Raw genomic sequence first — 143,855 nt, 5'->3', positions numbered from 1 at the left:
GGAGTATGGATCGACCTGTCAACACCCATGTTCAGTGGGGAAGCAATTACAGAAACTGGACCTTCCACCTTCTGCACCCCATAATGATCCTGGGTCCATAATCCCAAAGGGATAAAGAATTGGAAAGCTATCAAGGGAGGGGTTTGTATATGGAGCTCTGGGGGGTAGGCATTGTGTGGAAATGTACCCTTCTTATCCTATAGTCTTATTAATATTTCCATTTTATAAATTTTTTTTTTAAAAAAGGAATTCCTCTGAGTGACCTTCAACATCTGCACCTAAGCACACTGATGATCTGAATCTTCTCTGATGATAGAACTGGTTGACAGCCTGTATAAATGCTTTGTGTAATCAGTGTAGTAGTGATTTCTACTCAGAATTTTGTTTCAGATGTCTTGAAGGCAAGACTCTGGTTTCCCTCTTTTGACTTCTCTAGTAGCTTCCCTGGGATGGACTGATTGTGTGGGTAGTGGGTGGAGACCTGTATGCATCACATTAAAAAGTCTGATATAGTTCCTATTTGTTACCAAAGTTCATATGTCTTTGAATATTATTAATTTTATTTATTTCTCTATCCTCATGGCTTGAACTATTTAGTTTAATGCATTTTCAGACTTAAATGCCCAGTGAATATGCTAGATGAATATATCTATTCCAGAAACAAACTCTCCACATCCTATGTCACTTCATTAACAATTTATAACACTTTATTTTGGATAGAGACAGAACCTGAGAGGGAAGAAAGAGATAGAGAGGAAGAGAGAAGAGAAGAAAGAGAAGAGAAAAAAGAGAGGGGGGAGAGGGAGTGGGGAGAGGGCAGGAGAGAGAGGAGAAGGAGGGAGGGAGGGAGGGAAGGAGAGAGAGAGAGAGAGAGAGAAGGAGAGATAGATCAGGAGAGATATATCAGCAGTAATGCTTCACCACTTGTGAAACTTTTCTCCTGTAGATGGGCACCATGGACTTGGACCCAGGTTCTAGCAACTGTAATGCATGTGATTAACCAGGGCCACCACCACCTGGCCCCATGTCCTGTCACCCTTCTAACCTCTGTTCCATGATCCCCACTGACTTCTCAGTTTTCTGATGCCAGCAAGGAACTCTCCAAATTTCTCTGGATTGAACTTTGTTCTGTGACAACTGATACCAGATGCAGATATTTCTGCTACCCCATCCTACTTCCCATGCTTTTAACTTCCCATTCTTTGTTAAAAATATTTTATTTATTCTTTTTAAAAAATTTATTTATTTATAAAATGGAAACACTGACAAGACCATAGTTATTTATTCTTTACTGGATAGAGCTAGAGAGAAATCTAGAAGGAAGGGGAAGATAGGGTGGGAGCAGAAGGAGAGACACCTGCAGCACTGTTTCACTGCTCATGAAGCTCCCCCTCCCTGCAGGTGGGAACCAGGGGCTTGAACCCAGGTCCTTGCAGATTGTAACATGTGCACTCAACCCATTCTAAGCATATAAACAGCCTCCAGCTGCTAGCACTGCTGCACAGCCTTGTAGGATACAATGTTTGTTGCTGCTAGTACACTTCTACTTGTATGCAGGTCACTTTGTAAGTAATAGAAATTGGAGTCCCAGTTTCTTTCTATTAGAGAGAATTTATTAGAGAGGATTTCTTTCTATTAGAGAGATACTTCACAAAAGAAAAAGTAACCATACAAAAACAATTTTTTATTTTAATTATATTTCCCCCAAAAGTTTGGAGGACAGAAGAGCTGACTTTTGCTATGATATACTTCATGGTGAAAAACTGGAAGCATTTCCCTTCAGATCAGGTACTAGACAGAATACCCCACTATCACCATTAGTATTCAACATAGTGTTGAAAGTTCTTGCAATAGCAATCAGGCAGGAGCAAGGAATTAAAGGGGATACAGATTGGAAAAAAAGAAGTCAATATCTCCCTATTTGCAGATGACATGATAGTATATATAGAAAAACTTCAAGAATCCAGCAAGAAGCTTTTGAAAATCATCAGGCAATATAGTAAGGTGTCAGACTACAAAATTAACATTCAAAAGTCAGTGGCATTCCTCTATACAAACACTAAGTTAGAAGAAGAGGAAATCCAGAAATCAATTCCTTTTATTATAGTAGCAAAAACAATCAAATATCTAGGAACAAACCTAACCAAAGAAGTGAAAGACTTGTATACTGAAATTGAAAAAGACACAAAGAAGTGGAAAGATATTCCATGTTCATGGGTTGGCAGAATTAACATGATCAAAATGAATATACTACCCAGAGCCATCTACAAATTTTATGTTATCTCCATCAAGATATCAACCACATTTTTTAGGAGAATAGAACAAATGCTACAAATGTTTATCTGGAACCAGAAAAAAACTAAAATTGCCAAAACAATCTTAAGAAAGAACAGAACTAGAGGCATCACACTCCCAGATCTCAAATTGTATTATAGGGCCATTGTAATCAAAACTGCTTGGTACTGGAACCTGAATAGACACATGTCGTATGCTTTACATTGGTTTGTTCTAGCCCTCCCCCCCCAAGAGAATTGGATGAGTCCTGTTAATTTCGCGGGCCTGCTTGGCCCCGCCCAAAGGAACCCAGAGAGAGGGTTCCTGAGTCCGAGAGTGACAGAGTTCCTGAGTTCGAGAGTTTCAGGGTTACAGAGTAAGAGAGAGTTCCAGTGTGCCAGAGTTTCAGGGGGTTCCCGAGTACGAGAGTTCCAGAGTTGCAGAGGAAAAGAGAGAGGGTTCCTGGGTTCTGGAGTTAGAGAGAGTGCTTGCGCCGCCACAAAGAGACAGCAGAGTTCTGTTTGGTGATTAGTTTGTCTTAGTTTATGAATCGTTGTTCCTGAATAAATAAATACAGCTTCCCTGCCCAGCCGTTGTCTCCGCGTCTCTGTTACCCGCCGTGAAGCTACCCGCCCAGCAAGAGCCTCCGAAATTTTAACAACAAATGGCGCCCACGTGGACCTGACCTGCGCATCTCTCAGATAAGTAAAGACAATTTGGCTTCCTATGCACTATGGCCTTCTCTTCTGTTTGTGAAGAGATCTCCAAAGGCCTCTGCTCTTTCTTCACGAGACTGTTTTGCTGTTTCTGGAACATTTATCTCTGGACCACTCTGTGGTTTCCACTTGCTCGGGCGAACTCAGAACAGCCAGCCGGAAGAGCCAGCGGGCGGGAGGTGAGGCGCAGAGCTGCTGTTTCCACCTGGTTAAACAGCCAGCCAGCTGGCTGCGCCCAGACAACCCCGCGCACCGCGCCCGCAGCCCCGCAGCCCCGCAGCCCGCAGGAGGCCTACGCCAGCACACAAAAGCCCCAGGAGCCCAATGCCAACATGCTGGAGCCCTATGCCAACACGCAAGAGCCCGAGGCCAGCCCACGAGAGCTGGCTCTCCACCGCGTGGCGCAGGGCACTGGACACGTGATCCCTCCATGCTGCTCGGCCACTGCGAACAGGGCAACAGACATGGCAGGGCCATGGGGCAGGGCCGCGGCGGCCTATCATGGCCGCCACCCTGGGCACCTATGCCCACACCTTCTACAAGCCTGGCCTGCCTGCCCTCTTTCTATGAATTCTGGAACCATCCCGGGCCTCCCGGACCCCCGGGCTCCCTGCTGAAACTGGGCACATGAGATCTCCAGCCGCCGGTCCGGTCTGAAGACAGACAAGCTGGAGTACGCAGAGATTCGTGCAGAGATCGCAACCTGCAATTCCTAGGAGTGAAGCTGCGCGAGAAGCCACCTCCGGATGATGAACCCCCCCACCCAACAACTAAGACAGTACAGATTTAAATTCGTGTTTAAAATGACATGTCTTCGTAACAAAGGTTTCTCTCCTTGTGTATTAATGACCATGTTTATGTGTATGTTTAAAGTTTGGTAAACAGTAGCTTTAAGGCTAAATTCTTACTAGTCAAAGTTAAATGAAAAAGGTTTTCAATGTAATTCTCATAAAGATAAAAATTAACTTACATTTAAAGTCTGAGGTAAAATTTAGTTAACAATCAATATATTTTAACTAAGTTGGTCTAAACAAAAGGTTAAATAGACTTGTTGATATGTAAAACACTACCTTCTCTATTAGAAATGGTAGATCGCACAATGGCTATGCTAATTATTCTCATGCCTGAGGTTTCCTCTCCAGCCCACACCTAGGGTGTGTCTCCATCTTGAATGGGTGTAACAAAAGGTTAAAAGACGTTGTTGATATGTAAAAGTCTCAAATTCCTTCTCTATTAGAAACGTTGGATCGTGCAGTAGATATGCTAATAACAAGTTTTGTTTCATAGTAAATAAGTTGCAGCCAGCTGCCTGTGGGACCCTAGGCCGTTCCCCGCCCCCATGCAATTGCCCGTCGAGGCAAGTAGCCCCCCAGAGGCAAGAAATGTTTTTTTTTCAGATATGGCCCCTTCAGGCCTTCCCTTGGCAACATGCTGGTTTTTGTTATATATGTTTCTGTTCACCCCACACCCTTGATACTATAGTCATTTAGTTAAAAAGAAAAGGGGGAATTGTCGTATGCTTTACATTGGTTTGTTCTAGCCCTCCCCCCCCAAGAGAATTGGATGAGTCCTGTTAATTTCGCGGGCCTGCTTGGCCCCGCCCAAAGGAACCCAGAGAGAGGGTTCCTGAGTTCGAGAGTTTCAGGGTTACAGAGTAAGAGAGAGTTCCAGTGTGCCAGAGTTTCAGGGGGTTCCCGAGTACGAGAGTTCCAGAGTTGCAGAGGAAAAGAGAGAGGGTTCCTGGGTTCTGGAGTTAGAGAGAGTGCTTGCGCCACCACAAAGAGACAGCAGAGTTCTGTTTGGTGATTAGTTTGTCTTAGTTTATGAATCGTTGTTCCTGAATAAATAAATACAGCTTCCCTGCCCAGCCGTTGTCTCCGCGTCTCTGTTACCCGCCCGTGAAGCTAGACCAGCCGGCAAGAACCGTCCGGAAATTTTAACAACAGACACATTGACCAGTGGAATAGAATTGAGAGCCCAGAAGTAAGCCCCCACACCTATGGACATCTAATCTTTGACAAAGATGCCCAGACTATTAAATGGGGAAAGCAGAGTCTCTTCAACAAATAGCGTTGGAAACAATGGGTTGAAACATGCAGAAGAATGAAACTGAAAGTGGTGTATTTCACCAAGTACAAAAGTAAATTCCAAGTGGATCAAGGATTTGGATGTTAGACCAGAAAGTATCAGATACTTAGAGGAAAATATTGGCAGAACTCTTTTCTGCATATATTTTAAAGACATCTTCAATGAAATGAATCCAATTACTAAGAAGACTAAGGCAGGTATAAACCTATGGCACCATATCAAATTAAAAAGCTTCTGCACAGCAGTAGAAATCAATACCCAAACCAAGAGACCCTTCACAGAATGGGAGAAGATCTTTACATGCCACACATCAGACAAGAGTTTAATAACCAAAATATATAAAGAACTTGCCAAACTCAACAAGAAAACAAATGACCCCATCCAAAAATGGGGAGAGAACATGGACAGACTATTCACCATAGAAGAGATCCAGAAGGCCTAGAAACACATGAACAAATGTTCCAAGTCTTTGATTATCAGAGAAATGCAAACAAAGACAACAATGAGATACCACTTCACTCTTGTGAGAATGTCATACATCAGAAAAGGTAGCAGCAACAAATGCTGGAGAGGTTGTGGGGTCAAAGGAACCCTCCTGCGCTGCTGGTAGGAATGTCAATTGGCCCAACCTCTGTGGAGAGCAGTCTGGAGAACTCTCAGAAGGCTAGAAATGGACCTACCCTATGACCCTGCAATTCCTCTCCTGGGGATATATCCTAAGGAACCCAACACTCCCAACCAAAAAGATTTGTGTATACCTATGTTCTTAGCAGCACAATTTGTAATAGCCAAAACGTGGAAACAACCCTGGTGTCCAACAACAGATGAGTGGCTGAGGAAGTTGTGTTATATATACACAATGGAATACTACTCAGCTATTAAAAATGGTGATTTCACCATTTTCAGCCAATCTTGGATGGAATTTGAAAAATTCATGTTATCTGAAATAAGTCAGAAACAGAAGGGTGAATATGGGATGAGCTCATTCTCAGGCACAAGATCAAAAGAGAAAACAGAAATAGAACCTGAACTGGAATTGGTGTATTGCACCAAAGTAAAAGACTCTGGAGTGGGTGAGGGTGAGAATACAGGTCCAAGAAGGATGACAGAGGACCTAGTGTGGGTTGTATTGTTATATGGAAATCTGGGAAATGTTATGCATGTACTAAGTATTGTATTAGTAAATATAATACATATATATCAAATATAATACATTAATCTCCCAATAAAGGAATTAAGATTATATATATTTTTTGAATACTGGAAGCTTTATTACCTGTCTCAGATTTGTTCTGACTTTCTTGCTGCACAGCAGGAGAGGAGTTGCTCTCTTGGGATTATTATTGTCTACTTAGAAAAGCATGATAATCTTTTCCTTTTGGGTGGGAGCTGTGTTCAGATTAAAGACCATTAAATACAGTGCATCAACAATTATTTGGTTTAATGTGACTTAGTTACATGTATAGATCACATCACATTACATGAAAATAATACTTCTACTTCCGTGAATAATTTTGGGCACTTGGAGTAAATGCTGGTCTTTATAGATTTTTACCTCAAAACACAGTATCTGTGAAGCCTCCTCAATTAGACACAAGACTTACTGTTATGTCTTGAAAGAGATGTTCATGTACCATTTAAGAACTAAGAAAGTATTTTCTATTTTCTTTGGTAAATTATCATGTTTAATCTTAAAGATGGAGATAAACAGATGATTCCATTTTTAGTGTGTGTGTGTGTGTATGTGTGTTTTGCTTGTGTGCATGTGTATAAGGGGAACAGAGTATATCTCTGTAGTTTATTTTTTCCCCTTCCTTTCCCTTCCCTTCCCTTCCCTTCCCTTCCCTTCCCTTCCCTTCCCTTCCCTTCCCTTCCCTTCCCTTCCCTTCCCTTCCCTTCCCTTCCCTTCCCTTCCCTTCCCTTCCCTTCCCTTCCCTTCCCTTCCCTTCCCTTCCCTTCCCTTCCCTTCCCTTCCCTTCCCTTCCCTTCCCTTCCCTTCCCTTCCCTTTCCTTCCTTCCTTCCTTCCTTCCTTCCTTCCTTCCTTCCTTCCTTCCTTCCTTCCTTCCTTCCTTCCCTCCCTTCCCTTTCCTTCCTTCCTTCCTTCCTTCCTTCCTTCCTTCCTTCCTTCCTTCCTTCCTTCCTTCCCTCCCTCCCTCCCTCCCTCCTTCTCTCCCTTTATTTATCCTTTTCTTTCTTTCTTTCTTTCTTTCTTTCTTTCTTTCTTTCTTTCTTTCTTTCTTTCTTTCTCTCTTTCTTTCTTTTATCCTGCTGTAGGAATGGTGCAGGGAGTATGGGGAATGTTTTCTAGTGTCTCACACAAACCAGGGCTGTCCCTGACTCAGAATTCATTCATTCTTTTTTATTTCAACTGCATGATTCTATATAATAGCTTCAATAGTTTAACTACATTATCTTTTCACTATTAGCTATAGCTTTTCTATAGTCAGGAACTCAATCTTTTGAATTATTGATGAAAACTTATCTGGCATTAAGGTAATAGAAAGCATGATTCATTTTCTAACTTAACACTGTCTTTAAGCAACAGTTCCTTTGTATTTTTTTTAAACACAGTTAATGATTTCTTGTACTTTACAACACTAAGCTTGCTTGTGGTACAAGATATTCTGAAATTTGTGAAGCTTTACATTTCTGTTTAATTCTTTCTGCTCTTTTATTTTATTATTATTTTTTGTTTGTTTCTCTTGGATTTTATATCTCTGGGTTATTCATTAAAAAGTTTAATGCATTTTAAAATCAAATTGTAAATAATTACATTTGGAAACTAATAACTTTATGACATTCAGTTCAGCCTATATGAAAAACAAAGCCACTGGCAGGGCAAGAATAATTGTCCTTTAGTGAGTCCACATTCTGCCACACCTTTTATAAATATTTTCCCACTGTTGCCTTCAGAAAATTCATTATACTAATCCATGAAGCTTTAGTTTCTTCTTACTTGTTTTGTTTTGGGTGTCTCTTCTCACCAGTGTCTCAGTTCATCCATCATTGCTGACACCAAAATTGAAGTTTGATGATATGTTGACATACAGGTACCACAAGCTCAATTACCTTACAAAAAATCATTAACTTTGAAACTTTTCCAAAGAGTCAGAGAACTAGTGACTCATACTTAAAAGAGCTGATCACTGAAGTCAGCAGTGTCTGATAATTAGGAAAACCTCCTTATTTCTCCTTGAGAAATCTTAAGTGTTGATCTTATGGAATTAATTTGATATATTTTTTAGTTGTATGATTCTGTACACTACCTTTGATAGTTTAGCTATGTCACCTTTTTATAATATTTGCATATTCTAAGTAATCAGTAGCTTTTTTTTTTAGTTGAATAGTGTATCTACATGGCAAACTCCATCTGATTTGTGTCTGAATGTGCTTGTATGATTCAGTTGTAGTTCTTTTTTTAAATTTTATTTATTCACTTTTGTTGCCCTTGTTTTACTGTTGTAGTTATTGTTGTTATTGTTATTGATGTCATCATTGTTGGATAGGACAGAGAGAAATGGAGAGTGGAGGGGAAGACGGGGGGCGGGGTGAGAGAAAAATAAACACCTGCAGAACTGCTTCAAGGCTTGTCGGGGGGCTCAAACCGGGATCCTTAAGCCGGTCCTTGCGCTTTGCGCCATGTGGGCTTAACCTGCTGCGCTACCACCCTACTCCCCACAGTTGTAGTTCTTAAACTACAATAATTAATACTTCAACATATTATATTTAGCTCTGAATTTCTGGAGTTTTGATAGTTGCAAAGTGATTTAAAATACACTCTAAAATCTTTTTTATTTTTTTATTTTATTTATTTAATTTATTCCCTTTTGTTGCCCTTGTTGTCTTATTGTTGTAGTTATTATTGTTGTTGTCGTCGTTGTTGGATAGGACAGAGAGAAATGGAGAGAGGAGGGGAAGACAGAGAGGAGGAGAGAAAGATAGACACCTGCAGACCTGCTTCACCGCCTGTGAAGGGACTCCCCTGCAGGTGGGGAGCCGGGGTTCGAACCGGGATCCTTATGCCGGTCTTTGTGCTTTGTGCCACCTGCGCTTAACCCGCTGCACTACAGCCCGACTCCCTAAAAATCTTAATATTAGTTAAGATCTTTGCTTTGCTTAGCACATTTGCATACCAAGAAAGACTATTGAGCTTTTCATGTTATGTGTCTCAGTGTAAATTGTAGTCAATTATCTATTTGCTTTTTTTCCCCTCATTGTTTCTAGGGTTACTGTTTATTGTATATTTAGTTCTTTTGGCTCTTTCCAGCTGAACATCTCACAGGTACTTATATGTGCAACTTGCTATATCATCTTTCCTTCTGATTCTGTTCTCCCAATGCACAAATTTTTATGCCACTTTGAAATTTCAGAATTTTTGTTTAGCCTATTTTAATTCTTTAAAATCTGATAGTTAGTTGTATTCTGTCTCTCAGATCTTTCGCTTCTCTTGGGGGGATTATCTTAGTCCAGAATCATGTAAAATTTATCCTTAAATTGCTAACTTAGTCTCTTGACTTTATCTCAAGTCTCCATCTCCATCACTCCTTTCCACAATACACACAGAGAACCTATTACTGTTCTAATTCAACCTTTGATAGTTTACTCCAGAATCCTAACATTTTAAAGAATTTTCTGTGGGATTTAAGATTAATCAATATTTCTCAGAGAAATTCTTAGTTTGCTTTTTATCTATTTCTTATCCTTGTCATTGTCTAAGCTAGATTCTGCGCTCTGTCAGATTCAGCTTCATGGTGCCATTGTCAATTATATCACTTTCTGAATTTTTTTCCTGTTTTTTTTAAAATATAATTTTTATTTATAAAATGGAAACACCAACAAGACCATGGGATAAGAAGGGTACAATTCCACACAATTCCCATTCCCAGAACTCCTCCTCCCATTCCCTCCCTTGAGAGCTTTTCTATCCTTTATCCCTCTGGGAGTATGGACTCAGGATCATTATGGGATGCAGAAAGCAGAAGGTCTGGCTTCTGTAATTGCTTTCCCACTGAACATGGGCATTGACAGGTCAATCCATACTCATAGTCTGTCTCTCTCTTTCCCTAGTGGGGTGGGGCTCTGAGGAAGCAGGACTCCCGGACACATTGGTGGGGTAGTCTGCCAAGGAAGTCCGGTTGGCAACATGGTAACCTGTGTTGGCAACATGTGAAACCTGGTGGCTGAAAAAGAGTTAAGATATAAAGCAAAACAAAATCTTGACTAATCATGAACCTAAAGACTGGAATATAGTAGATGAATTCTGCCTATTCAAAAATTTCCGGACTGTTTAAGTTTTTGTCGTTCTGAATATGAGCTAGTCATATTCCCTAACTGCAGTCTCAGACTGACCTACGTGGTGTCTTTGCTAATTTAGGGATAGCAGTATTAGAAAAATAGGAGCTGATATGTGCAGCCAATAGTTTTTTTTCCAGGCATTTTAATTTTACTTATTTAAGAATTTTTAATTGAGGTTACTTTTTTTTTTTTTACAAGACTGTACATATATTAGGGGAAGAGTTTTACATCTTTTCAAGTGTTTGCTTACTGACTCCTATCCCTCAACCACAGGCCACTGAGCCCCCTTTAACTTACCTTCCCACCTTGCCACCCTCCTCCTTTGGTAACCTCAGGTCTGCAGTCAGAACACAAGTATTTATTTTCATTTGTTTTGGGCTTTCAGACATTTAAAAATACTGAATGGAAGCTTTCTTGTTTTAGCTACTAATTGAAGATGGTCAGGATCTTGGGTTTTCCTTAAGAATGTTTATTTTATATTTTTGTTATTTTTTTATTAGTGATTTAACATTATTTTACAGAATTACTAGATTTCAGGAATATGTTCATTCCCACACTTGCTGCATAGAAGTATCCCAACAAAAATCTTCCTCCCCTCTCAATCTACACTCCATCCCACTCCCCCTAGTCATCTTAGTTCTCACATTTTATAAGCGATAGCTTGGTTATCTTTCTTTTCTTAAGAAAAAAAGTCAAACCTTTTAAAGGAATAAAATATTTTGGAAACACAAAGCTGTGGTGAAATAATCAAATTGACCTGACTGGGCAAATTGGTTTAAGTTTTATTTACCAAGGGGCATGTTCATACATACTAGGGCTCCTGCAAACTATAGGCATATTTCTATGGCCTGAAAACTGCCGCAATCCATTCATCTTGATGCCAGCAGAATTGTAAGCACCAGCACCAGCACCAGCACCAGCACCAGCACCAGCAACAAGCTGCTGTAGTAGCAGTCTTGCTCTAAAATACCATTACAATACAGTCATCTGCCAGTGAAGGGAAGTCATCCTAGATTTCCTGACCTTTCTGCTTCTTCAGTTAACCTTGTCGTCGAACCTGATTTCAGCATCTTCTTGATTTGACTTGATTGCTTCATAGTGAACTCTCCTGTCACTGAGGCATTTGGTTAGATCAGTAACATCTTCACACACCCTTCAGTTCCTGAAACAGCAGGCAGGTCTTTAGTTTCTTGAAATGGAACCAACCTTCAAGGAGTGGAGTCCAAATTCACTGTGCTTGTTAGTGTTTTCCTTCCTTTCCATCATCGTACTGGAAATGAAGACAAGAATGAAATAAGAGACATGTCATGCTTCTGGGACAAGGGAAGGACACACACACACACACACACACACACACACACACACACACACACACACACACACCTCTCCCTTCATGGTTTCTGAAATAGAAAACGTGGCTTCTCTTTCAGACTTTCAGCCTGCATTTCCAGATTGGTGTGGGGTGAAGTTAGGTCACCCAGGACTCATTGTGGGTGGTTGGTACTAGCCTGGATGTTTCAGCATGGAGCCAGGGCAACCTCAAACCTGGAAAACCTTTCAAGTGCTTTCACTGCTTCCTAGGTTTGTGTCAAGCCTCTATTATGAGAAATCTTTTAAAGAACTCTTCCAGAGATGCTCATTATTAACTGTAAATATAATTTGCTATGAACAATTCATATTTCGGGGGCCACTATGGCACTGTTCATAAAATGCTGAGCATTCTGTGAAGAAAGAAAACCCACAGCTTTTAAATTTCTGTCTTTTTTCCCCCCTCTTAGTTGCTTTTATTTTTCTCTCTTTTCATTTGTTTTGTAGATAGATCTAATGGTTACTTGTATATATAATTTTATCGCTCCTGAATCTCTTCTTCAGAGAGAGAGAGAGACAGATAGATAGATAGAGAGAGAGAGAGAGAGACTACAGCACTAGAACATTTGGTGTTATGGAACCACTGTGCTTTGTGATGCCAGGGATCAACCTGAACTTCATCCCATCAGATGAGCTTTCTCTGACACCCCCTTTTTAAAAAAAAATTAAGACATAATTCCTACACCTTATTTTCTCTCTGGTTTCTTGAGGTCCTTATGCACACATAGAAAGGATAGAGTTAAAGAAACTTTGAAAGTATATATTGGGTCTAGTGGTATTTTTTTAAATTAATTTTATTTTATTTATTTATTCCCTTTTGTTGCCCTTGTTGTTTTATTGTTGTAGTTGTTATTGTTGTCATTGTTTGGTAGGACAGAGAGAAATGGAGAGGGGAGGGGGAAGATAGAGAGAGGGAGAGAAAGATAGACACCTGCAGACCTGCTTCACCGCTTGTGAAGCGACCTCCTGCAGGTGGGGAGCCAGGCCTCGAACCAGGATCCTTACGCGGGTCCTCGTGCTTAGCGCCACCTGCGCTTAACCCGCTGTGCTACAGCCTGACTCCCTAGTGGTATTTTTTTTAAAAAAGATTTTATTTATTTATGAGAAAGATAGGAGGAGAGAGAAAGAACCAGATATCACTCTGGCACATGTGCTGCTGGGGATCGGACTCTGGACTTCATACTTGAGAGTCCAGAGCTTTACCACTGTACCACCTCCTGGACCACGGGTCTAGTGATATTAAGGAATCTAGTTTCACTTGTCAAATTTTGAGAAATGATCAGTCACTGAGATAATATCTCTCCCTGAGATTTTGATATTTGTTGGTTTATATATGGAAGTGGCTTTGTTCTCCTAGCTTCTTAGAATATTCCTTATTGGGGCTGGGAGGTGGAGCACCTGGTTGAGCACACATGTTACAATGTGCAAGGACCTGGGTTTGAGCCCCCCAGTCCCTACCCGCAGGCAGAAAGCTTTGCAAGTGGTAAAGCTGTGTTGCAGATGTCTCTCTCTCTCCCTATCGCCCCCATTCCTTCTCAATTTCTGGCTGGCTCTATACAATAAATAAATAAAGACAATGAAATAAAAACATATAAAATATTTTTTTAAAAAATAGAAAGATTGACTGGGGCTGGGTGCACTTGGTTGAGGGCACCCACTCCCCACCTGGGGGTGGGGCACTACATGAGCGGTGAAGCAGGTCTGCAGGTGCCTGTCTTTCTCTGTCTCTTTTCCTCTCTATCTCCCCCTCTCCTGTCAATTTCTCTCTGTCCTATCAAATAAAATAGAAAAAAAAAAAGAAAAGGAAGAAATGCCACCAGAAGTGGTGGTTTCATAGTGCTGGCACTCAGCCCTAGTGATAATACTGGTGGAAGAAAATATTCCATATTATAACTTTATATTTAAACAAATCTCTATCGTAGCTTCTTGATTTTCAGGATGTTGGATAGGTCTGATGACAGGACCTGTCTCTGACAACTTGGGTTATTCCTCCCTGCTGATAGTCAGCCAGTGTTCTGGACTGAGCTTGAGACGACTCCTCTTCTGTTCACTGTGGGTGGCTCCTGCAGTTGTTTTGAGGAAGATAAAGAAATGATCAAAGTTGCTAGTGGTTTCTTGACAAATGTACATCAAAGTCAACATAACTTTTTCTTTTTTTTAAAATTTTATTTATTTAATTTTTTTGAGAGAGGAGAGAGAGAGAGAGAGAGAGAGAGGGAGAGAGAGAGCGAGAGAGAAACACCAGAGCACTGCTCAGCTCTGGTTTATGGTGGTGCGGAGGACTGAACCTGGGACTTCGGTGCCTCAGGCATGAGAGTCTCTTCGCATGACCATTATGCTGTCCCCTGCCCATAACTTTTTCTTTTTTTTAAAATTATTTTAAAAACATTTATTTATTTACTTTGTGTAAGTGAGAGAGAAAAACACACACACAGAGACACAAGAATACCATTTTGTTCTGGTATATGCTGTGCTTGGGATCCAACCCGGGATACACATGTGGAGGGAATGCTCTCCATTTGCTCAGTTTCTTCCCCAGCTGTCAAATCTTTCAGGTATACTGTAGCAATCCTTTTCTCTTCATCTTTCCTTTTTCAAGAAAGCTATGGCAACCTGACCTTTATGCTTGTAATCTGTTCTGCTACATCTTTTGAGCACTGCCTAAATCTGTGGTGCTATTCAGATGTAAACTGGAGGCATGAGATGTAGCTTGCATGCCAGTTTAGTGATGTGCTTTCATGGTATTTGTGGGTTGGCCAGCAAAGTAAATACTTCATCTCTCCAAGTTCAACATTTCTCTCCAGAAGTTTATGTGTCTAATACAAGGTAGATCTGTGATACACTCTTGGCTTGTCATTTGCATGTCCTTTGAACACTAGCTCTAAGACAACAATAACAACAACTGGGCTAGGGAGATAACATACAGGTTATGCAAAAGTGCTTTCAGCAGCAAAGTTCCCAGGTTCAATCCCCAGTACCACCATTAGCTGGGGCTGGGCAGAGCTCTGGTAAAAACAAACAAATGAACAAACAAACAAAAACAACCCAGCAGTCTAGAAGGTAGCATGGTAGCTAAAGTCTTTGATGGCTGGGCATGAGGTCCCAAGTTCGACTTCCAGAATCACATATGTCAGAGTGATAATTCTGGCTACCTCTTTCTCCTCCTCTCCTCTCCTCTCCTCTCCTCTCCTCTCCTCTCCTCTCCTCTCCTCTCCTCTCCTCTCCTCTCCTCTCCTCTCCTCTCCTCTCCTCTCCTCTCCTCTCCTCTCCTCTCTCCTCCCCTGCCCTCCCCTCCTCTTCTCCCTCTCCCTCTCCCTCTCCTCTCCTCTCCTCTCCTCTCCTCTCCTCTCCTCTCCTCTCCTCTCCTCTCCTCTCCTCTCCTCTCCTCTCCTCTCCTCTCCTCTCCCCTCTCCACTTCCCTCCTCTCTCCCCTCCCCTCTCCCTTCCCTTCTCCTCTCCCCTATCCCATCCCCTCCCCTCTTCCCTCCCCTATCTCTTCCTCTCCCCTCCCTTCTTCTCTCTCTCTCATGGTGGTGATGGTGGAGAGGACTGAATATTAGACTTTGGAGCCTCAGCCATGAAAGTCTCTTTGCATAACCATTATGCTATCTAACCCTGCCCTCACCGTCTTGTCTCTATAATGAATAATAATAAAAAATCCCAGTTGAGCTGTTAGCTCAATGTTTGCTTCTTCCCACTATATCATTCATATTGACACTGATACTAAAAACAAGTCAGTTGTTCTTAAAAGAACTTGACCAATAGTTTCTGTGCCTCCAGGGTCATATTTGAGGCACTGGTCATTTTTAAAAAGTGAATTGTTGCTTGCAGCATTTTGTTACTTGAGAGGTTGCTCGGAAAATATTACCTGAGCTCCAGTCTGAGTAATTCATATTCATCCTTTTATCTCCTCTGTAGGTCTCTGAACATTGTCTAAATCCCTGGTGTCATTGAACAAGTTTAGGTGACTTTCTATTAAGCCTCAGGTCCTTTGTTTCCTGGTTTCTGCCTACTGTAAACCTTCTTTTTTGTTTCTAATCTCTGTGAGGACAGATGACACTTCCAGCATCCTCACTTTTGTCTGTTTTCCCTGGAGGTTAGAAAGACAAGTATAGTCCTATCAACCTCTGGATCAAAAGTCAGCAGATGAAAATTCACATGCAAGTGGGCACTGGGCTTTTCCTTTTTATGTGTTACCTCTGTGCCCAAAAGAAAGCAACACTTCGGGGGCTGGGCAGTACCACAGTGGGTGAAGCACACATGGTGCAAAGCACAAGAACCTGTGTAAGGATCCCTGTTCTAGCCCCAGCTCCCCACCTGCAGGGGGGTTTGCTTCACAAATGGTGAAGCAGGTCTGCAGGTATCTATCTTTCTCTCCCTGTCTCTGTCTTCCCCTCCTCTCTCAATTTCTCTCTGTCCTATCCAACAATGACAACAACAACAACAATAATAACAACAAGGGTATCAAAAGAGAAAAAAATAACTTCCAGGAGCAGTGGGTTCGTAGTACAGGCATCGAGCCCCAGCAATAACCCTGGGGGCAGAAAAAAAAGAAAGCAATACTTTTCTCTCATTTAAAAGTTAGTTGGAAGGGCTAGAGAGATAGCTCACTGAGTAGGGTGCATGCTTTGCAATGTTTAAGGTCCAGATGTGATTCCTGGGACCCCTGGGAGGTGATGTGGTACAGGGGGAAGGTCTGTGCTGTTGTGTCTCTCCATTTCTCTGTCTTTCTCTGTCTGAATGAAAAAGCCAACTGGAATGGTAAAATTATGTCTGTGAGAGGTCCCAGCTCTGCAAAAACAAACAAACAAACAAACAAACAAACAATGGAGTGCCCAAGGAGATAACTCATTGGTAGAGCATAGGGCTTTCATGTACAAGGTCTCAGGTTTCAACTCTGGAATGAAATATGCCAGTTCTCTCTCATAAAAATAAGTAAGTCAATCTTTTAAAAAGCTGACTGGAGAGTAGAACTTCAGAGTGACAAAATGAAACACATGCCCAGTGTGAAACAGTGCTAGAGCAAGTAATAATGTGTTGTTCACCCTATCCTCAGCATTGTACTCACTGTTAGTATATTTCAAGATTCAAATCCGTATGTTTGATTTTAAAGATTTAAATGGTCTTGGGTTGGGGAAATAGCATAAAAGTTATGCAGACTCTCATTCCTGAGGTTCCCAGGTCCTAGATTCAATCTCTTGCATCACCATAAGCCAGAGATGAGCAGTGCTCTGGCAAAAAAAAAATTGAATGCTTTTAACACCTACCTCAACCTCAGTATGTGTTGTCCTTTTCTTATGTGCAAGCAGTCATGAACACAAATTTACCATCTTTGCACAAGCCAAGGAAATACAACTTGAAGTGTTTTTTTTTCTTTTACTTTTAAGATTAGGATGATTTTCAGAGTAGCTTGATATGAAGATATCGTGGTTTCAAGTAACAGTGGACTAGATGAGATCTTAGATCTCAGAGACACACAGAGAGGGTTCCCAAAATGATTATGATGGTGTACAGGACTGGAGATTATATATACAAGTGCTTTTGATTTCTGTCCTTTCACCACTAATCCAGGCTGGGTTAATTGTATATATATTATATATATTATAATATATATTATTATATTATATATAATTATAATCCAGGCTGGATCAATTATATATTATATATAATTATATATGTGAAACTATATATAATTATGTATATAATAACTATATATATTTTTTCTTTCTTTTTTTTCACTGCCAGTGTTTTCACTGGGACTTCATGCCTGCATGATACCACTGCTTCCAGTGGATTATTTATTAGTTACTTATATATTTATTATTTGATTTTATTTTTACCAGAACATTGCTCAACTCTGGCCTATGATGGTGTTGGGGACTGCATGTGAAACTTTTGGTGCCTCAGGCATGAAAGTCTTTTTGCAGGGGTCCGGCGGTGGCGCAGCGGGTTGGCACACCGAGGACCAGAGTGGGGATCCTGGTTGGAGCCCCCAGCTCCCCACCTGCAGGAGAGTCGCTTCACAGGTGGTGAAGCAGATCTGCTGGTGTCTGTCTTTCTCTCCCTCTCTCTGTCTTCCCCTCGTCTCTCGATTTTTCTCTGTCCTATCCAGCAACAAACGACATCAACAATAACAATGATAACCACAACAAGGCTACAACAAGGGCAACAACAGGGGGGAAAAATGGCCTCCAGGAGCAGTGGATTCATGGTGCAGGCACCGGGCCCCAGCAATAACCCTGGAAGCAAAAAAAAAAAAAAAAAAAAAAATCAAGTCTTTTTGCATAACCATTAAGCTGTTTCCCTAGTTCTATTAACTTTTCAATAGGGAAAGACCTACAAAGTTTAATTTGCTGTGGTAGTTTAATGTGTAATGTATTTCTGACTTAAGAAACTTAATATTGCTTTACTTGTTTGAGTAGTTTTTTAAAAAAATTTCTTTATTGGGGGATTAATGGCTTACAGTTAACAGTAAAATACAATAGTTTGCAATATTTCTCAGTTTTCCATATAACAATTTAACCCCCACTAGATTGTCTTCTACCATCATGTTTCAGGACCTAAGGCCTCCCTCCCCACCTCACTCCAGAGCCTTTTACTTTGGTGCAATACACCAACTCCAGTCCAAGTTCTGCTTAGTGTTTTCCCTTCTGTTCTTAGTTTTCAGCTTCCGTCTATGAGTGAGATTATCCCATATTCACCCTTCTGTTTCTGATTTATCTCACTTAACATGATTCCTTTAAGTTCCATTCAAGATCGGCTGAAAACAGTGAATTCACCATTTTTAATAGCTGAGTAGTATTCCATTGTGCATGAATACCACAACTTGCTCAGCCACTCATCTGTTGTTGGACACCTGGGTTGCTTCCAGGTTTTGGCTATTTCAGATTGTGCTGCTAGGAACATAGGTATACACAAATATTTTTGGATGGGTGTGTTGGGTTCCTTAGGATATATCCCCAGGAAAGGAATTACAGAGTCATAGGAAGGTCCACTTCTATCTAGCCTTCTAGGAGTTCTCCAGGCTGTTATCCACAGGGTTTGTAATAATTGACATTCCTACCAGCAGTGCAGGAGTGTTCTTTTGCTCCCACAACCTCTCCAGTATTGTTGCTGCTGCTACCTTTTCTGATGTATGACATTCTCCCAGGAGTGAAGTGGTATCTCACTGTGCCGGGCTAGTGTGGGGGTGCCTCTTCCTGGGCACATACTCTCTGGGTTGGAGAGAACTCGACAGGAGCCAGCCTGGGCTGCTACTCACTCAGCAATGCAGGAGAGATGACTCATGAACTCATGGCAGTGTGGCAATGCAATATTTTTATTGATCAGGGAACCATGGCTTTTAAAAGACAGAAGTGGAAAGCTGGAAATGGAAATGGCTAGGAAAGGGGCGAAGAAAGGCAAAATGGAGTTGGAAAGGTAGGAACTTCCTTAGCAACTATTGCAAGGGTATTAACTGGTAAGATTAATACTACCCTGGAGGCAGGAAGGGTCTTGAGTGTAGAAAGAAGATAGATCAAAGGAATGGAATGGGTGGGAATCTTTCAGGCAAAACAATGATTATGTAGATAGGCCATAGTATCAAGAATGCAGGGTGCTTTGTGAGCCCTGCTGAGCTCAACCACATCCTCACAATTTCCCGACATCATTGTTGTCTTTATTTGCATTTCTCTGACAATCAAAGACTTGGAGCATTTGTTCATGTGTTTCTCGGCCTTCTGGATCTCTTCTGTGGTGAACAGTCTGTCCATGTTCTCTCCCCATTTTTGGATGGGGTCATTTGTTTTCTTGTTGAGTTTGGCAAGTTCTTTATATATTTTGGTTATTAAACTCTTGTCAGATGTGTGGCATGTAAAGATCTTCTCCCATTCTGTGAAGGGTCTCTTGGTTTGGGTATTGATTTCTACTGCTGTGCAGAAGCTTTTTAATTTGATATGGTGCCATAGGTTTATACCTGCTTTAGTCTTCTTAGTAATTGGATTCATTTCATTGAGGATGTCTTTAAAATTTATGTGGAAAAGAGTTCTGCCAATATTTTTCCTCTAAGTGTCTGATATTTTCTGGTCTAAAATCCAAGTCCTTGATCCACTTGCAATTTACTTTTTGTTTGGTGAAATATAGTGGTTCAGTTTCATTTCTGTGTGTTTCAACCCATTTTTTCTAACACCATTTGTTGAAGAAACTCCCCTATCCCCATTTATTAGTCTGAGGAAGTAGTAATCTTTTGTCAAAGATTAGATGTCCATAGGTGTAGGAGCTTATTTCTGGGGTCTCAACTCTATTCCACTGGTCAGTATGTCTATTCATGTTCAAGTATTTAGCAGTTTTGATGACAATGGCCCTATGGTATGATTTGAGATCTGGGAGTGTGATGCCTCCAGTTCTGTCCTTTTTTCTCAAGATTGTTTGAGCAATTTTAGTTTTTTTCTGGTTCCAGATAAACATTTGTAGCATTTGTTCTATTCTCCTAAAATATGTGGTTGGGATCTTGATGGAGATAACATTAAATTTGTAGATGGCTCTGGGTAGTATAGTATATTCATTTTGATAATGTTAATCTTCCAACCAATGAACATGGAATATCTTTCCACTTCTTTGTGTCTTTTTCTATTGAGTAATGGTTTTATGTTTAGCTATTAACTTTATTCTGTGGTTGACCAAGCAGTAGTGACATTATGCCTAAAATTTCAATGTTGTATGTGCATACACATATATTTTTAATGATTCATTTATTTATTTTTATGAAAGAGACATAAAAACTCAGTTCTAGCATTTGCCGGAGCCTGGGATTGACTCTGGAGTCTCATACTTCTAAGTCCTACTTGCTACTGCTGAGCTATCTTCCTGGCCTTATGTTTTACTCAACATGCCTATAATATGAGAAACTTCATTTCGGGGCTTATTTTAATTACTAACATCTGATACTTTTATACTACCCCTACTGTTTTTATACTTGAAGGTGTAATTTACATGAATTTGTTCAGGTTTACCTTTTTGTAATATTAAGGTTATTCTTTCTTTGAAGACTGGTCTTGGAGATGATTCTCTTATCGTGATCTGGGCATATTATGTTCCCTGTATGGGAAAGTCTTTACCCAACCGGAATTTGTCCTATGTCTGGCTCTTGCCAGGATCTACCCTTTACCATCTACCATTGTACATCAGCAGCCTTTATCACATGGCAAGACAAGACAGAGCCTTGTGGCTTCAGGAGTAGTATAGAGGTGGGATGGGCTATGAACATCCTAGCAATGGAAAGTGAGGAAAGAGCACTTTGGTTAAGTGGCATTTTTTTTTTGAATTAGAGATGTGACTGAATTTGGCAAGGGAACAATCACCTGGGCATTTCTTCTGTGGGGATTTTAGAAGTCTGATGTCACATTACTTATCCATTGAAAGGCTTGATTTCACAACATTCCACGAAAGTGCCATGGGAACCTTGTTAAGATCTTTCAATTTTGGCCTATCTCTCAGTATCCTTCAATGTCAGGTTCCTGTGGCACTTTTATGGAATACTGTGAAATTCGAGCCCATCACTGTTAACAGTCTATACTGATTACTATCTTCTTTGTGTTTCGCCTTTTCTTTTCATCTAAAATGTAAGCATCGTGAGCATAGTTTATATTTCTTTTTTGATACAGAGATTAAACACGCACATACACACACACACACAGAGAGAGAGAAAGAGAGAGAGAGAGATTGACCTGAACAATGCTCATCTCTGGCTTATGGTGGTACTAGGAATTGAACCTAGGATCTCAGACACTCAGGCATGAACATCTTTTGCATAACTACTTTGCTGTCTCTCCAGCCTAATTTATATTTCATATATCAAATGAAACACACAGCTTCATAATGGACATAAAGAACTAAAATATTGATTAATTATAGATTGGCAGTTCACATAGTACGACTTGTTTGTGGCCAGAGCTCTATAGTTTTCGGAATATTGAGGTCAGTTTCATCTATCACTGATGTGATCTTGTTAAAAGATATCCACCTACAAAATGGCTGTAGTTTTGACTTTTATGGGGAAGCTACTTTATAAATAATGAATCAATTTAAGTATCACAGTAATGCAGCTAGATCAAAATCAATAGCTTCTTTCTAGGCACAGTATTGAATTTATTAAAAAATAAGTTCATGAGACATTTAGTTAACTTGCAAAAGTCAGTTTATTGAAGCACAGAAACAATTAAAGCAAAGTTGCATATTAGGTTTTTCAAGCGCATTCTAATAAGAAAAAAAAAAAGAGGATGCAGAAAAATTGGCTAGTCTTCTGCTTCTGGATGGCAACACTTTTCCTGAAGTTATCCAGAAAGATGACTAGGTTGGTGCGATTTCTCTATTGCTGTCTTTCAATTTTTTCTCTGAAAGACACCCTTGATCTGGAAATTGCTTATTTAAATTTCACCTCAGAAATATTACTGACTTGAGAAGAGACCACCTTGCCATCTACCACCTCCTCTACGATCGTCTTAGTCACTCTACTCTTGCTTGGATCTGAAAAAAATCATAGAATCATAATATCAGTTTAGAAGCTACCACAGGAACACAGCTCAAGAGAAATTCAAGACATTTATTAAGCATGTTATTTGGCTATGATTCTCTAGAGAGTAGTGTACATTTTTTAATATGACAAGCAAAACACACCTTTATGTTTAAACTATAAAATTATCTTGAATATTAAGAACAAGCCTACCTCTTCCTTGGCCAGAAGAGCTTCCAGATCTTGAGTCCCCAGACATTGAACCTTTCGATCCTGTGTTTCTGGATCCTGAGCTTCTAAAATAAAACACCCCCTCAAAATCAGAACCACCAGAGAAAGAGAGGAGTGATTTTTTTTTTTCCTTTGTAGTTTGCCTAAGCAGAAGAACCTTCTGTAGAGGGAGCTTTCCCGAATAAAGGCAGACATCTTTGACTGTGTTTATATATATATAAATCTCCAACTCCCCAAACAGCTTTCTGATTCCATAACATCAGGTTCATAAAAGTATGCATTTTGGGAAGTTCACAACTTTCACTTACCCTCCTCCCTCTCCATCAAGAAGGCACCGGTAGGTTTCAATCTCCATCTCTAGGCGGGTCTTGATGTTCAACAGTTGCTCATATTCTGCATTCTGACATTCAGTCTCTCCCCGAATCTGGCAGATCTGCTCCTCCAGGCTGCTGATCTTCATCTGGATTTCTGACAGCTGAGCCATGTAGCCACCTTCTGTATCAGCCAGGGTTCCTTCCAGGGAGCTTTTCTACGAGAAAAAGCAAGTAAGAGATTCATGATGGAAATAAGACACTGGATAATTTTTAAAGAACACAAAGTTTTCTAGGATACTGGTATTATACTTTTACGGTTTTTCTTTTTATTCTTATTTTATTTATTTATTAATTTAATTTAATATTTATTTATTTGTTTTACCAGATCACTGCTCACTTCTGACTAATGGTGATGTGGGGGATTGAACCTGAGACCTCAGAGCCTCAGGGCATGAGAGTCTTTTTGCAGAACCATTATGCTATCCCCCCCACACCTGGCATTATACCTTCATCAACACACACTCTGTTTTGTGGTAGCACCGCCTCCTTAATTTCTGTTGGCATTATTTAAAAAAATTAAATCAATTACAAAAAAGAGCATATTATCTTTAGTTGGAATGATTTTACACTTTCTACAACCATAATACAATTCTCCTTAACATCTTTTATTATGTGCCAAGTAGAACGCCTTGGCAAAGAAAGAAAACTGAATTGCTTAACTCCCTGCCGGGGAGTCTCAAAGCTATCTGCACATACCATCGCCAGCTGGGACTGCAGCTCAATTTCCAGGGATTGCAGAGTACGTTTCAGTTCTGTTATCTCACTCTTGGCAGAACTGGCTGCCCCAGCATCTGTAGAGATCTGTGCTTGCAGGGATGCACTCTAAATAAAATAATAATAATAATTCAAAATAATAAAGACATAAACTTGGAGGCTAATGACTTGGGCAGAAATGCCTTGTGTGTGGCTGTAGGTTCAGATTTGGTGGTGACAACCGACCTGCTTGTTGAATTGCTCCTCTGCTTCCCGACGGTTTTGCTCTGCCAGCTCCTCATACTGTGCCCTCATGTCATTCAGTAACTTGGTCAGGTCAGTTCCTGGGGCAGCATTCATTTCCACATTCACATCCCCACCAGAGCTGCCTTGCATACTCTTCATTTCCTAGCATGAAGAAAAAAGTCCATACTGATGAGAAGGGAAGGAAAAGCAATGACTTCCTAAGATGGGCACAGATCACCAAAAGCTGGAACTAGTATTGTGAAGAAACGCCCCCCCCCCCCCTACACACACAACTTTCCCTCCGTAGCCAAATATAACTTGCTCACCATAAGTCCCTCCATGGGAAATCTATTCAGATAGAATATATTTTATTTTTATATAGTGGATGTGGGGGCAGGGGGACATACATTTCAAAGACTTTAAACGAAGTGGAATGCATTCCTACCTCTTCATGGTTCTTCTTCAGGTAGGCCAGCTCCTCGGTGAGGCTCTCAATCTGCATCTCCAGGTCAGACCGAGTCATGGTCAGGTCATCCAGGACCTTCCTCAGGCCGTTGATGTCAGCCTCCACGGTCTGCCGGAGATACAGCTCATTCTCGTACCTGGAAGGGGAAGCAGCAAGATATTTTGGTACATTTCAAAGGGCATATTGTCCATTCTCACATATTTAAGTAAAACTTTTCTCCTCAGAGCAATTTGATAAATGAAGGTTGCTAAGTTTACTCTTCAGCGTTTTCCTCTAGGAACCTAAAGTTCATTCTATTTATGTCCAGTATATTTATTTATCAATGAGAGAGAGTAAGAGAGTCAGAGCATCACTCTGCTATGTGTGGTGTCTGCATCAAACTCAAGACCTCATGTTTGCAAGTCCTGCATTCTGCCACTGAGCCACCTTCACTGTTTTCCATAAACCCAATTCCACCCTCAATTTGCCTTTTTCTTTTCCTGTTGGTGGGATGATGGTTCTTAAAAGATCACATTTGGGGTGTTTGTGGATCTTGATTCCCTTAAAAGATCTGATTTAAAAAATTTAGAGTGCTCTAAGAATCTGGATCAAAACTCTCATATAAAATTTGTTTGCAAGGGTTAACACTTCTTACTTCAGTCTGAAGTCATCAGCAGCCAGTCTGGCATTGTCAATCTGCAGAACGATCCCAGCATTTTCAATAGTGGCAGTAATGATCTAGAAAGACAATAATAGTAATGAATCATGGATGTGTCTTTCCTTGTGTCTGCATGCCCTCTTGTGAGGATAGATGTCTTCAGGTCAGTTTCAATGGTGAACTGCTTTGAAAACTTATGCAATAATGGCACCTGCACTGACTTTAACCCTAATGTATTTGGGCTAAGTTTTTCTTCAGAAAGTCGCATTTTGTATGTTTATTGGGATAGGCAATTCACATTGTTTTCAGGAACACAGTCTTCTGCATATTTTTTGCTACTTTGGAAGATCAAGTATTCTGTGAGCTCTTCCAGAAATTAGTGTGAAGCATGAATTTCATTTCTAAAACAAATGTTTAAGAATATATGTCCCATGGAGCAGTGGCTGGAAATTTTAGACTCCACCACTATATTTGTACCAGATTCCCATGAAGAAAAGAGGCTGTAAAGACCATTCAAATCTAGTGAGATAAGGAAATACATCCACCTGGCAGAATTAACAATGACATTATTAAACTAGCTTTGACCCATTACCATCCCTTTCTTCCTTTTGATTGTTACCAGAGCACTGCTCAACTCTGGCTTACGGTGGTGCAGGGGAATGGACCAGTCATTGCCATTAATTTTACATACACATGTTAACTAGCTGACTGGCATTGTATAAACTTTATTCTTATGCAGAAATAACCTTGAGATGCAAACAGAAAATAAGTGTGGTTAGATGCTATATATACACCGCTATCAGTTAAAACTCACATATACAAGCAAATATTTTTTCAAATCCTTGACTTAAATCCTTCATTGATGCACATGATCTTAATAGAAGTGAACAGTGAACAGCAATAAAAACTCATCTTTGGGTTGTCTCACCTGATTTCTGAGATCTTCAATTATGGGGTAATATTTGCTGTAATCTCTTCCAGATCCATTATCTCCAGATCTAGGGCCAAATTTCTCATACCATTCCTTGATTTTGATCTCTAGGTCAGTATTGGCCTCTTCCAGGGCTCTGACCTTGTCTAGGTAACTGGCTAGGCGGTCATTGAGGTTCTGCATGGTTTGCTTTTCACCTCCAGAGAAAAGCCCCCCATCACCAACACCTCCACCCATTCCACCACCCATCCCACCACCATAGCTGTAGATGCCTCCACTAGCACCTCCACCAAAACTAGAGCCCCCACCGAAGCCAGAACCCCCACCAAAGCCAGAGCCCCCACTGAAGCCAGAGCCCCCACCGAAGCCAGAGCCTCCACCAAAACCAGAGCCTCCACCAAAGCCAGAGCCTCCACCAAAGCCAGAGCCCCCACCGAAGCCGGCCATAGAGCCTGAAGAACCTCCAAACCCACCCCCTCCAGAGCAGCTACCGAAACCCCCTCCAAAGCCACCGCTGGATCCCCCACTCATGCCACAACTGCCTGCGCCTCCTCTGAAGCTCCGACCAGAGCTGCCCCCCAGGCCGCATTTGCTTCCACTACTGAAACTACTCCCCCCTGCAGACCCCCTCATGGAGTAGTTGCCCCCAGCTCTGGAGGAGGAGACGCGAGATGAACAAGACATGATCTCAGCTTAGCTTGTTCAGGGGAACAGGAGAGGTGCCAGCGAAGAGTGTCCTTGCAGACTGCCTCTTGGCCCTTATATACACACTTTTAGGGTGTTCCTTTTCCCCCGTCACTTCTTAATCCCTGCCACAGTTTGGCTAATCCGCAATTGGATGATTTCTTTTTCACAAACCCACTCTACTGGCTCTTTATTATTAAGCTGGGTCAGAGCTCTAGGGCATTTACTATATCTAGAGAAAAAAAATTTCTTTTTTTTTTTTTTTCCAGAATTACAGTTTTAATCTTTCAGAAGTTTTGATGACTGATAATTTTTTTCCTGAAAGAGTAATTCCATTAAATTTGCTTCATGATTTCCCAATTGCAGGGCACACCCCCAGATTAAAAAATTTAATTAAAATGCTTAATATAATGAGGATGGAAAATTCCCATCAAACTCGTAGCTTTTCATTCTTATTGTCTTCTTAAAATTAAAGTTAAAATGAACATTGGCTCCAGATTTATTTAATTGTTCCTTTCCGTGATTATTTCAGGTGAGATTGGGCGTGTTCAGGGTGGGATGGCCACAGACTCTACTTTTATTTCAATCAGCATGTTTTTAGGGTTGGAGAAGTTTGTGACTTTATTGTTTACCTTTGTGTTTTGAGATTGTATTAAATGTTTTATTTATCTACTAGTAAGAAAAACTCAGTAGTTTTACTGGTATATATATCTCAGTAACAGCTTTAGTCAAGCAGTGAATGTCTAAGAAAAATTGGAAAAAATTTTAGAAAGATTATTGAAGAATGAGATAGAAGTTAAATGCTTTACTTTCTGATTAAATTTGAGACTGATATGACAGCAACTTTTTTCCTTGCAATCAAATCTCCAGAAACCAAGAGACTGTTGATTTTCACCTCCCTCCCTCCCTTCCTCCCTTCCTTCCTTCCTTCCTTTCTTCCTTCCTTCTTTCCTTCCTTCCTTCCTTCCTTCCTTTTTTTTTTTTTAGTCACTTTACTGGGGAAACTATGAGTTACAAGATTGTTGTAGTCATCACATATCTATAATAGAACTGTGTAGTACTGGAACAAAAAAGGAAACGCATGTCAGTTGAGATAGAATTGATAGCCTAGAAATAAGCCCTGCACATGAACAGTTAATTTGTGACAAAGGAGACCCAGAACCTTACATGGAGAGAGTCTGTTCACTAAATAGTTTTGGGAAAATTAGGTGGCAACATGCAGAAGAATGAAAACAGTATCACTGAATCTCACTGCACATATAAGTCAAAATGGGTCAAAGACTTGAATATTAGACCGGAAACCACATAATACATAGAAGAAAACATTGGCAGAACACTGTGTTCTCCTATCATCTCCTTTCAGAAATGTCTTTAGAGATGTAAATCCAACAGCAAGGAAAGCAAAAGTAAAAAATAAACCAATGGGACTACGTCAAATTGAAAATCTTCCGCACTATAAAAAGAACTATCACCTGTCTTTGTTTAAAACTATTTGGGGGAAAAGAGCGTTAATCTATTTCTAACAGTCAATATTACTCTAGAGTCATTTTGTGACATTGAAATTTAGGATTTTTTTTCACTCTACAATAAAAACACAATAAAAGGCTCATGCTTTTATTGTGTTTTTTTAATAGACATTTAGAAATATGTCCACTCTTAATTACTAATGTTATGGTTGAGGTCACTTATTAGATACTGAAATTTAGAATTTTCCTTGTTCACTTTTTGCCATTTTATTTGTTTTTCTTTCTTTTTTTTTTTTTTACCTTTTATTTTCTTTTTCTTTGTTTTCTATTCCTTTTTAATTTAAATATTTTCCATTTGATAATAGTTTTTTTCTCCTGGCTTGAAAGTACTTCTTGAAGGTTAAACACTGTATGGTTTCATTTCTATAAGATTCTGGGTATAGTCATATTCCAAAACAGAAAAAGAGAATGATGGTTGCCAGGGACTGAGCAGAAGGAATTATTTTATTTCAGTTAAGTTGTTGGTACATGAGTGAAATTTCTCAGAAACAGGATTTTTTTTTTGACTTTTTAAAAATTTATTATAAGATAAAAAATGTGGACACAGCTATAGGATAAAAGTGGTACAAGTCCACATAATTCCCACCACCAGAGTTCTATATCCCACCCCCTCCCTTGGAAGCTTTCATATTCTTTATCCCTCTGGGAGTATGGACCCAGGATCCTTACTCCCAGCAGATGCAGAAGGTGGAAGGTCTGGCTTCTGTAACTGCTTCTCCACTGAACATGGACATTGGCAGGTCTATCCATACTCCCAGCTGAAACAGGAATTTTTAATGGTTATAAAGTTTTAGTTTTGTGTGGTGGGAGCTCTGGAGAATGGCTGCATGACATTATGGATGTACACAACACTATTGAACTGTACATTTTAAAATAATTAAGATTTAAACTTTAGGTTATGTGTAATTTGCCACAATTAAAATAAATGTCTTTTGGGCCAACAAAGCAGCTTACCTGGGAAGCTTTGCCATTGGCACCACCCAGGTTTGAACCCATTTTCCCATCTCACCATCTCATCCAGATGGACTGGAGCAATAGAACCAAGTACAGAAAGATGCATGCTTCCAAAAAAAAAAAGTTTTTTTCATCTCTTTAGCTTTATGTTAAAACATCTGACTTTTATTTACTGAAAACCTTTCTTTATCATGACAGTTTTTCTGTCAAAGCATGTATATGTTTTAATATTTATATCCAGTCACTTGTTATCTAATATTCTGTCTTTGATTGGGATGCATTGTTAAATAGATGACAATTCCCTTTACGGTACAGTTCCTTTGCAAGCTTTTATGGTCCACTTACCTTGTTTCTGAAGCATAGTATTATATTACAGTATACCATTTCTCTATGGGATAAGAGATGTTTTGTAAATTTGCAATAGTTCACTAGTGAGTAATTCTTATTACACCCTTCTAAGGTAATTTAAAAAAAAATGCAGTAACCATTATAGTATGTTGGTCATCTTGCCCCACCCCTCCCAAAGCTATGAAACCAAAGATGTTTAAACAGTAAGGATTAAATGTCATGTAAATGCTGGAAATGGGAGGGACAATCAATGGGCTTTCCCTCTCCAATTATGAAGTATTATCTTCCCGCTTTCATAAAGGCTAGCATTTGGCTAAAAGAAGACACAGAGAAAGGAACAATAACTAAGCGAAAGAAATCTACAAGGCTTAGACATTTCAGAGTCTAGGTAGAAAAGAGCATTTTTTTAAAAAAAAGAATTTATTTATTCATGAGAAAGATAGGAGGAAAGAACCAGACATCACTCTGGTACATATGTTGCTGGGGATCGAACTCGGGGCCTCCTGGTTGAAAATCCAATGCCTTATTCACTGTGTCACTTCCTGGACCATGAAAAGAAGCTTTTTTTTTTTTCTGGGTAAAGAATGATAAAATACAAATAAAGCAGTATCTTTGGCCTCTGAGTATTAGCTAGTGGTTTGTGGAGGTTTTTTTTTTTGGTTGAAGCATTTTCATTTGTCAACTTTATCTTATGTTTTGGGATATTTGGACATTTGGGTCTCAGTTGAGGAAGATTACTGATGACTGAAGCATTTCTTATTATTTTCTTCTTTTTTTAAATAAAGTATTCTTTTTTTAAAAGTTTTTTTTTGTTATCTTTATTCATTTATTGGATAGAGACAGCCAGAAATTCAGAAGGAAGGCTGTGATAGAGAGGGAGAGAGACAGAGAGACACCTGCAGACCTGCTTTATCACTTGTGAAGCTTCCTCCCTGCAGGTGGGGTCCGGGGACTTGAACCCAGTTCCTTGCACACTGTAACATGTGTGCTTAACCAGGTGTGCCACCACCTGGCTTCTCTTATTATTTTCTATTTTTAACCTTCTTGAGATCATTTTTTTTAATGCTAAAAGATTTCTTTGTTTTATAAATTTAGCTTCAAAATGTAGTTCTTTTTAAAAAATATTTTTTATTCATTATTAATACTATGTTACAAGACAAAATTTAGTTCTTTTGAGATGTTTCTTTGATATAATATACTTCAGGTGAGTTCTTTGATATACTACAGGTGAGTTCTGGAAAGGGCATTTAAAGAGTAAAACAGCCATCACTGTCTCAAATTATTTGTGTGGTAAGGTAGCAGGCAAATAGTGATAAATAAATCATAAATAAATGCAGAGACAAAGCTACAGCATTTCCTTCTCTGCTACTGTTTCCTTAAATGCATCTTGTGGGGTTTCTCTGTGTCTATGCACCTTTTTCTTTCAGGGGCGGATTATCACACAGACAGTTTTGATCTGTAATTCCAGACTGTCTAGAATGTTGATGTTTACTGGGTAAAATAATTTTAATCACAAATAAAAATGAAATTCTGCTTTTGGCTGAACTTCAAGAATGCTTTAGTAAGCATTATTTCTGATTGTTTCAAGACTTTTGGTTTAAGTCTCTCTTTATTTGAAGTATGATTTGCCAAAGTTCACAAATTAGTTCTTGGCATTTATTTTATCTGTAAAATGAACACTTCAAGAAAAATGGTAGGTTCCAGTGAAACAGTATGTTCAGAAATGCCAGCTTGATGGCAGTTAGTAGTTATTTTTTTCCTATTTATTTATTTATGAAAGGAGACATTAACAAAACCATAATATGAGGGGAGTAGTTATTTTATATACAGTGATAAAAAAAGAACGAGTACCCTAGATGTTTGGGTTCCCCCTTCAATGCTCTGCCTTCAGCTACATATCATTTTTATCAGTTGACTTTTCTATATAATCATGTAAATTACATTTCATTGTGCATATCACTTGTGTAACAAGTGCAGGATGGCTTTCTTATAGCAACTGTCAATGCTTTTTTTTTTTGTAGGACAGACTTCCAGTATTTTTAAGTTTTCAGATTAATATATTGCTTGTTTTTAATCAGTAAGAAAATGAATATGGGGGAGTCGGACAGTAGCGCAGAGGGTTAAACACAGGTGGCGCAAAGTGCAAGGACCGGCATAAGGATCCAGGTTAGAGCCCCCAGCTCCCCACCTGCAGGGGAAGTCGCTTCATAGGCGGTGAAGCAGGTTTGCAGGTGACTGTCTTTCTCTCCCCGTCTCTTTCTTCCCCATCTCTCTCCATTTCTCTCTATTCTATCCAATAACAACGACATCAATAACAACAACAATAATAGTACAACAGTAAAGAAGGGCAACAAAAGGGAATAAATAAATAAATATTAAAAAAAGAAAATCAATACGGGAAGATTTGCCATATTGACCTTGATAAATCTTTATAGTTGAGAACAGAATGACTAAGGACCACTATCTTTAATTAATTCTAGATTTTTTTTGCATAGTTCTGCTTAGCTCTGGTTTATGGTAGTACTGGGGATTGAATCTGGAGCCTTGGAGCTTCAGGCATGAGAATCTTTGCATAGCCACTATACTATCTCCCTAGCCCTCTTCTATTCATTCTAGAAAATATTCTGTATGTGATTTTCAAATAGAACTAGGTCAGGGCCTCCACCTATGAGGCGGTGGGGGGGAGCTTCATGAATAGTGAATCAGTGTTATTAATGCTAAGCTATCTCTCTACCACTCTACTTCCCCCTTCCCTCTTGATTTGTCTCTAATAAATAAATAAATATTTATTTATTTTAAATGTGGAAGTCGGGTGGTAGTGCAATGGGTTAAGTGCATGTGGCACAAAGCTCAAGGACCGGCGTAAGGATTCAAAAAAAAAAAAAAGAACTAGGTCAGGGTACAAATAGAAGGAAACAAAATACTTGTTGAGGACTGCCATAATTTTTTTTTTTTTGTGGCAGGCAGTACAGAAAAAGACTAAAGTTTGATATATGTTCAGCCTCTTTGTGGTATTTTGGTATATCCATATTGTTTTGTATATTGTATATAGACAATAAATATTTCACAAGTGAATAAAAAACATGAATTCACCTGCTTCATGAACAACTTGGGTCACTGGTTACTTTTGTCTCCTTATTCTTTTTTTTAAATTTAATTTTATTTATAAAAAGAAAACACTGACAAAAACATAGGATAAGAGGGGTACAACTCCACACAGTTCCCACCACCAGAACTCTGTATCCCTTCCCCTTCCTTAATAGCTTTCCTATTCTTTAACCCTCTGGGAGTATGGACCCAAGGTCATTGTGAGATGTAGAAGGTGGAAGATCTGGCTCCTATAATTGCTTCCTCACTGAACATGGGCATTGACAGGTCAATTCATACTCCCAGCCTACTTTTCTCTTTCCCTAGTGGGGTGGAGTTGTGGGGAATTGGAGCTCCAGGACACATTGGTGGGGTTGTCTGTCCAGGGAAGTCTGGTTGGCATCATGCTAGCATCTGGAACTTGGTGGCTGAAAAGAGAGTTAATATATAAAGCCAAACAAGTTGTTGACTAATCATGAACCTAAAGGCTGGAATAGTACAGATGAAGAGTTGGGGGGGGTGTCCTCCATTTTATAGATAGCTAGTAAGCATATTTTAATTATATTTTAAAGGGCCTGTGACTATACTAGTTTTTTTTTCCCCCTGCGCCTGAAATCTGATATGCAGGTGGATCCAAGTTATTGTCTGGGGAGATGATGTCATGGCTGGAAAAAGGACCAGAAATCTGGATCAGGGAAGACAGTAGCTCCTAAATATGGGAAAGGTGTATAAATATTGTTGACTATAAACTCCGTCCATTTGATGTGATCTGAGGCCCATATTCAGCTTAGGAGCCTATGTGACCTCTGCAGCCCTGTAGATCTGAGCTCACATTCTGTGGTCATCAGTAGGAACGTTCCAAACTACCCCAATATCAGGACCCATCTTCCTCAGGTGTGGCATAGAGTCCATCCTCTGAAGGATTGATCCAAGTTGAGGGCAAGGTCCTATGGGGGTCCACAAAGGGGAATATTTTGTTGTTCTTGGTAGAGGTGATTGATAACAATGGAGAGAGGATCTATTCGAGGTCTAGGCCCATCATGTCTGTTTGGGAATCTCAGGACTCCCTGACTAGGGCCCCAGCTGATGGGGTGGCCTGATAGTGACTAAAGAATCATCATTAAAGTAAGCCAGTCTCTTGCCCTTATTCAAGTTTTGCAGTCCTTGCTTTGATAAGGTTAGCTTTGGAGTGAGTGAGATAACTGTAATAGGAAGTAGGTGAGGAGGGTATCTAAGTCTAAGTAGACACTATTTCATTATGAACTTCATATTGACTCACTGTAGACTATTGTGTACTTTTACTTTCAGGTATAAATATTTTGCCCTAATTTATAGATACATGTGAACCAATGCTCTACCTCATGGGACCTGGTATATATCTAGGTTTTGGGGCTTTGTTAGGAAGTGAAGCACCTGGAATGGAATTAGAGAATTCTATGAAAGGAAAGGTCTCACTCGAGTAATGAGGGTGAAGGGTTGACATTCCATGCCTGAAGTCTGAAGTGAAGCATGCTGAGGTGGTGCTCGTTGCGTTGATTAGGTTGGGATTGGCAGATGCAATATCATTTGCTATGAATTGAGAGAAGCATGCAGTGAGCCCCACCCTAGAGGTCCCGGGACTGGAGAAATATAGGCTCTATAGAGGAAGCGGGAGGCTCCCGCTGTCTTAAGGTTTAAGAAGGCAATAGATAGTTACTGCTATAATCATATTATTTGGCAATTGGGTTAACTTTGAAAATCCCTTTGTTAGGATTTGCTGTATCATACACAACACCAACATAATTTATGTCCTTTGACATTATTTGCATATAGCTGTGCCACCGGTTGCTTCTGTTCTCCCTGGTCTAAGCTTTTAAGAGAGTCAACATATTGAAGACTGTGCATTAAAAAGTTTCAGATATTCAATCAATTTTCCCCCTCTCATATAAATTAAATAATGATTTATATGACTACAAATTAATAGGAGTGTGCATAAACACCATTCCTACCACCAAAAGACTGTGTCCCATCTCATCCTCCCCCCTCCACATCCCCATGCACCGTGAAGCCAAACATCCACCCTCACCCTCAACCCAAGGTTTTTACTTTGGTGCCTGACTCCTTGTTTCCTTATTCTGTGTGTTCTGTCTTTTAAGCCATAGTCTCTGTCTTTTGGGTTTGAGATTGTTGTTCATGTCTGTGTGTGTGTTGTTGATGATAGGAGGTATTGTTTCAGGAGGTGACAGAGAAGGTCATATCAGAATCATCTGTGTTCTTTCTCTGTAGAGAGTCATTATTTAGATCAGTGGCCTGGTGCTGGCTACTTTGAACCCTACCAGGTTCAACTACTTGGGAGAAAAAATAAATGATCTTTCACTAATAAGTCCTGAGAAGCCATTCCCTGTGGATCTAGCTCTATCCATAAATGGTTTCAACCAAAGAATATTTAAACTGCTGGGAGCTGGGCGGTAGTGCAGTGGGTTAAGAGCAGGTGGCACAATATGCAAGGACCGGAGTAAGGATCCTGATTCGAGCCCCCGGCTCCCCACCTGCAGGGGAGATGTTTCACAGGCGGTGAAGCAGGTCTGCAGGTGTCTCTCTTTCTCTCCCCCCCCTCTGTCTTTCCCTCCTCTCTCCATTTTACTCTGTCCTATCCAACAATGATGACACCAATAACAACAACAATAAAACAAGGGCAACAAAGGGGAATAAGTAAATAAATATTAAAAGATCTTTTTTAAAAAAGAAAATTTAAACTGTCTACCCATGTAGCACATAAACTATGTCTTCCTTCACTCCCTCTTCTTTCCCTAGTCCTCTTTTCCATGCTTTCTCTGCATAGTTTCCATTCTGCATATCGAACTGAAGTTTTCTTCTCTATCATTACCTGTCCAGTCTCTCCATTCCCTCCAATTTTGTGTTGTGAGAAAATGACTAAATGATTTGACTGTGTACTTGTTGAGTTTGAATGTTCTAGAATCTTTAAACACTCATCAGTTTTCTAATTTTCCTGGAGAGCATTCAGCCAGTCTATGGAGTTAAAGAGAAAAGGTGTTGAGAGTTGGGCGGTAGCTCAGCTGGTTAAGCGCACGTGGTGCAAAATGCAAGGATGGGAGTAAGGATCCTATTGGAGCTCCCGGCTCCCCACCTGCAGGGGATTCGATTCACGGGCAGTGAAGCAGGTCTGTAGGTGTCTATCTTTCTCTCCCCCTCTCTGTCTTCCCCTCCTCTCTCCATTTCTCTCTGTCTTATCTAACATTGATGACATCAATAACAACAACAATAGTAACTACAACAATAAAACAACAAGGGAAACAAAAGGGAATAAATAAATAAATAAATATTTTGGGAAAAAAAAGAGAAAAGGTTTTGAAGAGTTTCTGTCTTCTGCCATCTCTGAGACAGTAGAATACTCACTATTATTATTATTATTATTTCTTTTTTTTATTTAAGAAAGGAGACATTAACAAAACCATAGAATAAGAGGGGTACAATTCTGCACAATTCCCATAACCTGATCTCCATATCCCCTCCCCTCCCCTGATAGCCTTCCCATTGTCTATCTCTCTGGGAGTATGGATCCAGGGTCGTTGTGGGTTGCAGAGAGTGGAAGGTCTGGCTTCTGTAATTGCTTCCCCACTAAACATGGGAGTTGGCTGGTCGATCCATACTCCCGGTCTGCCTCTCTCTTTCCCTAGTAGGGTGGGGCTCTGGGGAAGCAGAGCTCCAGTACGCTTTGATGGGGCCGTCTGTCCAGGGAAGTCTGGTCAGCATCTTGCTGGCATCCGGAACCTGGTGGCTGAAAAGAGAGTTAACATACATAGCCAAACAAATTGTTGAACAATTATGGACCTAAAGACTGGAATAGTGCAGATGAAATGTTGGGGGGGTATTCCCTGCATGCTCTTGTGTACTTCTGCTTTCAGGTATATATTTTTCCCCTAGTTTATGGGCACATGTGAACCTATCCTCTATCTCAGGGGACCTGGACTATACCTAGGTTTGGGGACTTTATTGGGAAGTGGACCACCTGGAATGGAATTAGAGAATACTATGAAAGGAAAGGTCTCACCAGAGTGATGAAGCTGAAGGGTTATCATTCCACACCTGAAGTCTCTGGTCACAGTCTGAAGTGAAGCATGCTGGGGTGGCACTCGTTGTGTTGATTAGGTTGCGATCTGCGGATGCAATATTATTTGATTTGAATTGAGAGCAGCATGCAGAAAAGTGGGCCCCACCCTAATGTTCCAGGACTGGGGGAAATATAGTGGAAATGTGAGGTTCCTGTTGTCTTAGGGTTCAAGAAGACAATGGATAGTTATTGTTATCATCACATTTGGTGATAGGGTTAACTTTGGAAAGTCCCTTTGTTAGGATTTTCAGTATAATACCCAGCATCTTGTATATAGCTGTGCTACCAGTTGCTTCTGTTCTCCCTGGTCTAGGCTTTTGGGAGAGACAACCTTTCAAAGACAGCCTATGTATTAAAAAGACTCAGTCTGTGTTTTAAGAAGTTTTAGACATATGATCAATTTTTTGCCTCTCATATTAATTAAATAATGGTTTATATGTTTACACTTTAATAGGATTGTACATAAACACCACTCCCACCATCAAAAGACTGTGTCATGCCGGGAAGCCCAATGGCCACCCTCCCCTTCACCACAGTGTTTTTACATTGGTGCCCTGCTCTCGATTTAATCAGATCCTGCTTTTAGTTTCCCTTTCTGTTCTTCTTTCTCAACTTCTGTTGATGAGTGGGGACATCCCATACTCATCTTTATCTTTCTGACTCAGCTGACTTAACATAATTCCTTCTAGCACTGTCCAAGATGGGTCAGATAAGGTGGGCTCATTGTTCTTAATAGCTGCATATATTCCATTGTGTATATGTACCACAGCTTTCTCAGCCACTCATCTGCTGTTGGGCACCTGGGTTCCTTCCAGGTTTTAGCTATTATGAATTGTGCTGCTATGAACATAGATGTACACACATCTTTTTGGTTGGGCATTATGGAATCCTTGGGGTATATCCCCAGGAGAGGAATTACTCAATTATTATTATTTTTAAAATTAATCAATTATTATTATTATTTAAAATTTTATTTCTTTTTTATTATTTTATTTATTCCCTTTTGTTTCCCTTGTTGTTTTATTATTGTAGTTATCGTTGTTGTTATTGATGTCATCGTTGTTGGATAGGACAGAGAGAAATGGAGAGAGGAGGAGAAGATAGAGGGGGGAGAGAAAGATAGACACCTTCAGACCTGCTTCACCGCCTGTGAAGTGACTCCCCTGCAGGCGGGGAGCCGGGGCTCGAACCGGGATCCTTAAGTCGGTCCTTGTGCTTTGCACCACGTGCGCTTAACCCGCTGCGCTACCGCCCGACTCCCAATTATTATTATTTTTAAAAAGATCCTCTGGGTACTTTCTTCATACCATATAGACAAGAGCCTCCTAGTAAGAGAACCCATGGACATATATGACTTAGGCTGCAACGTGAGCTGCAAGGTCCAGAACATGTCTCTTGCCGTTGTTAATAAGTAAATTTGTTGAACATTTGCCCCTCTGCTTTCCTGAGCTTGACCTCTCAATCTTCTTTGTTTTTATGATCTAAGAAACTTTGGTTTGGTCAAGAAATTGCAGTCATAACGTAATAGTTTCATAGGAAAGAAACGCGACTATTTTCTCTCATAGCCTCATGAGAAATCTTTACCTGCTTTTGCCCACCATGCTCTTTCCACTAGGACATTATTATTCTGACATTCTGACACTTGGGTTTTCTCTAGATGAAGCCTAAATTTCTTGGTCTGTAAAATTGTTATATTGGGCTATATACCTTTTTTGTTTTCTTCCAACTGTAATATTAAGCAATTTGCGTATGAAGTACATTACTTCTTGGTCAGATTCATAAAGTGCTTAATATTGGGAGTTGGGTGGTAGTGCAGCACAAAGTGCAAGGACCAGCATAAGGACCCTGGTTTGAGCCCCCGGATCCCCACCTGCAGGGAAGTCACTTCACAGGCTGTGAAGCAGGTCTGCAGGTGTCTTTCTTTCTCTCCCCCTCTCTGTCTTCCTCTCCTCTCTCCATTTTTCTCTCTGTCCTGTCCAACAACGATGACATCAACAACAACAATAACTACAACAACAAAACAACAAGGGCAACAAAAGGGAAAATAAATAATAAAAAATAAAAAAAGCTTTAAAGTGCTTAATATTATAATTGGGAGGAATTTTGGCTATAAAAATTCAGTGCCTGTATGTAAGAACTGTGTTGAGAATACAGCTTATGGGACAAAAATTGTGCCAAGTTAAAGGTTAGAAATGAGAAGCATTATTTAGCTGGTTTGTACATGTCCACCCTGAGGGATGGCTGGATACAGGTAGCTGACTGAGGAAGGTGCTTGCCTGGCAAAATCTTTCAAGACTGTGTTCTCCAGTTCTAGTTACAAGTGACAAGAGTACTCACAAAAGCCTGTCTCTTATTCTTGTCTTTGTCTTGACTATACTTTAGTCAGGCTTCTTGATTTTCTATAGACCCTTGAAGTCTGCCTGTCATTACACACACACACACACACACACACACACACACACACACACACACACACACACACACACACACACCATGCCCCCTATTAGCTGCATCTGAGAGTTAGGTATATACTAATTATGTTTCTTTGTTTGCCCACCTTTCCTGCAAAGAACCTGCCTCCTCTTTCACCCTATAAGAGAAAAAACCCTGTGTAGTATGATTTTGAAATACTTGCAAAATTCTGAGCTCAGAAGTTCTCTCTGTTTAAGATAGTAAAACACTGTCAAACTGTTACTGTAAAATACTGCAAGGGGAGGGGGGATAAGTACTAGTAGCTGATTAAGATTATTTGTTGCTGTTGTCTTATTGTTGAAGTGGTTTCACTTCTTCAGTTGTCTTTCACCTCTTTACTTATTTTACTAAACATAATCTCTGCCAGTCCCATTTCTTTTGTCACAAAGGACACAATGCCATCTCTTTTGATTACAGAATAGTATTATATGGGGTATATATCCCATAACACTTTTTAAAAATATTATATTCATTTTAAATTATTTTGGATAAAGACATAAAGAAATTGAGTTGTAAGACAGGAGATAGGGAGAGAGAAAGAGACACCTGTAGCATTGTGAAGCTTTCCCCTCGCAGGTGGGGGGGACTGGAGGCTTGAACCTGGTGGGTCCTTGCACATTGTAACATGAGCATTTTGCCAGGTGATACACTGCCCAGGCCCTACCCATAACTTCTTTACCCCATCATTTGTTGGTGAATATTTAGGCTGCTAGTATGAATAATGTAGCTATGAAAAAAGGTGCATTTTGTAGCTTCTCAATTGTTCATTTTCAAAATGATGTAAGTATCTAAAAGGAAAAGATATGATTGTAGGTTCAGGGCCAGGGAATAAAAATAGTTTAACTTGTCTTGATGTATGTTCATAGATTGCAAATGAGTACTTTAAAAAATTAAGCCCTGAATATGATATCTCAAATACAGAATGAAATCTCTATATGTATACAATGTAATTTTCACTGTCTATCAGCTCTATTTTCATTTCAGGAGGTGACCTTTACTATGAGTTTACTATGTTATAACTCATAAAATGTACAACTCTGGAGAACAATCATTATAACATGGGTTTCTCCTCTCCCCCCCACCAGTGTTATCAATGGGCCTTGGTTCCTGTATGATGAATCCACTGCTCCCGGCAGCCAATTTTTCTTTTTATATATTTTTTCTTTTGATATGACAGAGAGAAATTGAAAGGGGAGGGAGTGATAGGGAAGACACACAGAGAAAAAGACCTGCAATACTTGCTTCCCCTCATGAAGCTTCCCACCAGCAGGTGGGGAGCAGGGGCTCAAACCCAGGTCCTTGCACATGATAAGAAATGCACTTAACTGGATGAGTCACTTCCTGCCCCCTGGACTGTGCTTTCTTCATTATATGGTGGGGTCCTATTTCCAACCTACTTTTTCAAGGATCTAAAAGTAAGATAAAAAATCTAGGATAAAGTTAAACATGATGGCTCTTTAGTTTTCAGAGAATACTCCTTGCCAGTAGGTGGCGCCAAATTGCATATTGAACTAGATTTAACTTGTACCATAAACCAGAAGCAGAAAGTATTGATAAACTTGAACCTATTTCAGATGTACTTGCAGTTTGGAATAATATCCTTAAAAATTTAAATTATTTTTTAAACTGCCACCAGGGTCATTACTGGGCTAGGTTCTGGCATCATGAATCCATTGCTTCTTGTGGCCATTTTTTTTTTCTTCTAATTTTTATTAGGACAGAAAGGAATTAAGAGAGGATGATCAAGAGGAAGAGAAAGAAATCTGCAGAACTGCTTTACCTTTCGTGAAGAAGAACCCCCTGCAGGTGGGGAGCGGGGACTTGAACCTGAGTCTTTGAGCTTGGCAATATGTGCCCTTAACCTGGTGCACCACCACTCCGCCTCAGTCTGGAATAGTATCCCAAGGATGGAAAAGTTCCAGGGTATGCATGAGGTGCATTCCAATGATGATACTCATTTTGGGTTTATACACCTCCCAAACTAGGCACTTATAGAATAAAAATATGAATTGTTTTGTGTTTAGATTTTCAATATATCACCCCCCCCCCCCCTTTACCACAAAGGTTATTGCTGTGACTCGGTGTCTGCAGAAGGACTCTATTTCTCCCCGTGGCCATTTTTCCCCTCTGTTTCTTAACATTTTTTTTCTGGACACACAGAGAGAAGTAGAGGGTAGAAGAAATAGGGCTACCTGCAGCTCTGTTCTGTTCCACCACTTGAGGAATTTTCCCTCTGCGGATGGGAAAAATTATAACACATTCACCCACTACTGGGTGCTCCACTACCTGACTCCACATTATAATGCTTAGTAAATTTGTTTTCTAATACTCTTAAATCTTATTTTTGCATATAATTTGAAAAAGTACTTTAAACAACGAGTCAATAAAATGGGTCCATTATGCTCCATTAATTAATGATGCTGATTAATTTGGAGGCATATACTGGATATCAGTGAGTGATCAGATGAGATCGGGCATGTTAAGGGTGGTATGGCCTTAGACAGTGAGTGATCTTTATTACAGAGCTCCCATTAAACTTGCAAAGACTTAGGTCTGTATGTCAGTCTGTCAGTTCCTTCTGCTGTTTCTTTTCTCTTTTTTTCTTCTTTCTTATTTTTCTCTAATTTTTAATCTTTATTTATTTATTGGATAGAGACAGCCAGAAACTGAGAAGGGAGGGGAAGATAGAGAGGAAGAGAGAAAGGTAGACACCTGCAGCACTGCTTCACCACTTGCAAAGCCTCCCCCTGCAGCTGGGGATTTTTAACTTTTTATTTGTTATTAATAGTTTGTTAGGAGGATTCGACTCCTGGAGGCGGAGCTACGAGCAGCAGATAGCTTTCTCTCCTCTCCCGGATCAACTAGGAATACCAAAGGAGACCACCCAGACCGAAACAAGACAGGACTAGAATGACCACAGGAACCCAGTAAATCACCCGTGAGTACAAACACGCATGGCTGGTGACAGAGAGGAGAGAGGGGCCTAAGGAGAGATTAAGTGACTGCTAACAGTTCAGCAGTTTATCAATGGAGACACCACCTCCAGTCTGCTCCACAACAAGGGGACAGCTGAAGGGAGGAAAGGACTCCCCAGAGACTCACCAAGTGCAACTCTGAGTCTCCATTGCTACTACCCTCAGAATCTGGAGCAGCAACAGGGAGGGACACCAGGGGACAGAGATCTAACTGGGAAACTCAGGAAAAGACCTATACCTTGGTGGCATAGCTGAGGGGCTGTGAAAGTCTCTTTGCATAACCACTGGATTATCTCTGCCACACCCTGCTTTATCTCTTGGTCAGGAGTCAGTGATTAAGCTAAGAAGCCTATTGATAGTTTAAAAGCCCTCAGGCTCTCATAGCCTACAGGGAAGAAAAAAAAAGAGGCTTTTACACCACTGAGCTCCAACTCAGGGATTGAAAAAACTGTTAACTTCCACCACGGTAAACCCTTTAATTAAATTACTTAGACAAAAGTCAATCCAGGCAATAGTAATCAATAATTTGAAAAGTACTGATAAAGGGAACTCATAACATAATATATAAAATGGTTAAAACAACAAGAAAAAATATTGGAGACTCGAACCAGGACAAGAGTCCAGCTAAAAGTCCTCCAAAGGGTGAAGCACAAAACAACGAGTTCAACATCCAAACATTAGCTAAGGAAATAATCACAGGAGTGAGTAAAGAATTTGAAAAAATTGTAATCAGAAATTCAGCAATAACAAATGAGAATATGGAAGAAAATTCTAATAATCTCATGGTTATTAGAGAGCTGAAAGCTGAAATCGCTGAGCTAAGAAGGCAATTAGCTGAACAAGCTAAAACAGTATCAGAGCAGGGCAACAATAGATGAACTCCAGAAAGCAGTAGAGGGCAGAGAGAATAGAATCTATGAGGCTGAAAACAGAATTAGCAAGATTGAGGATGAATTAGAGACAACTAAAAAAGAAGTAAGAGATCTCAAAAAGAGATTAAGAGATGCTGAAAACAACAACAGAGTCCTATGGGACGACTTCAAAAGAAACAATATATGCATTATTGGCATACCAGAGGAAGAAAGAGAAGGAGAGGAAGAAAGCATTCTCCAGGCCATAATAGCTGAAAATTTCTCTAGTCTAGACAACACCAAAGACATAAAGATTCAAGAAGCCCAGAGGATCCCAAACAGAATTAACCCAGACCTAAAGACACCAAGACATGTCATACTTAGATTGGAAAGGAATAAGAGTAAAGAAAGGATCCTCAAGGCTGCAAGAGAAAAACAAAGAGTCACCTACAAAGGAAAACCCATAAGACTAGCAGCAGACTTCTCCATACAAACACTACAGGACAGAAGAGAATGGCAAGATATCTATCGAGTGCTCAATGAGAAAGGCTTTCAGCCAAGAATACTATATCCTGCTAGACTGTCATTCAGACTAGATGGAAGCATCAAAACCTTCTCAGACAAGCAACAGTTGAAGGAAGCAACCATCACCAAGCCTGCCCTGAAAGAAGTTCTGAAAGGTCTCCTATAAACAACCAGACCACCACAAATAGGACATATATCAAAACACTCTAAAACTCTACAAGAATGGCTTTAAAATATCTTCAATCTTTGATATCAATAAATGTCAATGGCCTGAATTCACCTATTAAAAGACACAGAGTAGGAAGATGGATCAGAAAACACAACCCAACAATATGTTGTCTACAGGAAACTCACCTAACTCAACAAGACAAACACAGACTTAAAGTGAAAGGATGGAAAACTATCATACAAGCCAATGGCCCACAAAAAAGGGCAGGAACAGCTATTCTCATATTTGACATGATAGACTTTAAAATAGATAAGATTAAAAAAGATAGGAATGGACACTATTTAATGCTCAGAGGATCAGTCAATCAAGAGGACTTAACAATTATTAATATCTATGCACCCAATGAGAAGCCATCTAAATACATCAAACTTCTACTGAAAGAGCTACAGCAATATATTAACAGTAACACAATCATAGTAGGGGACTTCAACACCCCACTATCTCAACTTGACAGATCATCCAGGAAGAAAATCAATAAAGACATAAGGGAGCTAAATGAAGAGATAGATAAACTAGAAATATTGGACATTTTCAGAGTCATTCATCCCAAGAAACTGGAATACACATTTTACTCAAATCCACATGGATCATTCTCAAGGATAGACCATATGTTAGGCCACAAAGACAGCATCAGCCAATTCAAGAGCACTGAAATCATCCCAAGCATCTTCTGAGACCACAGTGGAATTAAGCTAACAACAATCAACAAAAGATTAGTAACAGTCCCAAAATGTGGAAGCTCAACAGTACACTTCTTAACAACTTCTGGGTCAAAGAGGAAATCAAGGAAGAAATCAAAATGTTTCGAGAGTTCAATGAAAATGAAGACACAAGCTATCAAAATATTTGGGACACAGCTAAGGCAGTAGTAAGACGGAAGTTCATAGCTATACAAGCACACATTAGGAAACAAGAAAAGGCACAAATAAACAGCCTGATTGCACATCTTAAAGACCTACAAGAAGAACAACAAAGTAATCCTAAAGCAACCAGAAGGACAGAAGTCACTAAACTTAGGGCAGAAATAAATAACATTGAGAATAAGAAAACCATACAAAAGATCAACAAAAGTAAATGTTGGTTCTTCGAAAGAGTAAACAAAATTGACAAACCTTTAGCCAGACTCACAAAACAAAAAAGGGAGAAGACCCAAATAAATTGGATAGTAAATGAAAGAGGAGATATCACAACAGACACTGCAGAAATTCAACATATCATGTGAGGCTTCTATGAACAACTCTATGCCACCAAGCTAGAGAACCTGGAAGAAATGGATGATTTCCTAGATACCTACCAACTTCCAAAACTAAGTAAAGAGGAAGTGAATAACATGAGCAGGCCCATGACAGCTAATGAAATTGAAACAGTTATCAAAAATCTTCCCAAAAATAAAAGTCCTGGACCAGATGGTTTTACAAATGAATTCTACAAAACTTTCAAAGAAGAACTAATACCTCTACTTTTAAAAGTCTTCCAGAAGATTGAAGACACTGGAATACTCCCTGCCAGCTTCTATGAAGCCAACATCACCCTGATACCAAAAGCAGACAGGGACACAACCAAAAAAGAAAACTACAGACCAATATCTCTGATGAACATAGATGCGAAAATATTGAACAAAATTCTAGCCAACCGGATACAGCAGTACATCAAAAAGATTGTTCATCATGTCCAAGTGGGGTTTATCCCAGGCATGCAAGGTTGGTTTAATATACGTAAATCAATCAATGTGATCCACCACATCAACAAAAGCAAGACCAAAACCCACATGGTCATATCAATAGATGCAGAGAAAGCCTTTGACAAAATACAACATCCCTTTATGATCAAAACACTACAAAAAATGGGAATAGATGGAAAATTCCTGAAGAGAGTGGAGTCTATATATAGCAAACCTACAGCCAACATCATACTCAATGGTGAAAAACTGGAAGCATTTCCACTCAGATCAGGTACTAGACAGGGCTGCCCACTATCACCATTACTATTCAACATAGTGTTGGAAGTTCTTGCCATAGCAATCAGGCAGGAGCAAGGAATTAAAGGGATACAGATTGGAAGAGAAGAAGTCAACCTCTCCTTATTTGCAGATGACATGATAATATACATGGAAAAACCTAAAGAATCCAGCAAGAAGCTTTTGGAAATCATCAGGCAATACAGTAAGGTGTCAGGCTATAAAATTAACATTCAAATGTCAGTGGCATTCCTCTATGCAAACACTAAGTTAGAAGAAATTGAAATCCAGAAATCAGTTCCTTTTCCTATAGCAACAAAAACAATGAAATATCTAGGAGTAAACCTAACCAAAGAAGTGAAAGACTTGTATACTGAAAATTATGAATCACTACTCAAAGAAATTGAAAACGACACAAAGAAGTGGAAAGATATTCCATGTTCATGGGTTGGAAGAATTAACATCATCAAAATGAACATATTACCCAGAGCCATCTACAAATTTAATGCTATTCCCATCAAGATCCCAAGCACATTTTTTTAGGAGAATAGAAAAAATGCTACAAATGTTTATCTGGAACCAGAAAAGACCTAGAATTGCCAAAACAATCTTGAGAAAAAAGAACAGAACCAGAGGCATCACACTCCCAGATTTCAAACTGTATTATAGGGCCATTGTCATCAAAACTGCTTGGTACTGGAACATGAATAGACACACTGACCAGTGGAATAGAATTGAGAGCCCAGAAATGAGAGCCCACACCTATGGACATCTAATCTTTGACAAAGGGGCCCAGACTATTACATGGGGAAAGCAGAGTCTCTTCAACAAATGGTGTTGGAAACAATGGGTTGAAACATGCAGAAGAATGAAACTGAATCACTGTATTTCACCAAATACAAAAGTAAATTCCAAGTGGATCAAGGACTTGGATGTTAGACCAGAAACTATCAGATACTTAGAGGAAAATAATGGCAGAACTTTTTTCTGCATAAATTTTAAAGACATTTTCAATGAAACGAATCCAATTACAAGGAAGATTAAGGCAAGTATAAACCTATGGGACTACATCAAATTAAAAAGCTTCTTCACAGCAAAAGAAACCACTACCCAAACCAAGAGACCCCTCACAGAATGGGAGAAGATCTTTACATTATCTTATACATCAGATAAGAGTTTAATAACCAACATATATAAAGAGCTTGCCAGACTCAACAACAAGACAACAAATAACCCCATCCAAAAATGGGGGGAGGACTTGGACAGAATATTCACCACAGAAGAGATCCAAAAGGCCGAGAAACACATGAAAAAATGCTCCAAGTCTCTGATTGTCAGAGAAATGCAAATCAAGACAACAATGAGATATCACTTTACTCCTGTGAGAATGTCATACATCAGAAAAGGTAACAGCAGCAAATGCTAGAGAGGGTGTGGGGTCTAAGGAACCCTCCTGCACTGCTGGTGGGAATGTCAATTGGTCCAACCTCTGTGGAGAACAGTCTGGAGAACTCTCAGAAGGCTAGAAATGGACCTACCCTATGACCCTGCAATTCCTCTCCTGGGGATATATCCTAAGGAACCCAACACATCCATCCAAAAAGATCTGTGTACACATATGTTCTTGGCAGCACAATTTGTAATAGCCAAAACCTGGAAGCAACCCAGGTGTCCAACAACAGATGAGTGGCTGAGCAAGTTGTGGTATATATACACAATGGAATACTACTCAGCTGTATAAAATGGTGACTTCACTGTTTTCAGCCGATCTTGGATGGACCTTGAAATAATCATGTTGAGTGAAATAAGTCAGAAACTGAAGGATGAATATGGGATGATCTCACTCTCAGGCCGAAGTTGAAAAACAAGATTAGAAAAGAAAACTCAAGTCGAACCTGAAATGGAATTGGAGTATTACATCAAAGTAAAAGACTCTGGGGTGGGTGGGTGGGTGGGGAGAATACAGGTCCATGAAAGATGATGAATGACATAGTGGGGTTGTATTGTTAAATGGGAATCTGGGGAATGTTATGCATGTACAAACTATTGTATTTACTGTTGAATGTAAAGCATTAATTCCCCAATAAAGAAATAAATTATTTAAAAAAAAAACACAATGTGAAAGGACCCAAGTTCAAGCCCCAAGGTCCTCACCTGCAGGGGAGGGGGAGTTTCATAAGCAATAAAACAGTACTGTGTGTGCACATTAAAAAAAAAAAGTTTGTTACAAAATTGTAAGATTACCCCCAAATTTCTGTATCCCCACCCTCCCAGCTCACAAAGATAACCACCATAGTTTTCATAAATATGAAAAAAATATATAGTTTGTTTGCTTTTGTTTTGTTTGGATTTTTTTTTTTTTTGGCAGACCTCTAGATTTCATATATGAGTGAAACCATCTGGTAGTTGTCTTTCATATTTTTACTTATTTCACTAAGCATAATCACCTCCAGTTCCACCCACTTTGTCCCAAAGTATACAATATCATCTTTTTTTTTTAATTGCAGAGCAGTATACCATGGAATATATATTCCATAACTTCTTTAGCCAGTCATCTGTTAATGGACATTTAGGCTGCTTCCACTTTTTGGCTATTGTGAATAATGCAGCTATAAACAAATGGGTGCATATGTCCCTTCTGATTAGTGCTTGAGTGTCCACTAGATAAATGCCTGAGAGTGGTATTGCTGGGTCATAAGGCAATTCCGTTTGTAGTTTTTTAAGGACTCTATACAGTCTTCCAAAGGGGCTGTACCAGTTTGTACTCCCACCAGCAACAAAGCAGAGTTGCCTTTTCTCCATAATCTCTCCAACACGTGTCCTTTCCTAGTTTGCTGATGAAAGCCATTTTCCCAGGTGTGAGATGTTATCTCAGTGTAGTTTTAATTTGCATTTCTCTAATGACATGTGCAGTGAAGCATTTCTTCATATATCTGTAGGCCATGTGTATCTCTTCTTTAAAAAAAAAACTGTTTAGTTCTCGGCCCACATTTTTATTGGGCTATTTTTGCTTCTTTTGTAGACCTATTTACAAGAATCTTTTTCAAGTTGACCTTGGTTCACCACCATTGGACGGTGGTGTCACTCTACTTTGCTCTCCCCTTTTTTGTGTCTGGTTTTCCCTGTTGTGTTCCTGGTTCTATTCAACTCTATTACTGATCATCACATTATAAGTTGGGATTCCTTTGCCCCTTCTTTTCATGTTGACTCCTCTCATATGTTCTTGCAAGGGAGGGTTGATAGTGACAAATTTCTTCAGTTTCTGAATGTTTTAAAAGATCTTTATTTCTCCCTCATATGTGATGGATAATTTAGCAGGATACAGAATTTGTGGCTGGCAAATCTTATCTTTTAATATTTTGAATATGCCATTCTGCTTCCTCCTTACCTCTAGGGTTTGTGATGAGACACCTGATGAAAGCTTGATGGTTCTGCCTTTGTATGTGACTTTCTCTTTTTTTCCTGGAAGCCTGCAATATTTTTTCCTTGTCACTAGTTTTGTATAGTTTTTTCTTTTGCCTCCAGGGTTTTTGCTGGGGCTCAGTGCTGGCACCATGAATCCACTGCTTCTGGAGGCTTTTTTCCCCTTTTGTTGCACTTGTTGTTTTATTGTTGTTGTGGGTATTATTATATTATTATTGTTGTTATTATTGTTGGATAAGACAGAGAGAAATGGAGAGATAAGGGGAAGACAGAGGGGGAGAGAAAGATAGACACCTGCAGACCTGCTTCACCACTTGTGAAGTGACCCCACTGCCGGTGGGGAGCCGGGGGCTTGAACTGGGATCCCTACACTGGTCCTTGCGATTTGCACCATGTGCTGCACTTAACCTGCTGCACTACCGCCCGACCCCCAGTTTTGTATAGTTTCACAATATTGTGTCTTGCTGTGTGTCATTTAGGATTTAAAAATTTAAGTGTGCATTCACATTCTTGGGTTTCTATATTCTGAACATTGCTCAGGTGTGGATAATTCTCTATTAAAATTTCTTTGACTATGTTCTCTACTCCTCTTTCTCTTCTTCCTCAGAGACCCAAATAACTCTCATGTTTGTCTGTCTTTCTGATGGAGTCTGATAACTTATTGAGAAGTATTTCATTTTTCCTAAACATTTCCTCTTCAAGAGTATTAAATTCACAGAATGTGGTGATTGTGTCTTTTACTGTTGGTGCTTTTTTCTCCTTCTGGTTAAGTCTACTTCCCAGGCCTCTTACCTCAATCTGAACTGCCTTCAAAGTGTCCTTTATGCCTTGAAGCTCTGTTTGGAGTTTTTTTTTTCTGTATTTTGCAATTTTTTTTGAATTTTTTTATTATTTATATTTTTAATCCCCCCTTTTGTTGCCCTTGTTTTTTTTTTAATTCTTTATTGGGAATTAATGTTTTACATTCAACAGTAAATACAATAGTTTGTACATGCAAACATTCCCCAGTTTCCCATATAACAATACAACCCCCACCAGGTCCTCTGTCATCCTTCATGGACCTGTATTCTCCCCACCCATCCACCCCAGAGTCTTTACTTTGGTGTGATATGCCAATTCCATTTCAGGTTCTACTTGTGTTTTCTTTTCTGATCTTGTTTTTCAACTTCTGCCTGAGAGTGAGATCATCCCATATTCATCCTTCTGTTTCTGACTTATTTCACTTAACATGAATTTTTCAAGGTCCATCCAAGCTCTGCTGAAAACAGTGAAGTCACCATTTTTTATAGTTGAGTAGTATTCCATTGTGTATATATACCACAACTTGCTCAGCCACCCATGTGTTGTTGGACACCTGGGTTGCTTCTAGGTTTTGGCTATTACAAATTGTGCTGCCAAGAACATATGTGTACACAGATCTTTTTGGATGGATGTTTTGGGTTCCTTAGGATATATTCCCAGGAGAGGAATTGCAGGATCATAGGGTAGATACATTTCTAGCCTTCTGAGAGTTCTCCAGACTGTTCTCCACAGAGGTTGGACCAATTGACATTCTCACCAGCAGTGTAGGAGGGTTCCTTAGACCCCACACCCTCTCTAGCATTTGCTGCTGTTACCTTTTCTGATGTATGACATTCTCATAGGAGTGAAGTGGTATCTCATTGTTGTCTTGATTTGCATTTCTCTGACAATCAGAGACTTGGAGCATTTTTTCATGTGTTTCTCGGCCTTTTGGATCTCTTCTGTGGTGAATATTCTGTCCAAGTCCTCCCCCCATTTTTGGATGGGGTTATTTGTTGTCTTGCTGTTGAGTTTGGCAAGCTCTTTATATACGTTGGTTATTAAACTCTTATCTGATGTATGGCATGTAAAGATGTTCTCCCATTCTTTGAGAGGTCTCTTGGTTTGGATAGTGGTTTCTTTTGCTGTGAAGAAGCTTTTTAATTTGATGTAGTCCCATAGGCTTATATTTGCCTTAGTCTTCTTTGTAATTGGATTTGTTTCACTGAAGATGTCTTTAAAATTTATGCAGAAAAGAGTTCTGCCAATATTTTCCTCTAAGTATCTGATACTTTGTGGTCTAACATCCAAGTCCTTGATCCACTTGGAATTTACTTTTGTATTTGGTGAAATACAGTGATTCAGTTTCATTCTTCTGCATGTTTCAACCCATTGTTTCCAACACCATTTGTTGAAGAGACTTTGCTTTCCCCATTTAACAGTCTGGGCACCTTTGTCAAAGATTAGATGTCTATAGGTGTGGGGCTTCACTTCTGGGCTCTCAATTCTATTCCACTGGTCAGTGTGTCTATTCATGTTCCAGTACCAAGCAGTTTTGATGACAATGGCCCTATAATACAGTTTGAAATCTGGGACTGTGATGCCTCCGGTTCTGTTCTTTTTTCTCAAGATTGTATTGGCAATTCTAGGCCTTTTCTGGTTCCAGATAAACATTTGTAGCATTTTTTCTATTCTCCTAAAAAATGTGGTTGGGATCCTGATGGGGATAGCATTAAATTTGTAGATGGCTCTGGGTAGTATATTCATTTTGATGATGTTAATTCTTCCAACACATGAACATGGAATATCTTTCCACTTCTTTTTTTTTTTTTTCAATTTAAAAAAAAAATTTTTTTTTTATTTAAGAAAGGATTAATTAACAAAACCATAGGGTATGAGGGGTACAACTCCACACAATTCCCACCACCCAATCTTCATAACCCACCCCCTCCCCTGATAGCTTTCCCATTCTCTATCTCTCTGGGAGCATGGACCCAGGGTCATTGAGGGTTGCAGAAGGTAGAAGGTCTGGCTTCTGTAATTGCTTCCCCGCTGAACATGGGCATTGACTGGTAGGTCCATACTCCCAGTCTGCCTCTCTCTTTCCCTAGTAGGGTGGGTCTCTGGGGAAGCAGAGCTCCAGGACACATTGGTGGGGTCTTCAATCCAGGGAAGCCTGGCCAGCATCCTGGTGGCATCTGGAACCTGGTGATTGAAAAGAGAGTTAACATATGAAGCCAAACAAATTGTTGAGCAATCATGGACCCAAAGCTTGGAATAGTGGAGAGGAAGTGTTAGGGAGGTACTCACTGCAAACTCTAGTGTACTTCTGCTTTCAGGTATATATTTTGCAGTAGTTTATGGATACGTGTGAACATAAGCTCTCTCTCACAGAAACTGGTGTATATCTAGGTTATGGGACTTTGTTAGAAAGTGAACCACCTGAGATGAAATTAGAGTGTACTATAAAAGGAAAGGTCGCACCCGAGTAATGAAGCTGAAGGGTTGTTATTCCACACGTGAAGTCTCTGGACACAGTCTGAGGTGAAGCATGTTGAGGTGGCAATCGTTGCGTTGGTTAGGTTGTGATCGGCGGATGCAATATTATTTGGTATGGATTGGGAGAGGCATACGGGAAAGTGGGCCCTATCCAAGGGTTCCAGGACTGGGGGAAGTAGGGGCTCTAAAGTGGAGATGTGAGGTTCCTGCTGTCTTAGGGTTCAAAAAGACAATCGATAGTTAATGTTATCATCACATTATTTGGTAATTGGGTTAACTTTGAAAAGTCCTTTTGTTATGGTTTGCTGTACAATATCTTTCCACTTCTTTGTGTCTTTTCCAATTTCCTTGAGGAGTGACTCATAATTTTCAGTATACAAGTCTTTCACTTCTTTGGTTAGATTTACACCTAGATATTTTATTGTTTTTGTTGCTATAGTAAAAGGAATTGATTTCTGGATCTCAATTTCTTCTAACTTAGTGTTTACATAGAGGAATGCCACTGACTTTTGAATGTTAATTTTGTAGCCTGACACCTTACTGTGTTGCCTGATGATTTCCAAAAGCTTCTTGCTGGATTCTTTAGGTTTTTCCATGTATACTATCATGTCATCTGCAAATAAGGAGAGGTTGACTTCTTCTCTTCCAATCTGTATCCCTTTAATTCCTTGCTCCTGCCTGATTGCTATGGCAAGAACTTCCAACACTATGTTGAATAGTAATGGTGATAGTGGGCAGCCCTGTCTAGTACCTGATCTGAGTGGAAATGCTTCCAGTTTTTCACCATTGAGTATGATGTTGGCTGTAGGTTTGCTATATAGACTCCACTCTCTTCAGGAATTTTCCATCTATTCCCATTTTTTTGTAGTGTTTTGATCATAAAGGGATGTTTTATTTTGTCAAAGGCTTTCTCTGTATCTATTGATAAGACCATGTGGTTTTTGGTCTTGCTTTTGTTGATGTGGTGGATCACATTGATTGATTTACATATATTAAAGCAACCTTTCATGCCTGGGATAAACCCCACTTGGTCATGATGAACAATCTCTTTGATATACTGCTGTATCCGGTTGGCTAGAATTTTGTTCAATATTTTCACATCTGTGTTCATCAGAGATATTGGTCTGTAGTTTTCTTTTTTGGTTGTGTCCCTGTCTGCTTTTGGTATCAGAGTGATGTTGGATTCATAGAAGCTGGCAGGGAGTATTCCAGTGTCTTCAATCTTCTGGAAGACTTTTTAAAGTAGAGGTATTAGTTCTTTTTTGAAGGTTTTGTAGAATTCTTTTGTAAAACCTTCTGGTCCAGGACTTTTATTTTTGGGGAGATTTTTGATAACTGTTTCAATTTCATTAGCTGTGATGGACCTGTTCATGTTATCTACTTCCTCTTTACTTAGTTTTGGAAGTTGGTAGGTATCTAGGAAATCATCCATTTCTTCCAGGTTCTCTAGCTTGGTGGCATAGAGTTGTTCATAGAAGCCTCGCACGATATGCTGAATTCCTGCAGTGTCTGTTGTGATAAGTCCTTTTTCATTTAGTATCCAATTTATTTGGGTCTTCTCCCTTTTTTGTTTTGTGAGTCTGGCTAAAGGTTTGTCGATTTTGTTCACTCTTTCAAAGAACCAACATTTACTTTTGTTGATCTTTTGTATGGTTTTCTTATTTTCAATGTTATTTATTTCTGCCCTAAGTTTAGTGATTTCTGTCCTTCTGGTTGCTTTAGGGTTCCTTTGTTGTTCTTCTTGTAGGTCTTTAAGATGTGCAATCAGGCTGTTTATTTGTGCTTTTTCTTGTTTCCTAATGTGTGCTTGTATAGCTATGAACTTCCGTCTTACTACTGCCTTAGCTGTGTCCCAAATATTTTGATAGCTTGTGTCTTCATTTTCATTGAACTCTCGAAACATTTTGATTTCTTCCTTGATTTCCTCTTTGACCCAGAAGTTGTTAAGAAGTGTACTGTTGAGCTTCCACATTTTGGGACTGTTACTAATCTTTTGTTGATTGTTAAGTGTTAGTTTAATTCCACTGTGGTCTCAGAAGATGCTTGGGATGATTTCAATGCTCTTGAATTGGCTGATGCTGTCTTTGTGGCCTAATATATGGTCTATCCTTGAGAATGACGCATGTGGATTTGAGTAAAATGTGTATTCCAGTTTCTTGGGATGAATGACTCTGAAAATGTCCAATAGTACTAGCTTATCTATCTCTTCATTTAGCTCCCTTATGTCTTTATTGATTTTCTGCCTGGATGATCTGTCAAGTTGAGAGAGTGGGGTGCTGAAGTCCCCTACTATTATTGTGTTGCTGTTAATATATTGCTGTAGCTCTTTCAGTAGAAGTTTGATGTATTTAGATGGCTTCTCATTGGGTGCATAGATGTTAATAATTGTTAAGTCCTCTTGATTGACTGATCCTCTGAGCATTAAATAGTGTCCATTCCTATCTTTTTTAATCTTATCTATTTTAAAGTTTATTGTGTCAGATACTAGAATAGCTGTTCCTGCCCTTTTTTGTGGGCCATTGGCTTGTATGATAGTTTTCCATCCTTTCATTTTAAGTCTGTTTTTGTCTTGTTGAGTTAGGTGAGTTTCCTGTAGACAGCATATTGTTGAGTTGTATTTTCTGATCCATCTTCCTACTCTGTGTCTTTTAATAGGTGAATTCAGGCCATTGACATTTCTTGATATCAAAGATTGAAGATATTTTAACACCATTCTTGTAGAGTTTTGGAGTGTTCTGATATATGTCCTATTTATGGTGATTGTTTATAGGAGACCTTTCAGAACTTCTTTCAGGGCAGTCTTGGTGATAGTTGATTCCTTCAACTGTTGCTTGTCTGAGAAGGTTTTGATGCCTCCATCTAGTCTGAATGACAGTCTAGCAGGATATAGTATTCTTCTTTGAAAGCCTTTTTCATTGAGCACTTGATAGATATCTTGCCATTCTCTTCTGGCCTGTAGTGTTTGTATGGAGAAGTCTGCTGCTAATCTTATGGGTTTTCCTTTGTAGGTGACTCTTTGTTTTTCTTTTAAAGCCTTCAGGATCATTTCTTTATCCATATTCCTTTACATCATAAGTATGATATGTCTTGGTGTCTTTAGGTCTGGGTTAATTCTGTTTGGGACCCTCTGGGTGTCTTGAATCTTTATGTATTTGATGTTGTCTAGACTAGAGAAGTTTTCAGCTATTATGGCCTGGAGAATGCTTTCTTCCTCTCCCTCTCTTTCTTCCTCTGGTATGCCAATAATGCGTATATTGTTTCTTTTGAAGTCATCCCATAGGACTCTGTTGTTGTTTTCAGCATCTCTTAATCTTTTTGAGATCTCTTACTTCTTTTTTAGTTGTCTCTAATTCATCCTTGATCTTGCTAATTCTGTCTTCAGTCTCACTGATTCTATTCTCTCTGTCCTCTACTGTTTTCTGGAGTTCATCTATTTTGTTGCCCTATTCTGATACTGTTTTAGCTTGTTCAGCTAGTTGCCTTCTTAGCTCAGCGATTTCAGCTTTCAGCTCTCTAATAACCATGAGATAATTAGAATTTTCTTCCATATTCTCATTTGTTATTCCTGCATTTCTGATTACAATTTTTTCAAATTCTTTACTCACTCCTGTGATTATTTCCTTAGCTAGTGTTTGGATGTTGAACTCGTTATTTTGTGCTTCACCCTCTGGGGGACTTTTAGCTGTACTCTTGTCCTGGTTCATTTCTCCAATATTTCTTCTTGTTTTTAACCATTTTATATATTATGTTATGAGTTTCCTCTCTCAGTACTATTCAAATTACTGATCACTATTGCCTGGATTGACTTGTGTCTAAGTAAGTTAATTAATGGGTTCACAGTGGTGAAAGTTAACAGTTGTTTCAATAGTATTTTAATCCGGGAGCTGGAGCTCAGTGGTTTAAAAGCCTCTTTTTTATTTTTTTCTTCCTCATAGGCTATGGGAGCCTGAGGGCTTTTAAACTATAAATAGGCTTCTTAGCTTAATCACTATCTTTGCCCACCTTGTCCAACGCTTGACGTCTCATCACCCAATCTGGTCCCCTATGCCTACACTGAACTTCTCTGTTCCAGTCTCTTGGAAACAGAGTTGGCAGTCAGCTGAGGTAAAGAACAAACACCTCATCACAGACCCCTGCAAGCGTCAACCCGGCTTTGACCTAGCACGTTATGATTGGGCCCTCCTCAATCGCTATCGAACAGGCCATGGCCGGTGCGCCGCTATGTTCCATTGCTGGGGAGCCAGAGACGATCCGAATAGCCCCTGCAGCTACAGACAGACTATGACCCACACAGTCAATGACTGCCACCTCTCCAGATTCAAAGGAGGTCTCGAAACTTTACATCAGGCTCAACCTGATGCTGTTGACTGGCTATGGAAGAAGGGAAAACACTAGAAGAAGAAGACTGACTCCTGACCAAGAGATAAAGCAGGGTGTGGCAGAGATAATCCAGTGGTTATGCAAAGAGACTTTCACAGCCCCTCAGCTATGCCACCGAGGTATAGGTCTTCTCCTGAGTTTCCCAGTTAGATCTCTGTCCCCTGGTGTCCCTCCCTGTTGCTGCTCCAGATTCTGAAGGTAGTAGCAATGGAGATTCAGAGTTGCACTTGGTGAGTCTCCGGGGAGTCCTCTCCTCCCTTCAGCTGTCGCCTTCTTGGTGGAGCAGACTGGAGGTGGTGTCTCAACTGATAAACTGCTGGACTGTTAGCAGTCACTTAATCTCTCCCTAGGCTCCTCTGTCACCAGCCACATGTGTTTGTACTCACCGGTGATTTAGTGGGTTCCTTCAGTCATTCTAGTCCTGTCTTGTTTCGGTCCCGGGTGGTCTCCTTTGGTATTCCTAGTTGATCCGGGAGAAGAAAGGAGAGGAGAGGACTGTACTTGGCAATTCTTTGGTAAAATGATCACTTAGTTCTTGAATCTTAACTTTAGTCTCTTGAATTGATTTCCTAATGAGTTTTCTGAATCTTATATCCATATTTTTTCTAGATCTATTTCTGTCTAGTCTTCTGGGGTTTTTTTCATTGCTGTCTTGTGTATTTCTGTTTCCTTGTCTACTGCTGATTTTGTTGTTGTGCCAGCAGGAGTTGCTGTGGCTAAAGTGTTAAATTTCCTTGTTTCTATATCTTGGTGGGGGAGGGGAGATTTTTATCCTGACTCACCAGGCTGGCTCTGTGGTCTTGGTGGGGCAACAACAATGAATGGAGACTCAAGAAGTTACAGTTGTAAATGGTGACTTTTTAAAGTTTTTTTTTTTTTTTTTAATGGTCTTTTTGTCACTAAGACTTGAACCCAGAAGTGGGTTCTGTTAGAAGCAGTAACTCTAGAATTGCTTTAAGTAAAATTTTAAGCATGAATTGTAAGTATAGTTGCTTTTCTGCCTGCAGTGGAAAATTCCTATAAAAAAAAGGGGGCTAGACAAAACCCACACACCAAGATGTAAGCCACCTGTTGTTTGTCTCAAGATGTAAGCCACCTGTTGTTTGTCTTAAAGAGAATAGCTAGCCTAACCAAGTCCTTGAAACCCAACCACTTGCTCAAGGTTGAGGGAGCTGATAGCCAGGTGGTCTTAGCTGACAATGAGAAAGTGTGGTGACCCTATTTTGCATAAAGGCTTGAAATTAGACAATTCTTATAAGCTGCTTAGGATATTGCAATGTCTGAAATGATTGGATCCTACGTTTTCTGTAAAATGCTATTGAGTGTGTGATAGAATTCTAGTTTTACATATTCCACACCCAAAATGTATTCTAAAATCCTATAAATTGTGTGGTTTGAGCCTTGTTCAGGGTCGAGCTGGTGGACTGCTGCCAGTTGCCACTTGGCCCGGATTCGAATTCGTTAATAAAATCTTTTGCTTCCTTGCAGTGGATGGTGGTTTGATATTTGCTTGCTAACGGATTCTCAGCCAATAATCTAATTTGGTGCCTGTTGTTTCTGAGCAGTGGTTTTTAGTCCTAGGAATCACTCATGCACCCCCTTTCATTCCTCAAGCCCCATCACAGGTGATTTCCTTTCTTTCTTTCTTTCTTTCTTTCTTTCTTTCTTTCTTTCTTTCTTTCTTTCTTTCTCTTTCTTTTTAAATTTTATTTACAAAAAAGAAACACTGACAAAATCATAGGATAAGAAGGGTACAACTCCACACAATTCCCACCACCAGAACTCCATATCCCATACCCTCCCCTGATAACTTTCCTATTCTTTAACCTTCTGAGAGTATGTACCCTAAGGTCACTGTGGGGTGCAGAAGGTGAAAGGTCTGGCTTCTGCAATTGCTTCCCCACTGAACGTGGGCATTGACAGGTCAATTCATACTCCCAGCCTGCCTCTGTCTTTCCCTAGTGGGGTGGTGTTCTAGGGAATCTGAGGTCCAGGACACATTGGTGGGGTTGTCTGTCCAGGGAAGTCTGATTGGCATCATGCTAGCATCTGGAACTTGGTGGCTGAAAAGAGAGTTAACATATAAAGCCATACAAATTGTTGACTAATCATGAACCTAAAGGCTGGAATAGTGCAGATGAAGAGTGTGTGTGTGTGTGTGTGTGTGTGTGTGTGTGTGTGGTGTCTCCATTTTGTAGATGGCTAGTCGGCATATTTTAGTTATATTCCAATGGGCCTGTGGCTATTCCCCCCCCCCCCCCGAAATCTGATATTAAGCTCTCATTTCTTTAACTTGGACTGGAAGTGGTGAGTCTCACTGCCAAACTCCCAGTCTGGCACCAGCCATCCCTGAGTAGGGTCTTTTACTCCCGGGAATCACTACATCATCCCTATTCTGTCAACGAGCCACACATGTTTGTACTCATCTGCAGCTTGGCGAGTTTTTGAAGAGATCTTGGGTGTATTTTGTGAAGTTTGCAGGTGATCTTCGTTGCTTTTTCTAGTTGATTGGAGAGAGCAAAACATGGCTGTGGTTACTCCATAGCCACACCTCCAGAAGTCACTCTCTTCTTTCTTTTCATTGATGTTAGCACTTTACTTCTATACCCTACATCCTTTGACCTCTTGTTGTTGTGCACGGGCCGTGGAGAAGAGAGAGAGGAGGGGTCTGGAGTGAAGAGGAAACACAAATCTTTATTTGCGCTGGCACTTCAGAGTTGGGTGCTAGAGAAGCAGGTTGGGCCACATGGAGGTAGTGAAAATGGCCGCCTCATGCAGTAACCTTTCCTGCGTCTGAACACCAGAGTGAAGCGCTGGCAAAAGGGCGAGGTGTGGAAGAAGAAAGGCTTTTATAGGAGCAGCTTTCGAGAGAATGGGAAGGGGGAGGAGTAACCATAGCACTCCAGGATAGGATAATAACTCTTGTGAGAATGGGAGGGGGGAGGAGTAACCAAAGCACTCCAAATATTGCGGGGATATAGACAATGCCCTGAGGGCACAACATGGCTGAACAGGCACTCCGAGAATGTCCCAACTCTCACGGGAACTAGCAGTAGCCTGAGGGGACAACTTGGCAGATATGACTGCATCGGCACAATTTCCCATCAACCTCTAAACCGAGTTTCAGCATCTGTCTCCTGGAGAATCATCCTGAGACACAGCTCCAGGAAAAGAAGTGGTTTCCTTGAGGCATTGTATCTGGAAAGTGTTGGAAATGAGATTTCAAGCTGAGTCTATGCATCCCATGCTCAGTGTTATTTCCAGAAACCAGCTTGAATTTGGTGTCAGAGAGGTTGCTAAAGCATTATGATTCTACCCACTACTATGAAGCCTTCCTTTAAGATGAAAATTGGATTTTCCTTTAAGCCACACTTCCTCTCATCTATAAAACCAGATATAAAAATTCTTGTCCTACTTAGTAGATAAAATTATGATCCAAATGTGAGCATGTGTTGATGCTTTGTAAGTTGTTATTTTATTTTTAATATTTAACTTTATCCTTTTTAAAAGGTAAAGTGAATTTATTCAATAAATCTTGAAAATGAAAAATGGTCTCTAGAAAAGATGTTCATTTTTCATCAATAAAATCTCCAGAAAGGAGAACTCGTTTGCTTGCAAAGGCCATAATCTGTTCCTAGAGAAAAAAAAGAAAGTGATGCTCTGCTATATTGGACTGTCAGGAAAGTCATGATGTGGTTTTCTATGCAAAAATGTATAAAGACTTTTCGAACAATACAATAGTAAAGTGTGACGGCAGGTAAAGAAAACTTAAAAATAAAATGTTCAAAGTGATTAAACCAAAAACTTGGGAAAAGTCCCAACTACATCCTCTTTTTCATTAAAAAAAAAAAAAATATATATATTTAAGAAAGGAGACATTAACAAAATCATAGGATGGGGGGTACAACTCCACACAAATCCCGCCATCCAATCTCTATATCCCGTCCCCTCCCCACTAGCTTTCCCATTCTCTATCCCTCTGGGAGCATGAACCCAGGGTCGTTGTGGGTTGCAGAAGATGGAAGGTCTGGCTTCTGTAATTGCTTCCCCGCTGAACATGGGCGTTGACTGGTTGATCCATACTCCCAGTCTGCCTCCCTCTTTCCCTAGTAGGATGGGTCTCTGGGGAAGCTGAGCTCCAGAGTACATTGGTGGGGTCTTCAGTCCAGGGAAGCCTGGCCAGCATCCTGATGGCATCTGGAACCTGGGAGCTGAAAAGAGAGTTAATATACAAAGCCAAACAAATTGTTGAGCAATCATGGACCCAAAGGATGGAATAGTGGAGATAAAGTGTTGGGGGGTACTCACTGCAAACTCTAGTGTACTACTGCTTTCAGGTATATATTTGCCCTGGTTTATGGATACATGTGGACATATGCTCTATCTCCTGGAACCTGGTCTATATCTAGGTTTTGGGACTTTGTTAGGAAGTGGACACCTGGGATGGAATTAGAGAATACTATGAAAGGAAAGGTCTCACCCGAGTGATGAAGCTGAAGGGTTGTCGTTCCACACCTGTAGTCTCTGGACACAGTCTGAAGTGAAGCATGCTGGGGTGGTACTCATGTTGCTACATCCTCTTCTTCTTTTATTTATTTATTTTTAAATATTTATTTAATTTATTTATTCCCTTTTGTTGCCCTTGTTGTTTTATTGTTGTAGTTATTATTGTTGTTGTCATTGTTGGATGGGACAGAGAGAAATGGAGAGAGGAGGGGAACACAGAGAGGAGGAGAGAAAGACACCTGCAGACGGCCTGTGAAGCGACTCCCCTAAAGGTGGGGAGCCGGGGTTCAAACTGGGATCCTTATGCTGGTCCTTGTGCTTTGCGCCACCTGTGCTTAACCCGCTGCGCTACAGCCCGACTCCCGCTACATCCTCTTCTTAAGAGTCTCTCCAAAGTGTCTTTAAATGGAAAGTCTCTCATGAAAGAAGCTGGAGAATCAGAAAACACTTTAAGCGTCTTTATCTTTAAAGGTCCTTATTCACTATCTTAAGCCCTTTACATAAAGTCAGTTTAGAAGTGGGCTTTATAATCAACTAGAGAAGGTAGACAGATAAAGATAATAATACTATAGCCAAGAAAGTTATTCAAAGAAATTAAAAGCCATTGATAAAGTTACTTCTCAGTTAAGAAGGCTTGAAAAGCTGCTAGCCAGCTCTAACTTTGAGTGGAGATAATGCATTTGTGGTCTGCAATCCCTACATCCTGAGAAGCACACTAGCATTGGTGGAATAGTATTTTTATTAGAAGATCTGTAGCAACCAGAAGAGCAGTTGTGTGACACTGTCTGTCTTTCTCATAACCTGTGAGGTGGTTCTTAGAACCCAAGTCTTTCCCATTGAAGGCTACAGCACTGAGATGATGAGCCAAACTGGAAATATCCCCAAAGCCCATGTTGATACCTTGTCCCACCAGTGGATGGACTCTGTGGGATGCATCCTCACTGAGTGCCACTCAAGGCCACACGTACTCAGCAGCATGTCCCAACCCAAGAGGAAACAGTGCTCTGCTCTGGGCATCCACCTTGACCACATTTGGGGGCAGCTGGCAAGCTGAAACAGTAGTAGGCTTCAGAAGGGCAACAGCATATTGCAGTATAGTGCCAGTGAAGTCGATGAAGTCTGCATGGTTAACATAACCCCCAAAGGCAGAGTTAATGGCATTTACAAACTTTTCCTTATCCATGCTGATCAGCTTTGCTGCATGTCCATAGGATATGGACCAAACCTAGGAACTCGAGGTGTCTGAGAGCAGGAGCAGAGCAATGGGCCCAGAGGGAAGAAATCTCTGGCAAGCTGCATTATTTTCTGTGACCTCTGATGAACGCAGAGTAGTTACAACAGCAGACTGGTCATAGTTCCAGCTAACAATCTGGACTGCACCAATCAACAATTTGGTCTGGAAGGTGCTGCCATCACCTAGGGTGACATAAACCCATGAGCTGAAGTCTGCTATGGGAAATGGGGAAGGCAGGGGTAGCGGACTGCTTTGCTCCAGTAGGGAACTGTTACATGGTCTGACACAGCTTCCAGTTGCTTAGTGAGAGCATGCATGATGACATCATTCTCCACTATGTAGCTCATGTCATCTAAATTGTCCTTATCAAGGCCTCTGAGCAGGCACCCTGCATTCCTTGAAAGGCTTTGATTCTCATGTTGTAGATGTGATCATAGGCACCAAAACTGCTAAGAAGGGTTGCAGAGCCAGGGGAAGTGGAACTGACTCTGTTGCTATATGTTTCTGGAAATTTCTCCAGTACTTTCTTTGGATCTGCTTTTAGCAACAGAATTTTCTTGTCACTAAAGTGAGTATTATGTCCCTAGGCACAGGCCATGGTAGCTTCAACCAGGCCTTCGACTGATACCACTACATTGTATATGGTGTCAGCTGAGGAATCCAAGCATCTCTGGCTGGAGACCAGTGAACTTCTCCGGGAAGCTTGTTCCTAACTTTATACTTTTCATTTTTTCCTGTACTGTTTGCTGCTGGTGCTGAATTAGATCAATCTGATTCAACTCTTTATAATCTTTATCATTTTCCAATGCACATTTCCTATCTTTGGTACCTTTTCTAAAGGAATTTTTCCTTGAGATTTTTTTTCAAAGTTGAAGTTAAAGGTTGTCATTTTTTTTTTTTTTTTTTTTTTAGAGAATAGACATGACTGTAACTGTTGCCATATAGTCAGTGTGAAATTTTTATATGCAATTATTTAAAAATATGTGGGTTGGTATTTTGAATACAAGCTTAAGGCTAGGGTTATCAGTTCATAGTTGCTTTCTTAGCCATTAAGTGTAGATCAGTTTGATGGATGTGAAGAATGTATTTCAGCCTCATGATCTCACCTCTGGTTTGTCACTGACTTCCATGGAGAAATGAACTCACCACGCCCCACTCTTTGTCTGTAGCATCATGGTAGAGAGTATCTAGAGCTATACCATCCATACCCATTTCTATACCACCCTATTAAGTTAAGCTCCTTAACTTCCTTATAGTTTCACCTCATAATAATTTCATAATCTGTTTAGCAGCATTCAAGTGCTGAGATTAGTTTACAGCTGGGACAATGTTTTTTTCTGGTAATTGTGAAGTACTAGAATATTCCCTCATGTGATTGACTAATTAAAAGGAAAGAAGACAAATTAGCTAAATTAAAAAAAACAAACACTCCCCCCCCCGACTTCTATCTTTTCTCTTTTAATTAAAGTTAACCTCAAAGAAAATGATAATTTTGAAGATAAGGTGGAAAAAACATTGAGGTATGATTTGTTTTGGTGAGCGGTCACTATTTTCTTGAAAACATATTTATTTATTTATTTATTTATTTATTTATTTATTTATTTATTTATTTATTAGAGAGGACAGAGAGAAATATCAAGAGAGAAGGGAGAGAGAAAGAAAGACACCTGTAGCACTGTGTGATCTCTCACGAAGCCCTCCCCCTTCCTTCCCCCCCCCCTCCCCCCGCCTCCGCCCCGGCCCCGCAGGTGTGGACTGGAAGCTTGAACCCTGGCTCTTGCAGGTAACGTGTGTTCAACCAAGTAAGCCATCCCCTGATACCAGCAGTCACTGTTCTCATACTCATTTATAGCTTAGCAATTGTCAACGATTTCAAGATGTCAGCTGCGCAGTTGATCTTTTTTTTAATTTTTAAAAAATATTTATTTATTATTTATTCCTTTTTGTTGCCCTTGTTATTTTATTGTTGTAGTTATGATTGATGTCGTTGTTGTTGGATAGGACAGAGAGAAATGGAGAGAGGAGGGGAAAACAGAGAGAGGAAGAGAAAGACACCTGCAGACCTGCTTCACTGCTTGTGAAGCGACTCCCCTGCAGGTGAGGAGCTGGGACTCTAACCGGGATCCTTACCCGCACTTTGCGCCACCTGCGCTTCACCTGCTGCGCTACTGCCCATTTTTTATTATATTTATTTATTCTCCCTTTTTTTGCCCTTGTTATTGATGTTGTCGTTGTTGGATAGGATAGAGAGAAATGGAGAGAGGAGGGGAAGACAGAGAGGGGGAGAGAAAGACAGACACCTGCAGACCTGCTTCACCGCCTGTGATGCGACTCCCCTCCAGGTGGGGAGCCAGGGGCACGAACCGGGGTCCTTACACCAGTCCTTGGGCTTGATTTTTTTTTTTTTTTTTTTTGTAGTATAGATAAACTCAATTCTGCTACCAGTGTTTCTGGATAGTGGTTGAAATTAGAAGAATTAGAAAATATCAAAATTAAAAAATTGAGGTTATATAGGTTTACAAGGCTGTATGTTTTAGGGGTAAGATTTCATACTTCTTCCTGATGTATGTTACTATACCATACCCATCACCAATGCTCCAAGCACCCTCTACTAAAGTCTACTGGTTCTCCTTCACCATCAAAACTCCAGATCACCCTCCCCCTTTGGTGACCTTAGTTGTCCAAAATCTTAGGGTTTGTTTTCTTTTGACTGTGTTCTCTTGCTTTGTTTACTTACATCCCATATGTAAGTGTGAGCATTGATATTGGTCCTTATTCTCCTGAGTTTTGCTCAGCATCATCCCTTGTAATTCCATTTATGTCCTAACAAAGGGCTACGTTTAATACTTACATTTGTTACGCTACCTAATCAAAAAGCTTCAGGAAAATTTTGAATTAATCGGTTTGAGCAACTTTTCTACCATTTAGAAATGGATAAAAATGGACGACAATTGAGTTTCATTTCTTTTAAAATGCATTTATCTGGGGCCAGGTGGTGGAGCACCTGGCTGAGTGTACATGTTGCAATGCACAAAGATTCAGGCACAAACCCCTGGCCCCCACTTCACAAATGGTAAAGCAGGGCTGCAGGTATCTCTCTCTTCCCCTCTCCCTCTCTATCTCTCCTTCCTTCTCTCTGTCTCTATTCAATATATAAAATAATAAAAAAACCCAGAATGTATTTATTTTAGAATAACAAAGAGTCATTGATGATTTCAGATTACAAACTAGTTAACAGGGGCCAGGTGGTGGCACACCTGGATAAGTGTACACACTACAGTGCACAAGGACCTAGGTTCAAACCCCTGGTCCCCTGCTGCAAGGGGAAAGCTTCATGAATGGTGAAGTAGAGCTGCAGGTGTCTCTTTGTCTCTCCCCTCTCAAATTCTCTCTATCTTTAATAAGCAAAATAAAATAAAATAAAATAAACTTGATGGGGGTAGATAATATAATGTTTCTGCAAAGAGACTCTCATGCCTGAGGCTCCCAGGTTCAATCCCCCAAAAGCCAGAGCTGAGCAGTGCTCTGGTTAAAAAAAAGTACCCTAAAATAAATAAATAAAACAAACTAGTTAACCTTACTGCTTGAATAAAGGTTCAAGACACATGTATTTTTGTTTATTCTTTGATAGGATGAAAAACATTCCTCTTATATTGATCCTAATACCAGTGCTAAGTCAATTTCTATCAAATTTTAACTGAGCAAGTTGCAAGACAAAAAAAAAATCACTCTGCTTATACCTTGGGAATAAAATTAACAAGGGACTGTTCCTGATATTTAATAACTCATATGTGATTTTTGTTGTATATTTTATGATCACAGCAAGCCTTCTCTTATGAATGATTCCTTTATGTATTCTATTGACACTATGGAAAGTGTCAGAAAAACCATCATCATCTTTTATTTTTCCCAATAAGGTTGCTGATGGCTAATTTATCATCTTCCTTACATATAGCTAGCCTACTTAGAATCCTACTTTCTATACAGCTTGGCCCTCCACGCTGACCTTGCCACCCTGGAGGCAGGTGAAAATCAGCAGGATTTCTACTAGCAAACATCAGGAAGCCTGAGATCGGGAAACCCTTCAATCGAGGTCCTTGAGCTACACGATCAGGCCTGATATCTGAAGATTTAAGATTTAGATTGACTGAAGAGAACCACATGGGTGCTTCCTGCTTAAATGATGGACGTTCCAAATTCCTGGACGTTGAGGTTGGGGTGGCTTTTCCTGGTAGGAAATCTATGTATATATTGGTACACGTCATCTCTGCAAGAATTAAATGCTACTTTGTGTGACTGCACTGGGAAAAGGCAAATAAATGGAGGGTTTTGCCTGGTTTCTCAAGTGCTTGACTCTGTACTGGTTTTGATTTGTATCTGTCCTCTGTGATAAGTCATAACCTTGGGTATAACAAGATTCTGAGTCTGAGAGTTCTTCCAGTGAACCATTGAATCTGATGTTGGGATTGGGGACTGTGGACAGAGCTCAGAGAAGAGAGGGAAGTATGTTTCCTTTCTTACTTTGAAATGTAAGAAACTTCCAACTCATTGGAACTTTGAGAGTCTTGAGAATATCAATGACCTAGTACAGAACATTAAATTATAGTGGAAAAGTCTGGTAGTCAAAGGTTTTGTATGTATAATAGTTTTATATTTAAGGAGAAAAAGAAGGGGGGGGAGAGAGAGAGAGAAAGCTCAATTAAGGTGGGTGGGGAACAGGTGGTGGTGTACCTGGTTGAGTGCACACATTACAGTGCACAAGGACAGGTTCAAGTGCTCACTTCCACAGCACATATGAAAAACTGGAACAATACAGAGAATGTTAGTAAGGCCCTTGCACAAGGATGACACAGAAAATTCATGAAGGACAAGGGGAAGTTTCATGAGCTATGAAGCAGTGCTGCAGGTTTCTCTCTTACTCCCTTTTCCCTCTTGATAAATAACATAAATAAATACAAATTAAAAAGAAATCAAGCCTCTCAGAGAACAAGTTTATATCCTTGAGGTGCTAGAGATTGCAGGTTCAGTCCTGGGTATGACTTTATACTAGAGCTGAGCATTTTGCTGGTGTCCTCTCTCTCTCCTTATCTTTTACAATAAATGAACAAATCTTAAAAAAAATAAATAAGGTGGGACAGGGTGGTGGCACACATGGTTGAGTGCATGTATTACAGTATGCAAGGACCTGGGTTTGAGCCCTCGGTCCCCACTTGCAAGGGGGAGGCTTTGCGAGTGGTGAAGCTGTGCTGCAGGTGTATCTCTGTGTCTCTCCCTCTTTATCACCCCCTTCCCTCTTGATTTCTGGATGTCTCTATCCAATAAATAAAGATTAAAAATTTAAAAATAAATTGGTGTAAATGTTAAAAAATTGACACCTACACCCTTTTGGTTACATCTCAAAGTTACTAAATCCTGTGGAGAAATAAAAAAATCATAGCCACATTCTCTCAATATTGTGAATAAATGCACTGTCCTTCGCACCAAACAGATAGAAGGTCCTAATGAGCCAATGGGCCATCCCCTTCTTCCTTTTCTGGATAGCTCTCAGCTGCTGCCTGCCTTTTATACTAGTTCTAGCACGCCAATACTCTGCCAGGTCATAAACATTCCCATTGAACAGGAGCATGTTGGCCACTCCAGACACTATGTTCCTGAGGGCATAAGCTTCATTCAAGATGGGATCATGAGCTGAGCTCTCTGTCTCCTTTGTAGACTTGCCATTTTGGCAATACTTTCACTGGAATGAGGTTGCTTGTCATCTTAGTGGACTTATTCAAGTCACTGCCTGAGCCTTATGGTAAAGTAGGGGAGACTACTTTGAAAGAATCGATAAGATGCTATCTCTGGTTCTGAGAACTAGGGATCACATCACCCTTTGAGCCATCAGTCACCCTTGGGAAACTTGGCACAGACTCCAGAGTCTCTAAGACTTTAGATATTTTTAAAGTACTACAGTATCATGAACTTGATTTGTTTTCCATTTTATTTCTTCATCACTAATGAGGATTTAGTATTAACACTTTCCAAAGTACCTAATTTGGATACTTAGTCCTCATAGCAACCTTCTGAAGCAGGTATTAGCATTACTATCTTCTTTTTATAGGTAAGGGAAGTGAGAAATTGAGCACTTAGAGAACTTTCTTAAGAAATCCAGCTAAAAAGAGGTAGAAATTATTCTAAACCCGTACAGTCAGGAACTGATCCTTTAACTACTCTTCAACTCTTCAGTCTAAGAAGTCAGTTATAGGAAATATAATTTTCTTTTATTTTTAAGGTGTATTTAATTTATTTGATGAGAGATTTTCACACAGAGAAAAAGTGAGGGAGAGAGATAAAGAAAAAAGAGCGCAAAAGAGAGAGAGGAAGAGGGAGAGAATGCAGAACACACTCTGGTACACGCAGTATAGAGGATCGAATCATGATTCTCAAGCATGCAAGTCCTTTGCTCTACTAGTGGTGTATTTTCTTGGCTTAGAGAACATATATTTTTCTTTAGTTTGCAGTGTTAGTTTGATTTATTAATGAGATAAACAGAGGAGAGGGCTTAAGCTAAGGTGCTCTGACTGACTTAGTTGGCTGAGTCTAGGTCTACTGAGTTCATGTCTAAATTGTTACAAGGTTTCTGTTCTGGTCATATTCTTATAGTCTGGAAACTGACCACTGGGACTGTGCAACATAGTTCTGTACACCAGATCACTCCTGAATCTGCAAAGGGTTCCTTTAAACTCTCCCACAGGGTGGTGGCACACCTAGTTAAGTGTACACATTATGGTGTGCAAGGACCCAAGTTTAAGCCCCTAGTCCTTACTATAGGGGAAAAGCTTCATAAGTGGTGAAGCCATGTTGCAGGTCTCTCTTCCCAGCCTCTACCTTCCCTTTCCTCTCTGTTCTTCTGTCTCTATCCAAGATAAAACAGACAAACAAGCAAACAAACAAATAAACACCACTCTCCTAAAGGTGTGGATAAACCATAACAACACACCACTGTGATAGTAAAAGTACCTGACACTTGGATGACATGGGCATTGATGATTCAGAATAAATATCAACAGCTGTCAAGTCTAGAGTAAGGGCCTAGTGGCCCCTGTAGTAGTTTAGCTCTGGGGCTGGGGAACGAGGCATGGAAGAGAGTATGTAGACACCATTGAGGGAATTCCAAGGAGGTCTAGTAAGTGGCTACTAACCAGCCCAGTGAAATATTTGTCTACCTATTATTATTATTTGTTTTACAGGGTTATTACTAGGGTTCAGTGCCTGTACATCTCCACTATTCTCAGTGACTATTCCACCTTCTTCTTCTTCTTCTTTTTTTTTTTTTTTGATAGAGGATAAGGGATATAGAGAGGTAGAGAAGAAGAAAGAGACTGAGAGAAGAAGTGACACCTATACCACTGCTATAGAACTTCGTGGGACACAAGGGCTTGAACCCAGGCCCTTGTGTGCTCTGCTAGGTGACTCACTACCCAGCTCCATGTTTTTTTTCATTGTAATGGCATGTACTACCACTTGTAGTCCTTCCCATTACTACATACAAGTTAGAAATTGGAGTCTCCCCAGGTACTGGTGAAGTTGTGGTGTATATACAATGGAATACTACTCAGCTATTAAAAATGGTGATTTCACTTTCTTCACCTCATCTTGGATGGAGTTTGAAGGAATCATGTTAAGTGAGATAAGTCAGAAAGAGAAGGATGAATATGGGATGATCTCAGTCATAGACAGAAGTTGTAAAATACTACCATGACACCAACCTAACTTCCCTGGGCAGATGACCTCACCAATATGTCCTGGAATCTTACTTTCCCAGAGTCCTAACTCACTAGGGGAAGATAGAAACAGGTAGGGAGTATGGATTGACCTGTCAACACCCATGTTTAATGGAGAAGCAATTACAGAAGCCAGAACTCCTATCTTCTGCTCCCAATAGATATTTTTGGTTCATACTCCCAGAGGGATAAAGAAGAGGGAGCCTTCCAATTGAGGGGATGGGGATATGGCACTTGGTGGTGGGAACTGTCTGGAATTGTACTCCTCTTATCCCACAGTCTTGTCAATAATAATTAAATCATTAATAGAAAAAGAATTTGTCCCCACCTGCAGGGGAGTCACTTCACAAGCGGTGAAGCAGGTCTGCAGGTGTCTATCTTCCCCTCTGTCTGTCTTCCCCTCCTCTCTCCATTTCTCTCTGTCCTATCTAACAACGATGACTTCAGTAACAACAACAATAATAACTACAACAACAATAACAACAAGGACAACAAAAGGGAAAATAAATAAATATAAAAAAAAGAATCTGAAAAATAAGAAAACACAAAGTAGAACTTGGACTGGGTTTGGTGTATTACACCATAGTAAAAGATTCTGGAGTGGTGGGGAGGGTTCAGGTCCCAGAACATGATGGCAGAGGAGGACTTAGAGGGGGGTGAATTGTTATGTGGAAAACTGAGAAATATTACACATGTACAAACTACTGTATTTTACTGTTGACTGTAAACCATTAATCTCCCCAATAAAGAAGAAAAGAAAAAAAGAAAAAAGAAAGGAACTGGTGTCTCCTTTCTTAGGAACACAGCTTGGGGAATAGGGTGTATGTTGGACCCTTAGTACAGGGCATAACATGCCCAAAGCCTCTCTGGCAACCTTTTATAGTAATTATTCTCAGGGAGCTGGGCGGTGGTGCAGTGGGTTAAGCGCACATGGTGTGAAGCACAAGGACTGGTGCAAGAATCCTGGTTTGAGCCCTCAGCTCCCCACCTGTGTCGCTTACAAGTGAGTTATCTATCCAACAGCACCCTCCCCACCCCACTTTTTTTTTCTTTTCCCCAGAGCACACTGTGCATTGTGGCCATTGGTGGTGCCAGAAGCGAACCTAAGATCTCTCACATGCAAGGCCTATGTATTATCTTCCTGATGGCCTATGTTATCTTAGGAAAACTAGTCTGTGGTGTGTGTTCTACTGTCTCCCCCTCCCCCAGCTAATGCACTCATTTTAATAGTTTCCTTTTTAAGATTTGTTATGCTAACTATGGTGCAGGGTAGAATGAGTCAAATTCACTTTGGCACTTAAAAGTTTCCATGACTAATTATTTACATTCCTTTTAGGCTTTACCTTAGGTGCAGCTTCAAATTTTTTGGATTCAAGCCCATTCAGTTTTTTTTTAAGTTATTTATAAAATTGTAACATTGACAAGACCATAGGATAAGAGAGGTACAATTCCACCCAATTCCCACCACTAGAACTCCTTATCCCATTCCCTCCCCTGATAGCTTTCCTATTCTTTAACCCTCTGGGAGCATGGACCCAGGGTCATTATAGGGTGCAGAGGGTGGAAGGTCTGCTCTCCACAGAGGTTGGACCAGTTTACATTCCTACCAGCAGTGCAGGAGGATTCCTTTGTCCCCACAAACTCTCTGTTGTTGCTATAGTTTCTTTTTTCTTTTTTTTTTTTTTATTTAAGAAAGGATTAATTAACAAAACCATAGGGTAGGAGGGGTACAACTCCACACAATTCCCACCGCCCAATCTCCATATCCCACCCCCTCCCCCGATAGCTTTCCCATTCTCTATCCCTCTGGGAGCATGGACCCAGGGTCATTGAGGGTTGCAGAAGGTAGAAGGTCTGGCTTCTGTAATTGCTTCCTCGCTGAACATGGGCGTTGACTGGTCGGTCCATACTCCCAGTCTGCCTCTCTCTTTCCCTAGTAGGATGGGTCTCTGGGGAAGCTGAGCTCCAGGACACATTGGTGGTGTCTTCAATCCAGGGAAGTCTGGCCGGCATCCTGATGACACCTGGAACGGGCGATTTACTGGGTTTCTGTGGTCATTCTAGTCCTGTCCTGTTTCGGTCCCGGTGGTCTCCTCTGGTATTCCTAGTTGATCCGGGAGAGGAGAGGAGAGGAGAGAAAGCGATCTGCTGCTCGTAGCTCCGCCTCCGGAAGTCGAATCCCGTTGCTATAGTTTCTAATGTATGGCATTCTCATAGGAGTGAAGTGGTATATCATTGTTGTCTTTATTTGCATTTCTCTGGTAATCAATGACTTGGAGCGCTTTTGCATTTGCTTATTGGCCTTTTGGATCTCTTCTTTGGTGAATATTCTGTTCATATACTCTCCCCATTTTCTGATGGGATCTTTTTTCTGTTGTTGTTGTTAAGTTTCATGAGCTCTTTATATATTTTAGTTATATTTATTCAGTGTGTTATTTTTGCTCCAGTACTAGGCAGTTTTGACTATCATGGCCCTATAATACAATTTGTGTGCTGGGAGTGTGACTGATGTCTTCAGTTCTTTTTTTTTTTCCCTCAAGATTGTTTTGGCAATTCTAGGTATTTTCTGATTCCAGATTGTTAAAATTCGGTGGCTCTAGCTGGCTGGGCTAGCTTCACGGGCAGGTAACAGAGACGTGGAGACAACGGCTGGGCAGGGAAGCTGTATTTCTTTATTCAGGAACAACGATTCATAAACTAACCCAAACTAATCACCAAACAGAACTCTGCTGCCTCTGCCCCGCAACGGCGCCAAGTACTCTCTAACTCTGCAACTCTGGAACTCTGGAACCCTCTTGGGGTTCCTTGGGGCGGGGCCAAGCAGGCCTGCGAAACTAGCAGGACTGATCCAATTTTCTTGGCAGGGGGAGAGCTAGAACAACCCAATGTAAAGCATACAACAATTCCCCCTTTTCTTTTTTAACTAAATGACTACAGTATCAAGGGTGTGGGGTGAACAGAAACCTATATTGTACAGGCATTTTTAAAAAAAGAAACTGGCACAAACATAGAGAAACATGTAAGCAAGTAACAAGAACCAGTGTGCTGCCAAGGGAAGGCCTGAGGGGGCCATTTCTTGCCTCTGTGGGCAAAACTTTATCAGCTTAAAAAATATATTTCTTGCCTCTGGGGGGCGTACTTGCCTCGACAGGCATTTGCATGGGGGTGGGGAATGGCCTAGAGTCCCAAAGGCAGCTGGCTGCAATTTACTTACTATGAAACAAAACTTGTTATTAGCATAACCACAGCACAATATAAAATTTCTAATAGAGAAGGTAATCGAGAGTTTTACATATCAACAAGTCTATTTAACCTTTTGTTTAGACCAACTTAGTTAAAATATATTGATTGTTAACTAATTTTTACCTCAGACTTTAAATGTAAGTTAATTTTATCTTTATGAGAATTACGCTGAAAACCTTTTTCATTTAACTTTCACTAGTAAGAATTTAGCCTTAAAGTTACTGTTTACCAAACTTTAAACATACACATAAACATGGTCATTAATGCACAAGGAGAGAAACCTTTGTTACGAAGACATGTCATTTCAAACACGAATTTAGATATGTACTGTCTTAGTTGTTGGGGGGGGGGTGCGTTGTCCAGTGGTGGTCTCTTGGGCAGCTTCACTTCTAGGAATTGCAGGTTGCGATCTCTGTACAAATCTCTGTGTACTCCAGCTTGTCTGCCTTCAGACCGGAGCTGAGGATCTCTGCCAGGATGTCCAGTTTCGGCAGGGAGCCTGGGAGGTTCGGGATCTGTCCAGAATTCATAGCACAAGGGCGGGCGGGCCAGCCTTGTAGAAGGCGCGGGCCAAGGTGCCCAGGGGTGGCAGCCATGATAGGCCACCGCGGCCCTGCCCCATGGCCCTGCCATGTCTGCTGCCCTGTTCCATGGCCCTGTCATATCTGCTGCCCTGCTCGCAGTGGCCGAGCAGCGTGGAGGGATCCCGCGTCCAGTGCCCTGCGCCACACGGTGGAGAGCCGGCTCCTGTGGGCTGGCCTGCGTGCTGGCATTGGGCTCTTGCATGCTGGCATCGGGCTCCTGCGTGTTGGCGTCAGGCTCCTGCATGCTGGCGTCGGGCTCCTGTGTGCTGGCATCAGCCTCCTGTGGGCTGCGGGGCTGTGGGCACGGTGCGCGGGGTTGTCTGGGCGCAGCCGGCTGGCTGGCTGTTCCACCAGGTGGAAAAGGCAGCTCCGCACCTCGCCTCTTGCCCACTGGCTCTTCCCGACTCATCTGGCTGTTTTGAGTGCGCCCAAGCGCGTGGAAACCACAGAGTGGTCCAGAGATAAATGTTCCAGAAACAGCAAAACAGTCTCGTGAAGAAAGAGCAGAGGCCTTTGGAGATCTCTTCACAAGCAGAAGAGAAGGCCATAGTACATAGGTAGCCAAATTGTCTTCACTTATCTGAGAGATGTGCAGGTCAGGTCCACGTGGGTGCCATTTGTTGTTAAAATTTGGATGCTCTAGCTGGCCGGGCTAGCTTCACAGGCGGGTAACAGAGACGCGGAGACAACGTCTGGGCAGGGAAGCTGTATTTCTTTATTCAGGAACAACGATTCATAAACTAACCCAAACTAATCACCAAACAGAACTCTGCTGCCTCTTTGCCCTGCGACGGCGCCAAACACTCTCTAACTCTGCAACTCTGGAACCCTCTCGGGGTTCCTTGGGGCGGGGCCAAGCAGGCCGCAAAACTAGCAGGACTGATCCAATTTTCTTGGCAGGGGGAGAGCTAGAACAACCCAATGTAAAGCATACAACACCAGATAACATTTGTAGTTTTTCCTAAGAAAACTGAGTGGGTCCTTGATGGGGATTGCATGAAATTTGTATGTGGCTTTGGAGAGAATATTCATTTTGATGATGTTAATTCTTCCATTCCATGAAGATGGAATATCTTTCTACTTCATGTCTCTTTCTATTTCCTTGAATAGTGATTCATAGTTTTCAGTCTTTCATACAATCTTTCACTTCTTTGGTTAGGTTTATTCTTAGATATTGTATTGTTTTTGTTGCTATAGTAAAAGGATTTGATATCTGAATTTCTTCTTCTTCTGACTTAGTGTTTACATAAAGCAATGCCACCAACTTTTGTATGTTAATTTTGTAGCTTGACACCTTACTATATTGCCTGATTAACTTCCAGGAGCTTTCTGCTGGATTCTTTGGATTTTTCTATGTATACTATCATGTTCTGCAAATAGTGACAGATTGACTTCTTTTTCTATCTGTATTCCTTGTTATTGCCTAATTGCTATTGCAAGAGCTTCCAACTCTATGTTGAATAGTAATGATGATAGAGGGTAGCCCTGTCTAGCACCTGATCTAAGGGGGAACACTTTCAGATTCTCACCACTGAGTATGATGTTGGCTGTTGAGTTTGCTATATATGGAATCCACTATCTTTAGGAATTTTCCATCTACTCCCATTTTTTGTAGTGTTTTGATCATAGGAAATGTCTTTTATGTCCAAATTCTTGAGACTTCATTATTTATGTCAAAAACTCATCATATGCTCCCTAACTTTATTGCCTCCGCTACGTGGGCTTTTCTCTGATTAACTAAAGTTTTTACTTACATTATTCACAATGACCTTATTTTAAAATTCATCATCTGTCTGCTTCTTTCTTTCTATATTGCTCAGCACACTCCTATAGGCACTGTTGTTAACCCTCTGGAGAGTTCTGCATTCTCACCGCCTTAGCAGTCATTTCCCTCCTGTGGAATCTGAAACCTCACCTTCTACTTTGGTTCTTTCTCTTCCTTCAGTTCACTTGACCTCACCTTCATACCTCTGTGTAAAATACAAAGTTCACTGATTTTTTTCTTTTTTATATTTATTTATTTATTCCCTTTTGTTGCCCTTGTTGTCTTATGATTGTAGTTATTATTGATGTCGTTTTTTGGATAGGACAGAGAAAAATGGAGGGAGGAGGGGAAGACAGAGAGGGGGAGAGAAAGACAGACACCTGTAGACCTGCTTCACTGCTTGTGAAGCGACTCCCCTGCAGGTGGGGAGCTGGGGGCTAGAACCGGGATCCTTATGACGGTCCTTCTGCTTTGTGCCACCTGTGCTTAACCCACTGTGCTACCACCCGACTCCCAAGCTCACTGATTTTTACTTCCACTGACATTCACTGTCGGCTTCCTATCCTTCACAAAGACTTTGTTATTTTCTAGTCATGTCTCTAAATCTTGCCATCATGTATGTCATCACCTTAAATTTTTCTTAATATAAATTATTTTAACAGTGACATGCTGGTAAATATGTAAGAGTCAGCTCCCAAGGGAGGAAAGAGTCCTGATTTGTTACATATGTCAATTTTTTTTTTTTTGTGGTGATAGAAAAGCTACCCTGGTAATGATTTCAAATGACTAAAATGACATCATTCAATGAAAAGTTGGGAAGAGATGTACAGAGTAGGTTCTTGTGAGGTGGTTGAAGGAATTCTAGAATGCCTATAAATACTAGCTTTCATAAATATATTAAAATTCACCCTTAAAAGTGTATAGATATAAAAATTTACAATGCATGTGTACTGCTAAATAACAATTTGATTTTGGAAGGACCCCTCCAACGATGCAGGATTTGCTGATAGGTGGAATAGAGTGCTTCAGCATTTAAGCAACTACAAAATACTTTAAGTGAGATTTTCTCCAAGACTGTAGTTCTTTCGCTTCACATAACAGGATGGTGAATGTAATTCTGCCTCTAGTGGTTTTGGCCCAAGATTATATTAGAAGGCAATTTCCAACAATTCAAAGTGGGAAAGATTCAGAAGAAATGAAACTACATTCAAGTGAAAAAAAAGTTTTCATATATTTCAATGGTTGCTAGGTGTCTGTACCGCAGACATGAACTTCTTACTTTTAATTTAATTTATTTAAACCACAGAGTTATGATTTATAGTGGTGCTAGGGGTTGAATGTGGAACTTTTGTCACCTCAGGCATAAAAGCCTTTTTGCATAGCCATTATATTCTCACAGCCCACCAGATGTGAACATTTTAAAAGAGAAGACAATGCCACCAGTGATAGCTTGCTAAAGGAAAAAGATTTATTGAACATAAAGAATTGACAACATTTTCTGTAGGTAATCAAATGAGTCATCATATTTATAAATGACATTCTTGCAGATGAATGAGAAGATACTGCTTTTGATTGCCAAGATAAAGACTATATAGTTAAGTAACAGAAAGATAACAGGATAGACATTTTTCTTAGAACTGCTCATTTTCCCAGACAGATTTAGACGGCCTTCCCTTCTTGGATAGTATCTGGCATGCAATCTCTCTTGTGTCTCAGATTAATTATTTTGAGACTTCTCTTCCAGGGAGTGGAGCCTGGTGGTAAGGATTTTGCTGCGTTGATCTACCTCCTCAAGAACTTTCTTAACCACTATGGCTTTGATGGGATCTAAAAATTAAAATTTAAAAGGGGATTTTAAGAGAGTTGAAAAAAATAAGATCACAATAGCTAAAATGTGGAAGCAATCCACATACTCATCAATGAGGGAATGAGTAAGTAAAATCTGGCACATACTTACAATGGGATATTATTCAATCTTTAAAAGGATGGAAATTCTGAAACATGTTACAATATGAATGAAACTTGAAAATATGCTTAGTGAAATAAGTCAGTCACAAATAGACAAAGATTTATGATTCCATGGATACAAAGCAACTATAGTAGTCAAGTTCATAGAGAAAGTAGAATGGTGATTGTTACGGGCGAAGGAGAAGAATGAGTAGTTACTGTTTAAAAAATATGATTTCAAGGAGGCCAGGTGGTGGTACACCCAGTAGTGTGCACATGTTATAGTGCACAAAGGTCTGGGTTCAAGGCCCTGGTCCCCACCTGCAGAATGGGAAACTTCACAGGTGTTAAAGCAGTGCTGCAGGTGCATTTCTTTCTTTCTTTCTGTCTCCCTTTCTCTCGCTCCTTCCCTCCTCCTATCTCCAACTTCTTTATCAATTTCTCTATGTTTCTATCCAAAAATAATGAAATGAAATATTAAAAAATACAGATTTAGTTTATCAAGATGGAAAAGAGTTCTAGAGATAGATAACAATAGAAATGTACCTAAACTATACTCTTACGATGGCTTAGGTGATACATTTTGTGTCCTTTATATTTTCCTACAATAAAAAAAGATGAGTAAGAAATTTTATAACTATTAAAGGAATGTATAACAGAGTGGCATTAAGCACTAATGCTTAGACTTTTTTTTGAAGAATTTTAGTTTCTTTAGTTTCTTTAGCTCAAAGCCCGGTGATTGATTAGCTTGCAATTAGCAGGCATTACTAGAAGCACGTGTCTAAGAGCACACACTACATGTCTACACTTGCTATGCGCCTTCATCACATCTATGATGACTAAACCTGGGAATATAAAGTCAATCAAGTTGTGCACTGAAAATACAGAAACGCAGCATAAAAACATGATTTGATCTTCGTTACCTTTGACTTGACTTCCAGCATTTCCAGATCCATAATCCTTAGACTTGTAATCTCCAGACTTGCAAGCCCTATGAACACAAATACAAAAGAGGGTGATTTAGAGAGAATCCCTTGTTTTTTTGATCCAGGATGATATTTTCTTTTGTGGTTCTTCTGAGAATACTTGCAGCAGGATGCCTTAGCATCATAGTGTTTTAAATTTTTTATGTCCAAGATATAGGATTTGCTGCATTTTGCCTTCCTAGGATGTTAACATGTATCTTGGCAGCTGAATACTACATTTAATAATTGATTAGCATTCATAATCATAAAGGAAGTCCTACCAGTCAATGTTCACTTTCTAGAGATCTATATTTCAAGCAGATTTCAGGACATCACATTAGTCTTGTAAATTTTTTTTAAAAAATTAAAAAAATATATATATTTATTTATTTTCCCTTTTGCTGCCCTTGTTGTTTAACATTGTTGTGGTTATTGATGTTGTTGTTGGATAGGGCAGAGAAATGGAGAGAGGAGGGGAGGACGGTGGTGGGGGAAGAGAAAGATAGACACCTGCAGACCTGCTTCACTGCTTGTGAAGCGACTCCCCTGCTGGTGGGGAGCCAGGGGCTCGAACCAGGATCCTTACGCGGGTCCTTGTGTTTTGCGCCACATGCATTTAACCCACTGTGTCACTGCCGGACTCCCCTGTAAATGGTTTTTTTGTTCTTTTATATAGAGAAAGGGAAGACAGAGAGGCAGAGGGAGAGTGAATGAGACCACGGCACTGAAGCTTCCTTCAATGTAGGGAAGGCTCAGATAGAACCTGGGTTGTACACATGGCAAAGCATCACACTATCCAAGTGAGCTATTTTGCCAGCTCTTCCTGTAAACTGTTTTTACCTACCCGTCATCTCCACTGATGAGGAGGCAGTAAGTCTCAATTTCTTTCTCCAGGTGGAACTTGATGTTCAGCAGCTGCTCATACTCCAGTTTCTGGCCCTCGGTCTCTGTTCTGACCTGGTGCAGCTGCTCCTCCAGGGCTCCGATCTGCGCCTGGATCTGGGCCAGCTGTGCACAGTAGTTGCTTTCGGTCTCGGTCAAGGAGCACTCCAGAGAGTGTTTCTGTCAGGAAACAATAGTGAACTTGAGACAAATATACAGGTAAGCAGGAACTTGCTTCACTATATGACTTTCTCTTGTCAATGCTTGTCTACAACTGCTCTAGACTTCACAGTGACAAGCCAAAAAGAAAAGGAGGAATGCTGGATGATTTCATTCATAGATGGAATTTAAAAAACAAGAACAGAAAGGGGAAACACAAAGTAAAACTTGGACTGGGTTTGGTGTATTGCATCAAAGCAAAGAACTCTGGGGAAGAGGTGGGGGGATTGGGGTCCTGGTGCATGATGGTAGAAAGGCTCTAAGTTGGGGGTGAGAGTGTTTTTCAGACATCTGTCATGGTGAGATAAGAAATTGTACCCAAATGCCAACAATTATACTATAAACTATGACCACCCCCCACACAATAAAATTATTTTTAAAATATGCGGGTCTACTTTTAAGGGGTTTAAAACCAAACAGATAGATATTTAAAGTGATAATTTAAGAGGTGGGAAGACATGGTGACTTTTCCCACCGTGGCAAGGAGAGACTGAAGTTCAATTTCCAGCGTCTGGAGTGTGCGTTTCATTTCTGTGAGCTCGTTGCGGGCTGAGGTGGTGGCTCCAACGTCCTCGGAGATCTGCTGCTGCAGCGAAGCGCTCTGGAAAGATCGAGTGAGGTTGTAAGTCTCGGTGTTACTAAAAGGCAGTTAGTTCTCTGGACAAGACTCACCTTTTCGTTGAACCAGGCCTCCGCGTCCCTGCGGTTCTGCTCCGCTAGGTCTTCGTACTCAGCCCGCATGTTGTTGAGCAGGACCGTGAGGTCCACCCCGGGCGCTGCGTTCATCTCCACGTTCACGTTGCCTCCAGCAGCGCACTGCAAAACTTGCATTTCCTAGCAATGGGAAAGTGGTCAGCTCAGCTATCAGGATCACATAGAAAGCCCAGAGGCTCATCTTTGGAAGAATTGTTAAGAGTTCATCTGGTTTCATCTTCCAGACTGTACTGACCTCTTTCTACATGCTATATATTCTGCACGGTTAGTATAATTTTCAGTGATGATGAACTTATTACTTCATAAAGTAACCAGCTTTTTTCTTGAGTCTTCATTGCCTCAAGATATTTCCTTATATTGAACTAAACTCCTCATCCTATAGCTCCAATCAATCAGTTTTTGGCTTTGTTGCAAAGAAAAAAAAAAAAACCTGAATACCTTTTCCAAATGGAAGTGATTAAAATATTAAAAAATGAGTTATCCATAATCTCATATTCTATTCACATACAACTTATGGACTGGTCTTCTTTCAACTTAGAGACCAACTTTGATGTGTTCTCCACTTAAGGATATCCTGAACACAGCATGAACATGCTGAGCCTGAATAATTCTGAACAATTAAAATATGTACTAATAAACATCAACGTGTAAACAGCAATTTTTATAATTAATAAAAGAACATCCTCCTTTAAAGAATTCTGTTCAATCACTAGGCTAACACAGGCATATTACAATATCATGATGATCTTTGTTGCCAGATACAGTTTTGTGAATTCTAGCTCTGCCTTATAGTGGCTGGGTGAACTTGGGCAGAAATTACTCCACTTATGTAAATCTCAAACTGAAACTAATATATTTATCTGAAACATAATCATATGATTGAACAGTGCTTCCTAGAATATAAATGCTAAATAAACATTAGTTACTGTGATAATCATCATTATCATAGAAGTTGGAATAAAGTCTACATATTATTCCATCTAAGATATGTGCTATTGGGATGCAGTGAGTCATTTCTAAGACTGTGGTAGGTAGACATCTCTTCTCAGACCATGGAAATGAGACTAACATGAATCAACTCATGTAACTCTTGCAGAGCCCCCTCAGCCCCACCCCATGATCTGAATGTGCTAAGTGAGGCTTTCTGTCCTCTCTGTGCCAAGTCCTTCAAGTGATTTCAATATTCTCTCTCTCCTCCAACCCCCACCCCGGGTATTCCTATAAGTATATCTTCTCTGTTTCCCAATCTGGCTTTTACTTCTGAGGGTTTGGTAAAAATATCTCTACTTAATCAGAAAGAAAATTATAAAAATAGATGCATGTGGGCTAGATTGTGGATCATGAAAAAATTAATTGTCTTCAATTCAACCAAATTTTTTTTGATGACTACTATATGCTAAATATATCACTATAGTTAAACTCCTACACCCATATTCTTCAAATAGTTTTCTGTCAGCCTCATGACTAATCAAGGAAAAAACTTAGCTTAACTATTGCTTTAAGTGTTTGACTTGACAATAGAAGCCCTCTGATGGTTTCAAAGAGCAAATTCAATCTCAGTGGATGAATATTTTCTCAGAAAACAGTGATTGTGCAAAAAGTTGTGACTGTATGATCTGATTTTGAATCCAGTTTCCAATGGTGACTTTGGAAGTGTGCTATTTATTTGGAGGTATGACAGTTTAATTTTAATCTCACTACTTTTACAGCCATACCTGTTAAGAATATGTATTATATATGAATTCTTTTAAAAATATTTATTTATTCCCTTTTGTTGCTCTTGTTGTTTTATTATTATAGTTATTATTGATGTTGTTGGATAGGATAGAGAGAAATGGAGAGACGAGGGGAAGACAGAGAGGGGGAGAGAAAGATACCTGCAGACTTGCTTCACTGCTTGTGAAGCGACTCCCCTGCAGGTGGGGAGCTGGGGGCTGGAACTGGGGTCCTTACACCGATCCTTGTGCTTTGCGCCATGTGCACTTAACCCACTGCGCTACCACCAGACTCCCATATATATGAATTCTTAATGTACACAGGAAATAAATGCTTATGCATTTAAAACCTGTTACATAGGAATTTAACCCTTCATTTCCTATGTCTTTAAAGGATATTTATTTTATCTAGTTAGATGTAATCTTCTAAGGGTATCATCTAAAACTTAGCTATAATTACAAAGCCAAACATTGATTTTGTAATCTTGATTGGTCTGGAAAACACGAATCTTTTTCTTTCCCATGGGAAATTAGATTAAAGAGGTAGGGTAAATGTGCTAGATGTGCTGCCACTTCTAAAGACAACTTAGTCTTATTAAGAAGTCAAGTGAATTATCTTCTGTTAGACGGACAGTGTCTGCAGAGAGATAGCAAAAGTAGACAGCTCTTACCTCTTTGTGGTTCTTTTTAAGGTAAGTCATCTCCTCACTCAGGGTTTCATATTGAATCTCCAGATCTGTCCTGCACAGGGTTATTTCATCCAGGACTCTTCGTAATCCATTGACATCAGCCTCCACACTCTGGTGAAGGGCCAACTCGTTTTCATACCTTAAAGAGTATCAGTGATTTTTTTTTTTAGTTGTCACATGATTAGAGAAATAGTCACCAAACAATGATCAAAAGCTAGAATTCTGGAATTTGGTAGTAGCATATTTGACAAGACATATTTTCAAACTTTATGATAATATCCTATTTTGAGGTATTTATTTGACAGAAAAAAAGACTGAGGTGTTGGCACTACTTTGATTTTTACATTTTATTGATAATTTTTTTCTAGATAGACATGGAGAGACAGTATAATAGAGACCACATTACCAAAGTTTTCATCAGTGCAATAGGGGCCAGGCTTGAACCTGGGCAGTGCACAAAGCAAAGTGGTACACTATTTATGCGAGCTGTTTTGCTGGCCTGCTACATTTATATTTATTTATTCAAAAAATTCATGTTGTCCTGGGAATAAACTCAGGGGCTTGGTGCATATGAAATCCTACTGAATGGCTTCTCGGGCCCAATTTTTTTCCAACATACTTATTTATATTTTTGAGAGAGAGTGAGAGATAGAGGAGGGGTAGAAGAGGAGAGAGGCCATACCACTTCTCCACCATCCATGGAGTTTCCCTACTGCTGTTCTTGCTGTTCAGATGTGGTGCTGGGGATTGAACTGAAGGCCTCATGCATGGTGTGCTTTCTACCTGCTAACCCATCACCTAGACAGCGACACTACTCTTAAGAGTAGTTCATAGTCATAAGAAAAACATAGAAAAGTAACAGTATTCTGTTTAGTTTAAAGCCAAGAGCTTTACACTTATGGAATAAGAGTTGGAAACATTTAGTGGGAGGATTAAAAAAAATTGGTAATGCCTTAACTACTGTGATTTTTTTTTTTTTTCCTCTGCAAGTTGACTTACTTGAGTCTGAAATCATCAGCTGTCAGCCTGGCATTGTCAATTTGCAGAACAGCATTCGCATTGCTGGTGGTGGAAGTGATAATCTAGAAATGGGGAATTCAACTTTTAGAAGATGTTTTATCACAACCTATAATTTTTTTTAAGATTAGGAAATGGCAACAATCAGAATAACATGGTTACTAGATAATGTTCTAACTATCATGAGGTTAACCAGTTGAATCTAGTTGCTTAATTTCAGTACTAAACTGAAATTTTCTTCGAAAAACTCTAAGTGGGGATGGATGAGACCTATTTTCAGTGTTCAGTGGAGAATGGAAAAGAACATTTAGAAACAGAGGCACATTAAAAAACAAAACAAAACAAACAAACAAGTGAAAAAAAATGTTGGGAAGGGTGGAGGAGATAGCATAATGGTTATGCAAACACTCATGCCTTAAGCTCCAAAGTCCCAGATTCAATCTCTCTGCACAAGCCAGAGTTGAGTGTTCTGGTGCTTCTCTCTCTGCGTGTCTCTCTCTCTCTCTCGCTGCATCTCTCTCAAAAATAAAATATTAAAAAAAAAGAAAGAAAAATGTTAAGAAGTATACTTTCTTACCTGATTCTTAAGATCATCGATTATGGGGAAATATCTGCTATAGTCGTGGTCGAGACCACGGCAGGAACCAGGCCCAAATTTCTCGTACCAGCCCTTGATCTTCTGCTCCAGGTCAGCGTTGGCCTCCTCCAGGGCGCGCACGTTATCCAGGTAGGAGGCCAGGCGGTCATTGAGGTTCTGCATGGTCACCTTCTCATTCCCAGAGAGGAGACCCCCCTCATTTACAGTAAAGCCAGCGCAGGAATTGATTCCTCCTGCATTTCCTCCCAGTGAGCTGCTCCCGAAGGCACAGGAGAAGCTGCTTCCAATTCCAGGCACACCACACGTATTCCCAGCTCCAAAGCTGGCTCCCCCGCTAGACAGCCGGAGAGATCCCGTGGTAGGATGAGTATAGGCCCTTCTGGAACCGCTGGAAAGTCGAAGAGACATGGTGTCTGTAGCAGGGCAGGTGTGTCACAGAGCTGTTATTTGTGAAAGCCAGAGTGAAATGCCTTCTTGCCCCAACGGTTTTGCTTGCCTTTTTATAGACAATTCTTAAGTGTGCTCTGGATAGAATTCTGCCGACCTAAAGTAAAACAGGACTTGCCAGCCTCAGCAAGTTAGCATAATTGGATGATTTTTTCTAATTAGTAACTCACTTTGCTGGGCTCATTCTGTAGGAGGGCAGTTGCCCTCAGGTTGGTGGTTATCTGAGAAATGGGTCTGGGTGGAGCAATTGCAGGTTCCTTGTATTTTTTAAAATTGCCAGTGAGTCATTCTTCACTTCCACCCTTAGAAGATAAAATTCGTCAGTCCACCATAGTAAGTATCTGGCGTCATAGTTTTGTGCTATTATGTCAAAACAATTTTGATGCTTCTGGACTTTTTCTGCTCTCATTTTCGTAATTCTCTCCATATAATCAGAGAACAGAACTGCAGTAATTTCCAATTGGGCCTTTTGGTCATATTTCCTCTTGTCCTGCTTTTGTTTCCAATGGGCAGTTAACTTCCTTTCTGGCTGATGTGCACCGTGTTTTGTTGACACATATCTGAGGGTAGTTGTCTTCTCATGTCCATTTTGGTAATTAGGAACACACCCCTAATTGCTGGTATGTGTTTGGAAGAACACTAACTCCTTCCTTGTCCTGCAAAATTTGAAGCAAACCTGGAAGCAAATATTTGCATTTGTTTTTACTTCGTCATGGTTGAGCTTGGGTGAAAGTCTAGCTGTTTACCAGAACTTGATTCACACATATTCGTTAAATACCTTAAATACTATGGGCATTTTTTTTTGAAAGATTTGGAAATTGGTTTATAGGCAAAATTATAAAATCCCATAATCATTTGTTATGTGAGACCATAGCAACATTCTGATTCTTTCCTTAATTTATTTCACAGCTATTTATTTAACACCTACCATGTGTCAGTCAGTATTCTGAGCAGTTGGAATACAAAGATATCAGAAACAGCCTCTCCCCTGAATGATTTTTATCGTCTCTTGGATTCACGCTCTCATATAACACTACGTATCAGGTATGGGGAGCTTAAGTTGCAATTATGATTAAGATTTGATTCTTTTCTCTTTCTTTTTCTCTTTATCTCCTATCCTTACCCTTCTGAGCTAACTCTGCAGTCCAAAAGCTGTTAAATGGTTAGCCAGGCAAGATGAGTAGGGCGTCTTCATATGTATATTGGTTGGGACTCAGAGTCTGAGTGGTGGAGAGATACTTGCTTTGGAGGGTGGAGAGTGACAATGTGAGACCAATGACACATAAGGGATCCATTGAATAAGTAACTATATTAAAGAGATGAGAGCCATGTTCTCCCTACCAGGGAAAGAAATTATAGACATAGAGAGAAAACTTAAATGAAGTCTGTGTTGAAGTTATGGTTTTATGTTTATGCAGATATATCTATATTTACTAATAAATGTAGATGTAAGTATGCTATATAGATGCAGTTGTGTGCAAATATTTATCTACCTAGATACATGGAGGTCAATTTATCTACCTATCTATCTACCTACCTACTTACCTATCATATGTGTGTGTGTGACATGTATGTATCTATCCTATTTCTGTAATGCTGCCTGATATACATTCTTGAGAGCAGCACCAGTCCGGTAGCAATGTCTAGCATCTAGTTCTTGTTTTTTTGGGTTTTTTTTTTGGGGGGGGTCTTCCCCCCCTCTAGTTCTTGTTTTCTAAATATCTGTCTTCACTTAAATTAACCACAGCTCTTTGGAGAATTGATTGGTTCTAGTACTGATTCAAAGTCAGTATAAGTTAAATTGGAAAAAATCTTGTGTCATCAAGTTAGAAAGTGCTTGGGGAATGATGGAAATATGTCAGAAGAACATAGATGCTGGTTTGAAGAAGCTCTCACTGGCCAAATATGAGATAATGTGGACACCAAAATAATAATGACTGTAATAGACTGTAATCTTCTTAATAAAATCTGACTCTAATGACACCATAGTGATATAGGTAAGTGAATAAAAAGGAGTGATGAATAATGGAATCATTAATACACTCTTATAAGATATATATATATTTTTGGTCATCTCTGTGGTTTCACTGGTGAGGGCTGATTTTTGTCTAGTAGAGGCAGAGAGGTGAGTTGGGGGTGGGGGGAAGTAGAGATCGAGATAGAGACTGTATTATCAAAACTTCCTTCCTTCAATATGGTAGGTGGGTGCACCCAGCTCAAACCTGGGTTTCACATATGACAAGCAGGCATACTGTTCACGTGAACTATTTTGCCAGCCCAACACTTATTTATTTATTTTAGTTTTTACTTCTAAAAAGCAAACACTGACAAAAACCATAGGATAAGAGGGGTACAACTCCACACAGTTCCCACCACCAAAACTCCATATCCCATCCCCTCCCCTGATAGCTTTCTTATTCTTTATCCCTCTGGGAGTATAGGTCATTGTGGGATGCAGAAGGTGGAAGGTTTGGCTTCTGTAATTGCTTCCCCGCTGAACATGGGCATTGATAGGTTGATCCATACTCCCAGCCTGTCTCTCTCTTTCCCTAGTGGGGAAGGGCTCTGGGGAAGTGGGGCTCCAGGACACATTGGTGGGGTTGTCTGCCCAGGGAAGTCCTATTGGTATCATATTAGCATCTGGAACCTGGTGGCTGAAAGAAGAGTTAACATATAAAGCCAAACAAATTGTTGAATAATCATGACTCTAAAGGCTGAATAGTGCAGATGAAGATTTGGGGAGGTCTCTATTTTGTAGATAGCTAGTAGGCCTATTTTAGTTATATTTCAAATGGCCCATGACTATACTAGTTTTTTTTTTTCTTTTCTGAGCCTGACATATGATATGCAGGTGGACCCAAGTTAATGTCTGGGGGAGATGATAACATGGCTGGATCAGGGAAGAGAGTAGCTCCCAAATATGGGAAAGGTGTATAAACACTGTTGACTGTAAACCCCATCAATTTGGTCTGATCTGGGGCCCATATACTTATTTATTTTTAAAGGGTAAAAGAATTGCACTTTTAATGGTGGAATTAATGTATGTATATATGTTGATTTGTAATTTGTAGTGACTCACACGTGAAACTTATATAATGTTGCAGTTCAGTTTTACTTCAATAAAAATTATACATAAAAGACTGGCAAAATAACTCACTTGAATAGTACTTCTGCACTGTCATGTGTGACACAGGTTCGAGCTCAGATCCCACCACACTGGAGGAGACTTTGGTGCTGTGGTCTCAGTCTTTCTCTCTCTCTCTGAAAAAGTTGGTTCTGAGCAGTGAAGCCCCAGTGGTAATATGCAAAAGAAATTTGATCCTCAGGGATTTTTCACAAGCACCTTGCCTTGTGCATCTCTTCTATCTGACTGTTACTGAGTTGCATCCTTTTAATCAAGTAAGTAAAAGTCAAAGGCAGGAGCTGGGCACTGATGCATCTAGTTGAGTGTGCTTATTGCTAGGTGTGAGGAATCAGGTTCAAACTCTGGTTCCTCACCTGCAGGGGAGGAGCTTCACAAGAAGTGGAGCAGTGCTACAGTGCTCTCCCCTCTCTTTCTCTAACTTAAAAAAAAATGGGAAAAGAAACAGTACCTGAGAGTGGTGGAGGTGCAGTGAGAAGAATGGCAAACGCTAGAAGAAGAAGAAGTGAGAAGAATGGTTTCTGTGATAACAAACGTGTAAACATTGAACTTGTTATTGTGATAAGGAATTATTCCATACTGACTGGACTGAAGAGGCATGATAAACATAATGAAGAGATTCTAAAATGGACCATTTTTGCCATATATACAATGATATTATGTAGATAATTATTGTAACCTGAGTAGACTCTGAAGATTGGATAGCAGTTTCTGTTCTTAATTTCAATGCTTGTAGATAAGTGGGAAACTATTTTTATGAGCAGTAAATACTAAAGTATTCAGAATAAGGGAGCATACTGTGGGTCATTTACTTTTCTTATATTGGATATTGTTTCAAAATATCAAAAGAATTTGATATTTGCCCCCCCATAATTTTCACTTTTAATCTCCCTTAAAACAGTAATTTTCACCTTTCAATATACTATATTATTTATTTTTCATCTTATCATTTATTGTCTGAGGTAGCATTTCAGAAAACGAACTCCTCAACCATTATTTCCCCCTTTCCCCCTACCCCTTCCTTCCTTTATCCTTTCCTCTCTTCTTTCTTCCTTTCTCCCTTCCTTCCTTCCTCCCTTCCTCTCTTGCTTCTTTCCTTTCTTCTTTCCTTCTGCTCAAGATAGCCTCTTATATTTCTTTTCTGTTTTCTGGCTTCACCATGGTTTGTCTATATTTAGATTTCCTTGTATATTGTCTTTAGTAGCTCCACAATTGCTCAACATGCATTTCATTTCATTTTTTTATTATCTTTATTTTATTTGATAGAGACAACCTTGATTTCTATCAAGAGAGAAAGGGTGATAGAGAGGGAAAGAGACAGAGAAACACCTGCAATACTGCTTCACCACTTGCAAAGCTTTCCCCCAGCAGGTGGGGACCAGGGGCTTGTGCACTGTAAAGTGTGAGCTCAACCAGGTGTACTACCACCTGGCCCCCATGCATTTCACTTTATAGGGGTGTATAGGACTTCTTTATTTTATTATTGATTTAATAGTGACTAACAAGATTGTGGGATAAGAGGGATACAACTCCACACAAGTCCCTCCACCAGAGTTCTGTATCCCATCCCCTTCATTAGAAGCTTCCCTGTTCTTTATTCCTCTGGGAGTCTGGACCAAAGATCTTTATGGGGTGCAGAAGGTGGGAGGTCTGACTTCTGTAATTTCTTCTCCGATGGGCATGGATATTGACAGGTTGATCCATACTCTCAGCCAGTTTCTGTTTTTCCCTAGTTGGGGAGGGCTCTGGGGAGGTGGGGTTCCAGGACACATTGGTGAGGTCATCTGCCCAGGGAAGTCAGGTTGTCATCATGGTAGTATCTGCAACTTGGTGGCTGAAAAGCATTAAGATATAAAGAAGAACAAATTGTTTAATAATCAGGGACTTAAAGGTAAGAACTTAGCAGATGAAATTTAAGGTCTTCATATTGGAAGTAGTTAGGAAGTGTATACAGTTCCCATCACCAGAGTTCTGTATCCTGTCCCCTCCATTGGCAGGTTCCCTATCCTTTATCCCTCTGGGAGTATGGACCAAAGATCTGTATGGGGTGCAGAAGGTGGGAGGTCTTGCTTCTAAAATTGCTTCTTCTCTGGACATGGGCGTTGACAGGTCAATTCATACCACCAGCCTGTTTCTATCTTTCCCTAGTGGGATAGGGCTCTTTCCCTTCATTTTTTTTCTCTCTCTTTCTTTCTTTTTTAACTTTCTTTATTTTATTTGATAGAGATAGAGAGAAATAGAGAGGGGGGGAGGTTGAGAGGGATAGAGAGACAGAAAGAAACCTGCGGCCCTGCTTCCCCACTTGTGAAGCTTTCTCCTTGCAGGTGGGACCAGGGTCTTGAAGGTGGATCCTTGTACACTGTAATGAATGTGCTTAAGCAGATGTGCCACCACCCAGCCCCAGGGCTCTTTCTCTTCCTACCCAAGAGTTTTCCCAGAGCAATGAAACTCTGATAAAAGAAGCAAATGATTCTATTGAGAACAAGAAGTGAGCACTGGTAGTCACTTGAGAAAGAGTGTCCAGTATTATGGTGTAAATGGGACATTAAGTAAATATTTTGAGTGAGCTCAGGTTGTGGCTTCAATCCTCCAATTCCTGGGAATAAGGATCTATGGATTGTCCTGCTAGTCAGAGTGACACAACAATGAGGCTTATTGATGGTAACTGTAGCTGATAGGAAAAGAGCATCTGGTGGCCTGTACTCAATCTATTTGGGGACAGAGAAGGTTTGTGTTGGAGAGAAGCTGGAGATGAGTAATTAGAGAGAAAATGACCATGTCTTCTTACTATCCAGAAGCCGTCTTTCTGCTGTATCATTGCTGATCATGCACACAGAGCTCTGCATGATTATGCTCCCTTGTGTAATCTTAATGTGAAATGAGTGCATGATTGGATGAAGTTCTGTGCTGATTTTGTCCTAGCCACTGGGATTCTGGTTACCATGGTGGAAGGGAGAACTGGATTGAATCTATACCCCACCACTCGTCAGTGTGTATCTCTGGGGAAATTACTAAATCTCTTTTTTTTTTTTTAAAGATTAAAAAAAATTATTTTATTTATTTTTGAGATGAAGGGAGAGAAAGACAGAGAGAAACACCAGAGCACTGCTCAGCTCTGGCTTATGGTGGTGTGGGGAATTGACCCTGGGACTTCCGGAGCCTTAGGTGTGAGAGTCTCTTTGCATAACTATTATGCTATCTACCCCCGCCCTATTAAATCTCTTTTAATATATCTGTCCTGTGCTAAGAGCCACTAGAAATTGGGAGGAGAGAAAACATAGGCTACTCATGTAGAATAATTTCAGAGGACATGTGGCCCTTAATTTTTGGGCTTAAGAGCTGTGAGAGAACAAATTTCTATTGCTTAATCCAACAAATTTGTGGCAATTTGTTATCATAGTCTAAGGAAACCAATATGTTGGTGTTATAACAAGCAGAAATCTTCTAGGAAATCCAATGTGAGGCAAGGGAGATAAGAGTCAAATGCTTTAGAGCTTGTCTCAGTTTTCACTTAAATGCTTCCCAGTGCTAAATGTGAAGGCGTGGAGCTCTGAGCATTAGGGATAAAATGGGGATTTGGGTGCCAGTCTCAGTGGGGATATATACTCAACCAAAATTTTCTTTTGTTCTATTTTTAGGTGGAAATACTGTATTGTGAAGCTGTGAAAAAGTGACCTTAACTTCTACCTTATTTTTCATATAAATTTCTTTCTTTCTTTCTTTCTTTTTTTTTCTTTCTTTCCTTCCTTCTTTCTTTTTTTAAATTTTATTTATTTATTTATTTTCCCTTTTGTTGCCCTTGTTGTCATAGTTACTATTGTTGTTGTTATTTATGTCATTGTTGTTAGATAGGACAGAGAGAAATGGAGAGAAGAGGGGGGAGAGGGAAAGAGAAAGATAGACACCTGCAGACCTGCTTCACCACCTGTGAAGGGACTCCTCTGTAGGTGGGGAGCCAGGGCCTCGAACTGGGTTCCTTATACCAGTCCTTGCGCTAATTTCTTACTTTCCAAGGATCACAGCAACACAAAGTAAAAAAAAAATCTATATAATATATTTATATATAGTAAAAATGTATACATATGTTGTGTCCTAGTATATACAATAAAGATAACAAGATACCTACCTTGTGTGTCTTTGTGAAGATTAAATTATTTGATTCATGTAAAGTGATATAAAGCAACACAATAAATGTAAGATATCATCACCATGGTCCTGCAATAGAAAATAGTTAAAACAAGTTTAACTCTTTACCACTAAAATGATGGGTCTCCCCACTATATTTTAATGATGGTTCTTTTGGTTACTACCAGGCCACCCCATCACCCGGAACCCTAGTCAGGGAGTCCTGGGATTCCCACATAGACAGGCCTAGATTTCTAACAGTTCCCTCTTTCCATTGTCCCTTGTCATCTCCATTAGGAACAACATAATGGACCCCTTTGTGTACCCCTATAGGACTTTGCCCTCAATATGGATCAACAATGGTAGGGGCTGCCCCATTCTCCAAAGGTACGTTGGACAACACACTCTACCACTTGAGGAAGGTGGGTCCTGAAATTAGTGAAGTCTGGAATGTCCCGAGCCATGACCACAGAATGTGAGCTCTGGCCTACAGGGGTGCAGAGGTTACACACTCTCCTGCACAGAATATGGGCCTCACTAGTTGGGGAGTCCTGGGATTCCCAAAAAAACACTATGAGTCTAGACCTTGAATAGATCCCTCTTTCCATTTCATTGGTCATCTCCATCAGGAACAACATACTGGATCCCTTTGGGGGCCCCCATAGGACCTTGCCCTCATTGTGGATCACAATGGTAGAGAATGTTTCATCCTCTGAAGGGGGGTTGGATAACATACTCTATCTATCACCTGAAGAAGATGGGTCCTGAAATTGGTGCAATTCAGAATGTTTCTGCTGATGACCACAGAATGCAAGTTTAGACCTACAGTAATGTAGAGGTTACACAGACTCCTGTGCTGAATATGGGCCACAGATCAAATCAATGGGGGGTTACAGTCAACAATATTTATACACTTTCCCCATATTCGGGTGCTACTCTTTTCCCTGATCCAACTTTCTAGCCTTTTTCCCAGCCATGACATCATCTCCCCAGACAATAACCTGGGTCCACCTGCATATCAGATATCAGGCTCAGGCCAAAACTAATAAAGTCATGGGCCCTTTGGAATATACCTAAAATAAACCTACTAGTTATTTCCAAAACAGATACTCCAAATATTCATCTACAATATTACAATCTTTAGGTTCATGATTAATCAACAATTTGTATGGCTTTATATGTTAACTTTTTTTTCAGCCACCAGGTTCCAGATGTTACCATGATGCCACCCAGACTTCCCTGGACATATGACCTCAGCAGTGTGTCCTGGAGCTCTGTTTCCTCAGAGCCCTGCCCCACTAGGGAAAGAGAGACAGGCTGGGAGTATGGATCAACCTGTCAATGCCCATGTTCAACGGGGAAGCAACTGCAGAAGCCAGACCTTCCACCTTCTACACCCCATAATGACCCCGTGTCCATACTCCCACTGGATTAAAGAATAGGGAAGCTACCAGGGAAGGGGATGGGAACATAGCTCTGGTGGTGGAAACTGTATCTCTCTTATCCTCTGGTCTTGTCAGTGTTTCCATTTTATAAATAAATACATTAATAAATAAAATACATAAATAAATAAAATAAGAAAAAATAATTAAATATGTATAAAAAATATGGGCCCTAGATCAAATTGATGGGGTTTACAGTAAACAATATTTATATACTTTCCCCATAGTTGGGAGCTACTCTTTTCTCTGATCCACTTTTCTAGTCCTTTTTCCAACTATGACAGCATCTCCCTAGATAATACCTTGGGTTCACCTGCATGTTAGCTGTCAGACTCAGGCAAAAACTAGTAAAGTTATGGACCCCTTGGAATAAAATAGACCTACTGGCTTTTTCCAATACAGAGACCCCAAATCTCATCTGCAATATTCTAGCCTTTAGGTTCATGATTATTTAACAATTAGTTTTGCTTTATATCTTAAGCTTTTTCAGCCACCAGGTTCCAGATGCTACCATGACACCAACCTGACTTCCCTGGGCAGATGACCTCATCAATGTGTCCTGGAGCCCCACCTCCCCAGATCCCTGCCCTACTAGGGAAAGAGAGAGGCAGGCTAGGAGTATGGATTGACTTGCCAATGCCCATGTTCAGTGGGGAAGCAATTACAGAAGCCAGACCTTCCACCTTCTGCACCCCATAATGATCCTGGTTCCATGCTTCCAGAGGGATAAAGACTAGGAAAGCTTTCTGTCAGGGGAGGGAATGGGATATGGAGTTCCGGTGGTGTGAATTGTGTGGAATTGTACCCCATTTATCCTATGGTCTTGTTAGTGTTTCTAGTTTATAAGTAAAAACTTAAAAAAAAACAAAACAGGAAAGCTTTCAAGGGAGGGGATGGGATGCAGAATTTGGTGGTGGGAATTGTACCCCTCTTACCCTATGGTTTTGTCAATATTTCCATTTTATAAATAAATAAAGGAAATGATGGTCTCCATCACCATTGTTGGGGCCATTTATAACAAGGGCAACCCAGATAGGAAAAATTGACAGTACATATATCTCAAGAACAGTCTTTATGATATGTGTGGGAATAGAAAGCAAAGGCAAGGTTACCACTGAAAGTTGGGGAGAGGCCAGGCAGTAGAATACTTGGTTTAGTGCTCTCTCATTGTGCTCAAGGACCTGCATTCAAGCCCCTGGTCCCTACCTGTAGGAGGAAAGCTTCATGAACAGTGAAACAGTGTTGCAGTTGTTTCTCTCTCTCCCACTCCCCTCTGAATTTCTCTTTGCCCTATGAAAAATAAGAAAAGTAAAATAAAACAAAGTAAGTAAACAAATAAGGAAAGAAAGAAAAATAAAGAGAGAAAGAAGGTTGGGGATACAGCTTTAGGGAGCCCAGAACTCTGAGATGTTGCCATTCAGTGTTTATAGGTTACACTTATTGAGCCACTTTTTTTTTTTTCTGGGGTTTAACTGCTCTTGGGTGACTTTTTTTTTTCAGATAGATATATAGGTAGATCAGAAAAAGATACCACAAGCAGCAAAGATTCACTCCACGTGATGGGGCTAGACTTGAACCTGGGCCTTGAATATTGCATAACAGGCACTTTTTGGGTAAGCTATCTTGCTGGCCTAATTTATAAGTCACTTTAAATTTCACATAGCCTGTGTAGCAGTTGGCTAAAGCCATTCAGTGATGCCTTGTTGTACAGGTCAGAAATCTAAGAGCCTCTCTCTATTCCAAATGAAAAGGTATTCATTTAAAAAAGTGTTTATTTATTTATTTATTAGTGATATAATAATGATTTACAAGATTGTGGGGTAAGAGGGATATAATTCCCACCACCAGAGTTTCATATCCCCTCCCCTCCATTGGAAGTTTCCCTATTCTTTATCCCTCTGGGAGTATGGACCAAAGATCTTTATGGGGTGCAGAAAGTAGGAGGTCTGCCTTCTGTAATTGCTTTTCTGATGGACATGGGCATTGGCGGGTTGATCCATATCCCCAACCTGTTTCTACCTTTCCCTAGTTGGGTAGGGCTCTAGAGAGATGGGGTTCTAGGACACACTGTTGAGGTCATCTGCCTAGGGAAGTCAGGTTGGCATTAAGGTAGTATCTGCAACTTGGTAGCTGAAAAGCATTAAGATATAAAGCAGAACAATTTGTTTAATAATCAATAACCTAAAAGTAAAAGTATAACAGATGAAATTTGAGGTCTTCATGTTGAAAGGAGCTAGGTAGTCTATTTTAGGTATATTCCAAGGGCCCATGACTTTACTAACTTTGACTGAGCCCAACTGCTAACATGCAGGTGGGCTAGAAGTATTGTCTGGGAAGATGATGTCAGAGTTGAGGATAGGATTAGAAATCTAGTTAGGGCAGAGATAAGGGCAGAGAGAAGCTTCCAAGTATGGGAAAAATATATAGATAACCATGAACTATAAACCCCATTGATCTGACCTAGGGTTGATGTCTATTCATATTTAGCACAGGGGCCTGTGTAACCTGCATCCCTGTCAGTCTGAGCTCACATTCCATGGTCATAGCTAGAAACATTCTAGGCTGCACTCATTCAGGACCAGTCTTCCTTGAGTAGCAGAGTATGTTGACCCAGCCTCCTTTCAGAGAGTGGGGCAATTTTTACCACTATTGTTCTACATTAAGGGCAATGTCTTGTAGAGGGCCACAAGAGGGCTTATGATGGAGATGACCAGTGATGATGTAGAGAAGGATCTATTAGAGGTCTAGGCCCATCATATCAAAGGAAATCAAAGGACTCCCTGACTAGGGCCCCCAGATGGTAGTGACCAAAAGGACCATCACTAAAAGTGTGCCAGTCTCTTGTTCTTACCCAGTTTTTGTAGTCTCTACTTTTTCTGACACAGTTGGACCTAGAGTGATTGAGGGAAGTAAAATAGAAAGTAGGTGAGGAGGGTATCTAGTTCTAAGTAGAAAATATTTTATTAAGTATGTTATGGTGTCTTTTTAGGTCTTTCTAACTTGTTTGGTGCACTTACTGAGTGCAGACTATTGCACACTTTTACTTTCAGGTATATATTTCCCCCTAAGTTATGGATGGATACATGTGTGCATGTGCCCTATCTCATAGGCCCTAGTCTATACCTATATTCTGTAACTTTTGTTAGGAAATGTACCACCCAAAATGCAACTAAGGAGTCTTCTGAACTAGGAAAGGTCTCACCAAAGTATTGGAGCTGGATGATTGACATTAAAGGCCTGGCATCTCTAGACACAATCTGAAGTGAAACATGTCGAGTTGGTACTGGTTGCCTTGATTTGGATGAGATCAGTAGATACAGTATCAAATGGTATGGATCAAGAGAAGCATGAAGGAAAATGGGCAAAGCCCCAGAGGTTCCAGGACTGGAGAAAATACGGGTTTATAGAGAATATGAAAGGTTCCTAGCTATCTTAGAGTTTAAGAAGGCAATAGATAATTATTATTATAACTAAGTTATTTGGGAACTTGATTTACTTTGAAAATCCCATAGTTAGGATTTATTGTACTATAAGAGACCTTACCATGATTTTCATCACTTAGTGCTATTTACAAATAACTATATCTTATATACTGGCAAGATTGGTTACTTTTGTTCTCCTTGGTCTAAGATTAATGACAGAGAAAGATACAGAAAGAGAACAGAGTAACGGCTAGCGGTGGTGCTGGGGATTGAATTAGGAATGTCAGAACCTTTGGCTTGAAAGTTATTTGCATAACCATTATGCAGTCTCCCAGCTCTGAAGAGATATTCTTAACCTAGAGAACACTGCTGCTGTCCAAACTTGACTTCACTTTTTGCATTTGATGAAGAAGCCAGGCAGAATCCTGCATACAGAAATAATTAGCAAGATTGAGAGCATCTCAGGCTCAAATGATACAGGTCTAAATTTGTTTGGTTATCTTCATGGTAGTATCAGACTGAAGAATGTACACTACAAGCTGGATGAACATTAGGAAGATTGATTTTCAATACACTGGCAGTAACTGACCACACATGCAGGTTCGCCTATACAAAGGGGAGCAAATCCTAATGATGAACAGCTATGGTTTTCTTTCATGTTCACGTTTGTTCTTTTCAGAGATCTCCTAATTTACATAGTTAATCATGGATACAGTTGGGACCAGGGACTAGGACCAGTTGTCTTTCCAATTTAGCATACCATGAATTAAAATGCAGGTGACTGGGAAGTGTGGCAATTCAAATGTACACACACACACACACACACACACACACACACACACACACACACACACACACACACACACACATATAAATAGCTTGAAACAGAGAAAAAAATTTAATGAAATGGCAAAAAGCACCCCAAAACACAAACAAAAACTAGAGATAGAGCAAGTTTTTTTTTCTTCCCTCACCTCCCCAAGATTAGATGCAAAGAACACGAGAATAAGAAGAGAAGGAATGCAAATCCCAACCCATTAATTTTTAATAGAAATGAATGATTCCCTTGGGTTGTTTGATTGAGAGGGTTTTGCAAAGTCGAACTTTCAAAAGTAACTTCCTTCTCATTGTGATGCTTTAGCAGGTACCCTTTGCTCCATTGTAATGTTGCTTATTTTGGAGGACTTTTCTTCAACAGAATGGACCCTTAGTGAAAGGACTTTACCAAGTTGATCTAGTTCCTTGACCACTGTTTTGACAACAATTTCTTCTGAGTCTAAAATAAAGCAAAGGAAAGCTTAGTGCTCATTCTTAGCAGGCTGACATTTAGTCATGATGAATATTCTTATAAAAATGGTCTTTGCAAATTTGCAATAAATTGATATACAATACTATGTTTGAAGTCTATGATTAACAGGGCCCTGGAACATCTTTGTCATATTTGTAACTGTCTGAGCAATGGGTTTTAAAAGTGTGAATAAGACATGAATAGAAAGAACTTCAAGCAGGTACAGGCCTAGAGCAAGTAATGGACTCTCTTCTTTTAAATACCAACTTGCCTTCTGTTGTGGTTTCAAGTAAAGTAAGTCTTCTATTTAATGAAGCTGGGAGAATAGAGCCAGTGCTAGAGCACAGAATTTGCATACATGAGGCCCCAGGTTCAATCCTGGTACCACCATCTTGGTCTCACTGTTTGTATTTATCTCTCATAAAAATAAATAAATCTTAAAAGTAGATTGTGGGAAAAATAGGTTTTTAGGTAAGAAAGATGTTGGGGGATTGGTTCTCCATTTCAGTTCATAATTTGTAGGAAGACTTTATAACTTGACCACCAGAATATATTGAGTTTTCATAATGACCCTTACTCCCTTTATTCACTAGAACTAAACCTAGAGACAATTTTATTTAGCTTACAAATAAGTAACTTATGTAAACAATTGCTGGAATTTGAAAGAGTTACACCAAGTAGAAATTCTTCTATACCTTTGACTTGATTTTCGGGATTTATAGGCCCACATCCTTTTGCCTTGTAACTTGTAGATTTGCTTATACTGTGAAGAGAAGAGCACATTATATATATATATATATATATATATATATATATTTTTTTTTTTTTTTTTTTGTTAGGGAGCTCATAAATACTTACAAGTTGGTTTCAGATTTCTAGTTTCAATAAGATTCAATTTCCTTGGAGCTAAGTGGTGGCACACCTAATTGAGTCACGTGTTAGCATGCACAAGGACCCACGTTCAACCCCCTGGTCCCCACCTGAAGAGGGGGGACTTCAGGAGCAGTGAAGCAGTGTGGCAAAGTCGTTCTCTTTCTCTCTCCTTCTCTATCTCCCACTCTCTCAGTTTCTCTCTGTCATATCAAATAAAATGAAGCATTTTTTAAAAAGTAATCAAATGCCTCTTCTGCCTAAGAGACATTAGTAAGCTTTTCATGACTTCATCTCATTAGAGGAAGTGATGAAACAAGATAGTTATGATCATCAGGTCACTTGTGACTAGACATTATCTCTTTCATCTGGCAGTCTGAGGATTCCAGGTTCTCATCCTGACTTCTCAATCACCTGGCCAATGATCATATTTAGAGCAGTGACAACACAGATGGCACGGGGTGCTTGTGGCAAAAAACACAGGGCAGATACAAGCAGTCCACACAGCTGAAAATAAAGTGTATGTATGCAAAAGTTACCTATGAGATGCCATGTAAGGTAGTGTAAAAGAGTGAAAAGGAATGATGCAATAAACTCTTTGAAGGAGGGTTCTTAGGAGGACAGGATGTAGAGGGTTGATGCTGGTCTTGCTTGAAGCATGCATAGGCTGTTACTGAGTCATGGTGCGACCATGGGCAAGCATTTATTTAGTAATGGCTACTGATGACAAAATACCTTCTGTGTGTAAGCCATGGTCACAAGCACTTTACGAACATAGTGAGGCACTGTTGTTAAATTTAGTTAAGAGTATGATTTTGGTGCTATCACAATCTTACCAATAAGGAAACTCTGAGGAGTTTAAGGAGGTTAAACAATGTGCTCAGATTCAGTCTGGGCTGCAATTCTAGAGTTGTTGCTCTTGGCTAACAAGTCATGGTGACTTCTCCAATTAAATCTTCCTATATCTTCATTACTCATCTTTCAAATGAAAATGTAATGGCCCACTTAACGTAAGTTGTATGTGAGGTAACTGGTGATGTAATAATAAAGTGGAATGTGTGTTATTATAAAAAGATGTGCTTCAATGCTAAACCACAGAAAGCAGTTTTCCCTGGATCAAAGTAGAAGGATTGCTCAACAGTCTGTACTTCAATGTCCAGCACATCATTATAGATACAAATACTCTGTAACTTAGAAGTGGGCTTTTTGGCCACATGGTGGTGCACCCAGCTGAGTGCACACATTACCATGGACAAGGACATGGGCTCAATTTCCCACTACTCACCTGCAGGGGGGAAGCTTCATTCACCATGGTGAAGAAGGTCTGCAGGTGTCTCTATTTGTTTTTTCCTCTCTATTTCCCCTCTCCTCTCAATTTCTATATGTTCTATCTAGTAAAAATAGAACAAAACGAAAGAGAAGAATAAATAGCTGTTTGGAGTGGTGGATTCTTTGTGCAGGATGACATACATATATCTGAGCAAATCCAGCTGATGTGAGATTAGTTGTTTTCACAAGTTAATAGTTACCTTTCTTCTCCATCTATTAGCTGGCAGTATGTTTCAATTTCTCTTTCTAAAAGTATCTTGATATCAAGAAGCTGCTTGTATGCCTGCTTCTGGCCTTCCATTTCTGTTCGTATCTGTTGCAGTTGTTCCTCCATTGCTCCGATCTGAGCCTGGATTTGCTGGAGCTGAAGACAGTAATTACCTTTCGTCTCAGCCAAAGAGCACTCATAGGAATGTTTCTGAAAAAACGGACAAAGAAAGGTTTGCATGAGTCATAGGAAAATGACATCTTTTCCATTGAAAATTATCATTAACAAATTTTAAAAAGTAGGTGTATTTTTTTCTACTGAATTAAAGTCTGTTCTTAGGACTAGGTGATAGAGCACACCTGTTGGGGGGTAGAGCCAAGATGGCGACTTGGAGACAACACCTGGTGTGAGCTCCAGAAGGAAGCAGCTTACAACCTGGGATTCTCTGGAAAGGGAAAGATCTGGGCCTTCAGTGGTAAGGGTGAATAAGTGGTGGTCAGGGTGACACCAAAAAAGAGTCCTATAGCCCACTCTTGGGCTGGCAAACAGAGGCCAAAAGGACAAAGAAAGGAAAATCTTTGGCTTGACCATTTCTGAACTCACCCCCTTCTCCCTACCCCAGAACTAGCCTGGTGCTGGTCAGCCACTCCTAGCAGGCTTTCTGTAGAGCTGTTTTCTTTACCAAGATTCTTGGCTCAGCAGGGGTGTCATTTCAAGCCTTTTTCTTTTTCTTTTTTATTTCTGAAGAGGGCTGGAGCTCAATTTGAGTGAAAGAATACTTGACCAATCAGGGCCTCAGGCCTGCCTGGGAAAGACTAGCTGGAGGTTTTTTTTTTTTTTTTTTTTTTTTGATACTTCTTATAATTGGTTGTCTTTTTTTGCTTTAGGAAGGGGACCAGGCTGTGTGCAGCCAATATGGAGCAGTTCAAGCTGAAGACTGACTGTTAGGATTTTTTACTCTATTTTATTTTATTATTACTATTATTATATACACGTATTCCTTTTCCCTCCTCTTCAGGATGACCAAAATTAACTGTTGTTGCTTTTTCCATTGACAGGTGACTGGCTGCACTAGTCACTGTGAGAAGAACTTATTTCTTTCTCCCTCTTCCCTCCATCCTCTGTTTTCTCTCCTCCTAGAAATAAAAAAATAAAAAAAAAACTTTTCTTTTACTGCTCTTTTTTTTCTTCCTCCTTCTTTTGCTTTCTGAATTCACTGACACTCATTTGTGAACTATTTTGTGGAAGAAATCTGACTCGGAGTGGACTCTGTGTGTGTGTATGTGTGTGTCTCTCTCTTTTCTACTTTCCTTTCTCTGCTTGCTAACCCTAGAATTTATAGTGGACAGTAGAAGTGCATAGTTGTCTATTCTTGCTTTGCCCTTTCCCCTTTCTCTTTCTTTTGGTTTTGTCTGATTTTTTTTCTTGGACTGGTGTTGTTGGTTTGGCTTAGTGGTATTGGCTGAACTGCATCAAATCTTGCTTCAGTTGCGATTGTTGTAATTTCTGAGATTTGTAACTGCATTTGTGAAAAGTATTTAGTATAGTGTGGCTAGATCTCAAAACACAACAACTGAAGAATGGCAGAACAGAAGAATACAAACCACATCAATTTAAAAAAAGGCTAAGTCAAGAGCAAATAAAAGTGCTACCATAATGAATCAGGACAGGAGCCCTGAAGAAACCCAAATCAGTCAGAAGTAATCATAGATAAGGACTTTTCAAAATTAACCCAATTACCAAATAATGTGATGGTAACATTAAATATCCATTGTCTTTTTGAACCCTAAGACAGCAGGAACCTCACATCTCCACTATAGAGCCTATATTTCCCCCAGTCCTGGAACCTTAGGATAGGGCCCACTTTCCTGCATGCCTCTCCCAATCCATATCAAATAATATTGCATCTGCTGAGCACAACCTAATCAATGCAACGATTGCCACCTCAACATGTTTTAGCTCAGACTGTGTCCAGAGACTTCAGGTGTGGAATGACAACCCTTCAGCTTCATTAGTCTGGTGAGATCTTTCCTTTCATAGTATTCTCCAATTCCATCCCAGGTGGTTCAGTTCCTAACAAAGTCCCAAAACCTAGATATAGACCAGGTTCTGTGAGAGAGAGCATATGTTCACACGTATCCATAAACTACTGCGAAATATATACCTGAAAGCAGAAGTACACTAGAGTTTGCAGTGAGTACCCCCCAACACTTCCTCTCCACTATTCCAAGCTTTGGGTCCATGATTGCTCAACAATTTGTTTGGCTTTGTATGTTAACTCTCTTTTCAGCCACCAGGTTCCAGATGTCATCAGGATGCCGGCCAGGCTTCCCTGGACTGAAGACCCCACCAATGTGTCCTGGAGCTCCGCTTCCCCAGGGACTCACCCTACTAGGGAAAGAGAGAGGCAGATTGGGAGTATGGACCAACCAGTCAACGCCCATGTTCAGCGGGGAAGCAATTACAGAAGCCAGATCTTCCACCTTCTACAACCCACAAGACCCTGGGTTCATGCTTCCAGAGGGATAGAGAATGGGAAAGCTATCAGGGGAGGGGATGGGATATGGAGATTGGGTGGTGAGAATTGTATGGAGTTGTACCCCTCCTACCCTATGGTTTTGTTAATTTATCCTTTCTTAAATAAAAAATAAATAAAAAGAAGAAGAAGAAGAAGGAGAAGAAGAAGAAGGAGAAGAAGAAGAAGTGTAGATCAATGGAGGTGGGAGCGCACACTTTAAAAGTGGAAGATTATGAACTATTATGGTGAAGTTTGGAAGATCACCTTCAAAAGTTGCATGGCGGTGGGTTGGGCAGTAGCACAGCGGGTTAAGCGCACAAGTGCAAAATGCAAGTACCAGCCTAAGGATCCTGGTTAGAGCCCCCAGCTCTTCACCTGCAGGGGGGTTGTTTCACAAGTGGTGAAGCTTTCTGCAGGTGTCTATCTTTCTCTCCCCTTCTCTGTCTTCCCCTCCTCTTCCCCTCCTCTATCGATTTCTCTCTGTCCTACCCAACAACAATGACAACAGTAATAATAACAACAACAATGAGAAACAATGGCAACAAAATGGGGAATAATGGCCTCCAGGAGCAGTGGATTCATAGTGTGGGCACGGAGCCCCAGTGATAACCCTGGAGGAAAAAAAATAAAGTTGCATTGGACCTAAAAAAAAAAAAAGAAAAGTATGCAAGCAATAATAAACTTAATAGTCACAGAAATGAAGACAACTATGGAGGAAAGGGCTATCAGAATTAGGGAAATAACAGATGAGACCCTCAAGGAAAATACTAGCTACCTCAAGGTAATTAGAGAAATGAAAGCTGAAGTAGCTGGGCTGAAAGGCCAGTTAGCAGAACAAACTAATACTATAAATAAACTGAAGAAGGAAGCTGAGGGAAGGGAAAGCAGATTAACAGAAGCAGAAAACAGAATTAGCCAGACAGAGGATGAGCTAGAGAAATCTAAGAAAGAGGCAAAAGAGCTAAAAAAGAGATTGAGAGACACTGAAAACAACAACAGAGACATATGGGATGATCTCAAAAGAAATAACATTCATATAATTGGCCTACCAGAGGAAGAAAGAGAGGGAGGGGAAGCAAACATTCTAGAGGAAATAATAGAAGAAAACTTCCCAGACCTAAACAACGGAAAGGACATTAAGATTCAAGAGGCCCAGAGAGTCCCAAACAGAATCAACCCAGACCTGAAGACACCAAGACACATTATAGTTACAATGAAAAGAAGTAATTATAAAGAGAGAATCCTAAAGACTGCAAGAGAAAAAACAAAATGTCATATACAGGGGAAAACCCATAAGACTGTCAGCAGACTTCTCCACTCAAACTCTAAAGTGCCAGATGAGAATGACAAGCTATCTATCAAGTCCTCAATAAACTTGAAACAGGCTAATGGACCACAAAAAAGGCAGGAACAGCCATTCTCATCTCTAACACCATAGACTTTAAATTAAATAAAATAATAAAAGCTAGGCAAGGCCATTACATACTGATTAGAGGATCAATCAACCAAGAAGATTTAACAATTATTAACATCTATGCACCCAATGAGGGCCCATCTAAATACATCAAATACCTAGTGAAAAACTACAAAAATACATTAATAATAATATAATAATAGTGGGAGACTTCAACACCCCAACTCTCACACAGATCAACAAAGCAGAGAATCAACAAAGAAATAAGAGAATTAAATGAAGAGATGGACAGACTAGACCTACTAAACATTTTCAGAGTTCTTCACCACAAGAAACTGGAATACACATTATTTTCAAATCCACACAGCATATCCTCAAGGATAGACCACATGTTAGGCCACAAAGACAATATCAACAAATTCAAGAGCACTGAAATCATCCCAAATATCTTCTCAGACCACAGTGGAGTAAAGCTAACATTCAACAACAAACAAAAATTACTAAAAGTCACAAAATTTGGAAACTCAACAACATTCTGCTTAATAACCAATGGCTGGGTCAAAGAGGTACTCAAGCAAGAAATTAAAATATTCCTGGAAGCAAATGAAAATGAAAACACAAGCTATCAAAATATTTGGGACACAGCTAAAGCAATACTGAGAGGGAAACTCATAGCCATACAATCACACATTAAAGAACAAGAAAAAGTTCAAATAAACGACCTTACTGCACACCTTAAGGACTTAGAGGAAGAGGAACAAAGGAACTCTAAAGAAACCAGAAGGACAGAAATCACTAAAATTATAGCAGAAATAAACAACATAGAAAATAAAACAACTATACAAAAGATCAATAAAGCCAAATGTTGATTCTTTGAAAAATTAAAGAAAATTGAAAAACCTCTAGCCAGACTCACAAAAAAAAAAAAAAAAAAAGGAGAAGAGCACACCTGTCATCGTGTGCAAAGACTCAAGCTTAAGCCCCTGGCTTTCACCTACAAGGGGAATTTTCAGGAATGGTAGAACAGTGCTGCAGGTATCTTTCCATATCTCTCCTTTTCTGTATCAATTTATCTCTGTTTCTATAAAAAAAAAAAAAAAGCAGTGGTGGCTTTGCCATGCAGACGCTGAGCCCTAGCAATAACTCTGGTGGCAAGTGAAAAAATGATCTGTTCGAATATCCACCATAGAAGAGATCCCAAAGGCTGAGAAACACATGAAAAGTGCTCCAATTCTTTGATTATCAGAGAAATGCAAGTCAAGACAACAATGAGATACCACTTCACTCCTGTGAGAATGTCATACATCAGAAAAGGCAGCAGCAACAAATGCTGGAGAGGTTGTGGGGTCAAAGGAACCCTCCTGCATGGCTGGTGGGAATGTCAATTGGTCCAAGCTCTATCAAGAAAAGTCTGGAGAATTCTCAGAAGGCTAGAAATGGACCTGCCCTATGACCCTGCAATTCCTCTCCTGGGAATATATCCTAAGGAACCCAACATACCCATCCAAAAAGATCTGTGTACACATATGTTCTTAGCAGCACAATTTGTAATAGCCAAAACCTGGAAGCAACCCAGGTGTCCAACAACAAGTGAGTTGGTGGCTGAGCAAATTGTGGTATATATACACAATGGAATACTACTCAGCTATAAAAAATGGTGGCTTCACCATTTTCAGCTGATCTTGGATGGAGCTCGAAAAATTCATGTTAAGTGAAATAAGTCAGAAACAGAAGTATGAATATGGGATGATCTCACTCTCAGGCAGAAGTTGAAAAACAAGATCAGAAGAGAAAACAAAGTAGAACCTGACCTGGAGTTGGTGTATTGCACTAAAGTAAAAGACTCTGGGGTGGGTGGTGCTGGTGGTGGGGAGAATACAGATCCAAGAAGGATGACAGAGGACCTAGTGGGGATTGTATTGTTATATGGAAAACTGGGAAATGTGATGCATGTACAAACTGTTGTATTTACTGTCGAATGTAAAACATTAATTCCTCATAAAGAAATTAAAAAAATAATCTGTTCATAAATTTTGGGACTGTTGAGCTGGACACACACACACACACACACACACACACACACACAATTTAAATCAATAGTGACTCCTACTCACCATAGCTGCAAGGGACTGAAGTTCTATTCCCACAATCTGCAGATTCCGTTTCAGTTCCATCAATTCGTTTCTAGCTGCTGTAGCTGCTCCCTCATCATCAGAAGTCTGCTGCTGCAGTGAAGCTCTCTGAAGCATAATGGTCAGAAGGATTAGTTACCAGCCTGGTCTGCTGATCAAGTCCTAGATGTGTGAACTGCTAGAGATGTACCTTCTCATTAAACCAGGCCTCTGCATCCTTGCGGTTCTGCTCTGCCATGTGCTCATACTCAGTCCTCATGTTGTTCAAGAGAACGACTAGATCCACTCCTGGGGCTGCATTCATTTCCACATTCACGTTTTCCCCTGCTGCATTCTGCAGGACTTGCATTTCCTGGAAAAGGGACCAGTATTCACACTCAAGGTGGAGTTTGGGTCACTACTCATAGTCTGCTAGGAGATAAGCAGTGGGCTTGAGGAAGGAAATGAGACCCTCTGCTTATCACTCTACAGGGCTCCTCACCTCCTCATGATTTTTCTTGAGATATATCAGTTCCTCACTGAGTGCTTCACACTGTATCTCCAAGTCAGCTGTGCAAAGAGTAAGCTCCTCTAACACTCTGTGAAGCCCATTGATGTCTGCCTCCACGCTCTGGTGCAGGGCCAGCTCATTTTCATACCTGCAAGGTTATTAAAGAGTTTGTGTTGATGAAAGAGCTTATTTGAGTAGGTGCTGTTCTGCCATGTATGTAGCCCAGTTCGAGTCCAGCCCCTACTGCACTGAAGGAAGTTTCAATACTATAGTCTTTCTTTCACGTAAACACATACTCTCTCTGCCTCTCTATCTCTGTCTAAAAAAAGGTTGAGAATTATAATCATAGGAAGGTGCACAGTATAAATTTTACAGATATTTCTTAAGAAAGGTGTACTGTTCTGTTCACAATCCTGCTCATGCAAAAGCAAAGTGATAAAATACTTTGCGAATATTTACTTACATATAACTATTATTTTGGAAGAGTTGAATAGATTTTTTTTTTTTTGCCTCCAGGGTCAGTGCCTGTACTACAAATCCACTGTTCCTGGAGGCTATTTTTTCCCTTTTGTTGCCCTTGTTGTTTATCGTTGTTGTCATTATTATTATTGTTGTTGCAAGATAGAACAGAGAGAAATCAAGAGAGGAGGGGAAGACAGAGAGGGGAGAGAAAGATAGACACTTGTAGACCTGCTTCACCACTTGTGAAGTGAAGTGACACCCCCCCCAGCAGAACTGTGATCCTTGCACCAGTCCTTGCAAATAGAAATATTTTTTTAAAATCAGGCTAGGAGATAGCTTACCCAGTAGATTGCATACTTTACTGTGTGTGAAGAATAGGCTTCAAGACAGGCACCACATGGAGGTAGAATGCATGGCACTGAGGTAAGTTCCATGAATGGAGAAGGAGCGCTGAGGTATCCACCCTCCTCAATCTCTCTCACTTCTCCCTCACTTTACTGGCCTCTCTGAAACTAACAGAAAATAAGAAAAAGGCTGCTGGGAGCAACTTCTCCAGTGATCTAGCTTGCTTTTGTAAAGAAAAGTATATTGGTTTTAAGAGCAAGAACATATATCACTTAATCCAACTGTAGTTTTTTGTTTTTTTTTTTTACCTTTACCACAATAATTTTTTTCTCTTCCTGTTTTGTCTGATAAGACAGAGAGAAATTGAGAGTGGAGAGGGAGAAAGAGATGGATATAGAAAGACATCTGCGGACCTGTCTTACTACTTGTGAAATAGCGCCCCTGCAGGTAAGGAGCAGGGGAAGGGCTTGAAGTCAGCCCCCCCTTGCACATGGTAACATAGGTGCCATAACCCAGGCCCCATTTTATTTTCACCTACTTCAACATGAAGTCATCAGCCGTCAGTCTGGCATTGTCATTCTGCAGAACAATGCTGGCATTACGGGTGGTCATAGCAATAGTCTAAATGGGGCAGATTGTGTCAAATACGAAATATCAGTAGTCAGGACATAAGTGTGATTTTCATCTAACTGGTCAAGCATCTTATTTACTATCACTCCCTGCCCCTCCTCCCACCAACATCAGAGAATCTGGACTTTGCTCAGTTAATAAGTATTCAAGATCTTAAGAGTGAAGATTTAGTTCTTTTGAACTCATGGGTGTTTTTTTTTCTTCTTTTTTAATCATGATAAAAAATATGAGCTAAATATAAGATCAACAATGATCTTTATTTTGAAATCCTTACTTTTTTATAAATTGATTCTATAGGTTTTTATTACCAGGTATGATGCTAAGCACTAGCAGTAGTGATTACGTTGTCATTATGTCAATTTTTAAAGTACACTTTGTATTTCATCATAGTTCACTTTATACAGACACCAAATCTGCAGTAAAATCATGCAAATTCATATTGCTTACCTGCTTTTTAAAATCTTCAATGACCAAGAAATATTGACTATAATCATGCTCAAGTCCTCGGCAAGAACCTGGCCCATATTTCTCATACCAACTCTTGATTCTCTGTTCGAGGTCTGCATTTGCTTCTTCTAGAGCTCGCACATGGTCCAGGTAGGAGGCCAGGCGGTCATTGAGATTCTGCATGGTCATCTTTTCATTCCCAGAGAGAAGACCTTGTTCATTACCAAGAAAGCCAGTGAAGACACCACTTCCTAACCCTCCACCATTACAGAAAGCTCCTCCAGAAGAAATGCTCCCAAGAGTATATGGAAAGCTGTTTCCTACTGCTGAATCACCACACATATTCCCAATCCCTGAAACTCCCCCACCAGACAGCAGACTGGGACTAGCTCGGGAGCAGACCCGCCTGGATCCACTAGGAAGCCAGAAAGACATGGTGGCAGCACAGCTGAGGGACCCGTTCTTAGGAGCAAAGCCAGAGTACACCATCCATGGAAGTTAGCTCTTAGGCTTTTTATAGGCTTCAGCCGGTCATTTCAGTCTTAACTAGGCTGATCTCTAATAAAATATTATTGGCACCTTAATTGCTGTTTTTCATAATCGTATGATTTTTAATACTGTCCAGTCTGTAGGTAGATAGCTTCCCCAAGTATATCTTTCTATATGAAAAAAAGGTGCTAGGTGGAGTGATAGTAAATCAGTTTCAAAGGTCAGAATTAAATATGAGCTAATAGACATCATTTTGACACCTGTAATCTCTGGATATTTTATAGGCCTTCTCTCCCCCTTTGTAACAAAGAATCATTCAAATGAGAAATGTTTACCGCTTCTGTCCTGCAAATTTAATGGAGTATTTGCATTAGTCCATGCTTTGACATTGTTTTTTCTTTCTTATTAAAATCAAGATCTTCTGCAGACATAGTGATTTTTTTTGGTGGTAGGATTCTTTGATATACTTATTTTTAAATTAAAAACTAGAATAATGGAAGTCCTGTAGTACTTTGCTTAGTGATTTAACTAAAATTTTGGCTTAGTTGAAGAGCAGCTAATTTCTGAATTTCCCAATTGTTCATTTTTCCACTTCAAAAATGTTTCAGTTAAAGTGTATGAATTTTCTTTTAGGCTCTATTAGTTATTGTGAGACTTGAGCTTCATATTGAGTGGGCCAGTAAATATATGAGGGAGACGGATGTTTTTATCACTAAGAAGCCAGTCATTATGGTCCTCTAAATAGGAGATTAGCTGTCATGGACAAGTACTCTTCATTCTATTGTATTGCCTTGATGCCAATGGGAACTTATTCTGTTTCATTGTGTCTCATTTCCCTATTGGGCAAATGAAAATAATAACTTTGAGTAGTCTCAAATGGATGTTGAGCAGTTCCAATAATTAAGGACTATATCATAGTCTGAAGGGCACAAGCACCTTGGAGATGTTAATTATTTAAATTGCTTTAATGAAGTGGTAGTAGCAGATGGGGTCAGTTTTTTTTTTTAATCACTTATAGTGGTACCAATTGATTGCTTAACTGATTATGAGCTTGAATAGTTTCTGAAACAGTAATTTTTAATGGAACGGGATTTTTAAATATTATGGATATTGAATATTTTAAGAAATTTCCAACACTATTGTTTCTAAGAAATATGGACTATTTGGTGGACTGGAATGCATGGGATTTTTGACAAAATAGTTTTTTATATATTTATTTATTCCCTTTTGTTGCCCTTGTTGTTTTATTGTTGTAGTTCTTATTGTTGTCGTCATTGTTGGATAGGACAGAGAGAAATGGAAAGAAGGAGGGGAAGACAGAAAGGAGGAGAGAAAAATAGACACCTGCAGACCTGCTTCATCACTTGGGAAGCGACTCCTCTTGCAGGTGGGGAGCCAGGGACTCAAATCAGGATCCTTACGCTGGTCCTTGTTCTTTGCACCACCTGCGCTTAACCCGCTGCACTATGGCCCCACTCCCTTGACAAAATAAATTTAAGACAACACACAACTATAGTTCAGGATGTTGGGCTCATGTTTAGAATAGTGTGTAATAACTTCAGAGATTAAGCTTATATTCAGAGATTAGTTACTGGCCTTATTGTGTGACCTAATGAAAATCTTATCTTTCATCCACATTTTCTGTGAATTAAATAAGAAAAACAGAGGAACTGGAAAGATAGTGTAGTGGTCAGCTGCCTTTCATGTACGCTACTCAGGTTTGGATCCCAGTATTACATGAAAGGTGGTATGGCACCAGACTTCTCCCCCTTTCTCTCTGTCTGAATAAAAAAAGCATCCCAGACCCATGGAACATGCACATGTGCAAAGTTTGATGCTGCAAAAACACAACAAAAAAAACCAGAGTATGCTAGCAATATCAAAGTTTATAAGTCTTGAATTCCTTGGATGAGAGGTATAAGACTGCAAAGTATTATTAAGATAATCTACAAATCTTTAGATAGTTTATAAATACTAATTAACCTATAATCTTTTGTGAAATAAGTTAAGAGCATGTTATTAGAACCATTTTGGAGATGAGCTGGTTCTGATGCCATGGCAACACAGATCACAAAGCATTTTATATTAAAGCAGGACTGGGATATATGGTTGTTAACTTCTTGAAGCATTGTCATCTGTTCGCTCATAAGGGCAAGTCTCTTGAATTCCTTAATCATAGATTTCCTCTCAGTTAATACTTACTAAGAAAATTTAGGTACGCTTTAGTCTCCTTTGGAAATATGGAATTGACATCAAAAGTCTCTAGACCACTTCTTATTTTTTCAGAAAATATTACTCAACTCATTTAAGGAGGAAGAGAAACAACCTTCTAGAACATCACACATTGTGGGGAGTGGAACTCTGACCCTCACATCATGAGGCTTCCACACTACTACTGAACAGCTTCTCTAGTCACTCTATACAATTAAACATTTTTAAAGCTTTATTTATATATTTTATTTGATAGAACAGACAGAAAGGAAGAGATATAGTAAGAAAGAGGCAGAGAGACACCTGCAGCACTACTTCACCACTTGTGAAGCTTTCCCTCTGTAAGTGGGGGCTTGAACCTGGGTCCTTTTCCATAGTAATACATGCACTTAACGAGGTGTGCCACCACCCAACCATCATTTTTAGTTTATATCTGTATTTCTCTTCCCTGAGAGTGATATTTCACTCATGGTTAGAAGTTGTATGTTATCATTTCTTGAGAGTCTACTAGGTATTAGAACACTCACTGTGTAATGTTCACACCCCACCCCCTAGTATTTGAATATAACTAAACTCCAAGTTATGCAGGGTTAATGTCTGTCTCAGGATAAATTTTTCATTACATTGACTTATTCTTATAGTTACATGTGATCTCCACCTGATAAACTCAATTTTCAGCTTCATATGCTCTTCAATATATTTTAACTTCTTTGCCACCCGGGTTATTGCTGGAACTTGGTACCTGTATGACTCCACTGCTCCTGGAAGCCACTTTTAACTTTTTAGCTAGAGGGTGAGAGACAGAGAGAGATATGGAGGGCAAAGAGAGACACACACAGAGAAGGAGAGATAACTGCAGCACTGCTCCAATGCTTCCACCCTACAGGTGCTACTACCATGTAGTAACCCAGATCTTGAACTCTGGATCTTGTGCATGGTAACATGTCCTCTCTACCAGGTAAACCACCTGTTGCCCCCCTCTTCAGTATCTTTTGCTGGTGTATAAAATTCACATTCTACTATCTTGGTAACCAAATTTAGAAAAATATGTTTTGTTTGTTTGTAAACATGACTGAAGTTTGCTTTGTAACTAGATTTCCTACCTATCAGGTTCTGGAACATCAATTTCTCTTGTAAAATACCTTTCTTAATTTGTTTGTGATGAAGATGCTACTTACTGCCTTTGTTAATTTCGGAGTTGTTATAGTTTTTTTGTTTGTTTGTTTTGTCTTTTCTCTTGCTTGAAGGAAGGTGGAGCCAGGACATTCTTACTAGCATGGTATTATGTTGTGGTTAAACGCACAGACTGAGCCATACTACTGTCAGGATGGGCATCCTAGGAGCTGAAGTTATTGGTTGTATGATGTTAGACACATTATTTAAAACTGCCTAAAGTCTGCCTCTATCTCCTTATCTGTAAACATACAAGGTTAATAGTACCTATCTTTTAGGGTTGTTGTGAAGACTAAATGAGGTTTAGTGTTGTTTAGCACTTAGAAAGTACTGGTTGTCACTGTCCCCCCCCACCCCAGCTTTGTGATGATTTTGAAAAGCCATGAATATATCTTTGTTGCTGGCAACGGTAAGAACTGACCCAGTCTCTGGAAGGAGGCTGGGTCATCCTGCTTTGCCACTTGAGGAGGACTGGTCCTGTAACGTGTACAGCCTAGAATATGACCATGGGTTATGAGTTTAGACTGACAGGGACTTGGAGGTCATACAGGCTCTTGTGCTAAATATGAATATGCCTCAGGTCAGATCGATGTGGTATTGTTCACTCTATTTTTATATCTTTTCAAGTTTGGGAGCCACTCTCTGCCCTAGCTCAGCTTTCAGGTTCTATTGTTCACTCTGACACCATCCTCACAGACAATTATTTCTAGTCAGCCTTCATATTAGCTATCAAGCTCAAAGATTATTAAAGAACTGAGCTCCTAGGAACATACTACCAAATAGATAGCCTAGCCTCTTTCTACTCTCCTCTCATTGGCTCTATTCTTACTCTTTTGGTTCCTGTTTATTAAATATTTTGTCTTATTAATATTTTACTGCCTATCAGCTACCAAGTTCCAGATGCTACTATAATCCCATCCTGACTTTCTTTTTTTTTTTTTTAAAAAAATTTATTTATTCCCTTTTGTTGCCCTTGTTGTTTTATTGTTGTAGTTCTTATTGTTGTCATTGTTGGATAGGACAGAGAGAAGTGGAGAGAGGAGGGGAAGACAGAGAGAGAAGAGTGAAAGACAGATACCTGCAGACCTGCTTCACCGCCTGTGAAGCGGCTCCCCTGCAGGTGGGGAGCTGGGGGCTTGAACTTGGATCCTTGTGCTGGTCCTTGCGCTTTGCACCACGTGCACTTAACCCGCTGCGCTACCACCCAACTCCCCCTTTCTGACTTTCCTAGGCAGATTACCTCATTAACGTGTGCCAGAACCTCACCTCTCCAGAGCCCTACCTTAATAGGGAAAGACAGAAACAGGCTGGGGCTATGGATCAACCAGCCAATGTCTATCTACAGCAGAGAAGCAATTACAGTACTCAGAAATGCTTCCTTCTGCCCCTCAAAAAGTATTTTGGTACATATTCCCAGAGGGAGAAATGTTAGGGGAAGACAACCAGAGGGCTCTGAAACCCAGGTCCACTGGGACCTGGCGCTTTTGTGACAAAGGAACCTTTGTTTTGTACCATCACTCAGAGGGAAGAAATTCTGGAGAACACTTGAGGAAGTCAGGTGCTGTTTCCCTTATCTGAGAGGGAAGAGGAAAAAGAAAGGACAACTAGGAGATGATTTCATTCATAAGTGTTATATAGAGAACTGAAACTCATGAACCTGAAAAAATGAAACATGTATATGTAGTCAACCCCTATCTATAACCTTAGGAGAACTATGGTGGTTACCAATGAGGAGGGGCCCAGAACTTTGGTGGTGGTAGCGGTATGGGATTGTACCCCGTTATCTTATAATCTTGTAATCACTATGAAATCACTAAAGAAAATTTTTAAAAATTATCTTTTTTTTTTTTGCTTGTTGCTTTTGGTATAAAATTCAAGAAATCATTACCAAAATGAATGTCAAGATGATTTCTTTTATGCTTTCTATTAAAGTATTTGGAAGGATACCTTTGTCTTCATATATTGGTGTCCAGTTTTGCCACAACTTTTTTTTTTTTTTTATACTGGTGCACTGGTACAGGGAATTGAACCTGGGACTTCGGAACTTTGAACATGAAAGTCCTTTTTTATAACCTGTATGTTCTCTCTCCCGTCCTCCAATATCATTTGTTGAAAATTCTATTCTCTCCCTATGTATCCTTGGCGTCCTTGCTTGACTGTATTTATGAATTTATTTCTTGGTTCTTTATTCTGTTCCATTGGTTTATATCTGTTTTTATGCCAGAGTCATAGGAATTATATTAAATATCTAGAAGAATTTGTATTAATTCTCCTTTAACTGGTAGCATTCTTTTGTGAAACCACTTGCACTAGTACTTTGCTTCTTTGAAAATATTTTTATTAAATCTCCTTATGTATTATTGGTCTGTTAAAAAATTCATATACCCACATGTTTTAGTCTTGGTTTGTATGTGCCTAGACATGTGTCCATTTATTCCAATGAGCCAATTTTTGGGCATATAAACATTCTAGTATTCTCTTATGATCCTTTGCATTTCTGGTACCAGTTGCAAAGCATTCTTTGTCTTTTTCTTTTTCTTCTAAGCCTTTTCTTTCATTTATAATTTTATTTGACTCATCTCACCTCCTCTATTTTCATCTAAAATCTGTCAAGTTTTATGTTTTGCAAAAGCCAAAAGGGGAGCAGGTAGTGGAGCACATACACGGCCACATCCAGGTTCAAGTCCCCAGTTCCCACCTGTAGTGGGGGAGCTTCATGATCAGTGAAGTAGTACTGCAGAATTCTTTCTCTCTTTCTGTTTCCCCCTTCCGTCTTAATTTTTCTCTGCTTCTATTAAAAAAGAAAGAGAAATGGGTAGCAAGGAAGTCATAAATGCATAAATATAGCTGTGGTCCCATGAACAGTCACAGTGATTGTTACTCAACATCTTACTGACGCTTTTTTCCTTCTCATTGTTCTGCACATATAAAGATTATTTTCCTTTCTCCCTGTTTTAGATCTCCTCCTCCTTTTTTCTTCTAGGTTTTATAAGGCTCACATGGCGGTTAAAGTCACTATTTGTAGAATATTGAGATGTGACTGTGATTGAACAATAAAAATGGAGAACATAAGAAAAATAGGAATTTTGTGGATCTCTTTTATGTTTTAGTCTCTATTTCATCTAGCTCCATTTATTTATCTATTTATTTATGCTGGATATAGAGAGAGTGAGAGAGCATTGCAGCACTGTTTCACTGCTAGTGAAGCATCTCCATTGCTGCTGACCCCTTCTCCACAGGTGGGGACCAGCGACTTGAACTTTGGTTCTTCCACCTAGGTCCTGTAATGTGTGAGCTCAACCAGGTGTACCACTATCCAGCTCTTTATTTCATCTATTTACACTTTAAACTTTATTATTTCCTCAGGTTAACACTGAGTTTAGTTTTCTTTTTCTAGTTCCGTGAGACATAAAGTTAGCTTATGTGCAATCTTTTTTCTTAATATTGGCAGTTATCACTATTATAAAATTCTCTTTTAATGTTGCTTAATTCCCTCCTATTGCTTTATCCTATAGTTTTTGGTACATTGCCTGCTACACTTTTTTCTAATTTGTAAAGACCATTGAATTAAATGTCTTTTACATTAAAAATAAAATTTAGTTCCCATGGGTGTGTATATTTAAAATGCAAAGAGAGACCAGAACCGTTGAAGATACTTGCAACAGAATGAACCTTTATTGAAACACCACCATAGAGAAAAACCAAAGAAATATTACTATTCTAAAAATAGCTTGTATTCATCTGAAGAAAAGAAAAATAACAGGGCCTTCATTTAAAAACCAAGCTTCAATTTGGTGTCTTAAAATTAAGGGCTTTTCTTTTGAGTTCAGGAAGGCACTCTCTGCTCACTCTTTACATTGTTGACTTTAGTAATTTTTTCTTCCACAGTGTGGACTCTGGATGAGAGCACTTTGCCCCGGGGATCTATTTCTTCAACAATTGTTTTAACCATGGTGGTCTTAGGTGAATCTGAAATGACACAGATGAACTGTTAAAGCTGATCAGACTCACAAAGGGCAAACACTTATCTCATCACTTGACACATTCAAATAAACATTACACATCCAACGCAGCTTTTGTGTACCTTTTATCTGATTCCCTGGGCCTCCATAGACTTTTGACTTAAAACAAGAGCTGTAAAAATGTAAAGAACTTACATTACTAACTTGACTTTGTAGTTTGCTGAGAAAAACTAAAAAACTCTGATTTTAAAATGAGAGGTCATTAAATTACTCAGGGACAGACACAGTCTATCTAGAAAGAATCTCTTCTTTGAATATGACATCAATAATTTGAAATAAATTGACTTCTCAATGTAAGTAGTATTTACCCGTCGTCGCCATCTATCAGGCGGCAGTAGGTCTCGATTTCTTTCTCCAGGTGGACCTTGATGTCCAGCAGCTGCTCATACTCCAGTTTCTGGCCCTCAGTCTCTGTTCTGACTTGGTGCAGCTGCTCCTCCAGGGCTCCGATCTGCGCCTGGATCTGGGCCAGCTGTGCACAGTAGTTGCCTTCGGTCTCGATCAAGGAGCACTCCAGAGAGTGTTTCTGTGAAGCAGTAAGACGTAGTTTAGATGGAAAAAAAGCCACAGTATTGGTTTAGAATAAAACAATAAAGAGATAGAGGAGTTATCCTGGCATAATGTAAGTAATAGTATTCATGAAAGATTTCTCTTGTTCCATGTTAATTATTGCCTTGTTAGGTGTCATATTATTTTTCCTTTTTAAAAGTGTATTTTATTTTATTAGTGATTTAATAATGGCTTACAAGAACATAGAGTTCCACACAACACCCATGACAACATTTTTTTTTCTTTCCATTTGAGGACAACATAGTTGATGGTGCATGTGCCTTACAGACTCAGGAATGTTAACAAAGATGAAATTACTTTTTCAAAGGGCACAATTTAAACATATCCCATTTCTCGCCTCCCACCCTATCATATGTGCGTGTGTAGAATCTGGCACAATTTTTCACTTTACTCAGGAATGCACTGCTTTACCCCCAACACTTTTGCTACTTTCTAATCAAACAAGGCTCTTAAAGAGTGTCACTTTAAAAAAAAAAAAAACACCACCAAAAATCAAACAAAAAACAACCCTTTGGTGAACTGCATATGCTTTCTGAAGTCAAATGACGCCCTCCTCCCTGGGAGAACATTTTTAAGCCTTTAAATATGTTGATTTGTTGACGTCAAATCTAAAGAATTTATGTATTATACAGATGGATGCTTGCTGAAATTTTACATAGGATAAAAATAACAGCGTCTTTCAGATGAATTTCATCTGCAGGCATTTTAAAACAAAAGTCATATGTATATAGGCCTATCCTCTTTGTGGCTCACACAAAGGTGGGAGGGTTACTAGTCGTAATGGGAAAAGTGTAGACTTGGGAATTAGACATTTTGGAGAGAAATGCTGGTTTGATAACATCCAACTGTGAGACACTGGGAAAGTGCTTAACTTCTCTGAATCTCAGATTTTTCTTTTGGAGATAATGACATGAGTTATAAAGTCTATCTGGCTTATGGCCCAGGGTTATTGTGGGTGATAGCGCTGGGCAAACCTTTAATCAAAAAAGGTTACTATACATGGTTAGTTTTATAGGTAGCCATACCTCTACTGTACTTCTTGTTTATGTCACAAAGAAACTTACAAATGTTCTTCATTAAGTGACTGAAAGGAATACTAGATGAAGAAGCTGGGGATTGGCAGGCAATTTACAAAATATTGCACTCATGGGGAGTGGTTTTTGACCATTTGACTTAAGGGGGAAGATTTCAGGCAAAACTGATTTTCTTTTTTTGAATACCTCAACATATTTGTGTTTGCTAATTTCTAATGCTTCGCAATCATTAGCATCTTGGTATAATTTCCAGGCAGAAGGGCTTTTCCTCTACAATGCAAGTGTGTCTTATTTAAAACATTGTAAGTAATGGAGAAAATAAAAAATAATAGATGGAAGGAATTTCTCAGACTTTCCCTCTTCAACTCCAAAAGCAATTTTTGGGGTGGTCCATTTTCACTTACCATTGCCAAGAGGGACTGAAATTCAATCTCCAGGGTTTGAAGTGTGCGTTTCATCTCAGTAAGTTCGTTCCTGGCTGAGATGGTGGCCCCAGCATCATCAGAAATTTGCTGCTGCAGCGAAGCACTCTGAAAGGTCACCAGAGGTGTCAGGGGCTGCCGGCTGCATTAGCACCCAGTCACAGCTAAGTGCACCCTGCATAATTTTTACCTTTTCATTGAACCAGGCCTCCGCGTCCCTGCGGTTCTGCTCCGCCAGGTCTTCGTACTCAGCCCGCATGTTGTTCAGCAGGACCGTGAGGTCCACCCCGGGCGCTGCGTTCATCTCCACGTTCACGTTGCCTCCCGAAGCGCACTGCAGAGCCTTCATTTCCTGAGAAAGATTTATTCAACCATAATCCAATCAGACTATTTCTAAGTCAGATAGACATGATCTGCATAGCCAGAAACTCTCGCTAGATCTTTTTCTATACTATTAAGATTTCTCTCTTCCACTCTTTCTTTCTTTCTTTCTTTCTTTCTTTCTTTCTTTCTTTCTTTCTTTCTTTCTTTCTTTCTTTCTTTCTTTCTTTCTTTCTTTCTTTCTTTCTTTCTTTCTTTCTTTTTGCCTCCAGGGTTATTGCTGGGGCTCAGTGCCTGCACCATGAATCCACTGTTCCTGGAGGCCATTTTTCCCCCTTTTGTTGCCCTCGCTGTTGTAGCCTTGCTGTGGTTATCATTGTTATTGTTGACGTCGTTCGTTGTTAGATAGGACAGAGAGAAATGGAGAGAGATGGGGAAGACAGAGAAGGGGAGAGAAAGACTGCAGACCTGCTTTACCGCCTGTGAAGCGGCTCCCCTGTAGGTGGGGAGCCGGGGCCTCGAACAGGCTTCTTGCACTCTTCGCCATGTGCGCCCAACCCGCTGCGCCACTGCCCAACCCCCTAAGATTTCTTTTAAAGGGTGTGGATGGAAGCATTTCAGAGCCACACTGAGAGAGTGACAAATGCCTTCTTGAATATGGGTTTTAGATGTGTTTGTCTTCTGAGATTTACTTTTAGTCTGGGGAGAAGGCATATTGTGGAAACATGGACAATGGAGTGGTAGGTACCTCCTCGTGGTTCTTCTTGAGGTAAGCCAGCTCCTCGCTCAGGGTTTCCAGCTGAATCTCCAGGTCGGTTCTGCACAGGGTCAGCTCATCCAGGACTCTACGCAAACTGCTCACATCTGTCTCAACGCTTTGGTGAAGGGCCAGCTCATTTTCATACCTTAAAAGAACATTCCACCATTTCATCTCAAGTTGCATCACTCTCTAGGTCACCCCTACACCTCAGACTAAGTTTTGAGATCAAACTGCTGAAATGTACTTAAGACTTCAGTTAGATGACTCATAATTCAATAAATACATTTGCTTGAAGCAAGAAAATCCTTTTTTCTTTTATAATTTCTTTTAAATTTCTTTTTTCTTTTATAGTCTCTTGGTACTCATTTCTGTCAGCACCCAAATGCCCCCAGTAAGAATATCAACTTAATTGATATTTGATTTTCAACAAATAAAACAATAAATTGAGCCAACCTCCAGTAGTTGAAAAACTAGAATGAAAATGCATACATAACATTTACTTAACTTACTTTAGCCTGAAGTCATCAGCTGTGAGTCTTGCATTATCATTTTGAAGAACCACATTGGCATTGCTTGTAGTTGCAGAAATTATCTGAGAAAAGAGAATTGGTTAAGAGTGAGGAAATGTTAAAAAAAAAAAAGAGTGAGGAAATGTTGAACTGATATCTTTTCTTCACATTTATTTGAGAAAAAGTCGTGTGTGACATTAGAGTACTATTTCTGCTTTCTGTCATCACCAGTAAAATCATTCTTTTGAAGATGGGGAATTTTTTTTGAATTTTCTAATTTTTTTTTTTTTGCTTTTTTAAAATTTCTTTATTGAGGAGTTAATGTTTTACATTTGACAGTAAATATAATAGTTTGTACATGCATAACATCTCCCAGTTTTGAAGATGGAAACTTTAAGGATGACTTCTTTCACTCTCTAGCCCACCCAGAAAAAAAAATTATATAAATCCTTATAAAGTGTATACCTAGAGACATTTCTTTATATCCCCCCAACTCTGTATTGCTTTATTGAGATGTTTATTTCAGGATTTTTGTTGTTGCAAGGATACATTTCCACATTTCCTCAATATAAGTGTCAGTACATTTCACCCTCATCATTTTGTTCCTCTTATAAAGACTTAGGTCCCCAGTCTTCTCTTAGTAATCTTCCCTCCCAGTTCTTTGTTTTTCATATTCTAAAAGCATTAACACACATATTTAATACCAGATGTTAGTAGGCCATGTGCAAAGACTAGAATTTCATTATAATTAGTTGAAACAATGAACTAACAAATTAGAAGCTGAGAACAAAACCCGGATGCTTGAGATAGCTTTCACATTTATATGTACATGTGTAGTTAAGGACTCATGAATGTTATTCCTATGATGCTGTGTTTCTTACCTAACTCTTGCTTTTCTCTTCAACTTCTTTGTCACTTTATTTAAAGAATGTTGATTTACTGGATTATTTTTCATAAAGGCACATTTCTACAAGATAAGTGGCAGTACATTTCACCCTCCACCATCTTACCTGGTTCTTAAGGTCGTCAATGATTGGGAAGTATCTGCTGTAATCATGGTCAAGACCACGGCAGGAACCAGGCCCAAATTTCTCATACCAGCCCTTGATCTTCTGCTCCAGGTCAGCATTGGCTTCCTCTAGAGCTCGCACATTTTCCAGGTAGGAGGCCAAGCGGTCATTGAGATTCTGCATCGTCACTTTCTCATTGCCAGAAAGGAGGCCATGCTCATTCCCGCTGAAAGCAGCACAGGAAGCACTCCCCCCGCCTAGACCCCCACTATAGGCTCCTGCAGATGAGCTGCCCCCAAAAGCACAAGAGAAGCTGCTTCCAATGCCTGGCACACCACATGCATTTCCAGCCCCAAAGCCTCCTCCTCCTCCACTAGAGAGCCTGACGGAGCCTGTGCCCCCGCAAGAACCAAGGCGCCTGGAGGCAGGAGAGAAGCGCACAGACATGGTGTCCAGATGGGCACGTTTCGTCCTGGAGTGGAACTCTGACGGCAAATGTCCTACTAGACCACTCCACTTTGTCTTTATATACACATGATTAGGGTGTTTCTTGATGAACCTTGCTACCCATAGCAAAATGGTGCTTGCCAGCTCATCTTGAATCACCCATAATTGGGTGAAGTATTATTATTTTTTTAATGAATGTCTTTACCTTACTGTGTCCATTTCTGTAGGCAGATGGTCACCTTGGGGCTGTTTGTTATCTCAAAAAATGGGACAGGGAGGAGTATTATCAAGATTATTATAGAGATGCATTTCTAATTTAGTATGAGTAATCCTTCCTGCCTTCTGGACACCAGCAATATAAAATTCCTATAAGAATTTTGTGAGAACCAGTGTGGTTACCATGGTGGTTGGGGGGGTCACAGAACTCTGGTGGTGGGTGTGGTATGGAACTTGTACCCTTGTAATCTTATAATCATATACACCATGATTAGGTCCCTAATAAAAATTTAAAAAATCCTATAAGAATACAAATTTCTCCTTTCCTTACTTTAGCCAGCAGCACTACATTTTATCCAGTGGGTAAACCTTCACAGTTACGTTTTTCTATAAATTATATGATCTTATAGGTTAAAATAATTTTAAGACCATGGACTCACAGTATCAGAGCAAAGACACTGGGCTTTAAATGAAAAGTGAAGATATAAATTGACTCTTCTTTGGAGACAGAAGATCTCCCTGTGACTTTTGATCCTCCTGAATTACCATTTAACCTTTAAATCATCACTTTCTCATTGCCAGAAAGGAGGCCATGCTCATTTCCGCTGAAAGCAGCACAGGAAGCACTCCCCCTGCCAGTACCCCCACTATAGGCTCCTGCAGATGAGCTGCCCCCCAAAACACAAGAGAAGCTGCTTCCAATGCCTGGCACACCACATGCATTTCCAGCCCCAAAGCCTCCTCCCTCCTTCATCCCTTCCTTTTTTTTTTTTTGCCAGACTCACTGGGACTTTACACTGGCATGACTCATTGAGAGAGAAGGGGGCCAGGCAGTAGTGCACTTGGTTGAACGCACATATTATGATGTGCAGGGACTCAGGTTCAACCCCCTGGTCCCCACTTGGAGAGGGAAAGCTTCACAAGTGGTGAAGCAGGGCTACACATGTATCTCTGTCTCTCTCCCTTTCTGTTACCCTCTTCCTCTCAATTTCTGGCTTTCTCTATCCAATAGACAAATAAAGAATAAGAAATTTAAAAAAAAAAAAACAAGAAAATTTTTTTAAAAAGAAAGAAAGAGTGGAAAGACACTTGTGAAAGTTTCTCCTTTGCATGGTGCTCTCCTGTGGGCATTGGATGTTCTAACATGATCCATCTCCTTCATGGTAAAGTGCCTTACTGGGAGAGCTGCCCGCAATTCCCCCTGCAGGTTTTTGAAGCTTTTTTGCTAACAAGGTTACATAAAAATGTTGGTACCAGTTTTCTTTTCTTTTCTTTTTTTAAATTTATTTTTAGTTATCTTTATTTATTGGATAGAAACAGCCAGAAATTGAGAGGCAAGAGGGAGATAGAGGGAAAGAGACAGAGAGACACCTGCAGCACTGCTTCACTACTTATAAAGTTTTTCCCCTGCTATAGGGGATGGCAAGGGGAGGGCAGGGGGAGTTTGAACCCAGGTCCTTGTGCACTATAACATGTGCACTCAACCAGGTGTGCCACCACCTAGCCTCTGGCACCAGTTTTCTACTTAGTCAGATGAAGAGAATAGACTATGATCTATATGACTTCTGTTTCTTTATTTCTTGCGTTCCCCCCCCCCCATTTATTCCTTTCATTGATTCTAGAAAAGTTTTATGTTTTCATTTCTTCTTCTTTTCATTTTCTCCTCATTCTTGAAGTATGGTCTCACTCTTTTCATGAAATTAACCTTGCAAAGTTACTCATTACCCCAAATCTCTAATTCAATCATCATTTCTCATATTTATTCTCCTACATTCGTGATCATCCCAATCACAATGAATGTTAAGCAATTGCTTCCTGACATTATTTCTACATCTCTTGTTCCTACAAGTGTTTTTTTTTTTTTTTTTTTACTGAGGGGGTTAATGCTTTACAGTGCAATCATTGTCATATGCATACAATTTCATTCATTATATAATAGGCCCCCAGAGTTTTCTTCCTATCCACCCTTGCCCCTGCCCCGAGTCCTTTGCTCTGGTACAAATACCATGTTCAGTCCATGTTTGACTTTGTGCTTTCTCTCCCTGCCCCCAATTTATTAAGTACCACTAATAAGAAATTGTATCATAATCAACATCACCATAATTTATGTCCTTTGACATTATTTGTACATAGCTGTGTCTTATAGAATAATGCCACTGGTTGCTTCTGTTCTCCCTAGTCTAAGCTTTCAAGAGTCAACATTTTAAAGACTCAGCCTATGGTCTGTGCATTAAAAAGTTTGAGACATTCAATCAGTTTTCCCCCTCTCATATTAATTAAATAGTGATTTATATGACAATTTAATAGGAGAGTATATAAACACTATTCCTACCATCAAAAGACTGTGTCCCATCCCGTCGTGCCCCTCCCCAAGTGAAGCTGAACATCCACACTCACCCTCACTCTCACTCTCACCCTCAACCCAGAGATTTTTACTTTGGTGCCTTACTCCAAACTCAGTCAAATCCTGCTTTGAGTTTCCTTTTCTGTTCTTCTTTCTCAATTTCTTTGTCTTTCTGACTTAGCTCACTTAATGTAATTCCTCCTAGCTCCATGCAAGATGGGTCAGAGAAGATGGGTTCATTGTTCTTAATAGTTGCATAGTATTCCACTGTGTATATGTGCCAGAGTTTTCTCAGCCACTCATCTGCTGTTGGGCACCTGGGTTGCTTCCAGGTTTTAGCTATTATGAATTGTGCTGCTATGAACATAGGTATACACAAATATTTTTGGATGGGTGTGTTGGGTTTCCTTAGGATATATCTCTAGGAGAGGAATTACTGGGATAGACATGGGAAGGTCCATGTCTAATCTTGTGAGAGTTCTCCAGACTGCTCTCCACAGAGGTTGAACCAATTTACATTCCCACCAGCAGTGCAGAAGGGTTCCTTTGTCCCCACAGCCTCTCCAGCCATTGTTGCTACTGTCCTTTTTGATGTATGCCATTATTACAGGAGTGAGGTGGTATCTCAGTGTTGTCTTTATTTGCATTTCTCTGACCATCAGTGACCTGGAGCAGTTTTTCATGTGTTTGTTAGCCTTTTCTTCTTTTCTTCTGTAGTAAATATTCTGTTCATATCCTCTGCCCACTTTTGGATGGGGTCTTTTGCTTTTTTGGTGCTAAGTTAGCTGAGATCTTTGTATATTTTGGTCATTAGTCTCTTGTCTGATGTATGACATGTGAAGAGCTTCTCCCATTCTGTGAGGGGTCTTTTTGTTTGTGCGATGGTTTCTTTGGCTGTGCAGAAACTCTTCTTCAATCTGATGTATTCCCATTGATTTGCTTTTGTTTTAGTCTTCCTTGCAAGTGAGTTTGTATCATCAAAGATGTTCTTGAGGTTTAGGTAGGAAAGTGTACCAATATTTTCCTCTAAGTATTTGATAGTTTCTGGTCTAATATACAGGTCCTTGACCCATTTTGAGTTGCCTTTTGTTTCTGGTGAGATAAAGTGGTTTGGTTTCATGCTTCTGCATGTTTCAACCCAGTTTTCCCAGCACCATTTATGGAAGAGAGCCTCCTTCCTCCATTTAATACTTTGGGCCCCCTTATCAAAGATTAGATATCCATAGATGTGGGGGTTTAGTTTGGGCTTTCAGTTCTGTTCCACTGGTCTGTGTAGCTGTTTTTGCTCCAGTACCAGGCTGTTTTGATGATGATAGCCTTATAATATAGTTTGAGATCTGGGAGTGTGATGCCTCCATTTCTGTTTCTTTTCCTCAAGGTTGATTTGGCAATTCTAGGTGTTTTCTGGGATGCATTGGATCGACCTTCTCGTGGTGCATCCCGTGAGTACCCATTCATTGGGGAAACTGACGATCCTTCCCAGCCGACTGAATCCACATGGATCCCAGTCACTTTCAAAGCCAGCAACAAGCAGCTCCTGACAGCTTTCAACCTGACACTGTTGACTGGCTATGGAAGAAGGGCAAACGCTAGAAGAAAAAGAAGGTGTTTTCTGGTTTCAGATAAGTGATTGTAGTTTTTGTTCTATTCTCTTAAAGAAGCTTGGTGGAACTTTGATGGGTATTGCGTTAAATTTGTATATGACTCTGAGGAGAATATTCATTCTGATGATATTAATTTTTCCAATCCATGAGCGTGGTATCTCTTTCCATTTTTTTGGTATCATTTTCTATTTCCTTGAATAGTGACAGTATATAAATCTTTCACTTCTTTGGTCAGGTTTATTGCTATGTATTTTATTGATTTTGCTGCAACAGAATATGGGAGTCATTTCTGGTTATCCTCTTCTTCAGATTTAGTGTTTGCACAAAGAAATGGCAATTCCTTGCTTGCTACCAGTCTACTTCCAATGAGTCACTCAGTCCTATTGAATCTGCTTCTGAAGTGTTTCTTAAAGACTTTTTCTCTTCCCTTTATCACTATACTTTTATTTTAGTTCAGTTATAAAACCTTAATTCATTCCATGTTTCAAATCTTTTCCTTCCTATCAGGTTAGATAGTAGGCAGGTGGGTGAAAAAGCAAGGTGACTTTCCTGATGTGTAAGTTGATCCAAATAACTGAAAAAAGCTTCATCTCTTGAGTCAAATATAGCAACATCCATATCCCACTTCTGCCATTTTCTAGTTGTATGACCTGTGTAAGATTCACTTTTATTATAAACCTTGGTTTTTCATTTCTAAGATGGAAGCATCACTTGCATTGTTGTAAAGTTGTTAAGTGGAATTTAAATATGTAAAAAGTCCTCAAAAGAGTATTTCTTCCCTTCAGTTCTCAGAATAGTATTTCTTCCCTTTCACCACTCTCTCTTACTTTAAAATCTATAACTTCAGACTAGATGAAGCGTCTTTGCCTCCCATTAAGACTCTCTTGGATGTAGCATTTAGCTACCTCGTACTTTTACTTTTCTCTCCTCCCCCTTTTGTCTTTGTTCATGCTGTTCTGTTCATTTGAAGCTACTTGAGATCTTGCATTTGTGCAAAAATGACACATCACTTTCAGTTACAGATTGATAATGCAATTTTAAAAATATGTTTTCATCGCCTAGTAAAAAGAATTTGCAGATAAATAGCCAGAAAAAAATATGATGATAAATCAAGAAGTAAAATAATTTACTGTTAAACATGATGGTATGACAGAAAATATTATTTTTTAATTTCCAGTCAATATATATCATCATGGTGCCTCGTATATTTTAAAAGAAAAATATTTATGTTTTAGCACTTCTAGCTGGCATTTTCCCTGACTTATGAATAAGGCATATCACATTTTTCTTTTGTAATGGACTCTGAAAATTATATAGTCTGTTATGGTTGTTGGGATCTTCTCTCAGGAAGGTGAAGAATCTTAGTGAAAAGACCTCCAAATTAGATACTTGAGTCTTTTCTATAAAAGGAAACTCACCACACAGCCACTCTGGTGTGAAATAATCAGAGAGCTTTCAAATATTTAGGACCCTAGTTTTAAAAATGAACAGAATTTCTAAGATCACTACACTTTGATAAACAAACCAACATAAAAGATAGGATCAATGTAAAAAAGCAAGAAAAAACAAAAGCACTCAGGGAAAACAGATGACAAAAGAACTTGAACAGTTTTTTTTTCCCCCCTCAAAAGAAGCTCATAGAAGAAGGAAAAGTGGTTCTCCCTGTTGGTAAGTGGGAGCAACTACATTGGAAGGAGCAGGCGACACCTTGGAAACTGAAAAATCTGGGTCGATACAGGCTATTTATTTTGCTTCCAAAAGACCAGCATGTCTTTGAGCTAAAAGAGAATACTTTATGCCATTTGTTCTTTTATAACCACAGGCGAAGTGGTGGTGGTGTAAATGACCAGTGCCTTCTGGAAGGGTAATTCCTTTATTTCTGGATTTTATGCTTCTATGTTTATAAATTCCCAGTAGAAAGATGGGCATTCACATTTATTGGGTGACCCAGATGAATCAGTAATAGAATAATAGTTATATTATAACTATAACTATAATAGAACTAGTAATCGCTCATGGCACAGCAGGTTCTGACCTAAAGATCAGTGGGGTTCACATCTGGAGAAGAGTTTTCACTATGGAAAATCAGAGGGGAAGGAAGTTGTTTTAATGGAGACTCAGGGGACATCTGAATGCCAATCCAGTGTGGGAGTGTGTGTTGCCATCTTTGCTACCATCTGGTTCTGTTCAGAGTTATAATTTGCCACAGAACAATTGGGAAGATGATCTTCAACAGTTACATCTCCTCACAGAATCTGGGTATCTGGCAATGTATGCAAATTTATAAAATCCTTTAAAGATATTGGTGCTTTTTGTTTGAGACTGAGATTTCCCTTATGAACACAACTATGGACTGTGAAAAGGTATGCCATTTTGGATAAACATCTACACATGAAAAAAATTTCAGTGTCTGCAATTACATTCACTCGTGTTTCTCTACTGTTACCTGCTTTTCTCCTACCATAACCAGAACATCAGGTGGCCACAAATCCTGACTGCCATAAGAAATTGAAAGATGTTGCCTGAATATTCAAAGTGCAATGGCAGATATCGGTTCCATATGTATTAAAATCAATCAGTTTAATAGAAAAGAGGATCAGGGGCTTCTGCTGGGAGTTATTGTAGGCAAATACTAAATTTTACCAAGTAGAAGATCTGCCTCCCTCCAGGTCTATGCTTCAGGTGACTGCCAAAATTAACAACTCATTAGCTAAAGCCTCTGTCAAGGAGATCGATTATAAAAACATGGAGGAAGCTTGGGGGAGAGAAACTTTATTTATCTCCTGATATTCTAAAGAAGCAGCACTGTAAATTCAAGCAGTTTTCCCTGGACTATTAAAAAAAAGAAAAAGACCAAGATGATAGATGAGAAGGATTTTAGCCTTCATTACTGGGACATTCTGGAGGAGGAAACCAAAAAAAAAAAAAAACTCTTTAAGAACTTCTTAGTAGTATTCTTTAAAAACATTGTTATTTATTTATTTATTTATTTGATAAAGGCAAAGAGAAATTGAGAGGAGGTAGGGGATAAGAGGCAGATAGAATAAGAGAAGAGAAACACCTGCAGTACTGCTTCACCACTTGTGAAGTTTCCCCTACAGGTGGGGACCAGGGACCTGAACCTGCGTCCTTGTGCAGGGTAGCATGTATGCTCAAACAGGTGTGCCAGTCACTACCCTCAAGAACTTCTTCAAGCACAAGAATGTCTTTAGTACCTTTGGAACCCCTGCCATGATCTTCATCAGCATTGTGAATTTGTACATAGCTTCAGGCTTTGATGGTTTCATTGGCCTGGAAGTCATGGCATGGCTGTTCAATGGCATGACTGGACTGCTGTTAATAGTATTTCTCATCTAGGATACATCAGATATTTGGCCAGTTTTTGTGAGCTGGGTAGAGCTATTGACTCTGATGCAGTTTATGTTATAATGGACTACTTCTATACTGGTAATGTCATTCATGCTGCTGTGAAGGGTACATTGTGGGAGGTTCACTTGTGGATTAAAAAATGCACTATTTGGGCTGGGGAGATAGCATAATAGTTATGCTAAAGACTTTCATGCCTGAGGCTATGAGGTCTCAGGTTCAATCCTCGCTACCACCATAAGCCAGAGCTGAGCAGTGCTCTGGTCTCTTTCTCTGCATCATTCTCTTTATTAAAGTAAATGAAATAATTAAAATATATACCTGCATCTTGACAAGATAAGCTAGCAAGACTACTAACTCTTACTGATTTTGGGGTCTCTACTACATCTGGCCACAGGTGTCAAGAAAAACACAAATCTGAAATCATCCAGGAAGAACTAGAACATAGCATGAATAAATTCATGGACCTCTCTTGTGGTTTTAAATTCTTAAACATACTTCTATATCTTTTGGAATAATTTCCTTTCTTTGATGATACAGACCCAAACTTGTGTCTACATTCTTCTTCTTTTTTTTTGTTTAATTTTTTTTTTTTTACTCTGCTTTGTAATCTTGTGGAGGTGGAGCTCAGGAAGGGAGACTAAAGGGAAAAAAAGTGACTTTAAGTCCTTTGTGTGCAATTTGGCACATTTTCTGATTGAATCCAAGATTTTATGAAGCTTACGGAGAAGAGATTGAGAATAATTTCATGAAAGACAATGTTACGAGGTAGCAGCTGTTAGGTCTTTCAGGCCCTCACTCTTCTGAGAGGAAAATCTGTTTAAACATTCACAAAACTTGGAGAAGCTACAGCAATAAAGACTTTTGTGAGGGCTGGGCGGTGGTGCACCAGGATAAGAGCACATAGTATGAAGCATAAGTACCTGAACAAGGATCCCGGTTCAAGCCCCTGGCTCTGCACTTGCAGAGATCGCTTCAGAAGTGGTGAAGCAGATCTGCAGTTTTCTATCTTTCTCTCTCCCTCATTTTCTTCCCCTCCCCTCTCAATTTCTTGCTGCCCTAGTGAAAAAATGGCTACAGAAGCAGTGGATTCATACTGCAGGCACCGAGCTCCAGAAATAACCCTGGAAGAAAAAAAAGTTCCATCATGCTATCAATTCCTATATCATTCTGCTTACCTCAATGTGGAAAAAAAAAATCACATATTTAAATCCACCATACTCTGATCTTTTACCTGGCAGGCTAGTTAGTAGTTTTGCTACAACATACTCTAATTTTTTTCTGCTTTGTTCCTATTGTTTCTTTCTAGAAGAGACAAATAGGGCTTGAGAAGCCAGAGTGACTTATAATAAAAGGAACAAATTAGATACTTTAAGAAAAAACTTGCAGGTAGGGAAATAGCATAATGTAAAAGTTCCATGTTCAGTCCCCAACACCACCGTAAGTCAGAGTTGAGCAGTGTTCTGGTGAAAAGAAAAAAGAGCAGAGCATAAAAGAAAAAGAAAGGAAAGGAAGACACAAAATAATGAAAAATACTGAGTTTAAATGAACCATGTGGCCTCTAAGTCTTTTGAACTTGTCATACACAACCTGCACATAATTGTCACTTGGGAGGTTTTGTTTTTGAGAGTTAGATACATAGATTACAGGAAAAACAGTAGCAAACATTACTACCTTTAGCTGAAGCCCCGTTTCATGTCCCTTTGCAGTAAATTATCCAAAATGTTTATTTGCTTCCATCTCTGCACTAATATTTTTAAGTGAAGCTAATAAAACTATCAGTTATAAATATATATATATATATTAAAGAAATCTTTTTAATAATTATTTATTTGTTATTAGAGACAGAGAGAAATTGAGAGGGGCTGGGAATATGAAGATAGCGAGAAAGAGGTAGAGAAGCACCTGTAGCCTTGCAAGTGAGGATCCAGGGGCTTGAACCAGGGTCCTTGCACACTGTGATGTGTATACTTAACCAAGTACACTACTGCCTGTCCCCCTAAAACTATCAGTTTTATTTAGTGTGTCTCCCATGATTTAACTTTACTAGAATTTACTGGTCTAATACTTTGAAATAGGGAAAAACTACCATACACTTTGATTCAGAAAGAGGGACAGGCCCAGTAATAACACTCTTTATCCATTTCATGAGATTTTAGGTCCTCGTGCAGGAGCTGACAGGTAAATCTGGTCTACCACCTGCTTTTGTGCATCTCAGGAGTAAAGAGTGGTTTTTACATTTTAAATGGTTAAAAAGCTAAAAAGAAGAAAAGTATCTTGTGGCTCATTGAAATCTTCTGTGACCTGAATTTCTGTGTCCATAAACAGCCTTTAATTGGAGCTCAGCCATCCTCACTCGCTTATATTTTGCCTTTCTGCTATGATGGCTAAGCTAAATAATTGAAGATGCCTTCACAGAAAATGTTCTTAATCTCTGCCCAAGGATAACAAAAATGACCAGCATGAGACTTACTGCTCTGAATCCTTCTAGAGCTTATCCTGCATCCTGGGAAGTATCCACATCTCTAGAAGCATCTTTGAGCTAGGCTCATAGGTAATAGGCAAAATATGAAGAGTCTGCCATCTAGTGGTGAGAATTTTCCATCACAGAATTTCTGAACTTTTCCAGATTTTTCTGCACATGTAGAAAAGGTGGACTTTATAGATCATGAATAGATCGTGAATGTTTGATATTTAAATGACACTGTAGTATGATTATTACTTAATTTAAGTACATTCTACAAATTAACAGGAAAATTAATTAAAATTAATTCTTACAAATTAACAGGAAAAAAGATTCACAAATAATTATTTATTAGTCATGAGTGAAAGGAAAAAAGTGCACATCAACTTTTTTAAACTTGTTTAGAAACAAGCACTCAGCATCCTGTAGAGGTAACTAAGACAAAAGTTATTTCCATTAAGTAATTCATCTTTAAGGACAGAAAGTATTTTTATTATTGTCCCTGATAATTTAGAAGAGTGACGTTGTATAGGATTCATTTCCAAATTGTTGCCCCAAAAAGTGACAACTAGAAAGGAGCCCTTTGTTCTGCCTTGCTGTTGGTCATTTTAGAGGTCTTCTTTTCAATGGAGTGAACTCTTGATGAAAGAACTTTACCACGTTGGTCTATCTCTTCAACCACTGTCTTTACCAGTGTGGTTTTGGCTAATTCTAGAAATGAAACATAGGTGTATACACATAGTCAGCTTGAAAGATTTCCCAGTAAATAATTCTACTTTTTATTTTAACATAGTATATTCCTGGGGAGGAAGCAGGGACCAAGTATAGACTTACAGTTACCAGTTGGGGTTACTCTTTCCACTCCATATAATACTTATATTTGCAGAACCAGTTAAAATTACTTAAACAGTGCCAGAGAAATAACATAATGGTTATACAAAATGGCTTTCATGCTTGAGGCACCAGAGGTCTCAGGTTCAATCCCAGTACCAAAAGCCAGAGCTGAGCAGTGGTTTTATGAAAAATAAAATAAAATAAAAATGTATACACAAATACAGATTTCTGTCATTGTATATGATTATCATTAATGTAAAAGTATTTTTCTGGAAAAGAAATTAAACTTGATTTTATTACCCTTGGGTGAATTACCTGAGCCAACGACCTTTGATTTGGAGCACGAGCTGTAAAACAAAACAAAACAAAACAAACCATCCAGTTTACTCTTTTTTACTCTTTAAAGTTTCTGTTTATCACTCAAGAAACAGTCATTGAATCAATAGAGAAATGTGAACTCAAAGGCCAGGTGGCAATGCATTTGGTTAAACACACGTTACCTTGTGCAAGGACCCAGATTCAAGCCTCCAGACCCCACCACAGGGGACAAGCTTTCCTCTCTATCTCACTCTCCCCTCTCAATTTCTTCTGTCCTATCAGATATAAGAAAAATAAAATAAAGTACAAACAAAACAAAATGAAATAAAACATGAGCTCTCAAGTAAACTATGAAGATCCAAACCAAATCTTCATTCTCTGTACAGGAAATTATTGAAGTTTTCTTTCACAAGAGATGAAAAAAATTCAATGTTATTTAAAGACAGGATATAAAGCAAATCTGTTTCTATTTGGTCTTTTTAAATTACAGAATTAAAGAGTGTTTATGATATCGATATATATATATATATATGTATACATTAAATGTGCATTATGTTCTTCTGTTGATAAATGTATTCTGCGAATTTGTACAGAGTAGCTTTATTTGAGAGCAGCATATTGTGAACAAACACTCATGAATGAATACCAAAGAAGATGGATAATGGAGGTCACATAGGCTCCAAAGATGAATATGGGCCCCAGACACATCAAATTGATGGGGTTTATAATCAACAATATTTATACACCTTTCCTACATTTGGGAGCTACTCTCTTCCCAGATCCAGCTTTCTGGTCCTTCTGCCAGCCATGACATCATCTCCCCAGACAATAATCGGGATCCACCTGCATACCAGATTTCAAACTCAGGAAACAAACAAACAAACAAACAAACAAACAACATTAGTATAGCTACAGACCCTTTGGAATATAACTAAAATATGCCTACTAGCTATCTACAAAACAGAGACCTCCCCCCCAACTCTTTACCTGCCCTGTCCATGATTGGTCAACACTTTGTTTGGCTTTGTATGTTAACTCTCTTCTCAGCCACCAGGTTCCAGATACTAGCAAGATGCCAACCAGACTTCCCTGGACAAGCAACCCCACCAATGTGTCCTGGAGCTCCGATTCCCCAGAACCCCACCCTACTAGGGAAAGAGAGAGACAGGCTGGGGGTATGGATCGACCTGTCATTGCCCATGTTCAGCGGGGAAGCAATTACAGAAGCCAGACCTTCAACCTTCTGCATCCCCCAGTGACCTTGGGTCCATACTCCCAGAGGGTTAAAGAATAGGAAAGCTATCAGAGGAGGGGATGGGATACAGAGTTCTGGTGGTGGGAATTGTGTGAAGTTATACCCCTCTTATCCTATAGTTTAGTCAATGTTTCCTTTTTATAAGTAAAAAATAATAAAAAAGAAGATGGATAACTTTTTTTTTTCGGGGGGGTGCGGAGAATCTAGAAGCACAATGTAACAGGAACAACAAATGGGGGCTTTTGCAGGGACCACTGGGATAATCCAAGGCTGTTGAAGATACCATGATGCACAAAAGACAGAATAAGTGATTGCAGAGGCAAGAGATGGACATGCTTTTCTGCAGTGGGGATGAAGAAGAAAAAGCACAAGGCTGAGAAGGTAAATGGACAATGTACAGCTGCTTCAAATGCGTTAAACCTGTATTTTAATTTTGTTTGTTTGTTTATTTATTTATTTAGCTAGAGACAGATGTGGAGAGGCAGAGAGAGTGAGTGAAGGGAACCAGAGGCAGAAGTTTCCTTCACTGTGGTGGGGGTGTGGACTTAAACCTGTGTCATGCGCATGACAAAGCAGCACACTATGCATGTGAGCTGTTTTTGCCAGCCCCAAATTGGGTATTCGAATGGCATTACTTACACTTCCTCTCCATCTATCAGGCGGCAGTAGGTCTCGATTTCTTTCTCCAGGTGGACCTTGATGTCCAGCAGCTGCTCACACTCCAGTTTCTGGCCCTCGGTCTCTGTTCTGACCTGGTGCAGCTGCTCCTCCAGGGCTCCGATCTGCGCCTGGATCTGGGCCAGCTGTGCACAGTAGTTGCCTTCGGTCTCGGTCAAGGAGCACTCCAGAGAGTGTTTCTGAGGACACAGAAGATGTCAGCGCATAGAATGAAATCACTTTGAGGGCTATGGAGACCCCCGTTTTTCAGCAAACAGTAGTACTGCCCCCACCTCCACTCAGATGAATTCTGGATATATGTGGGGCTTGGTACAACAAAGCAGGAGGTGGAGAGGATGAGGAAGTGACTAGGTTTACTGCTTGGCCAGACACTGCATCCGTGATGCTTTTTTCTGTAAGAGCTTTGACTGTCCCAATGAATATTCATGATATATGATCAACCTACATAGTAAAATACTTTTGGGGTAGGATGCAATAAGAAGTTACTATTGGAAAACATTTATTTTGAAATTACATGATTATTTGAGGTTTTCCTGTTGTGCTGTTTTGTTCTCTCATCTCGCGGCTTTACCACTCCCGGCTGACTTTTTCAGAGACAGAGTCAAAGAGAGAACTGGAAAAGAAACCATAGCACCAAAGTAGCCTTGAACCTGGGTTGTCACCTACCAAAGCAGCATATTATCCATGTGAGCTATTTTGCTGGTCTTCTTGATGCTCTGCAATGGTATTTGGATACTTTAGAGATTTACCCTACTAGTGCCCAAAACTTTTTGTATTATTTGTCCTTTTTCTACTCTGTCCTTTTTTTAAAAAATATTTATTTATTTATTCCCTTTTGTTGCCCTTTTTTATTGTTGTAGTTATTATCGATGCCGTTATTGTTGGATAAGACAGAGAGAAATGGAGAGAGGAGGGGAAGACAGAGAGGGGAGAGAGAAAGATAGACACCTGTAGATCTGTTTCATGGCTTGTGAAGCGACTCCCCTGCAGGTAGGGAGCCGGGGGCTCGAAATAGGATCCTTACACCAGTCCCTGGGCTTTGCACCACATGCGTTTTACCCGCTGTGCTACTGCCCGACTCCCTGAAGGGCTTTTCTTAAGCACTTGAGACTCAATGAATACCTGGACTGGGGTGGGATTTCAAAACAGGAGACAAATTCCATAAGACCAAACAGGTCATTATTTCAACACCAATTCGCATGAATATTATTTCTCATATCTACTTTGATAGGCTGTAATTTGTCTAGTCATGTGATCTCTACCTCAATTATAGTAATTTTCCTCTTTCTCTTACCGTGTTTAAATACATCTGGGTGGTTATTACTGCTCCTGGTTATTAGTTATTATCTGAGTATCTACCACCCCACTTCTGCTCTTTCATTTTCTTTCTTGTGTGTGGGTAAACTCCTGATCCTATTTTGTTTGAAATGAAACTTACTTAAGAAGGCAAGGCATAAGCATCTGTATTTTTCCTTAAATGCCTTAGAGTAGTTTAGAGTTGTTTATACATTAGGTATATTTTATTTAAATTATGCTTCTTTTTTCTTTTTATTTCACTTATGGCATTATAATGGTCTTAAACTTTTGTGTGTGGGTGTATTGCTAAAAATATTTGTATTGGCTTCATATTAGGACTGTAAAGAGAGAACTATCAAATATTCATCATACCAGACTGATATGGCAACTAAGGGACTGAGAACCACAGGCTTACATTAAAGCCCAGGTGTATCGCTCTTCAGAGTGCTGGACTTTTCAGGGGGGGAGGGGTAGAAGGTGATCAGAATGGTAAAGCCTGAAGCGGCAAGTGGCAAGATGTATGTGAGGTGTGTGCTGCTGTGAAGAGCTCTGATTTATTTCCCTGATGATATATCCTTTCTCTGGTGGTATTTTTAAAGGTCACTAATATTTTCTGAAATCAGAGGGTCATCATCTCTATTTTACAGCCTTCCATTGTAAATGTTGATTTATGGGTGAGGAAGGAGGACAGAATGAACTTGGAGGTTTGCATACTTCAGAAAAGATGTGAAACAGCTAAATATTCATACAGTGCCTGACTTACATTTGATTTGTGCACTGAACCAACAGTGAGCTGTTCCAGTCATTTGTTTAATTCATCTGTTGCTTAGAACTCATTTTATGACCAATGAATCTCAGCTATGGAAATCAGTCTCTGTACCGTGTGTGTGTGTGTGTGTGTGTGTGTGTGTGTGTGTGTGTTATCAAATGAGCCCAAGCTAAAATACTACTGGGTGATCCAGAATCTAAATACTTTCCAACATCATTGCTTCTATGTGAAATTGCACAAAATTCTATTCTGGGAACTCAGGAATTAGTTTCCTTCAATATAGCTCTGAAATAGGGAGGGGGAGGCACTGTGTTCAGGGGTACAGCTATACAAACCAATCCTCAGGGTTTTAGTTGCAGAAATTTCAGGGAATGGGAAGAGAGGAGGGTCCAAGAAACCAGAAAATGACAGGGAGGTCCCGGGAGACTAGTCAGTGGCAGCGACAAGAGGCTCGTGCTGATTAGAGTTGGGGCTAGTCAGTGGTAAAAGCAAGTCTCCAAGCAAAATGCCAGGTGGTCAGAAAGCGTTTTTCTCAGGATGGCTAAATCAGAATAACAGTCCTGTTGTTTTGGCTACTTTGACTCATAGTGCTCATGCTGGTTATTAATAGCTGCTCTTTTCTTTGTGTTACAGCATGGTGCTCTCAGGGAGCATGAAACATTTTAGGAGGACAGGGATCCCTGGGGTCATGTCTGTGCCATGATTTTCTATATCAAGCCTTTGGGGTGCTGCAGGTTCACAACACAGAAGGGACGCCTTCCCTTTTGTTGTTTTGACCTAGGTTGTCTCCATGGTAACCTTTGAAGTAATGGGCATAGGTGCCTGGGGGACTGAGCGCCTGGGGCTTGGTGGACTAAGTAGGTGGGAAAGGAGAGGCTGCCAGAGCCCTTGCCAGAGCAGAGGTGGGCCCATTCCTTCTAGCTTCATGGAAAGCACAATGTGGCTTTCACCCAGCCTTCTTCAATATTAGGACAAGCTGGCGACCCTTGCTTTGCCTTGTGTGGTTTCATGCCATACATTTACAGTTATGCTTGCTCTATGGGGCTGGGAAAGGAGCCCTGTGGAATGTGGGTTGTTTCATGCCAGAAGCAGCCAGTGGCCCCCGGAGGGAAGGCTCAGTGACTTTAGGTAGGAAGAAACATTTTTTTCTTTTTCTTTTTCTTTCTTTCTTTCTTTCTTTCTTTCTTTCTTTCTTTCTTTCTTTCTTTCTTTCTTTTTTCTTTCTTTCTTTCTTTCCTCCTCTCCTTTCTTTCTTTCTTCCTTCTCTTTCTTTCTTTCTTTCCTTCCTTTCTTCCTTCTTTCCCTTTCCTTCCTTCCTTTCTTCCTTCCTTCCTTCCTTCCTTCTCTTTCTTTCTTTCTTTCTTTCTTTCTTTCTTTCTTTTTTCTTTTTTCCTTCCTTCCTTTCTTTCTTTTCTCCTTCCTCCCTCCCTCTTTCTTTCTTTCTTTCTTTTTCTTTCTTTCTTTCTTTCTTTCTTTCTTTCTTTCTTTCTTTCTTTCTTTCTTTCTTTCTTTCTTTGCCTCTGCATCTGTCTGTCCTGTATTTATGAGTTAAGCTATAACAGGAGGGAAGCGGAGGACTCAGCTAGACTCTTTAGAATCACCAAACTGAGGCGACTTCTGCTGTCACCTACCATTGCCAGGAGGGACTGCAGCTCAATCTCCAGGGTCTGCAGGGTGCGTTTCATTTCGGTCAGCTCGTTTCTGGCCGAGGTGGCAGCGCCCACGTCGTCAGAAATCTGCTGCTGCAGGGTAGCACTCTGGAAGATCATGCAAAGAGGTCACCTGGGCCTGTCCCTGGCAGACAGGGACAGCGGGGGTGGTTGGATTGCCCTCACCTTTTCGTTGAACCAGGCCTCCGCGTCCCTGCGGTTCTGCTCCGCCAGGTCTTCGTACTCAGCCCGCATGTTGTTCAGCAGGACCGTGAGGTCCACTCCGGGCGCTGCGTTCATCTCCACGTTCACGTTGCCTCCCGCAACGCACTGCAGAGCCTTCATTTCCTGCGGGAATAGAAAATATGACCTCAGGCACCCTTGATAGTCACCCGAAGTCCGAGGAGTTTCCAAAGGTGTAACTTTATGTGTTAAGGCGTGTTGCTTGAATTTGAGTGTAGAACTGAAGGCATAGTTTATTATTATTATTATTATTATTATTTATTTTTAATGAACATGCTCCACCCGAAGTCATGCTGACCACCTATCTGATTCACTGCTGTTAATGAAATAAACGACCACCAACACCACAACAGAAACAATCACATCTCAAGAGTTTAATTCTTTCAAATGAGGTGGGGGGAGAGTTAAACTGCATTACTATTGACTAAGTGTCAGGACGAGTTCTTGGGAAGAGAACAGCAGAGAAAAATAAAGACCCTGTTCTCACAGTGCCAAATGCCAACAGTCCTAGACCCCAGACACTGTTTCAGTCTGCCTACTGCATTAAGTTGTTCATTTCTTTTTAGATCTCCATGGGGCACATGCTATTATTGGACTGACTTTCAGGTTAGGAAACCAAGGCAATTACTTTACCAGAAAGGTAAAGTAATTGCCTAAGATCACTAGGCACTTGAAAGGACTTTGTGAACAGGGGCTGAGCTTTTGATTACAGTGTCTCAGCACCTGCACTGTGTGGCCTCTCTTCTCTAGAATATGTTGCAGGTTGAATCATGCAGTAGTCTGATGATGTCTATGGTTAGAATTAATCAGTGAAAAAGTCTCAGCTCAGTTATTAGGTGGCTGAACCTTTTCATTCTTAACTACTTCTGATGTTTTCTTTAACCACCCTTTTCCAGTATCCAGCAACAAAACTTTTACACTGTCTCAATAAACCACTGCTTATTTTCTTATTTTGAGGTCTTGTGTAAGATACTGTGTCGAAGAAAATCATTGTCGATGGACAAATCTGAAAACTAAACTGTTTGATGCTACTGTGGCAGTACATGTCAGTGGGGAGTGCGGTAAAAAGGACCCAGCTCTCAGTGAGTGTTGAGATATGAGTGACTTTGTTTCTCCCCACAATTAATTCAGAGGTATCTGTAACTTTTCTTTCTCCTCATTTCTCTTTTACTTTGAAATTATTGTTTTCCCTCTCCTACAATTTTCACATGTGGAGAAAGTAGTCTCGACATTTTAGCCACTTCTTAAAGGTGTTTTGTTGTGATAACCACTATTTCAGTAGTAGCACTTTTGTAACAGTAGTAGGTGTAGGCATTTTGTAAAATAATAATAATAATAATAATAATCTCTTGTTTTATTATTACTTTAGGACAACGGTGTCTTTTTTTTTTTTTAGAATGTTGAAATTGACTGGAATTATGTGTCAAATAAAAGGTTTATATGTATATATATATTTTAATATTTTGTTGTTGGATAGGACATATGGAAATGGAGAGAGGAGGGGAAGGCAGAGGGGGGAGAGAAAGACAGACACTTGCAGAGCTGCTTCACCGCCTGTAAAGCAACCCCCTTGCAGGTGGGGAGCTGGGGGCTCGAACTGGGATACTTAAGCCGGTCCTTGTGCTTTGCGTCACCTGCGCTTAACCCACTGTACTACCGCCCGACTCCCAAATAAAAGGTTTGTAAGTGTGCAAATGTCAACTCTACAGCAAGTCTTTTAGGTAGAGAAAATATTGCCATCTTCTTCTAGTCAGAGAGGTCCTTTGTGAGAAGGCTGAACTCCAAATAGACCAAGAGGATTGAAAGAAATAATCAAGCACAGAGGAAAATGGTCATATTAATGCAAAAGTAATGCCTTATTTTCAAAAGAATAGACTTGTATAAATCTAAAGACAGGAAGAGTACAAATCAAATTGTTAACAACAGTGCTAGATCCCAGACCTTGGAAGCTGAGGTGAGAAAAGCAGAGTGGGTGAAGTAGAATTCTTGCATTATATACTTTGACATTATTTGAATTGCTTTCATGAGCGTCAATTACTCTTATGACTTAAAGCCTCCTTCATAAGCAGTTTAAGTATAAAGGACTATGATTAGGCTAGAATGTAAGTGTCTCCTACCTCTTCATGGTTCTTCTTGAGATGTGTCATCTCCTCGCTCAGGGACTCATACTGTAGCTCCTGGTCGGTTCTGCAGAGGGTCAGCTCATCCAGGACGCGGCGCAGCCCGTTGATGTCGGCCTCTGTGTTTTGGTGGAGGACAAGTTCATTTTCATACCTCGGGAGACAGTAAATCAAGTTTTTAGCACAAGTTAGACTACTTTAAGAGATAAGAGAGGGCCTAGGGAGACAGCATAATGGTTATGCAAAAAACTTTTTTTTTGCCTCCAGGGTTATTACTGGGGCTCAGTGCCTGCACCATGAATCCTCTGCTCCCGGAGGCCATTTTTCTCATCTTTGTTGCCCTTGTTGTTTTTTATTATTGCTATTGTTGTCATAGCTGTTGTTGTTGGATAGGACAGAAAGAAATCGAGAGAGGACGGGAGACAGAGAGCGGGAAAGACAGACACCTGCAGACCTGCTTCACAGCTTGTGAAGTGACTCCTCTGAGGGTGGGGAGCCAGGGGGCTCAAACCGGGATCCTTATGCCAGCCCTTGTGCTTTGTGCCATGTGCACTTAACCTACTGCGCTACCACTGGGCCCCAAGAATCCAGGTTGTAGGCAAAAGACTTTTTATTCCTGAGGCTCTGAGGTTTCAGGTTCAATCTTCAGCACCATCATAAACCAAAGCTGAGTAGTACTCTGGTTTCTCTCTTTGTGTGTTTCTATGATTAAAAAATAAATAAAAAAAAGTTAAATGCTTGGTTGTTCAAAGCAGCAAAGAAAGCTGTAGCTAAAAAAAAAAAGGAGAAAGGAAGGTGGTGGGTGAAGCTTCACAGGTGCTGCAGGTGTCTTCTTTCTCTCTACATCCCTCTCTATGTCTCCCGTCTCTCTGAATTCCTCTGTCTCTATCCAAAGTAAATAAACGAAACTTAAAAAAGAGACGAGAATAAGATGCTATCTGCTCATAATCGAAAGTTAAAAATTCAATTGGGACATTAAATAATATAAAAATATGCAAAGAAAACTCCACTTCACTCCCCCAGCTCTTTTGATTTGATTTTTAACGAGAGAAATACACAAAGAGAGAAACCAGAGCACTGCTCAGCTTTGGCTTATGATGGTGCTGGAGATCAAACCTGAAAGCTCAGGGCCTCAGATAATCAGCAATTATTTAGTCATATATATATCCCAGTAGCATGTCTCGGTGAAACAAAAAACATACCACTTTAGAATTGGATTTTAGTTACATTTTTACTTACGAGACAAATGTTTACAAGTACCTACAACATGACTGTCATTATTTTTGGCAGGCATAAAAATTCAGTGATAGTGTGTCCCACGAATGCAATGTATACATGACAAGTATGTTTGTTTACATTACGGTGTGCTTGGTGCTGCATAGTATTACCACACACCTGACCACTTTCCGCTATCAACTACAAATCAAAGTTCATTCTGGTTGGGTTAAAACTGATATTTTACTTGACAAGTTAGTAGGAAAATTTTTCTTTCTTTTAAAATTTTTTAAAAAATATTTATTCCCTTTTGTTGTCCTTGTTGTTTTATTGTTGTAGTTATTAATGTCGTTGTTGCATAGGACAGAGAGAGATGGAGAAAGGAGGGGAAGACAGAGATGGAGAGAGAAAGACACCTGCAGACCTGCTTCACCGCCAGTGAAGCGACGCCCCTGCAGGTGGAGAGTTGGGGGCTCGAATGAGGATCCTTATGCTGGTCCTTGCGCTTTGCGCCACATGCACTTAACCTGCTGCACTACTGCCTGACTCCCAGGAAACTTTTTCTAGAACAGAATTATTTTCTGTTACTTACTTGAGCCGGAAGTCATCAGCAGCCAGTCTGGCATTATCAATCTGCAGAATCACACTGGCATTGGCAGTAGTGGAAGAGATAATCTAGAAGGAAAAGGGAAATCAAAGAAATAAATCTATTCTTACAATTTATTCTTTCAAAAAATGAAAAAGTCGTACAATTTAGCTGCATGGAATCTCACTTTCATAAGTAACAACTAAAATAGTTTAATATTTAATTTTAAGCTCACAGGCAAGATTTAGTTCTTATGAACTCATATAACTTTTTGGACTATCATGCTTAACAAGGAATAGACTTCAGAATAATAGAACTTGCAACATGAAGTTACATTAAAATTCATAACTCAAAGTGATTGTTTTTAACTACCAGGAAAGGTTAGTTTTAGAAATATATAGCAAACCAAGTAGTATAAATTACAGAAAAAGTATGAAGCATTTCCAGTTGTTGCTCTTTCTCTCTTGCCAAGCTATTCTTAGTTTTAAATACTTGTAACAGTTCCACATTTGTATTTTCTTTTCTTCTTATTTTTTTCTTGATAGATACAGAAAGGCTGAGAGTGGGAGAGGGAGAGGGAGAGAGGGAAAGAAAGAGAGAGAGAGAGAGAGAGGCACTACAGCAGCAAAACTTTCTTCAATGCAGTGAAGGCCAGGCTCAACCTTGGTTTGTGCACAGGGGCAAAGCAGCACACTACCCAAGTCCTCACCTTATTCTTAAGATCTTCAATTGATAGGTGATATCTGCTATAGTCATGATCCAGTC

General features: G+C 39.9%; 5 protein-coding genes, 1 non-coding gene and 2 pseudogenes across 7 annotated transcripts in view; 2 read left to right on the top strand and 6 right to left on the bottom strand.

Annotated features, from left to right (window-relative positions):
* Positions 1-21,926: 21,926 nt before the first annotated feature.
* KRT24 (keratin 24) lies at positions 21,927-26,340 on the bottom strand. The gene is made up of 8 exons (XM_060204888.1): positions 25,807-26,340; positions 24,876-24,958; positions 24,221-24,377; positions 23,776-23,937; positions 23,533-23,658; positions 22,771-22,991; positions 22,445-22,527; positions 21,927-22,245 (listed from the first exon to the last, which is right to left on the bottom strand). Exons 1-8 carry the CDS (start codon positions 26,338-26,340, stop codon positions 22,142-22,144), a joined length of 1,470 nt encoding a protein of 489 aa, XP_060060871.1. The 3' UTR covers positions 21,927-22,141.
* Positions 26,341-60,178: 33,838 nt separating this feature from the next.
* Positions 60,179-66,615, bottom strand: LOC103120631 (ubiquinone biosynthesis monooxygenase COQ6, mitochondrial-like; annotated as a pseudogene).
* A 508-nt stretch (positions 66,616-67,123) lies between these two features.
* On the top strand, positions 67,124-67,230 carry LOC132542259 (U6 spliceosomal RNA). Its single transcript, XR_009553361.1, has one exon. It is a non-coding gene; the product is annotated as a U6 spliceosomal RNA (small nuclear RNA).
* Positions 67,231-77,154: 9,924 nt separating this feature from the next.
* On the bottom strand, positions 77,155-84,937 carry LOC103120609 (keratin, type I cytoskeletal 25). Its single transcript, XM_007531048.2, has 8 exons — positions 84,434-84,937; positions 83,839-83,921; positions 82,822-82,978; positions 80,394-80,555; positions 80,197-80,322; positions 79,465-79,682; positions 78,579-78,646; positions 77,155-77,535 (listed from the first exon to the last, which is right to left on the bottom strand). Exons 1-8 carry the CDS (start codon positions 84,860-84,862, stop codon positions 77,426-77,428), a joined length of 1,353 nt encoding a protein of 450 aa, XP_007531110.1. The 5' UTR covers positions 84,863-84,937; the 3' UTR covers positions 77,155-77,425.
* A 12,974-nt stretch (positions 84,938-97,911) lies between these two features.
* KRT26 (keratin 26) lies at positions 97,912-109,650 on the bottom strand. The gene is made up of 8 exons (XM_007531070.2): positions 109,166-109,650; positions 108,627-108,709; positions 107,273-107,429; positions 106,982-107,143; positions 106,774-106,899; positions 100,720-100,937; positions 99,016-99,083; positions 97,912-98,308 (listed from the first exon to the last, which is right to left on the bottom strand). The coding sequence occupies exons 1-8, from the start codon at positions 109,598-109,600 to the stop codon at positions 98,157-98,159; spliced, it is 1,401 nt and encodes a 466-aa protein (XP_007531132.1). The 5' UTR covers positions 109,601-109,650; the 3' UTR covers positions 97,912-98,156.
* Positions 109,651-116,691: 7,041 nt separating this feature from the next.
* Positions 116,692-122,189, bottom strand: LOC103120610 (keratin, type I cytoskeletal 27). Its single transcript, XM_007531050.2, has 8 exons — positions 121,687-122,189; positions 120,677-120,759; positions 120,156-120,312; positions 119,277-119,438; positions 119,069-119,194; positions 117,369-117,586; positions 117,123-117,172; positions 116,692-117,007 (listed from the first exon to the last, which is right to left on the bottom strand). Exons 1-8 carry the CDS (start codon positions 122,131-122,133, stop codon positions 116,865-116,867), a joined length of 1,386 nt encoding a protein of 461 aa, XP_007531112.1. The 5' UTR covers positions 122,134-122,189; the 3' UTR covers positions 116,692-116,864.
* A 5,950-nt stretch (positions 122,190-128,139) lies between these two features.
* On the top strand, positions 128,140-130,081 carry LOC132542119 (atlastin-3-like; annotated as a pseudogene).
* Positions 130,082-132,460: 2,379 nt separating this feature from the next.
* Positions 132,461-143,855, bottom strand: part of KRT28 (keratin 28) — an 11,830-nt gene continuing 435 nt past the window's right edge. Inside the window, exons 1-8 of one of the 2 annotated variants that reach the window (XM_060203539.1) lie at positions 143,800-143,855; positions 143,097-143,179; positions 141,287-141,443; positions 139,113-139,274; positions 138,909-139,034; positions 135,174-135,391; positions 133,277-133,308; positions 132,461-132,838 (exon numbers count right to left, since the gene is read on the bottom strand). The exon at positions 143,800-143,855 is cut by the window's right edge and continues 435 nt beyond it. In XM_060203539.1, the coding sequence (XP_060059522.1) occupies positions 132,696-132,838; positions 133,277-133,308; positions 135,174-135,391; positions 138,909-139,034; positions 139,113-139,274; positions 141,287-141,443; positions 143,097-143,179; positions 143,800-143,855 (977 nt within the window). In that variant the 3' untranslated portion in view covers positions 132,461-132,695. The remainder of the gene's footprint in view (positions 132,839-133,276; positions 133,309-135,173; positions 135,392-138,908; positions 139,035-139,112; positions 139,275-141,286; positions 141,444-143,096; positions 143,180-143,799) is intronic. The other variant, XM_060203540.1, reaches the window with a different exon arrangement.

This window comes from Erinaceus europaeus, chromosome 12, assembly GCF_950295315.1.
Source record: "Erinaceus europaeus chromosome 12, mEriEur2.1, whole genome shotgun sequence".
Taxonomy (NCBI): Eukaryota; Metazoa; Chordata; class Mammalia; order Eulipotyphla; family Erinaceidae; genus Erinaceus; species Erinaceus europaeus.
Note: the sequence above shows the minus strand (reverse complement) of the source record. Positions and strands in the feature narration are given on the sequence as shown.

Excerpts from the sequence above, each read along its gene's own strand:
- KRT24 (XM_060204888.1), bottom strand. The coding sequence starts at position 26,340 with ATGAGTGGGGGATCCAGCGGTGGCTTTGGAGGGGGTTTCGGTAGCTGC. Across the intron at positions 23,659-23,775 it reads AGGAGCAATTCAACAAGCAG|AGTGCATCCCTGCAAGCACA; the intron begins GTCGGTTGTCAC and ends TATTTTATTTAG. Across the intron at positions 22,246-22,444 it reads CTCTTCTGGCCAAGGAAGAG|ATCCAAGCAAGAGTAGAGTG; the intron begins GTAGGCTTGTTC and ends GATTTTTTTCAG.
- LOC103120609 (XM_007531048.2), bottom strand. The coding sequence starts at position 84,862 with ATGTCTCTTCGACTTTCCAGCGGTTCCAGAAGGGCCTATACTCATCCT. Across the intron at positions 83,922-84,433 it reads TCGATGATCTTAAGAATCAG|ATTATCACTTCCACCACCAG; the intron begins GTAAGAAAGTAT and ends CCCCATTTCTAG. Across the intron at positions 77,536-78,578 it reads TGCTGGAAGTCAAGTCAAAG|ATCCCATCAAAGCCATAGTG; the intron begins GTAACGAAGATC and ends TTTAATTTTTAG.
- KRT26 (XM_007531070.2), bottom strand. The coding sequence starts at position 109,600 with ATGTCTTTCTGGCTTCCTAGTGGATCCAGGCGGGTCTGCTCCCGAGCT. Across the intron at positions 106,900-106,981 it reads AGGCCTGGTTTAATGAGAAG|AGAGCTTCACTGCAGCAGCA; the intron begins GTACATCTCTAG and ends ATTATGCTTCAG. Across the intron at positions 99,084-100,719 it reads CTAATAGATGGAGAAGAAAG|TATAAGCAAATCTACAAGTT; the intron begins GTAACTATTAAC and ends TTCTCTTCACAG.
- LOC103120610 (XM_007531050.2), bottom strand. The coding sequence starts at position 122,133 with ATGTCTGTGCGCTTCTCTCCTGCCTCCAGGCGCCTTGGTTCTTGCGGG. Across the intron at positions 119,439-120,155 it reads TCAAGAAGAACCACGAGGAG|GAAATGAAGGCTCTGCAGTG; the intron begins GTACCTACCACT and ends AATCTTTCTCAG. Across the intron at positions 117,008-117,122 it reads CCCAGGGAATCAGATAAAAG|ATTCACCTAAGACCACCATG; the intron begins GTACACAAAAGC and ends GTGTCATTTCAG.